We start from the raw sequence: 144,179 nt of genomic DNA on the forward strand, positions 1-144,179 counted from the left end.
ATAGGTTGTTTGGAATTTTGCTGTTTATTTTTCATATATTTGGAAAATTTTGATATCTTAATTTTATTTATCTCCACTATAATATGTTTTTCTTGACTTATAATTTTATACTCAGAGTATACGCTCTGTAGTGTTTGACTTATTCATGGAAACATTGTATGCTGCACCGTATGATCAGTATTGGTGAACATTTTTTATGAATTCGAGAGAATAAGCATTTTGTCCTTATTGTGTGTAGTGTTCTGTCATAATAATTAGTTCAAGGTAGATAATTGTGTCGATCACATTTTTTATATTATTGACCTTTTTCCATACTTCCTTTTATCCATTAGTGGGAGGTGTTAAAATGCCCAGCTCAGATAATGCATTTGCATGTTTTTGCCTTTGGTTTTCTCAGTTTTACTTCCTGTATTTTGAGGTTCTGGAATTAGGTACATACACATGTATAAGTGTTCATTCTTCCTGAAGAATTGAGCCTTCTATCTTTACTGCTCTACCAGTTTTTCTCTGGTAATACTTGTCTTTAAGACTATTTTGCATGATATTGTTAAAGCTCCTCCAGACTTCATATGCTAACTTTCTGCATGGTGCATACTTTTTAATCATTTCTTAAAATTTCTTATTTAAATTCACTTTAGTTAACATACACTGTATTATTAGTTTCAGAGGTAGAGTTCAGTGATTCATCAGTTGCATAAAATAACCAGTGTTATCACATCATGTACCCTCCCTAATGCCCGACATCCAGTTACTCCATCTCCCCAACCCACTCCCCTCCAGCAAACCTCAGTTGTTTCCTAGAGTTAAGAGTCTGTTATGGTTTGCCTCCCTCTCTGTCTTCATCTTGTTTTATTTTTCTTTCTTCCCCATGTTCATCTGTTTTGTTTCTTAAATTCCACATATGAGTGAGACCATGTGGTGTTTCTCCGACTGACTTATTTTGCTTAGCATAATACACTCTAACTCCACCCACATTCTTTTAGATGGCTGAGTAATATTCCTATATATATGCATGTAGATCTCATGTATGTAGATCTTCTTTATCCATTTTGCTTTTCACCTGTGTGTTTGTATTGAAATTGAGATTGAGTCTCTTATTGAAAATATAAAGTGTGTTTTCTTTTTCAATCTTTTCCTTTTCATTGGAATCTTTAGTCTATTTACATTCAGTGTAGCTCTTGAGATGTTTGAGTTTGGGCCTACCATTTTGCCTTTTTCATTATGGATTCTCTTAGGAATTAGAATATACATCATCAATAGATCACATTGTATTTAAGATTAACACATTATTTCACATAAAATGTAAGAAATTATAATAGTTTTCATTTCACTTATTTACCTGTCTGTTATGCTGGAGTCATCATATCCAGTATATGATCCCACATAATTATAATCTTAAAGCATTTGTACTTTTTTTTTTAGTGGATGCTTTTTAATGAACCTACATTTAAAATAATTATTTTTATATACCTACATACTTATGATTTCTGAAACTTACAGTTAAATTCCTGTAGATATTAAAATCCATTTGGCATCAATTAATTTCATTTTGAAAATGTTTCTTAAGTATTTATTATAATTTAAACCAGCTGGTGACAATTTCCCTTTTTTCTCCAAAAATGTCTGTATTATTATAATTTAAAAATATTAAAGTCTGTTGAATTTCACATTAACAGTATTATTTTGATGCTTCTTGCACTCTTTAAAAATCATTCCACTATTTTATGTCCTCTATCAATTCTAATGGGAAGTCTGCTGTAAGGCATTATCATTTCCCTGTATATATCTTACTTCTGTAGATCCTGTCTCACAACGCACTGTTTTCCTATAATGTTCTTCAGATTAGGTAATTCTACTGACCCTCACTCAAGCTCTCTGACTGTCCTGCAATCTGCAATCTTCCATTAAATAAATTAAAAATAGTTGTTATAAATATAGTTCTAGATTTCACATTATTTATTTACTTGAGAGAAAGAGAGAGCTCAAGCGGGGCAGAGGGGGAGAATCTCAAGCAGACTCTGTGCTGAGCACAGACTCCAGTACATGATTTGATCTAATGACCTGAGCCAAAATCAAGAATCATTCTCTCAACAAACTGAGCCATCTTGGTGCCCCAATTACTTTTTATAATTTCAATTTTTTGCCAAATTACCAGCCTCTTTGTGCATAATGACCATATTTTTCTTTATGTCTGTTAATCTAGTAAAATGATTTTTTTTTAATATTTCATTTGACAGAGAGAGAGATGACAAGTAGGCAGAGAGAGGAAGGGAAGCAGGCTCCCTGCCCAGCAGAGAGCCCGATGAGGGGCTCGATCCCAGGACCCTGGGATCATGACTTGAGCTGAAGGCAGAGGCTTTAACCTACTGAGCCACCCAGGTGCCCCTAAAAATGATTTTTTTAATCTTTTAATTCAATACATAAGTTATCTCAGATCAATTTCAATTGACTGTTTTATTTCCTGGGTTTGTGTCAGATTTTTTCAGTTCTTGGCATGCCAAATAATTATTTTTCTTATATGCCATATACTATGGATGTTACCTTACTGATTATGGGAATTTCTTTTTCTTGATTTATAAATTGCAAATTTTGCTCCAACAGGCAGTTAAGTTTCCTTCTTTTGAAGCATCACTTTTTTATTTTGTTAGGTCAGTTCCAGAGTTGTTCCACTTCTGGTGAAGCCATCATTGTCTTTCAAATCATTGTTTCCAAATACGCATTTGCTTTAAATATTTTTCCTGTATCTTAAGCTTTTACAATTGATTTTAACATACCTAGGCATGATTTCCTTGAGTTTTTCCTACTTGGAGTTCACTGAGATTTCCAACTCTATAAATTTGTCTGTCACCAAATTTGCCATTATTTTTTCTGATTTCTTTTCTGTCCCATTATTTTCCCCTATCCTGTAAGACTCCAATTACATGCAAGTTATATCTCTTGGTTATGTCTCATGGATGCCTACTTGAGATTCTGTTATTTTTTTAATGTGTTTCCATCTGCTCTTTATGTTGAATAATTGTGATGTGTTTCAAGTTAGCTGATTCTTTTACTCTGCTGTCTGCCTCTATTCTGCCTCTGTGCTTCAGTGAGAATTTTCAACAAATTTTCAGGTACTGTATTTTTTAGTTCTAAAAATAGATCTATTTTCTTTTTCGTGTAGTTTTCACTTTTCTGCAGATAATTTCTATAGATTTATTTATTGCAAATATTATTTCTCTTATCTAATGGAACATAGTTTTAATATCTGATTTGAAATTTCTCTGACAGTTTCAACATCTGATATGTCTTGTGATGGTTATCTGTTGATTAACTTTCCTTTGAAAATTGGCCACATTTTCCTGGTTCTTTTTATGGTGGGAATGTGCATTGTATCCTGAATATTGTGAATATTCTATTGTGTAGGCTCTGAGTCCTGTTATCCTTACCTGGATAATATAAATATTTTTGTTTCTGTGGGCATTCATCTGGTTACATTAGACTGCATATTCTCTCTTGCCTCTGTAGGGAGTGGCTCAAGTCTCACTGGCATCACCTAGGCCTCATTTGTGTCTGTTCTCAGCATGCATAGAAATCTGGGGGATGCCTGGGTGGCTCAGTCAGTTAAGTGTCTGCCTTCGGCTCAGGTCATGATCCTAAGGTTCTGTGATCAAGTCCTACACCTGACTCCTTCCTTGCTTGACAGGGAATCTGCTTCTCCCTCTGTGTCTGCCAGCCACTCTGCCTGCTTGTGCTCTCTATCTCTGACAAATAAATAAATAAAATCTTAAAAGAAGACGAAGGAGGAGGAGAAGAAGAAGAAGGAGAAGGAGAAGGAGAAGAAGAAGAAGAAGAAGAAGAAGAAGAAGAAGAAGAAGAAGAAGAAGAAGAAGAAAAAGAAGAAGAAGAAGAAGAAGAAGAAGAAGAAGAAGAAGAAGAAGAAGAAGAAGAAGAAGAAGAAGAAGAAGAAGAAGAAGTAGAAGTGGTGAACCTGAGACTTGAGTGGATATTACAAATACCCCTTCTCTTTTCCTATCACTTTACTCTTTTGGTTTCGATTTGGACTGCACATGTGTCGATCATGGGTTAGACTAAAGTTCATGTCAATTAAAACATGAAAATTCTCCTCTCTAGATTTCTGTCATGTGCTCTCCAGCACACTGAAGTCCTTTTTTCTGATTTCTCTGGCAAGAAATATGGGACTCTCTTGGATTTTAGTCCCCTGTGCCATTGCATCACTCCTTGTGTGAAGCTTATGCTTGGAGCAAAGTTGCAGGGCAAAAATAAAACATACAAACAAAAACAGAAAATTTAGTCTTGCACAGGACTTTTTCCAAGTTTTTACTCCTTTCCAATACTGCTACTTCTATTTATTTCCAGAATTTTCAGATGGTTGTTGGTTTTGGTATTGTTTTATTTTGTATATTTTTTACTTGTACTCAGTGGAGGGGACAAGTTGTAGTAAGTTTATCACCATAGTGGAGGTAGAACTGTCAATTCTGTTTCCTGATTTTATGCATTTGTAGTTTCAAAAACTTCTGCTCTAAGTTTATGCAACCTATACATTTTAAAACCCCCCTAAGAAAAATTACTCATACAGTTTTATTCAGCAATACAATTTATAGTAATTCATCCTTGAATAATTAAAAATGTCTATGGCTATGTGTCAAGATTTCCTTTCAAATGTTTATTTTAAAAATGAAAGTAAAAGAAACCATCTCATGGGAAATTATTTGAATAAATGATAATGCATACATGAAACAAAGTACTAGTCAACAATTAATATTCGTGTTGAAAACATGAATTACTTTAAAGGATCTGCACTTAGTTTTAGATAAAGCATGTATGTTAATACTCAGATATGAATAGCATCTAGGTTCACAAAAGCAAATCTATTGTGGTAGACACTGTCCTTTGGATCCCTCCAAAGTGATTCCCAAAATCTTTTTATATTCTCTTGCCTTCCCATCTTATAAAGGTTGAAAAGTTTCAACATTAAGTTTCCTTGACTTTCCTATAAAACAGTAGTTCTGCATGACCTAGTTCTGGCATGTGGTCTTAAAGAGAAGCATATATGGGACCTCTAGGAAAGCCTTTTAAATTCTCTTAAGAGTAAAGATAGAAAGCTCAGTCATGACACTGGCTACCTGCTGGCCTCCCACCTGTAGTTGAGATCCAAAGAATATGACATGGAAGCTGAGCTATATGATTTGAAATTACAAAAAGTCCAGGAATATCATAGACAGTGACCCCATACCTGATTTCATAAATCTGCTTAACCATATCTGGAGCTCTATCTACAGACTACCAGTTAAGTAAATAATGTGTTTTTTTTTTAATGTTTTAACACCGTTTATCAGATTTTTCTCTTAGGAACCATTTAACCTCAACACCAAACTACACACTACTTCTATAGCTATGCATTGTTTTAGAAATCTCTACAGCATTTTGTAAAAATGTGTTTACATCTGAGTAATAGGAGAGCCTTTAAATAATGTTTTCAACCTGGTTCATGTTTTCTAATTTTCTATAAAGAATTATTTTATAAAAATATAAGAAATGCTGGAGCACCTGGATGGCTCAGTCTTTAAGCATCTGCCTTTGGCTCAGGTCAGGATCCCAGGACCCTGGGATCGAGCTCTGCATCAGGCTCCTGGCTCAGCGGGAAGCCTGTTTCTTCCTCTCTCACTCCCACTGCTTGTGTTTCCTCTCTCACTGTGTCTCTCTGTCAAGTAAATAAAACTTTTAAAAAATATATATGAAATGCTCAATTCCACTTAAATGAACTTTTTCTATGTTGATGATTAGTTTTTAAACTTTTTTTTGCTATTTAACAATTTATATTAATAAATATATTAATTTGGATTTTTACCATAACAAGTATAGTTCAATATTTTCCATATGTTTGTGTTAGATATAATTCCTCCTTAGAGAATTCAAGGTTTATAACCTTTGTTCATGTTAATATGTAAATGTAAATCCATGTTGTATGTATTTAGATTTAGAAACTATCAGAAATAATCAAGATTATCTTAAAATTTTTATGCAAGTTAACCTCAGACAAGATATTGCTTCAAATACCAAAAGTTATAATCTGGTTTTTATACCTGGATGAAATAGTGAATTAAATTTTTTAATAAAGATTTTTATAACATAAACTGCTATTACTAGCCACACATGGCATTAAATAATCATCTAAGCATATTTTATGAATCTACTGTAGAATTTGAAAGCACAAAACTCTTTACAGTGCTATACTAAAGATGAGAGAAAAAGTAGAGAGAAATCATAAGTAATGATGGAACAAATTATAAACTTCTTAATTGTTTAAAAATTATGCTTTCTTTTTAATGCAAACACACCTTATTTATGTGTGTGTATATATATACATACACATAATTTTAATGCATATATATGCATTAAAATAGCAAAAATATGCACCGCCATATTAAAAAATATGTGCCCAGTTTCATTTAAGGGCCTGTTTAACTTGACTAGCTTTTTTTAATTCATTTTTGTTTAATGTCTTCAACTCTATATAGCCCCTGAAACTCCTTAGTAATGAAATTAAATACAGCATAGTGTAAAAACAAATATTGATATATTTTAGGTCTAAAGATTTGTTCCACATTTTTCCTTTAATTTAATGTAATTAATTTTCCTAAGAACAAAATCAAATATATGACTTTCTAATTTTTTTCTTAAAGGAAAGCCAAATTATATTTTTCTATTCATTTAAATATCAAGATCTTAAGGACTTAAGGACTTGAATAAAACTCTTATATAATACTTATAAGCATATACTACACATATTTACTCTTGCATTTACTATTATTTGACCTTCAAAAATTGTTTTAACTTGGTCAAATTTCCTTCTTTTATCTCTTGCCAAGATTTCCACTCTTAAGAATTTAAAAAGGTGTTTCAAATTTTCACAAAAAGTTACTTCCATATCATAATTTTTCAATAATTTTACACACACACTAACCATTTAAAATGCACCTTTTGCCACAAAAAACTATGTTTTTTTCCCCAACATTGCAGATAGTCTGTCCCAAGCCCATTTAAAGAATAAGTCTTCCTTTCCCTGTTGCCTTCTGTAACATATAACTGTCTCTAGACTACTTTGTTCCACAAACGGTAAGCTTTCTCTTTTTTTACTCATCTCACTATATTATAACTATTCTCCGAATACCTTATTCCTACCCTTCCTAATAGAACTCTGGTCTTGAGAACTCCTTTAGATGACTATAGTCCAATAAATGATAATCAGATATATTTTGGAACAAATTCAGTAATTCCAAGCAATTATAAAAGTTCATGGATCTGGCTTGGGGTGCATTATAGTGGTTCACATAGACAAGGTCTATTTCAAAGTGTACCAAATAACACCATATGATTAAAAATGAATTGCATACACATCCAAATTTTGCAGTGAATCCAAGCAAATTTAACAGCTTTTGTTAACCAAAGTGTCATCTACCATAACAACTCCCACAATCGCAACACACAAACTGCACAAAACTTCTTTCAGGCTCCCATGTGTATGTTTATGCCTTGGGATCTGTTAACACTTCTCAAGGAGAAAACATTTGCTGTTGAAACAAATAGTTCCTCGGTAAATTTCCGACTGGGCTGTTAAGACTTTGACAATTCTGTTGATTTTAGTAATGATCATCATTCGTGTCTCATCCAAGTAAAAATATGTTATTTTTCCATAGAGAAATCTATATTATCTAAGTATTAAGTTTAAGAGAAAACACACCCCTTTATATAAACATTATAATCATATACTAACATACTCATTTATGTTTTGAGTACACAGTGTTTGTCTACCCTGTGCAAATTACTCGTAATACAAAAATAAGTGCAAAAAAGGGTAAATAGTTTGCAGGATTCTACCTTCAGATAAAGAGACTGAACGTTCATGAGAAGAGAATATATATAGTAGAATGCATACTGTATACTTACACTATCTGATGAATGCCCGCATAAAATGACATCAGCTCCATCCTAAATTTAGTTCACACAAAAATATTCTACTAGAAATTCATATGAGAATCAATAGTTAAAGATGGAGTATTTAGACAGAAATATTGAAACTTGTAATGGTGCTTGAAGAGGTGGACTTCAATAAAAGGAGAGTTCTGTAGGCAGAAAATTGCAAGAAAAAGGTATATAGTTAGGATTGCATATGAAATGTGAAAGAGAAATTTAGTAGGACAGTTAGGCTAATGTGAATTGTTTATAGAGGACTGGGATGTATTATTGGATAATATCCATAGAAACTACAGTGAAGAGTGTTTTCATGTTACAACACTGTTTCACTAAGAATATTAGAGATGCAAGATGCCAGCTAAGACTGACATGTGTTTAGTATGGACTGAATGAGAAAGCGAAACAAGGTTGCCATAGCAGTGATATAATTTTAACATTGCATCAGATTTTCCAAGAATGCTTTCATTTTGTTTGTTTGAGACAAGAGGCTTTTTTTTTTTTATTAATTAATTTGTAAAAATGGAAAAAAACTGTAGAAGCAGGAGAATAGGCACTTCAAATCAGGCCAATGTAAAATGAGTAGCAATTCACTGTTTGTGGGAAATGTCTAAATGAAGTCATGTGAAAAGGGCTGTTTCAGATTTAAAAGGTACATCATGTCTTTAACAACACTACCTTTACTTGAGTTTTCATTTCAGCACTCTAGAAATTGACTATAATTTTAAGACATTTTCTAAAACTTATTTTCTAGATCTCCAGTTTTCAAATGACTTGGTGATATTTGAAAATGCAGATTCCTAAAGCCCATTTCATGCCTGTTAAATTGGAATAAGCACATATTCAAACTCAGCTTTGTGTAAATTTTCTTTTTACGTGTGTGTGTGTGTGTGTGTGTGTGTGTGTGTGTGTGTAGATACCCCTCTGCTATGTTATTGGTACTTCTTGACGAGTTTTAAGAAAACTGTCCTCATGTGTATATGTATATGCTATTACTTAGTTTACATAAGCTTTAAAACATAGGAGTTTAAGAACAGACACCTTTTACACTATGAGAATGTAATATCAAAATGATATTTTTTCACAATGGAAGAGAAATCATTAAAAAACAAAACTGGCCTTAGCGTGGTGTTGGTGTTTACCTGAATCATACCATTAACGTTCTACACATGACGATAAGACTTAATTACCTACATGCTACAGAAGTCCAGAAATTAGTCTTTGATTGCCTTGGCAGGTTCATAGAGTCAGACCACATACCATACCTTAAATGAAGAGTTGTTTTCATTGTTAATCATCCCAGAAAGAGGACAGTGAAGGTAGAAAATGAGGACTGGAGGCAATGTTCATCTAGCAAAAAAGAGATACATCGCCATCTCTGGGGCTTGGTTATGGAAAAGATCAAGCAATTGTTGGTTAGAATTCAGCTGCCTCGTACCATAGCTGTTCTGCAAGTTACCTAGAGAGGAGGTCTGTCAGGGAATCTGAGGAAGTGTGGAACATCAGTGATTTCTAGAGATGGACAGCTGTACCCAGCAGAGAAGCAGCATGAGAAATCACCAACAGAGGCAGTAGTGTGGTTGCAGAATAATCCAGTGTTAGTGGAAAAACATGAAAGATAAACTTCTGAGTACTCGTGAGGTAATACCATACAGCACAATGAGCGGAGCCATTTTTTAATAACTATTTCTTATTTGGGTTTGAACTTGTATAATTTGAATTTTTAAACTATGGATTTATTTTGGAACAACATATTAAGATCTATGGCTTTACTTAGACTTAATTATCCCAATTTAAGTTAAAACATAATATTATGACCCTATTCAATAATTTTCAGAATTATAATGTTCCTCTTTGGCCAACTCTGGCAAATACAGTTCATAATATTTAAGAAGCAAATAAACAGGCTTGCACAACTTTTCCTCTTAGCATGTAAACAAGTCTTTTAAAAGGGTTGTTCCACGACCCAAGATTTTATTTGTATATGCACACTACCCTAAATTTGCAGGTGGATACTAAACAATCATCCAGATAACTTTCATTGCTTCAGGGTCTACTGAGAACATTTATCATGACTGACAGAGCATAATCACACAACAGTAGGTTCCCTTGTATAATTTCCCCCATGTATTTTCTGTAGTATTATAGGAAGGACAGCTTCTAAAAAGTTTCCCATTGGAGATCTGAAGTCAAGTAAATTCGGAAATAATGCACAGCTGGACCCTAACAATACACTTGCTTTGATGATAAGCATAGTAAATGCCCTGAGTAGGTCAGACATAAAGAGTCTTCCCCATTTTCATGTCAAATTTATCAACATATTAAGTAACATTTTAGATAATTGTACAAAAATGCAAAGATTGTAGGCCTTGTTATCACACATGTGTAATAGAATGCCAGCACAGCCTCTTATACTTGTGACCTGACCTTTTTAAAACAATATATTATATAATTATATAATATAATAATATTATATATTATACCACATAATGTATGTGGTATCCATATTATATTATATACCCGCAAATAAAATGAATACCTCCCAAGGAGATGTTTTGTTTTGTTTCATTTCGTTTGAAAATCAGTTGAGGGGTGCCTGGGTGGCTCAGTTGTTAAGCATCTGCCTTTGATTCAGGTCAAGATCCCAAGGTCCTGGGATCAAACCCTGCATTGGGCTCCCTCCTCTGTGGGAAGCCTGTTTCTTCCTCTTCCACTCCCCCTGCTTATGTTCCCTCTCTAGCTGTCTCTCTCTGTGTCAAATAAATAAAATCATTTTAAAAAAAAAAAAAGGAAAGAAAATCAGTAGAAATAATGTATGTAAAAAATCTAGGACATTCTGGTCAATATAGTTGTTTGAAAAAAATGCTAGTTTCTTAGTCAACCTCAGAATGTCCTAACCAAAAACTTCTAAACTCTTCCTAAATCAATGTTTTGGACTTGGTTAAAGATCAAACGGGCAGGATCTCAGTAAATAAAATAAATATATTTAAAGGTGCAGATAGTACTGATATGAAGTAGCACAAAATATAGAAAAATTCGATAATGAGATTATATTAGCGTTCTTTAATAAAGGAATCTGCTCATTCCTTACTTTCTAAAGAGAAATGAGCACTAACTGAATGAACAGAAAGTTACTCCAGTTAGAAATAATTCTACATTATCACATTATTAAATTCAATAGGTTAAAAAAAAATCTTGGGGAAAACAATTCTAAGGAAAGACAAGTTACTACCCTCTTAAAAATATGCAGTTTATTCATTTAATGTTAAAAGAGCTGGACACACAGGTTTCTTTTGCAGTAACCAAAGAAGACCCAATTAAAATTTGCAAACCTATTGATCCTACTTCTGCTTTGGTTGACCTCTCTTGTGCATCTCTCTCATAAATAAGATGACACAGAGAAAGAACTATTGATTTTTGCATGATCTTTGCTTGCCTTTTTCTCCCAGTACACTCAAAATGGTATCACTTATTCTCAAAATAAGGCTCCTAGTATAGACAAGGGTAGACTGGATTTGACAATTATCAGAAAAAAAAGCAACAATATAATGAACCCAATCATTCCAATAATCTTTAAATGCCTCTTCTCATTTTTAAATACCTGACAGGGATGTAAAAATTGAATTTGGGGTAAATCACTGCCTTACCATGTAATGCACAAAGGTTATGTGAACATCTTATGCTGCATCTTCTTTTAAATAATATTTTGTCTTTCAGAAAAATCCTACTGAGAATCTGCTCAATAAAGGTTATGGGTAATTTCACACAAGAAAGTTGTCTCAGAATTCCTATTTCCTCTGATACACCTCTGCTCAAGTTTCTTGCTGCCTCTAAGAACCATGTTCCCATCCCTCAAGTGTGATCTTACTTGTAACACTAACAATGAGAAGGATAGTGATGAGAAGAGTCTTGGATGAGAAATTAGATTTGGAAGTTAATCCTTTATAATCCTAGCTCTCTTCCCACTTTACTATATGAATTTTGGCAACACACTGAGCCTCTCTGAGCCTCAAATTTGCTATCTGTTATGAAGCCTGGATATGTAGACTCACTTTTCTGTAACTCTGTACCACATTTCTCTAAAATATTGTGTATGTATATTTTTATTCAAAAGCCTTATCTCTCCTTTGCAATAAATCAAAGAAGATTTAGCAGTAAATGATTAAGTAGACTGAATCATTGTAGAGTAATGTGTTAATAATAGTAAGTGAACTCCTGGATCACCACAGAATCCCCACTTCTGGGACACAGAGTGGCTCAATCAGTTAAGTATCTGATTTCAGCTTAGGTCATGATTCCGGGATCCTGGGATCGAGTTCCACATTGGGCTCCTTGCTCAGTGGAGAACCTGCTTCTCCCTTTCTCTCTCTGACAAATAAATAAATAAAATCTTAAAAAAATATCCCTATTTCCAACCAGATAAACATGATAACATACAAAAATTGAATAGAAGAGAGTCCTCAAAAGTCAAAGGATTACCCAATGGTGAGCCCTAAAGAACCCACAGCTAATGAGTGTTGAATATGGCAGAGAAACAACATTATGCAAATGACTTAAATGAAACAAGGTATATATTTATATATAATTATATTAGATATACAATATATCATATCATTTATATTGATAATCAGCATTATATAATATTGCAAATGTGCTAATACCAACTAATGTAAGAGCACCAATTAGCAAAAATAATGATGATAATAAAAAATTACAGACCAGACAAGAACTTTCATCAGAAAGACTGATGAAATCATTACATATGGTTTCAAATCCCTGAAATTTCTTCCTTCTCCTTGGATTTCTTACCTTGATTTCGATGGTCACTACCACACTTTGCATAACCTCTCTCTAAACTGGTGTCCCATTTTTACAAAGTTTTAACATAAAGATGATTCCTTAATTTTTTTTAAAAAAATCCTCTTAATACAGTGATATAGAATGAGACTCCAGAATTATCTCCCAATAAAGAAAGAACAAAAGGGGGACAAAAAATACACATGTTCTCCAGTTTATGTTAATTCAACTTACATTATCTCCTCACATTTTCATCTGTTAAAAAAAAAAATTGTATCCCTTGTATTGCCAGTACTCATGTGTATTATCAGTATAAGTTAAGAATTCATTTGTGAAAAGGAAATGTGATAAGTTGAATATAAGGTGAAAAAATGTTTAATTAAACAAATGTAATATTTAGTAGAGTTAAATAAAATATACTTATCAGCCAAATAGAACCATGTAAGAAAGATGCCCACTACAGAGAATTAGAGGTTAAAATGGATAAAAGTGGTTAGATGGGGCCCTAAAGACTGTCTGAAACCCTAGATCAATGTCTGAAGTTATCACAAGCCTATTGTTCAAAACATGTGTGTATGTGTGTGTTAAACAGGATAGACTTAGTCATCTGAAATTAGAAAGTTTCTGAGAAACACACATCTATTTTGGTGATATGATTATGAAGATTTGAATATATATCTTTCTATATATTTTTTTAATTTTTTATATTTTATAAACATATATTTTTATCCCCAGGGGTACAGGTCTGTGAATCACCAGGTTTATACACTTCACAGCACTCACCAAAGCACATACCCTCCCCAATGTCCATAATCCCACCCCCTTCTCCCAAACCCCCTCCCCCCAGCAACCCTCAGTTTGTTTTGTGAGATTAAGAGTTACTTATAGTTTGTCTCGTACATTTATGTTTTATGGTCAGGTTGATGTCTTATATGTTATTAAAAGCAGCTGGTGAATATTCTAAGAATCTTTAAATCAGTAACTTCAAAAATCCGAGTTGATAGTCAACAAAATGAGTACTGTAAGTCCAGAAAATATTCACACAAGTACTAGAATAAGGCTATCAATCCCACATGTCAAGGAGCCTTAGTAATATCAGTAGATACTTTTGCTAAGTTATATGCACTTCTATGGCCTAACAAAAAGGCTAAGTAAAGTTTATAGAGGACATAGGTAAAGATGGTCCTTATTGCAGTATTTGTGAAAATGATAAGTCAGAGGCAATTTGGCTGTCCAACACTAGGAGAAGAGATGGACTGTTTTGTACATGCTGGAATATTATGCAATAATTAGAAGCAAAATTATACATATAAACACATAACATCACATAATAATATATCTAGATCTTTAAAACCTAAGACAATAAAATTGAGAAACAGAATGACACACATCACCATGTAATATACACACACACATTCATATCACTATATTTAATGAGACATAATAGTGAGAAATTGTTATATATGCATACATATGTATGTAAATCACAGATACTCATAATAGCAATATGAATTTTGCAATAGTATATGCAGACAATATGACACTTTCAAAAGTATAATAGTTGTTTATAGCTAAAATGGAGAAAAGAGAGTAAAATATAAAAATAGAACATAATGAATGAAAAAAGAAAACCAAACTAATGAAGAATGAAGAGAGGATCAGGCATTGGGCTAATGATGATAATTTGCCTTGAAGTAAAAGGTTCAATTTTAACTCAAATGTTTGCCACTGTGCTCTCTCTTAAAAAACAATGAAATATTTTCAGTCATCAAATTACTAGCATGTAGTTAGCCAAAGCAAGTAATACAAGCACAAAATTACTCACTGTGAATATAAGTAAGCAATCATTTAACACCACAAAGCTGGTGCCAACATTCATGTGTATAGAAAGGTGGTGATAGTCAGAGTGTGAGATATGAAAAAGTCCAGAGAGTAAAATAAAAACCGTAAAACCAAAGTAAGAAGAGTCAGAAAAGTAAGAGATGGCATAGTGGACAATATGACCCTCCATTTCTATTTTTTTAAAAATCACTGTTCCTGAATTTTACTGAATTTCTTATAAAAAAATATTGAATAGGCAAAATGATTTATCTTGGTTTGAGACAAGATGGGACAAAGGCACAGTGACCACAGTTGCTGTGAATGAGATCAACGTATGCCGTCTGTTGTACTCGAAGTTGGATTGTGTGCACAGAAAAAAAAAAAATAGTCAGGCACAGATATTTAAAATACCAATCAATTTTTAAGTTAAAATTTTAATCTACCTTTTTTAAACTTTTTTAAAACTTTTTTTAACTTTTTTTAAAAGTTAAACTTGAAATCTGAATGACTCTTTGTAAATCAAGGGAATTTTAATATCGGATTTTAAGGTAACTTTGATTAATGTATGGTCCCATTGCAAAACTTAATTAACTAAACTCAATTAACATTTAAAATGCATTTATAATTTTAATATATTAGCTTTCTTTTTAAATATTTAAATTGTTTCACTTCCAAACTCAATTTTCCCAAGCACTAAAGTAAATCTTAGAAGTTGATTACATTAAACATAGAAATAAGCTCATTAGATTTCCTTCAATGTTTCAATGCTGTACATAGATTATTTTTTTAAGTTTTTACTTAAATCCCAATTAGTTAACATACAGTGTAAAGTTAGTTTCAGGTGTCCAATATAACAATTCAACACTTCCATACAACACTTGGTGCCCATCATAAGTGCGCTCCTTAACTTGTATCACCTATTTCACCCATTTCCCCTCTGGTAGCCTTCTGTTTGTTCTCTACAGTTAAGAATCAGTTTCTTAGTTTCCCTCTCTCTCTCTCTTTTTCCCTTTCGGCCATTTGTTTTATTTCTTTTAAGTTTTTATTTCAATTCTAGTTAGTTAGCATACAGTATAATATTGGTTTCTGGAGAATTTAGTGATTCATCGCTTACATACGACACCCAGTAGTCATCAAACAAGTGCTCTCCTTAATATCCATCATCCATTTGGCCCGTTAACCTGCCCATCTCCCCTTCAACAACTCTCAGTTTGTTCTCTGTAATTAAGAGTCTATTTTATGGCTTACCTCTCTCTCTGTTTTTTCTTTCCTCTATTTTGTTTTTAAAATCCACATATGAGTGAAAATATATGGTAGTTTTCTTTCTCTGACTTATTTCCCTTAGCATAGTACTCTCTAGCTCCATCCACATCATTGTAAATAGCAAGATTTCACTCTTTTTTTAATAATTTTTAAAATTTTTTTTATAAACGTACAATGTATTATTAGCCTCAGGGTTACAGGTCTGTGAATCGCCAGGTTTACACACTTCACAGCACTCACCATAGCACATACCCTCCGCAATGTCCATAACCCCACCCCCATCTCCCTACCCTCTACCTCTCAGCCCCCCACCCCTGCCACCCTCAGTTTGTTTTGTGAGATTAAGAGTCTCTTATGGTTTGTTTCCCTCCCGATCCCATCTTGTGTCATTTATTCTTTTCCTACCTCCCAAACCCCCCACATTGAATCCCCACTTCCTCGTATCAGGGAGATCACATGATAGTTGTCTTTCTCCGATTGACTTATTTCGTTAAGCATAATACCCTCTAGTTCCATCCATGTCGTGGCAAATGGTCACTCTTTTTTTTTTTATACCTGAATAATATTCTGTTGTGTGTGTTTATACATATACATCTTTTTATATATGAGTATATACCACCTTTTTTTTTTAACCATTCATCAGTCAGTGGATACTTGGTCTGTTTCCATAATTTGGCTATTGTAAATAATGCTTCTATAAACATCAGGGTACAGGTAACACTTTGAATTAGTATTTTTGTATTTTTTAAGTAAATACCAATTAGTGCAATTGCTGGATTATAGGGTAGTTCTGTTTTTAACTTTTTGAGGACCCTCCACACCGTTTTCCAGAGTGGCTGCACCAGTATGTTTTCCCACCAATCATGCAAGAGGATTCTCTTTAGTCTGAATCCTTGCCAACATCTGTTGTTTCTTATGTTGTTGATTTTAGCCATGCAAAAAGATGAGAAGTGATATCTCATTGTAGTTTTGATTTTTATTTTCCTGATGATAAGTGATGTTGAACATCTTTTCATGTGTCTGTTGGCCATCTAATGTCTTCTTTGGGAAAAATGTCTCTTCGTGTCTTCTGCCCATTTTTGAAATAGATTATTAGTTTTGAGGGTGTTTAATTTGATTAAGTTCTTTATATACTTTGGATACTAGCCCTTTATCAAATACATCATTTGCAAATATCCTCTCCTATTCTGTAAGTTGCCTTTTAATTTTGTTGAATTTTTTTCTTTGCTGTGCAGAAGCTTTTTATTTTGAAGGCTCAATAGTTTCTTTTTGCTTTTGCTTCCTTTACCTCTGGCGACATCTAGAAAGAAGTTGCTATGGTCAGTGTCAAAGAGGTTACTGCCAGTGTTCTCCTCTAGGATTTATTTGTTTATAAATTTAGAACAATTTAAGTTCTGAAACTACAAGTCTAAATCAGGCAGTTATTGATTTATATTAAAATCAGAGATGTGAGTTGCCTGGGTGGCTCAGTTGGTTAAGCATCTGCCTTCAGTTCAGATCATGGTCTCAGGGTCCTGGTATCAAGACCCTCATTGGGCTCTCTACTCAATGGGAAGCCTGTTTCTCCCTTTCCCCCTGCCTGCCTCTCTGCCTACTTGTGATCTCTCTCTCTCTCTCTCTCTCTCTGTTTCAAATAAATAAATAAAATATTTTTTAAAATGAAAATAAAAAATAAAATAAAATCAGAGGTGTGTTTTCCCAGAGACTTTGGTATAATAAATATAAAAGTATTTAAAATATCAAAGATACACAGATTGTTCCTTAACACAATAAAGAATGCTATAATTTAGGCTTATAATATCAGTCTAACAATGACTTTATATTCCTCATTGTTAACATATAGTTACCTAATAGAGAAAAAAATGAAATCTTGTCTTCTCATGTTAAGCAAGTCTATGTTTCCATCTATTTCACATGTTTCTAATACTTAGGAAGACCCTCAGTTCGGGCAGTGCTTTAGAAATTTCCCTCAACAAGGAGAGCAAGCTAAATCCTCTCATAAACACCATAAAAAAGAAATTGCATTTCTTTCAAAGGGGTAAGCATTGAATCCACACCCTTCAGGTTCAAGTCACATAAATCTTAAAACTATAGTAAAGTGATTCCTAATATCATTTACCACTCCAGTTGTGTTTGTATATATTTGATTCCCTTCCTAACTCTTAGGAACACTGACATATTTTCTTAGCTTAATCTAATTCTGTGATTACAAATTGGAAAGTTATTCTACTGAAGAATGAACAATAATAGCCCATCTGTCTTTGAGTGTTTTTTTCAGGAGTAGAAATTCTGGCTAGAATATGCCAACGGCTATGTAATGTGGCCAAGAAATAGCTATTAGAGCAGCAAGACCAAAGAGAATCTGGATCCTCAAAATGGAGCAGAAGGGGGTTTGGATTTTGGACAGTCAGAAATGAAAAATGTTTGTCAAAGCCTTCCTATTTCCTATACCCCTTGGTGTTTCTTGGTTATTGTTATAGCTGTCTAGGCATGCTATATCCCAAAAGATGTAAGATTTCCTACTGACTCTGGGAACATTTCTATCACGGCTCTTACCTGTTAGCTACATTTATCACTATTCCTTTTATGCCCCATAGAGTGTACTGAAGTGAGATGACTTACCCTCTTCCTAACACATTCCTAAAACATTTCACTGGTGTCTTTTTTCTTAGTGTTGTGAGTTGGAAATTGGTAAAACAATTTATTTTGTTTTTTAAAGCTGTGTCTAAATGGCTAGCAGAATAGGTGTCAAGAGCGACAGCAAGAATAATCACTGAAAAGTAACTGAAGTAGTTTAGGAAAGAAATGATAGTTACCTGGTTTGGCTATATAAGGCCTATGATGAAGTTCTCATCAACCTAAAAACTAATTAAAAATTAAAAATCTGAAAAAATTAAACTTTAATAGTTACATTAATCAAATTAGAAATATCGGCTACATTCTGAGGCTATGTTTTTGTTGGTGGAGGTACCCTTTCTTTACAAAATGATGATGGTTATTAAATATATGTATTTAACACCTTCACTAAGCAAAAATCATTTAGTAGGAATTCTATGTCAGTTACCTCTTTCAGAATTTTCCCTCTCTTGGATATCTAAAATCTGTGTTAATGATAGTTAAGGTCTGGGACACCTGGGTGTCTCAGTCATTTAAGCATCTACCTTCAGCTCAGGTCGTGATCCTAGGGTCCTGATATCACGTCCCACATCAGGCTCCTTGCTCAGTGGGGAGTCTGCTTCTCCACCTGACTGCTGCTCACCCTGTTTTTGCACACTCTCTCTCTTTCTCTGATAAAATTAAATTAAATTAAATTAATAAAATAAAATCTTAAGATAATAACAATAACAATAATAGTGGTCAAGGTCTACTTTATAAGTTGAAGTTGTCTTTCTCTACAAATAATAAGAATAATTCCAAAGTTAATACTTAATCCTTTGCAACAGGAAAAAAATGCTACAAAAAAAGATATTTTCAATTAATCCTTTGTGTTTTCTCTTTAATTAATGTTTTGATTTTCTTCTGTGCCTAGAGGTGACTTTGTTTTCTTTTGCTCAGCTTTGTTATTAAGAATTTGACAGAATTTTGTAAAGAAAATAAACAAGCCTTTACATATAGAGGATAGTTGGCCCAGGTTCTATCTATTGATCTAAACATTTGTCTGCTTTGAAAATCACATTATACCTTCAAGTTAAAAAAAACTGGAAACCTAATAAAGAAATGAGTGTGCCTTGAAAATCCTGCTCTCTAGTTATGGCTTTGCTCTTCAAGAACTGAAGACCTAGATTTAAGTCTCAGTTTCCTTATTTTTAAATGTATTATTCTAAGTATTACTGAAAATACACTTCTGATTCTTGTTTGGAAATTTTCAAGAACACTAACATATAAGGATCAAAGTAAATCTTTACTGTAGTAGTTGGACAAGCATATTAGTGTAGTCTGGGAAACTAATGGAGGGTTTTAAAAGGGTGGGGGATAGGGGGATGGGTGAGCCTACTGATGGGTATTAAGGAGGGCATGGATTGCATGGAACACTGGGTGTTATATGCAAACAGTGAATCATGGAACACTATGTCAAAAACTAATGATGTATGGTGATGAACATAACATAGTAGAAAGAAAGAAAGGAAGGAAGAAAGAAAGAAAGAAAGAAAGAAAGAAAGAAAGACAGACAAACTGTACATAATCCAAAGAGCAAATGTCACCACTATTCAGGGAAAGAAACAAAAGCAAAAAGCACAGACGCAGAATGAGGTGCCAGACCTGCGGCTAGTTATTAGAAAATAAATTAAAGGGGTGCCTGGGTGGCTAGATGTTGGGCATCTGCCTTCAGCTCAGGTCATGATCTCTAGGTCTTAGGACTGAGCCCCAAGTTGGATTCCTGGCTCAGCGGGGAGTCTGCTACTCCCTCTTCCTCTGCCTTTCCCCTGCTCATGATCTCTCTCTCTGTGTCTCTCTGTCTCAAATGAATAAATAAGTTCTAAAGAAAGAAAGGAAGAAAGAAAGAAAAGAAGGTGAGTCACTACAAGTTTAGGAAATCAGAAATGGTTTGAAAAGTTAGATTACAAAGCACCACTAGAACAACTATTTTCAGAAATAGGGTGTGAGAAGAAAAACAAGTATTTTGTTTATGTTTATATTTATATTTGTATTTGATAGTGAGGTTCTAGGACAGTTCCTTTGACTTAGGAGCACAGAGCTAGTGGGACCAGAATTAGAGTTGACCTTGAAGAACAAATAAAATGTCAATGCAAACAATTGCAATCATGCTATTATTATTTTCTCTATGTGCCCAATGAACACTTATTTCAAAATTAAATGCATTCACATTAGAGTTTCTTTCTCTGACTCAAAAAGAATTATTGAGTGTTCTCTTCAGGCAAGGAATATGTCTAGTGTTTGGAAATAGAATTAAAAATAAAATCTTCTCCCAACCCAGAAACTCTCTCCACAAAATTAATAGAGGAAGAAAATACTTTTATTATGGAATAAGCATTAAGTCAGAATCCCATGCTCATCACAGGCAATCCACTAAGAAATTACAAAAAGACAGGAAGCAATACCACCTTTTTATAAAACCAAGCAGATACAACCCATTGTAAACACGCTCTCGAGATATATGATAAAGAGATAAAAATCTTAAGAGGACTTGAAGTACAATTTGCCACACATTAGTTCTTTCTAACTTCACCTGGTAACCAGGGTGATCATTTGTGTTAGTTAATCAGCATTATGCAGAGGAAAAATAAGCTCTACATATCTTTATTACAGAAGGTAGTTTTAAATTGAGTGTTCACCAAAGTGAGCCTCCTATTCAACCACAGAAACTGGGAGATTGAGGCAGTATCTTCCTTGATGATTGCATTTCAAAGAGATGGCTCCCAGTCCTTGAAAAGGAAACTTGTGGTCAGAAAATTTACAAAAGAACTATCCACCTTTCAAAAGGATATAATACATACATTTCAAAGAGAGGGGAAGATACTTCAAAGTTTCTAAAGTAAATGCTCCAAGAAAAGGGAAAAAAGAATTTTCACTTGTGTTATTTTCAACTGGGAAATTAAGTCTCTTACTTGTAATTTGTATTTGTCCTTACACCAGACACTAGACAGGGGACAGCAATGAAAAAGATAAAGTGTATGCCCTTAAGACATTCATAGAAAAACCATCTGAGTTGGAAACAGAATTACCATGTTCACTATCTATCCATCTCCAGTTTATAAGATAAAAGCTTCCTAAATGATAGCTGCAACAACTTTCATTTTCACCCAGAACAAACCACAAATCTCATTTTTTGTACATGCACTTTAGCATATAGTAATGAAGTTAAACAATAGATTACTCAATTAACTGTGTCTTTTTATGTATTAATTTCAGGTTGATAAAATTAAGTTTCTGGGTTCATGATATCTAATGAAAACAAAACCCAATTTTGAGGAAACACTATGGAAAATGTCAGTTTTGATTTAAATGTTTCTGTATAAACAATGCTGAAATTACCACTACTTCAAATCATACATATGTTATGCCCCAATAATGGGTCCATGATTAAAGGAGCGAGACTGATATTAAACGAAGGTCAAGAAAAGCTTTATTTTGCTCCAAGCATCAAGAATCTAACTGAACGTTCGGGACACACCTCTTACAAGAGAGGGTGACCCTTCTCTGTTTCACAGTCTAGCTTTTAAGGGCAAAGGCCATGTGGTCAGGTCTGGCCATGCACAGGTGGCCAATGAGATTGTAACACACACAGGAAACTCCACAGTGATGCTAGGTGACCAATTGAGTTACAATTTGCCCTAGTAGACATTTGACCCAGCCTATCACCTTGGTTGGGATTGGCGCCCAAAAGGCTCCCAAAGGGCAGGGCCCATACTCCTTGGTAACCAGGGAGACAGTCTGCATCCCCCCACTGATCAGATGTCTCCACCTGTCCTGACCCACCCTTGTATCTGGGCTTTGTTACCTGGAGCTGGTTTCCAGGACTTGTTTTTAAGTGAATCCCCTGGAGGAAGGGGCGCAGGGACAGTTTAACTTTGATGAAAGCCTCTTGCTAAGTAGGTCCATACACATATTCATTTCTATATCCATTGAATGATTTATTTATTTAAAAGAATTTTTAACAATAATGTGTACTGGTCACAAAGTCACTTGTTAAAAATAATAAGTTGAATATATTGAAATAATATTAAAATTTTAGATTCAGACCAAAGCAGATTCCAATTCTATTATTTTTTTCTCTAGTTGCGTGAATTTGGGCGAGTTATTTCATCTCTCTCTGATGCTCACATTTGTCTACAAAATGGCGATACAACATGTGCGTTTTACTGGAGTAATGTAAGAATTAGATGAGATTATACTTTAAAAATTTAACATAGTATCGAGTATCTAGAAAATGCTCAAAATTGTAATTATTGCTTCAATTAATATGAAAAAGAAGTCTAGAATATGATGAAATAGCAATTCAAGGGTTTTGAGTAATCTGTGTGATAAGGGAACAGAAGGCTGGCTGAAGACAAAGCATAAACTGACACTCCTAGGTGGGACATGTGTGACATTCTTCCAGGAATCTCCCAACTATCTTAATGTTAATACCTTGCTAGAGCGGAGGGTGGGGGGGTAGGGGGGTCAGAGACTAACCTTAACCTGACAATGACCTTAACCTGACAATGGCAAGGTCTCTGGTATCCGAGAGGTCCTCTTTAGCATATGAAAATTCTATTGAAAACTCCCTTTTTCCTTACCCCCTCCAAAACCCCATAGTATATAATCAACCACACTTCACAATCCCTGGGGCAGCAGCTCTGCAGTCCTGTCCCCACGCTTTAATAAACCACCATTTTGCACCAACATGTCTCAAGAATTCTTTCTTGGTCATGGGCTCTGGACTCCCTTCCACTGAACCTCACTTGTATTCTAAAACTTCATCATATGGGAGAGGGAACATCAAGGAGAAGCCACTGGGGACAGAATCTATTTGACCCAGCTATCCAGACTAGTTAGGGAAAAGGATATCCAAACCGAAGGGACTGGACTGTGCAAACAACAACAACAAAAACTACCTGAAGATTAAAGTTTTTCATGCATCCCAGGTTTTTTTTTTTTTTTTAAATTTCAAACTATTGGTAGTGACAGGCCAGTGATGTTATTTTCATAAGCTGTAATAAAAATTACCATTAAAATGGAATAAGGTAAAATAAAGATAAGATAAATGGAATAAATAAATGGAATAAAATTTAAAAAAGATTTAAAAACTTACAAAATACATAATCTAATTGTTTTATTAGATTCAGTAGTCACTGTTTAATAAATGTAGCCAGAATAGGTAACATGTAGCAAAAAAAGGAAAGAGCTGTAAACACTTCATATATTTTTATTGAAAGTAATTAACATAGTTACTATAACACAATTTTTATTATTCCTCTATCATAAGTAAACAGAGAGTTTTAAGTAAAAAGCAAGTTCTCATATTCAATGATTATATACATTTTAAGTGAACGATGTGCATACAAATATTTACAGCTTTTCATCTGATAAAGGACCTGGATTTCTATGTGTTAAGTTATTTAAGTTAAATTGAAGATAATACTTGCATAGGCTAATATATATTTAAATATATCTATTTTTTGTTTGAATAATGATTGGAATGTTCTCACAGAAGTACATCAATAAAAATAGGAGAATTTTTAAAAATTTTGACAAGCTCAATATATTCATCTTTAATTTTCATCCAAAATGATGCAAGTGATGTTGTATTTTCAAAATTTATCTTCGATTCCCATCAGTAGTCAGTTTCACTAATGTATCCTATAAAATTGATTCCATAGTTAAATTTGAATTACCTTTCCAATAAAAGAAATAAAATCTGGAACTCCCTATGTATGGATTTTATTTTGATGGAAAATAAACATGGTATATCAAATAGTGAAGGTGTTCATTAACAACCTTTTAGCAAATATCCAAAGTCAAAGCATCATCTACTTCACTTATAACTATTAGTAAATTATAAAATGTGTTACATCAATCTATAAATACTGTTCTCAACTTTTAACTTTTGTATGTGTTCTTGACTTTACTCATCATTGAAAACATGTTGTTTTTTATTTGCATGGAAGTAATGAATAATTAAACATACCAAATATATCAGACCAGTAAGCAAGTCTAGCTGTCCAATTCACTTCCTTAAAAAACTCTGACAAAACTAGTTTATCTTGAAGAATCATTTAGAGTTTGTTCTATATGTCAAGTACTATCAATGAAACATTTTTCTCAATTAACCATCATATTTCTATTGCAATACTAGTGTTCATGATCATCATCAATTTAAAATTAATTAAAAACATAACATATAGACTTTACATAACACACACAAACCAACCATAGAGTTGACAGCTGAATTTTTTTTCTTTTTTGGCAACACTTTCTCTGTGAAGAAAATATTCAATTTACATTCTGGCATAAGCTTCTTATTCTCTGGATGACCACCTCACAGAACGTACTCTTACATAAAACTTAAATACCAAACTACATTTGTCAACAATGTTATCTTTCACAGTTTTACACAACTCAGGGCTACTTGTGTTTGACAGGACTTAGTCTGAAAAAAGTTCTTCAGTTATACCACCATAATGCTTAGATTGCATAAATTCTGAATTACCAAGTTACAATGAATTCATCAAGTTATAATAAAAAAATATTTTGCGGGACGCCTGGGTGGCTCAGCTGTTAGGCGTCTGCCTTTGGCTTAGGTCATGGTTCCAGGGTCCTGGGTTGGAGTCCAGCATCCGGGTCCCTGCTCAGTGGGAAGCCTGCTTCTCCCGTTCCCACTCCCCTTGCTTGTGTTCTCTCTCTCTTTCGCTTTCTGTTAAATAAATAAATAAAATCTTTTAAAAATTTGCTTGGTCTATTTTCTCTATATGTTGGTCTTTTATGTCATTAGGCAATTCTTAAATATGTCAAGTTACAGTGTTATTGGAAAATGGTCCTTGAGTCACCCGCTCTGACATCGTAGCATTTCCAGATAAACTCTTTGATACAGTTGTTCACTAGTTTCTCAGTTATTGTATATGGTGTTTTGCTTCTTAGGAAACTGAAATGCCACATTAAAGCCTGAAGAACAGTAATGTTTACTATTGAAAATATTGAATATCTGCTACTGTCAGCTTTTTATTTCCATACTGTTACTTTCAAGGAGTTTTTATGGTATTGGATGTATTTCTTTATGTGAAAAAAAAATGTGTGTGTGTGTGTGTGTGTGTGTGTGTGTATCTCACTTAAATGTTGATGGTTTATTTAATTGTTCAGCAGCTAATTCATCTCAGCAAATAACACTTTTTTTTAATCACTTCACCAATTATAACTACAAAATAAATATAATACATAAGAAATAATTGTTCTGACTAAAATAGTTTGGCCTGTCTTGATCATCATTTCTGGAAAGCAACTTCCATTATTACTATTTAATATACAAATGAAAGAAAAGGTGTGTCATTTCTTCATAAAAGAAAAAAAAGTCCAGTGAGTTTTCTTTTACTATGTGTAGATCAGGCTTAAAATTTCTTCTTCATTTCTTGAAATAACTTCCATTATTACCATGTGATATATAAAGAAAAGATGTGTCATTTCTTGACAAAAATATTCTTGTAAATCTTTACCATCTGCAAATCAAGATTAAAATTTAATTCCTTAATTTATCCAAAAATGGTAAACTATAAATTTAAAATATGTTTGATAAAAATTTAAGTAATCCTTAAAATAAATAGCCACACATTTTCCTTTTATTTTTATTGAATTATTCTTGAAAAACTAACTTTAAAATATTGCAGGTTGTCCCCTGGTCCTATTCCACACAACTAAAATGCAACCTATATCCCATGTGACTCACCAGACAAGTTGAATAACATGTGGATTAGTCTACACTCAATTCAGTGAGACAAATTCATCGATTACAAGTATTCCCTTATAGAAAGAGCAAATTAATAGTTTTAAATGCCTACTCAATTTTTGCTTATTACAGACTTATGACAACTAAAAGAGGTAAGCATCAGCCCTCCTGTCACATTTGAACAGCATTGGTAGAGTTCCAAGCACTCAGCTAGAAATTTCCAGAACCAGGTTTCAGCAAATAGTTGTTCCTGAAAAGATTCTCAAATTAGGGAATGTGGGATTAAGGAAGAGCATGAATTGAAAGAGACAATCTCTAGATTATCTTTCCCTTATATTAAATTGTAAAACTATTTCAAAGTTTGAAAGGGACTTTTTTTTTTTTTTTTTAAATTTGTTTGATATGGGCGCATGGGTGGCTCAGTTAAGTGTCTGCCTTTGGCTCAGGTCATGATCCCAGGATCCTGAGATTGAGTCCAGCATTGGGCTTTTTGCTCAGCAGAGAGCCTGCTTCTCCCTCTGCCTGCCATTCCCCCTACTTGTGAGCTCTCTCTCTTTCTCTCTGACAAATAAATATATAAAATCTTTAAAAAATAAATAAAAATTTTAAAACAATAAAAACATTTATCTGATTAAGTTGATGTGTTATACTTTGTAGATTTAAAGTGAACAGTGTGTTACTTTGTTACATTTGTACGCCATAATGTGTTTGCCATTGAAGTAATGTTCATCATATTACATTTTTATAGAACAGTATTACTGTCTATAGTCCTTATGTTATGCATTACATCTCTATGGCTTATTTACTAATCATTGCATGTTTGTATCTTAAGCACCATCAATCTATCCCTTGGTAACCAGTATTTTACTCTGTTTTTACAAGTTTGACTTTTTTGGAATCCACACAAAATTGGTATCATACACTACTTGGTACTTGTCTTTCTCTGTCTGACTTAATCTCACTCGGTGTAATGTGCTCAAGGTCCATCCATGTTGTCACAAATGGCAGGATATCCTTCTTTCTCATGGCTAAATAATGTTCTATTGTGTATATATGCCATATCTTTTTTATTTATTTTTTTATCCGTTCATCTTTTGGGGTAGGATTTGGGTTGTTTCTATATCTTGGCTATTGTACGTAATGCTACAATCAACAAGAATGTGCATATATCCCATCAAAATTTTGTTTTCATTTCCTTTGAATATTATACCCAGAAATGGAATTGCTGAATCAGATGGAAGATCCATTTTTAATTTTTCTGAGGACTCTCCTCATTGTTTTCCATAGTGGCCTGGACTATTTTACATTCCTACCTACAGTGTATAAGGATTTGCTTTTCACCACATCCTCACCAGCATTTCTTGTCTTCTGCTGCTTTTACTTTTTTCTTTTCTCAGAGAGAGAAAACATACACTGGAATGCATACATACACACTTGAGCATTGTGGAGGGACAAAAGGAGGGGGAGAGAATCTTATTAAGTAGGCTCCATGCCCATTGCAGAGCTTGATGCAGGTCTTAATCTCACTACTCTGAGATAGTGACCTGAGCCGAAATCAAGGGTCTGATGATTAACCAATTGAGGCTCCCAGGAGCCCCTCTTGCCTTTTGTCTTCATGATGATAGCCATTCTAACAGTGTAAGGTAATATTTCATTATAGTTTTTATAATTATCTTCCTGATGATTAGTTATGCTGAACATCTTTTCATGTGTATGTTGGGCATTTTGATGTCCACTTTGTAAAAAATGTTTATTTCATTTTTATGCCCATTTTTTTAAAAGATTTTATTTATTTATTTGACAGAGAGAGATTACAAGTAGGCAGAGAGGCAGGCAGAGAGAGAGAGGAGGAAGCAGGCTCCCCGCTGAGCAGAGAGCCCGATACGGGACTCGATCCCAGGACCCTGAGATCATGACCTGAGCTGAAGGCAGCGGCTTAACCCACTTAACCCAGGCGCCCCTTTATGCCCATTTTTAATCATATTTTTGTTTTGTAATTAAGTTGTATTCATTCTTTATATATTTTGATTAACCTTTTATTGGATATATGGTTTGCGAAATTTTTCTCCCATTCTGCAGGCTGCCATTTTATTTTGCTAATTGTTTCTTTTACTGGGCAGAAGCTTTTAAGTTTGATTTAGTCCCACTTGTTGATATTTGCTTTTGTTTTGTGCTTTTGGCATCATGTCCAAGTGATCATTGCCAATATCAAAGAACTTCGTTCCTGTTTTCTTCTATGAGTTTTATAGTCTTATGGTTAAGTCTTTAATCTACTTTGAGTTAATTTTTGTGAGTAGCATGAGACAGGGGTTAAATTTCATTGTTCTTCATGTGTCTCTCTACTATTTGTTGAAGAGACTATGCCTCTCCAAATGGGTGTCCTTGGCTCATTTTTCAAATAAAAGTAGAATGTATATCCTGGAATTTAATTCTGGGTTCTCTATTCTGTTCCTTTAATCTATGTGTCTATTTTGGTGCTCATATCATACTATTCATATTATTATGGTTTTGTAGTATAGTTTGAAATTAGGAAGTAAGATAACTCCAGTTTGTTTGTTTGTTTGTTTGTTTGTTTCCTTCAAAATCGCTTTAGCAATTTGGGGTCTTTTATGGTTTTATACAAATTTAAGGATTGCTTCTGTTCCTATGAAAATGCTTTTGGTATTTTGATGGAGATTGCTTTGAATATGCAGATGGCTTTGGGTAGTATAAAAACTTCAACATCTATTCTTCTGATCCATGAACATAAGATGTCTTTCTATGTGTTTGTGTCTTCTTCAGTTTCCTTCAGCAAGATCTTATAGCTTTCATTATACAAATCTTTCACTCCCTTGTTTAAAAAAAACTCCTAAGTATTTATTGGTTTTTGATGCTATTGTGATTGGGATAATTTTATTTCTTTTTCTGATACTTCATCATTAGTCTAAAGGAATGCCACTGATTTCTGTAAGTTGATTGTGTTACATACTATTTTATTTTGAAATTGATTGATGGCAACACTGATTAATTGCAACAGAGTTGTACTGACTCTTTGGGGTCTTCTATTTATACAATCACATCAGCAAATAGTGACAATTTTACTTCTTCCTTCCCAATTTGAGTGTCTTTTATTCTTTTTCTTGACTAATTGTTTTAGCTCAGACTCCCAGTACTATATTGGTTAGGAATGGTAAGAATGTGCAACTTCGCTTGTACTTGATCTCAAAGGAAACCCTTTCAACTTTTCTTTATTAAGTATAATATTAACTGCGGCTCCACCATATATGACCTTTATTATGTCAAGGTATATCCTTTGTATACCAAATCTGTTCTGTGCTTTTATCAGAAAAGGTTGTCATATTTTGTCATATGATTTTTCTGTGTCTATTGAGACAAATGTGATATTTTTATCTTTCATTTTAATCATATGATGAATTATACTTATCAGCTTGCATATGTTGAACTATCCTCACACCCCAGAAATAAATCCCATGGTATATAATCCTTTTAATGTGCTCTTGAATTTAGTGTGATAATATATTCTTGAAAATTTTTGCATCTGTATTTATCAGGGATATTGATCTAGTTTTCTTTTGTGTGTGTGTGTGTATGTGTGTGTGTGTGTGGTATCTTTATCAGTTTTGGTATTAGAGAAATACTGGCTTCATTGAATGAGGTTCAAAGAGTTTTAGAGGGACTATTTTAATATTGAGTTTTGAAATTGCTTCTGTCCTAATGTCTTTCATTGTCTATTCACCAGACAATGAGTGAGATGATAGTGCCTTAAATTGGACATTAGTTTCTTAGAAAAGCCTCCCTATTGTTGACAAAATAAATCAATTTTGAGTTGATTATTGTGCATTGTGTATAGTAAAAGTCTAAATTCATTTTTATGTGTGTATATTCAGTTTATTTGTTGAATAAACTATCATTTCCTGTTGTGTATTCTTGTGTTTTTATCCTGTTGTGTTTTTATCAAGCATCAGTTGACTCTGTATGTGTGTGTTTATTTCTGGACCCTCTATTCCATTTTATTGGTCTATATCTTGATACTAGTACTACTACACAATTATTAAAGCATTATGATGTATTTTGAATGTGTTATGCCTCTAGCTTTGTTCTTCTTTCTCAAAAATATTTGGCTATTGTGGGTCTTTTGTAGTTCCATGGGAGGTTTAGAATTATTTTTTCAACTTCTATAAAAAATAATGCCAGTAGGATTTTTTTGATGGAAATAGCATTGAATCTGAAAATTACACTGAGTTATATTGACATCATCAATATTAAGTCTTTCAACCCAAGAGCATGAGATATATTTCCATTTATTTCTGCCTTTTTCAATTTTGCTCATCAATGTTTTACAGTTGTCAGTGTATAAATCTTTCACTTCCCTGGTCACATTTTTAATAAATATTTTATTCTTTTTGATATTATTGTAATTGGGACTGTTTTCTTAATTTCCTTTCCAGATGGCCTATTATAGTGTATAGAAACACAATAGATCTTTGTTGATTTTGTATCCAATAACTTTATTGAAATTGTTTATTAGTCCTAGGAGTTATTTTCTTCATACAAATATGAGGAAAAAGCTTTTTGACATTGGTCTTGGCAGGGATTTCTTGGATATTACACCAAAAGCAAAAGAAAGACAAGCAGAAGTGAACAAGAGGGACTATATCAAATTAAAATGACTTTGCATAGCAAAGGAAACAATACAAAAAATAAAAAGTCAATTTATGGATTGGGAGAAAATATTTGCAAACACGATGGGATAAGAAGTTAGTTTCCGGGGCGCCTGGGTGGCTCAGTGGGTTAAGCCGCTGCCTTCGGCTCGGGTCATGATCTCAGGGTCCTGGGATCGAGTCCCGCATTGGGCTCTCTGCTCAGCGGGGAGCCTGCTTCCTCCTCTCTCTCTCTGCCTGCCTCTCTGCCTACTTGTGATCTCTGTCAAATAAATAAATAAAATCTTAAAAAAAAAAAGGAATGTTAGTTTCCGAAATATATAAAGAACTCTTAAGACTCAATATTAAAATAACAATAATAATAACATGATTCAATTTAAATTAAAAACAGAACTACCATATGAGCCAGTAGCCCTCTCTTTGAGTATATATTCAGATGATTTAAAATCAAGATCTTGAAGAGATATATGTGCCCCTATCTTCATTGCAGCATCAGCCACAATTGCCAAGATACAGACACAATCTAAGATTATGATAGTTTAATAAATAAAATAGGTCTATGTATGGCATAGTGTCTATAGCTAGCAGTACAGTACATTGCACTTAAAAAGTTCTTAAGAGGACAGATTTAACATTAATTGTTTTTAACCACAAAAAAATCAACACAAGAACAAAGGGACACAAAGAAACTTTGGGGGTATTTAATATGTCTATTACCTGCATCGCTGTAATGATATTACAATTGTTTGTTTATATACAAACTCATCAAATTATATACATTAAATATGTGTAGTTTTTTATATATCAATTATGCCTTAAATATCTGTTTTGTGATAAAAGAAAACAAAATAAATGCTGTAAATTAGCAAGGAAAAAGAAATGGAAAAGCTATGTTGTTTGTTATACCTACCTCATTATTTCAGCTAATTAATTGCTTGAGAGTATTTGCTGTCAGGAGCTAGATTTACATATAGAATTATTTTTTCAGATAAAGCGTGTTACCAAAAAAGAAAAAAAAAAAGCTGTAATAACAAGAATCCTGACTCTAATACTTAAAGCAATGGATTAACTTTGAGAACATCAAGTGAAATAAGCCAATCACAAAATATAAATACTGTATGGTTTCATTTATACATCTAGAGCAGTTAAAATGATAGAAACAGAAAATGGAATGGTGGCTGGCAAGGTCTGGGAGGGAGAAATGAGGAGTTGTTTAATGGGTAGAGATTTTCTGCTTTGTGAAATGAAAAACTGAAGTAAATATACATGACATGATGGAACTATGCTCTTAAAAATGGTAAAAAGGTGGGGCATCTGGGTGGCTTAGTCAGTTAAGCAGGTCATGATCCCAGGGTCCTGGAACTGAGCCCTCCATAGGGCTCCCTGCTCAGTGGGGAGCCTGCTTCTCCCTCTCCCTCTGCCTGCTGCTTTGCCTACTTGTACTCTCTATCTCTGTGTCAAATTTAAAAAATGGTAAAAAGGCAAATTTTATATTATGTGTATTTTACTACAGTTTATACAAAAATTATTGTAGTTATTTCCTCTCATACTTCATTTCATATGAATTCTCAGTAACTTTGATCTCTTAAGTCACAATGATTGATGTTGCTACTAGTTCACATAATGAAGTTTCCAGAAAAAAATTTTTATTCAGCTATATTAAAAAGATGAAAAGTAATTGTGAGGACCACATTAAGTTATGTGTACCAGAAACAAAATAAAATAAATCAGGGATCAGTATAATATATCTAAATAGTGTTTGTGAAAGATATTTTGACTCAAAGCCCCTTTATCAAAGGGTGGAATTTGGGGAGGGTTTTTTGTTTGTTTTAAGATTTTATTTATGGGCGCCTGGGTGGCTCAGTGGGTTAAGCCGCTGCCTTCGGCTCAGGTCATGATCTCAGAGTCCTGGGATCGAGTCCCGCATCAGGCTCTCTGCTCAGCGGAGAGCCTGCTTCCCTCTCTCTCTCTCTGCCTGCCTCTCCATCTACTTGTGATTTCTCTCTGTCAAATAAATAAATAAAATCTTTAAAAAAAAAAAAAGATTTTATTTATTTATTTGAGAGAGAGCAATAGTGCACAGAGGGAGAAGCAGACATCCCACTAAATAGAGGGTCATACATATGCTTGATCCCAGGACCCTGAGATCATGACCTGAGTCAAAGGCAGACACTTAACTGACTGAACCATCCAGGTACCCCAGGATGGAATTTGTTGAGAGTGAAAAGAGAATACATATTTTTTTATTATATAAAATAATAGTATGTTCATTATTGGAGTATTATTTCATTTAATCAGCAATGTGTTAAGCAAAATGGGATAACAGAATGAGCAACTTCTACCAGGTTATTCTGTGAGAATTATGTATTCTCCACCTATTTGAGAGTCCCTATACCAATAAGAAAGTAAATTTGGCATTTTGCTCTCATCTTTTAGGAAGCCAAGGAAAATGTGTAAAACTCCCATCACATTCTGATGATCAATTGTGTAACTTTTGGATTCCAAAGAGCAAAACATCAGTGCCACTATGTAGTACTTTAAAATTTTGGCTTCTTGCTTTTATACAAAGAGATTTATAAAGCATTGAATTTATAGAAGAAAGAATTCAAGTAACTTAAAATAGAAGCATAATATGTGACAGACTACCTGTTACCTAACCCATTATCCATTGTCTTTATAGTAAAACAAATGCAGTTTTAATCAGCACAGTATGTAATAGGCAAAAGGAATCTATTTCTAGGCTCCCTACCAACCAGGTGAGACCATGTGAGGACGTCTGGGGCAATGTAGCTTAAGCTGATGTGTTATGTTACTTTAAGGACACACCTGTACGAATAAGCTGGCACAAATTCTTTGCTATTTTGAATCATGTTGGTTGGATGGTATAAGGTGTTGAATTTAGTTTTTGTTTTTGTTTTTAAGATTTTATTTATTTATTTGAGAGAAAGAGAGAGTGCTTGTATACAAGTGGGCGAGGGGCAGAGGAAGCAAGAGAAGCAGAAGCCCTGGTGAGCAGGGAGTCTTACAGGGAGCAATCCCACAACTCCAGGATCAGGACCTGAGCCAAAAGTAAATACTTAAGGACTGAGCTACCTGGGCGCCCCAGTGCTGAATTTAGTTTAAATAAAAGAAGTGAACTTTTATTTAAACTAAATTCAGCACTGGGGCGCCTGTTACGCTGAAAATAAATTAAAAATAAATTTAAAAAAAAAAAAAACATTCATTGGGAAGAAAATCCTAATAAAATTTTATTAGAGTAAAAATGAATAGTGATAGAAAAATAAATAAATAAAATAAAAGTTCACTTCTTGCTTAACTAGTGATTACTTTAGGTTTTCTGTCACCTAAAGGCAAACCTAATCCTAACTGTACCAATTCAAAGCAGGGTGTAAAACCATGATCAGTAAATGGAAATAGGATGAGTAGAAGAGTCTTAAAAACAACAAGGCAAATAAAATATATGTGTTATTAGAAGTTTCATTATAGATTTAATTAGTATTTTAGTTTTGTATTTATTGCCATATATTTACAGAATCTAATTGTTTTACAAGGCTTGTTAACAATAGAAAAAAAGCAAAGCAGAAGAAGAAGAAGAAGAAAGGCATTTCACGATCCCTTCTCCATAGAAGAGGCATTAATTTTCAATTTTTCCAATAAATTTTTTCATTTTTTAATGAAATATACCTAAATAATGAGCATTTTCTTTCTTTCTTCCTCCCTTCCTTTCTTTTTCCTTCCTTCCTTCCTTCCTTCCTTTCTTCTTTCTTTTTCTCTTCCTTTCTTTCTCTCTCTCTCTCTCTCTCACTCATCTCTCTCCCCTCCCTCCCTCCCTCTCTACCACCCTTCCTTCCTTCTTCTATCTCTTCTATTTCTTTCTTCTTCAGTTAGGTCTGATCTTTTGATCTTTTATTTTAGAAGATGAGAATTGAGCTCTCCTTCAACCTCCTGTTCCACAAAATACCCAAAAACATTTCATCCACTAAAGATATTTGTTTATTAAATTCGGCTGGATCAGTATTCAATGTGTACATTAATATGGCTATGTCAACATTAGTCACATCCAAAACATGTAAAGCATTATACTATAATTGCTTTTCCTTTCCTCCACATTTTCTTAGCCTCAAGATAGTAATTTTCTTATTTTGTACATTTATTTTCCATCTATTATTATCAAATCTCCACTAATGTTTCCTCAGTTTTATAAAATTCCTTCCAGAGACACCTGGTTCAATCTATTAAGTGATCAACTTGTGGTTTTGGCCTACAGCGTTATCTGAGGGTCATGAGATGGAGCCCCAATATTGGGCTCCATGCTCAACATGAAGTTGGCTTGAGATTCTCTCTGTCCCTCTGCCCCTCCTGCTTGTTGTCTCTCTCTCTCTCAAATAAATAAGTAAATTTAAAAAAAAAAAACTTACTCTCAAAATACATTTACAATAATTAATTAATTAATTAGATAAATAAAATTCCTTTCAAAATTGTCAAACATTCTCTTCAATCAGTTCCATGTTTTTTACTGAAGAAAAATCCAATGGAGCTTCCTGACTGGCTTCAATCTGGCCAGGTTTCTCTAGAGGCAGGCTGATCAATTTTTTTTTTTTTTTTTTTTAAAGATTTATTTATTTATTTGACAGAGAGAGATTACAGGCAGGCAGAGAGAGAGAGGAGGAAGCAGGCTCCCTGCTGAGCAGAGAGCCCGATATGGGGCTCGATCCCAGGACCCTGAGATCATGACCTGAGCCGAAGGCAGCGGCTTAACCCACTGAGCCACCCAGGCGCCCAGGCTGATCAATTTCACTTTGAGATACACACACACACACACACAAATCATTTCACCTTTTTTTAGTGCTGCATTCTAGTTCCTGAAGAGCTTGAGTCTCTCTGGGTTATTGCAACTTTTTATAAGGAATATTCACTTGCTTCCAGAGGAAGGTGTATATGAGGTAAATTCATTGAGTTCTTGCATGTCTACAAATGATCTACTTTCTATCTCATGTTTAATTGACTTTATGAAAATTGACTGGGTAAAACATTTTAATTAGAAATGAGTTTGTCTTGAAATTTTGAAAGCATTTTAATTGACTTCTGGATTCCAGTTTTGCTATTGAGAATTTTAAGCTCCTCTTTTTCTTGAACATTTCACTTTCCCTTTCCAGAAATTTTAGGTAGTTCTTTCTCTAGTGTTTTGAAATTTTATAAATAAATTCCTTGTTTTAGGTCTATATTAATCTTTATTGTAGGACACTGAAATGGACCTTATCCAGTTGGAAATTCTTCTTCCTCTGTAACCTCTTTCTTTTGCTGCTTTTTTCCCCTCTTTGTTTAGGTCTCTGCATTTTATTTTGGACAATTTCCGCAACTCAGTAGCCACTGGTTATTCATTCACATTTCAGTTTGTATAGGCACCTTCTGTACCTATAAACTAATATTCTAACAGGTCCTGATTGTCCATTTCGTTAAGAAACCCTCAATATCACTTTTTTAAAAGTGTTTTTTCATCTTTTAATCCCTTTAAGATTCATCAGGTTCCCAAATGGAATTTTCTCCAATATACTGTTTTCGGGGGATGGTGGAGAGGGTATGTATTTAACTGTCAGCCTTTGGGATCCTGGTAAAGGAATAAACTTATAGGCTTTTAATATTTTTCATTAACATCTTATTTAAACATATGCTTACATCACACTAAGCTCTAGAAGGACTAGGTCTTGCCTTAAGAGAGCCAAGCAAAGGTTACATTGTGAGAGACCAAAGCTTCGAGGGAGTCATTGCCACCCAGCTTAACTTCAGATTTTAAAAGTTTATAGATATGCCAATGATAGTTCTTCAGAAAAGCTGATATACAGATATGAGGAAGATCACATATATCAGTTATTCGGAAATCAGAGGTACTTAAGATTAATATTACAAAGTCATTAATTTAGATAAAATGGGAAAATGCCACTTCATAAGAAGATCAAAAATAAAGTTAGGATTTAATGCAGATAAAATGAGGATATTGGGTCTGGTTTTGGACAAGTGGTGTAAACATTAATGGGCTAGCCTCTCCTCCATCAAGTTCAACCACTAGTAAAAGAGAAAGTAAAATATAGGGGAGTCAGAAAATCTGACCCCTATATGGCTTCTATACCAAGAATTGATCTTCAGTGCAGAACTAAAAGTAGTTATTCGAATGAAAGGACATTTCAGATTAATCATCCAATTATATGAAGTGCATTTTTGGCCTGTATCTATACACTACATTTTCCTGATTCTAAAATACATTCAATTATAAAAGACACTATTGATTTAATAATAGTTTTTACATAAAAACAACTTCAACCACACTAAAGGTAAATAGATACTGATTGAAAGACATATTTCAATTTCAGAAACTAAATAAGAAAACTTAGACATCTTATCCTTGAGAAACACAGAACAAAGCTTCTACTTCACTGTACTTGCAATTCAAGCAAATCTTCAAATAGAAATAGCATATATGATTTCATCTCCATAAATAGTACTGTAAACATTCCTCTAAGAAAAGGGCACTGTCAAGTCCTCTTCATACAGTTGGCCTGTACGGCAAAAAGTACAGGGTCTTTGGCTTGTCTAAGAACTAAAAACAACTACAGAAAAACTTAAAGAATGTTCTGAGAAATACAAATGTTATTTATTTTCTCTAAATTGGAGAACTTGTAAAATATTTGCCCGGTGATGATTTTAAATATCAGTGAATTTTTCTCCAATTATCTCTATAATTATTTGGAAGTTTGGCATTTCAAATATGGCACTGAGTACAGAAACTTACAAAGACTTGTCCCAGCTGGGAGAGTCTCAGGCAAGGACAGCCTTATGCAATAATCAACAATATCAGGGTCATTGAGTGGGTAGGGTGGCAGATGTAATTTTCACAGCTTTAAAACATCACATATAGCTGGGTACATACATAGAGCTGGATATATACAGCTGCCTTGAATTTGAGACTTCATCCGCAGCAAGCACTCTGGATGAAGAGATAGAAGAAAATGTCTGGTTATTATTGTTTTCATCACCATTTTTGTGTTTGTTTCTTCCATTATAGAGTAATTAATATGGCAACCATAGTCCCATATTTAAATGATTATTTGAAAAATGCAAAAGCTTTAGCCATTTGCCAAATCGTATTCTATTATGGAATAAAATTAGATTTTTTTTGAAAAACACCAATTTTATTTCTTTAATTAAGACATTTACATAGAGCATTTTGTTTTGTTTTATCCTTATTTTTCTGAAAAGTGAGAGATGTAAACCTAGGAGATTTGTAAAATATTTTCTGTTTTTATGCTCCATGCTTTAGGAACCCTATCCATTAATTACACAGTAGAGTGATCAAGAGAAAATGGAATAGCTGTACCCGATCAGCATGACTTGCTTGGGTATGTTGTTCATTCTCTGGCTTTCATTGTTCAAGTCCAGAGTCAGTCATTTGTTAGCAATTCATACATCTCTTCAAAGGCAATGTTGAGCAAGAAAGAAGTAATATCACTGTCTGTATCTCATTGCAATTACATTTCTTATATGCAGTCTATCCACAGGATGTAGTAATTACAAGATAACATGTCATTTCATAACCAACTATATCTATTTTTGCATAAATCCATTATATATTTTTTATTACAAGAATTAGATATGCAAACAGTTCATTTCTTGCAAAAACCAGTGCAACTGCTTTTCCTATCAACTCAGTGCTAGACTAGAAGTTATTTCAAGAGCAGACAGATGCTGGAATAGAGAATATAGGGTTCATAGCATCAGCCCCCATAACATCTGGTACCTTCAAGAGTGTTTTTTACACATTACTATATTTTTTCCTACTATATATTTTCTAATCATTTATTTTTTAACTCACCCCCTCATTCATTTCACTCTCATCCTTTTTGATATATTTTTCTTTAACCCAAATATGCATCATTTATTCATTCACTCGATGGTTGTTTTTTTCATACCTACTCTGTACAATAGTTTGCTTTAGACACTGTAGATAGCACAAATAAGCGGCACCTGGGTGGCTCAGTCAGTTAAGTGTCAGCCTTTGGCTCAGGTTATGATTCCAGTGTGTTGGGATTGAGCCCCATATTGGGATCCCTGCTCAGTGGAGATTCTGCTTTTCCTTTTTTTCTCTGCCTGCCACGCTGACTAATGTACACTCTCTCTATCTCTCTGTCAAATAAATATATAGAAATGTTTTAAAAAAAGAGAGAGACCACAGATAAAATTCCTTTCCACATGCTGGTAGACAAAGACAGATAATTTTTAAAAATAAGTTATTAGTATATTACATTTAGGGAGGGAGGGATGTATGGGCCTTGACTGTTTCTCTCCTTTCTCCCTGAGCTGGCACCAAAATGTTGTGTAAAGCTATGTGAAAATGAGACTTCAAGAATTTCTTCCTCAGACAACTAGCTAGAAGGAACTCTTGGGGCTTCCAATGTGGGTCAGATATATTTTAATACTAATATTTAATATTTATATTTTTCTAATATATTAGAAAGAGTAACTGTACTTGTGACTTCAAGATATAAGGAGGCTTCATCTCCCAGAAGTCCTTGGTACTTGATGATGGAGCTGTTTGTGAATGATCAACTTCAGGGATTAGTGGGGCACATAGAAAATGTCCATATAAACCTATTGAACTGTGTTCCTTAATCAAGGCTTCAGCCTCTAAGAGAAGCAATAGCAAAACAACAATAAAAGAAAAGCAAAAACAACTGAGCAAAGCATATGACTATGACATTATTTCATTTTTTTAGAAACCATTGCTATGATTCTGCAAAAGTCTCCATACAGCACCCAGATCTTCCCCAAATCCTGTGACTGCCATTAAATCAGCGGTATCTTAAAAGATAAGCGGCAGAGAAGCTCCCCCCACACATAAATAACCTCCCCCATTATCAACATACCCCACCAGAGTGGTAAACTTATTACAACTGAAGAATCTATATTGACACATTATTATCAACCGAAGTCCATTAGAGTTCATCTTGGTGCTGTATATTCTACACGTTGGGCAAATGTATGTATCCACCATTACAGTAGCATTGGAATATTTTCCTGCCCTTATCTTACATTTCTCTGTGCTTACCCTACCCATCCCTCCCACAACTGCTGGAAATCACTGATCTTTTTATTGTCTCCATAGTTTTGTGCTTTTCAGAATGCTATATAGTTGGAATTGTACAGTCTGCAGCTTTTTTATATTGGCTTCTTTTACTTGGATATTTGCACTTAAGGTTTCTCCATGTCTTTTTATGGTTTAAGAGCTCATTTCTTTTTAGCACTGAGTAATATTTCATTGTCTGGATGTTTCACAGTTTACTTATTAATTCACCTAATGAAGGACACCTCGGCTGTTTCCAAGTTTGGGTAATTATAAATAAAACTGCAGGGCTTTTTGTAGACCTGAGTTCTCTACTTCTTTGGATAATATCAAGAAACACAATTGCCAGATTAAAATAATAAGAGAATGTTCCGTCTTTTAAAGAAACTCCCAGGGGCACCTTGGTGGCTCAGTCAGTTAGGCAGGTGCCTCGAACTCAGGTCAAGATCCCAGAGTCTTGAGATCAAGCCCCATATTGGGCTCCTTGCTCAGTAGGAGGTCGGCTTCTCCCTCGCCCTCTCTGCCTGCCGCTTCCCCTGCTTATGTTCTCCCTTTCTCTCTGTCAAACAAATAAATTCTAAAAAAAAAAAAAAAAAATGAAGAAACTGCCACACCATCATCCAAAGTGTTTGTAGCAGTTTGCATGCCCACTATTAATATGAGACTTACTGTTGCTTCACATCCCTGTGATCATTTGGTATGGTCAGTGTTTTGAATTTTTGGCCATTCTACTAGGTGTGTAGCGGTACCTCATTGCTTTCATTTGCAATTCTCTGATGACATTTAATGTGGAGTATCTTTTCATATACTTAATTTTCAGCTGGATATCTTATTTGGTGAAGTGCCAGTTTTTAAAATCTTTGGCCTATTTATCAATCAGTTTGTTTCCTTATTGTTGGGCTTCTTCCCTTATATTTTTAATCTTCTTTCTGTTGCATTATGCTGTGAGTTTAGAGAAACTTGGGACAGACTATAAATTACACATTTTTCCAGGAGTCGAGTAGGAACCCAAGATATGTAAAGAATTATCTTCCTTAGTGGTGACCTGGGGCTAAGTATAAGAAATATTATTAACATAGATTTTATAAAGACAGTGACTCTATTATTTTAAAATCATATTACAGAATCAGAGCTAGAGGTACTTTTTTAAATGATTTACTCCAATTCTTCAGGAAGCAAGTACTCTCTTTTCACCAATTCTAATTCATGGTCATCTTGTCTCTGCTTGACTATCTCCAAATATGGAGAACACAAAGCCTCTAGAAGCAATCTAGACTATTTGTTGGAAGGCAATTCTACTTGTGAGAAATCTCTCCCTAATGTCTATCCCAGATCTCTCCATGCCTTAAGCTGGATTCAGAAATAGACATTAAGATGGTGATTCATGTGCAGATTCATGGCAAAATGCCCCCTAAACCAACACCTTTGGGAAAGTAAAGGAAGTAGGATTGGTGGAGGGGGCAGTTTAACTGTGGTGATAAGGATGCAGTTGATCTCTTACGGAGGTCTGGAGTTAGCCTTTTTAAGTTGCCCTGCCTTGAGTATAGGAAGATAGGAGGGTTCCACTCCCCACCATCTACCAGCCATTGGATTTGACCTGTCTCTGAGGAGGGGACATGACCTTGAATGAATAGACTCTCTTTAACTGAGGACAGTTATCAAAGAGCCACCATCACTCCCAATAACTGGGAGTGTGACCTTAATTCTGAACAGTGTATTTAAGCTCAACATCAAATACTACCTGTAACTTTTCCCCATTTTTCCTTGCCTGCCTTCCAGAGCTGATGAAATTTAACTCTTCTTCCACATAAGCCAAGAATATTACCTCATTTTTACCACTCATTTTTACCACTCATAAGTCCCTTAACTTTTTCTTTTATGATGGCTGCAATTATATAAATTGCATATTTGTTCCTAGAACTGGATGGATAACATGGATATGTCCTCACTGCCTACCATACAGTGAGATGACTATTATCCATATATTCCTGATACCTAAATGTATCCTAAAATGACATTACTTTTTTGAAACTTTCACTACATGACTGGCTAACACTCATGATAGTGAATATTTGTAAGTTTTCCCCATTATTTCTATTTTGATTTATCCCCTTGCTCTGCTCTTCTAACAGATAGTTTTATTGTACCCAAGGGCAGAAATTCATTATTTCTAAGAAATTCCAACTGGCCTCATCTTAAAATGTATAAATTTTCTGAAGATCTTGTCTTATTCTTTACCCATAGCACCTAGCCTAGAACACAGTAAATACTCAACTGATGTTTTTTTGCCTGAATACAGGAAGTTTAATTTCTAACTGACATGTAAATTTCTTTAGTTAAATCCGAACCCAGATAAAGACACTAAGTTCTTATTCATGTGAAATGTGGCCTTTCTATTGTTACTCACATGCTTTATATCAGAGAGTTGATGAAATATAATGAAGACAAAGGAGCCAGACAGTCTCATGATTCTGGCCTTACTTGTTTCAATTCCCTTGAACTTTCTTGTGTGTAAGAAAGCAGCTTTGTTAACAGACTCCCTTGTGATTTTGAGGACGGAAGAGAAAATTCCAAACCAACTCTTCACTTTTAATTTAATTATATTGATGGAGCCTTACACTGAGAGTAACACTAGCTATCAATCAACTTTACCTACTTCTGTGCTCTGGAAAAACTCATCTCAGCTCTTTTTTTTTTCCTCTTTTATCACTGTCTTCCTTTTTGTGATTAAGCTAAGATAAACCATCTTTTCCAAAGAGAAGTCAGTATTCAGTTCAAATTCATTTTTGGTGGCCAAAGCAAATGGATGCATTTTCCTCATGATGTAGCTCACCATTTACTAAGTTTCCATTTGTATTGTTTTCCTCGAGATTGGAACATATTTATGATCAATATCCTGTTTATGAGGAATGATTACTTCTTAGCCAAGGGGTATCACATAGAAAATTTCAAAAAAAGGGGAATAAAAAATAGTTTGCATCAGGCCCAGTTAATGGAACAGCTAATTCCTCATCCTCTATTTTGGCCTGAATATCTGTTTTAATTATAGCACAATATTTAGGTATTGATGAAAAGTCACATATAATTACAATCCCATATAATTCAGAATTATTATAGTGAGATGCCAGGAGATGGTAGGAAAGCAGCAATTGCCTTTCAGGTAGTGCCTTGTGTTTTATAAATTACATGTAGTCGAAGTAATTACTTGAAGTTCCTTGTAAATTAAAGCTACATTTTCTATAGCACTAAAAAAGGGCCAGAAAGTGACATTTTCTTTGTAACCTATTGCTTTGTGAATGCTAAGTTTGGTAAAGTGCAAACTTTTTTTTTTTTTTTCTCAATATGAAAAGCAAAAGTACTTGGGTGGCTCAGTCAGTTAAGTGTCTACTTTCAGCTCAGGTGGTGATCCCAGGGTCTTAGAATCCAACCCCACATCTAGAGCAGGGAGCCTGCTTCTTTCTCTCTGTCTGTCACTCCCCTTGCTTGTGTGCTAGCACTTTCTCTCTCTCTGTCAAATAAATAAAAATTTTAAAAGGAGAAAAGAAAAGCAGTGTTCTAAGTGCTTTATATGTAATAGCTCATATGCATCTATGTGTTAGGAATTATTATCCTTATTTGATAAATGAAGGAATGGAAACATGAAGTCAAATGTTCACAGAGCTAGCAAAAGTATAGTCTAGATTTGAGCCTAGGCAGTCTCATGCCAAGTCCATAATCTAAACAATGTATCCTACTGCTTCTCTGATGAAGGAATTATTTGGACATTAAAGATTAATGCAAATTTCCCCCTGGCTCTTTTTTCTTATTATTAAAATGTTCTTATTATTTTTAAATCAATGTCATTATCAACCATTACTTTCCTATACAATATCACAATCTTTTTTATCATCAGTCAATGTTTAATTTACCAGTGTTATCTGTCAGGATTCCACTATGGAATGAATAACTTAAATGAAATGACATATTACTTTGAAGATTCTAGTGTACGAGCATCTTTGGAGTCTCTAGGAATAATCAGGAGTCCAATATTTGCCATTAATTTTGTGACTTTGATATATCACTTGATGTTTAGGTTTTAGAATTTCAAGTCTTAAAATAAGACAGGTCAATTAAGAATAAAATTTTACTTCTGAATCACTGAAATGTATCACTGTACCTTTATCACAAACTTGATAATTATCAATGGTAACACTTACTGAGCACATCCTATAGGATTTGCAAGTATTATCTCATTCAATCCTCACAAACCTGTGGGAGGGGTTAGTTTCAGTTGAGAAGACTGAAGTTCAGAAAGGTGAAAGTAACTTTCCCCAAACCCCACTAATCCCTACTCCCCATTCAGTGGTAAGGTGATGATAGAGACTGGCTGGAACTCTAATTTATTTGATTCTGAAATTCACATAACTTTCCATAGCAGGATGGCTCTTTAAATGATTAAGGCAAATAAAATAATAAACAAATTTTCTTGACAGCTGGATCAACGTTTCTATCAGTCAGGGTCCACTAAGAACATAGAAATCACACTGGTCATATAAACAGAGAGAACTGAAGATGAAGAATTATTAATGTATAATTAGCATATAAAATTGTTGCTTATGTAACTAAAAGAGTATAAAGAGAAATGTAATAGATCATGGAGGTAGCAACAGCAGGAAGCAACAACCATTCCTGTGGTCATGGGAACCAAGGGAGGGAACAAAGAGAAGATATTGGAAAGGAAAATCCCATCAGCTGAAACTCAGAAGTCCAAAGAGATCTCGCTTGGCTGGTGCTAGTTTTCACAGAGTGGGAACAATGAAGCTGGTTTGAGAATGTTGGAAAAACTGCAAAGTAGATTTGGTTATGGGAAGGACCTGATCTAAGGAAGAACTGCTGATGTGGGACTTCCACCAAGATGACACACAAACCAGAAGAGACGACAGGAAGAAGCAAATCCCATCCCCTTGTCCAGATGGTAGATCTTTACTTCCTTTCTCTACCTCTATTTTTTACCCTCTAATACCTTAAATATATCCTTCCCATCTTGATCTTCTACCACCTGGAATACCAAATTATGATTTATAGAAATAGAAGGAATAGAAAACAAAATAAACAAAGATTCAAAAAGAAAAAAAAAAAGGGGGGGAGAAGAAACGTGAAAAAGTATTCTCTTACCTAGTAAGTTCAGACTTTATGATTCCAAAAAAACAACTTGTGTATTTGAGATAAAATATTGGGTGACTTTTCTCTTAACATTCTTAATGGAGGGTAGAGAGAAAAATATGTCACATGTATCCAGGGTCTGTCTTCAATACATTAAGTAGACAGCAAAATAAATTTTTTGTACGGTCACAATTGTGTAGGTTTCATAAATATTTTATCATTAAACTCCATTTTCTCATATAATATCCTTGTTGCTAAAATTATTTTTGCCTTTAACAATAGTACTTGACAGGTATACAATGTAGGATAAATAATCAGTGTGAAATCTTACGTTCTTTTATGAGAACTCAGCCAGTGCCAAAGCATATATATCAAATTTGTGTCTTTCCCTTTCACTGATGCTGGAATATAGTTCTGAAAGCAAATATAATCAATACTCATTTATTATGTTTCTACCGTGTGTCAGGGTCTAAGCATTAGGAATTAAAATTAGAATAAAGTAAATAGCATCTAGATATGGAAGAGATTAAAGGAATTATGGGAAATATTGTGTACAACTCTATGCCAATAGATTTTAATATCAAGATGAAACGGGAATAGAAATATTTAGGGAAGTAACAATTATAAATGATTCAAGAGGAATCAAAAAATGTTAAACCATTATTAATTATAAAATGATCAATATTTGTCAAAAAGTGAAAATTAAAACAGGTGGCAGATCCAAATCTTTTAAGAAACACGTTTTAGTTCACTTTTAAGTTTATAGAACTTGGCTAAATTAAAAGGTATGAATTTATTGGTAGGAAAACAGGATAGAAATACTCAAAGTCATCTCAAATTAACATTTAAACACAGCATACATCTATTTTTTTAATTTAATTTAACTTTATTTTTTTCAGGATTCCAAAATTCATTGTACCACATCCAGTGTTCCATTCAATACATGCCCTCCATAATACCCACCACCAGGCTCACGAAACCCGCCACCCCATCCCCTCCAAAACCCTCAGTTTGTTTCTCAGAGTCCACAGTCTCTCAAGGTTTGTCTCCTATTTTTTATTTCAATTACTAGAAGGGAAACCATAGTCCTGCTCCTTTGTCTTTCCATTTGGAGGGAATATTCATTAGTTTAACATGACTGCTATATCAATTCACCACCTCACTTACCCATGAAAGGAATACATTTTCTGTTGACTGAGTTCTTTTAGGCTAAGGAAATAGGCATGATTAGACCCCACATATACCCTTTGTCTTTCTTTGAGATTGGTTTGCCCCTAAAAAGTATCTATCTGATGTGTTATTTGCAATAAGCTAACTATCATATTTTCTGTTACTTATAGCACTCATAATTTCCCAGCACCATCAATGACTGCCTAGGTAAATTTAATTCTGGGATGCAGATTTGGGGAGTTCCGTATTTTATAACATCTAATACATACCTTTCCACTAGCCTTTACTGATAATAAAGGTGGTACTTTAACTTTATCTGCTTAATGTGTTTTCTCCATTAGTGATGTTACTTATGGATTTCATCAAAACCGAACACTTCCTAACACCTTTCACTTTGGACCTGAAAATTTGTTTTAACATTTTTTTTTTTTTGAAGAATAAATATACCAACTAAATAGCAACTAAATGTGAGGAAAATAAAATAGAAAGGAGAATTTGGGTGCCTTTCTCTATCAGATACTAAAATATAAATCTCTGATAAATAAAATGTATTACTACCAAATGATCAGACCCATCACATAAGTGGTATATTAGGTGATCATAGGTAGTTTAGGACTCGTGAAAAACATCGGGCGGAGGATGAACATGAAAAGTTCCTATGTGCAATTTCCTTTTGCTTTTTTTTAAACTTCTTTATGTTACATTATGAAAGTATCAGTTCTGAAGTCCACTTTTAACTATCACGAAATGAATTCAGGATACTAAAAGACTGTGCTTTATGTTGCCAGAAGTCATCCTCTGGGGCACCTGGGTGGCTCAGTGGGTTAAAGCCTCTGCCTTCAGCTCAGGTTATGATCTCAGGGTCCTGGGATCCAGCCCCACAAAGGGCTCTCTGCTCAGCGGGGAGCCTGCCTCCCCTCTCCGCCCCCCCGCCCCCGCCTCTCTGCCTACTTGTGATCTCTGTCAAATAAATAAATAAAATCTTAAAAAAAAAAGAAGTAATCCTCTTTGTTTGCCCACTCAATACCTTTTTATCTGCTATAATAGTAGGTCCACATTCCTAGGACCTGAATGTTTGAATTTTACTTTCCTTTAATGCTGTTTACACAGGCATGTATCATTTACTTAGGCCCCAATACATTGTGCATATTGTGTACGCACTTGTGTGTACTTGTGTGTCAAGTTGTGACTACTTGTGTGTCACATGGATTGGGACACACTATGTTTATAGGGTCCTTAAATTCAAAAGGTATAGGTATAATTGCTCTTTGAGTCCTGAATGAAATCCAATTCAAGGAATAAGATATGTACTCAAACTTATGTAACTGACAGGGTTCAAGGCATATTTACTTGGGACAGGGGTGTATTTCAGAATAGGGAATGCCTCTAGGTTATTCAGTTTTTTGAAGCAGGTTGTAGTGTTATGTTTTTTCCAGCTCATCTTTGGAATTAAGGATGATGAGAATTTCATTCAAATGTGACTAACTGTTAAAATCCTGCAATTTCATTAAACTGTAGCTCTCAATCCTAAAATTATATGTGGCCTTTGGAAAAATGAAGAAATCCTGAATGTTTTGACATATATTCTAAAATGTTGCAATACTGAAGTTACATATTTAATGAAATATTTATAGATTTCTGGCTCTATGTAAAATTAGCCCAAGAATAACAAAATGAAATCTGTACAACTCAATGGACCTGTCTTAACAAATTAACCAAAAGATAAATTGACATGAGTAAATTTACTAACTCAGTATAAGTCAGGCAGGTGATTATAAAATATTGTTTCACAGAACTGATCTGCTGAAATGTGGGCTGCTTTTGTTGGAGTGTTTATTCCCCAAACACATGTATTAATGGCAGGAAGAAAAAAATAATAATAAGCAAAATGCAGTTCAATATAATGTTAACTCACTAAGTATCTTAACTTGTTGAGGAAAACTTATCTCTTTCTTAAACTTCTTAGTCTACTCAGGCTACTGTAACAAAATGCCATAACAAGCAGCTTAAAAACAGAAATTTATTTCTTCCAGTTGGGAAGCCCAACATCAAGGAGGAGTCCAAAATCAGGTGCTGGTAGACTCAGCTTTGAGGAGGCTCTTTCCGGCTTGCAGATGCTATCTTCTTGCTGTGTCCTTACAAGTCTTTTTTTTTTTTTCTTACATGTCTTTTCTAATAAAGGTTCCACCCTTATACTAATTGCCACCCAAAGGCCTCACCTCTAAATGCTGTCACATTGGGGGTTGGAGTTTTAACACATACATTTTGAGGGGACACAATTCAGTCCATTGTATCCTCAGTTGATACACTGTTAAGACATTGCACTATAATTTATGTGAAATCATGTGGATGTAAAAAGAAATGTAAATTAACTATTCATGCTCGAATAAATTCTAGATAGTCAAAATTAAATAAATAATGTTATTTTAATTTATTATAAATCTGTGTATTTTAACTCAAATATTATATCTGTCCATATTTAGCAAATTAATAAGGGATTTTTTTCCTAACAAGAGATCTCAAAATGCATTCTTAAAAAAAAAAAAAAGTGAGTCTCCTACAGATTGATTTTAAGTCATTTATTCAGAGTTAAACTGGTCTTTTATTTCTACACCAAGCACACATGTAAGCTATTTCAAGTTATACTTGGAAAACATGAAATTGTAAGTATTCCATAACATATTATATAGACCTGAAATACATCTCTCCCTTAATTCTTCTATGGTTTTCTAAATAAATCCCTTTCCTATCCCCTACCCTTTTGTGTTATAACATCTATTATTTAATTCTGTCTAATACAGTTAATATTTTCTTCTCGGCCTCCTACCAAACCAGAAATCTAGATATTCCCCAGGAAAAAATCTTTGGAAAAGCTGGAAAGAAATTGTCAAGTCCCAGAGTAGCTTCTATGGGGAAATTCCTCACATGATGATGGTGTGTCTTTATCTACACATGAAGCCTCCTAACTCTCTGTCCTTTGTCACCAGCCTGATAGAGGATATCACTTTGGCAGAGGTGGCTAGTTGTCTTCCTAATACTTATTCTCTGAATCAGTCAAAGAATCCAATTTTCTTCTAGGTGAAGGACCAGGATTTTTTTTTTTAATTTTACTTTACTTCCTAATACAATGTGGGTCATTTCTTTCGTAAAATACAAATTAATATGTTGCACAACTTTCAAACATCTATCAAGCTTCTGATTACTTGCTCTCACTTTATCTATTTATCTTTTTATAAAAGAGAAGCCTACATTTTGTCTAGGAGTGTTCATCCCAGGATCACACTTTAAGTAGTACTGTACCATATTATTCCATTTCCTAACCTCTTACAGCTAACTATAGTCAATGAAGCATAAGGGAAGTTATAAGGTGGGACCTCAGAGAATGTTCGTTAAAAGGAGCATAGACAACTTTCCTGTGTTCTTTTGCCTTCCCTGTTCCTACTTCCTGCCTGCATTGTAGGCATAATGGCTGGAGTTCCATTGTACCATCATACCTTGAGAAGCTAAGTAGAGGACACAAAAGTAGGAGAAGTGTGAGATTCTGAAAACACTGTAAAACCTCCCATGTCTATTGTGCACTCCTAGACATTAGATTCCATAAATGGTTTCTAATTTCTTCATATTTAAGCCTCTGTGGTTTCTAACATCTGTTGCTATCTGTGAAATACTACTTCTATTTGATGTTGACAAATACAAGAAAGTGCATTTTAACAATCTGGAAGATAGATAAAATGAGTCTAGAAATTCCACTTGAACAGAACAGAAAATTGAGAGCAGTTCAATGAAGCTCCAAGCCCAAATTAAAAGGCCTGAGGGTATTCATCAAACTGATTAATTAATCAAGTTAGAACCGTAAGGAGTGTTGACTATTAACACATTGCTCATTTGGGCTAAGTAACTGGAAGCAGAACTATTTGCCCTAGATTAAATAATTGAATGTTAGTGCTATAACTGAAGAGATAAGAATTATAGAAGACCACACACATTCCTGGAGAAAAGCAAACAGAAAATCCATCCAGATAACATATCTTTCTCTAGCCCATAATCCCCAGATAGGATACAAAAAAAAAAAAAAAAAAAGAGGTAGATAATTAGGACAATTCAAACATAAAGATTAGCAGATAGCCTTGAATCATCAAACATTTGAAGAAAACCAATTACTTGAAAGAAAGGAACCAAATCAAAACAGAAACAACACCCCCCAAAATACTTTACAGAGCAAATAGCATTTATTTATTTTTTTTTTTAATTTTTTATTTTTTATAAACATATATTTTTATCCCCAGGGGTACAGGTCTGTGAATCACCAGGTTTACACACTTCATAGCACTCACCAAATCACATACCCTCCCCAATGTCCATAATCCCACCCCCTTCTCCCAAACCCCCTCCCCCCAGCAACCCTCAGTTTGTTTTGTGAGATTGTCACTTATGGTTTGTCTCCCTCCCAATCCCATCTTGTTTCATTTATTCTTCTCCTACCCACTTAAGCCCCCATGTTGCATCACCACTTCCTCATATCAGGGAGATCATATGATAGTTGTCTTTCTCTGCTTGACTTATTTCGCTAAGCATGATACGCTCTAGTTCCATCCATGTTGTTGCAAATGGCAAGATTTCATTTCTTTTGATGGCTGCATAGTATTCCATTGTGTATATATACCACATCTTCTTGATCCATTCATCTGTTGATGGACATCTAGGTTCTTTCCATAGTTTGGCTATTGTGGACATTGCTGCTATAAACATTCGGGTGCATGTGCCCCTTTGGATCACTACATTTGTATCTTTAGGGTAAATGCCCAATAGTGCAATTGCTGGGTCATAGGGCAGTTCTATTTTCAACATTTTGAGGAACCTCCATGCTGTTTTCCAGAGTGGCTGCACCAGCTTGCATTCCCACCAACAGTGTAGGAGGGTTCCCCTTTCTCCGCATCCTCGCCAGCATCTGTCATTTCCTGACTTGTTGATTTTAGCCATTCTGACTGGTGTGAGGTGATATCTCATTGTGGTTTTGATTTGTATTTCCCTGATGCCGAGTGATATGGAGCACTTTTTCATGTGTCTGTTCGCCATCTGGATGTCTTCTTTGCAGAAATGTCTGTTCATGTCCTCTGCCCATTTCTTGATTGGATTATTTGTTCTTTGGGTGTTGAGTTTGCTAAGTTCTTTATAGATTCTGGACACTAGTCCTTTATCTGATATGTCGTTTGCAAATATCTTCTCCCATTCTGTCAGTTGTCTTTTGATTTTGTTAACTGTTTCCTTTGCTGTGCAAAAGCTTTTGATCTTGATGAAATCCCAGTAGTTCATTTTTTCCCTTGCTTCCCTTGCCTTTTGCGTTGTTCCTAGGAAGATGTTGCTGCGGCAGAGGTCGAAGAGGTTGCTGCCCGTGTTCTCCTCAAGGATTTTGATGGATTCCTTTCGTACATTGAGGTCCTTCATCCATTTTGAGTCTATTTTTGTGTGTGGTGTAAGGAAATGGTCCAATTTCATTTTTCTGCATGTGGCTGTCCAATTTTCCCAGCACCATTTATTGAAAAGGCTGTCTTTTTTCCATTGGACATTCTTTCCTGCTTTGTCGAAGATTAGTTGACCATAGAGTTGAGGGTCTATTTCTGGGCTCTCTATTCTGTTCCATTGATCTATGTGTCTGTTTTTGTGCCAGTACCATGCTGTCTTGATGATGACAGCTTTGTAATAGAGCTTGAAGTCCGGAATTGTGATGCCACCAACGGTGGCTTTCTTTTTCAATATCCCTTTGGCTATTCGAGGTCTTTTCTGGTTCCATATAAATTTTAGCATTATTTGTTCCATTTCTTTGAAAAAGATGGATGGTACTTTGATAGGAATTGCATTAAATGTGTAGATTGCTTTAGGTAGCATAGACATTTTCACAATATTTATTCTTCCAATCCAGGAGCATGGAACATTTTTCCATTTCTTTGTGTCTTCCTCAATTTCTTTCATGAGTACTTTATAGTTTTCTGAGTATAGATTCTGTGTCTCTTTGGTTAGGTTTATTCCTAGGTATCTTATGGTTTTGGATGCAATTGTAAATGGGATTGACTCCTTAATATCTCTTTCTTCTGTCTTGCTGTTGGTGTAGAGAAATGCAACTGATTTCTGTGCATTGATTTTATATCCTGACACTTTACTGAATTCCTGTATAAGTTCTAGCAGTTTTGGAGTGGAGTCTTTTGGGTTTTCCACATATAGTATCATATCATCTGCGAAGAGTGATAATTTGACTTCTTCTTCGCCGATTTGGATGCCTTTAATTTCCTTTTGTTGCCTGACTGCTGAGGCTAGGACCTCTAGTACGATGTTGAATAGCAGTGGTGATAATGGACATCCCTGCCGTGTTCCTGACCTTAGCGGAAAAGCTTTCAGTTTTTCTCCATTGAGAATGATATTTGCGGTGGGTTTTTCATAGATGGCTTTGATGATATTGAGGTATGTGCCCTCTATCCCTACACTTTGAAGAGTTTTGATCAGGAAGGGATGTTGTACTTTGTCAAATGCTTTTTCAGCATCTATTGAGAGTATCATATGGTTCTTGTTCTTTCTTTTATTGATGTGTTGTATCACATTGACTGATTTGCGGATGTTGAACCAACCTTGCAGCCCTGGAATAAATCCCACTTGGTCGTGGTGAATAATCTTTTTAATGTACTGTTGAATCCTATTGGCTAGTATTTTGTTGAGTATTTTCGCATCTGTGTTCATCAAGGATATCGGTCTATAGCTCTCTTTTTTGGTGGGATCCTTGTCTGGTTTTGGGATCAAGGTGATGCTGGCCTCATAAAATGAGTTTGGAAGTTTTCCTTCCATTTCTATTTTTTGGAACAGTTTCAGGAGAATAGGAATTAGTTCTTCTTTAAATGTTTGGTAGAATTCCCCCGGGAAGCCGTCTGGCCCTGGGCTTTTGTTTGTTTGGAGATTTTTAATGACTGTTTCAATCTCCTTACTGGTTATGGGTCTGTTCAGGCTTTCTATTTCTTCCTGGTTCAGTTGTGGTAGTTTATATGTTTCTAGGAATGCATCCATTTCTTCCAGATTGTCAAATTTATTGCCGTAGAGTTGCTCATAGTATGTTCTTATAATAGTTTGTATTTCTTTGGTGTTAGTTGTGATCTCTCCTCTTTCATTCATGATTTTATTTATTTGGGTCCTTTCTCTTTTCTTTTTGATAAGTCGGGCCAGGGGTTTATCAATTTTATTAATTCTTTCAAAGAACCAGCTCCTAGTTTCGTTGATTTGTTCTATTGTTTTTTTGGTTTCTATTTCATTGATTTCTGCTCTGATCTTTATGATTTCTCTTCTCCTGCTGGGCTTAGGGTTTCTTTCTTGTTCTTTCTCCAGCTCCTTTAGGTGTAGGGTTAGGTTGTGTACCTGAGACCTTTCTTGTTTCTTGAGAAAGGCTTGTACCGCTATATATTTTCCTCTCAGGACTGCCTTTGTTGTGTCCCACAGATTTTGAACCGTTGTATTTTCATTATCATTTGTTTCCATGATTTTTTTCAATTCTTCTTTAATTTCCCGGTTGATCCATTCGCATTTAAAAATTAGAAAACTATAAGGAACTCTATACATTAGATAGAGTATCACATTTTTTAAAAGGAACTAAAGATCATGGAATTTTAAAATGTAATTCTAAATAAGCTGAATTTTCAGTAGAGTTTTCTTACTTATTTAACAAATATTTATTGGGCTTCTACATCTAAACTCCAGGTTCTATTTCAGGTAATGTGTTGTAATTGGGAAAAACAATAAAGAACTTGGTTTCAGATAACTTTGTTGCATATTTGGTGGAAAGACAGTGAATAAAAGATGTCCTGGTACCGTCTTTCTTTGAAACATACTTTAAAAAGAAAAAGAAAAGGAAGCTGAATCTTCAATGAGACCAGGAAAGAGAAACAAGCATAAAGTAAGTTGAACCTGGTTCAAAGAGATGTTCAAGAAAACATCTATGTTTTCCAAGGTGACTAAACATTGGTCAAAAGTGGATGGTAATTTCCACACAGACAAAAGCTATTTTCCCAGGAGGAATGGGTGTCAGTTCCTTATAAGCATGACCCTGAGCCCACCTGAAACCTTGGAATGGGAGAGAAAATGGGTTAAAAGTGAAAATATAACGATATCGTGTCTTTGCAAGAAGTTGGCCATCAGGGAGATGGCAATCAAGAGGAAAAAGTAAATTGGAATCAGCTCTGCAGTATATGACTTTAGGTATATGAACACCGTTTTGCTAAATCCAGTAGTTTGTTCTTGATCATTTTGCTGACTATTTCTTTTGCATTTGACAAAACAGACTAATTGTCCCCTGTTGAAATCCTTTCTTCATTTAGCTCTGATATATCAAACACTTTTTATTTTAATCGTTCTTATTATCCTTTTTTGTTGCCTCCTCTTCTTCTCCCCAGTTCCTAAATATTGGGTTGCCATGTGCTTAATCCACAATTTTTTTTTTTTTTTGGTCTATCAATAGTTCTTCCCTCAGTGACGTCATCTAGTCCCACAAGTAGTACCATTTGTATTCTGATAACCCTAAACTTTATCTGCAGCCCTAATATCTCCCTAAGAATTTTATTAGTAATGAATTCCATGCTTAACAACTCTACTTGACTACCCAATAGTTAGTTAAAATTAAGCATGCCCAATGTCCAACAATGAATTCCTAATTCTCAATATTTTCCACACCCACATGTCCCTCAGGAAAAAAAAAAAATGAAAAAAGTAAGGTTAAAAAAAAAAAAAGTTCCTTATGATTCATACCACTGCTCAGGACAAAATATAGTAGTTAGTCCTGAGTCAGATCTATCTTCCATATCCTTACCAGTAAAAAAGGATAAATGTTGATTATTGGGTTTTAACTCACAGATCCAACAATAGATGTTAATACCTGTTGGAAGTTAAGAGAGAAACATGGTTTGAATGGCTCCAAAGTATTTCCCCAAAGATGTATTTCTTTACTACAAAGATTAGTAATGTATAGTCAAGAAATAGTACACACCATTGTAACCAACTGGGCAAGTTTAATATCGCAAGTAATAAGACTATCATATTTACCTTGTAAACCTCTTGGTAGGGAAGATGCACTGAAAAAAACAAAAAACTTTTGTTAGTGTAATTGTTAAAAAGGCATAAATTCATCTCATTCCAAACATAAGAAAATATCAGACAAACCCGCATTGAGGGACACTCCACAAAATAGCTAAAAATTCCCCCAAAGTTTCAAGATCAAAGAAAAAGAACGATTGAGGAAATACTAAAAATTGGAGGACACTAAAAAGAAATAAAAATTAAATGCAACACTATAGCCCTATTATAATGACCAAAATTCAGAATACTGACAAAACCAAATGCTGGCAAAACAACAGGAACTCTCATTCATTGCTGGTGGAAATGCAAAATGGACACTTTGGAAGACAGTTTGGCAGTTTCTTACAAAACTAAACTTATGCTTATTATATGATCCAGCTGTCACACATCTTGGTAATTACCCACATGAATTGAAAACTATGTCCACACAAAAATCTGTTTGTGGATGTTTGTAGTATTCATAATTGCCAAAACATGCAAGTAATAGAGATGTCCTTCAAGAAGTTAATGGAGTAAAAACTGGTGCATCCAGACAATGAAAATATTATCTAGCACTAAAAAGAAATGAACAATCAAACTATGAAAAGACATAGAAGAAACTTAAATGCATCTTATTAAGTGAAAAAAGCCAATCTAGAAAAGTGACATGATGTAAGATTCCAACAATATGACTTATGGAAAAGGCAAAGCTAAGATTAGGGTTTAAGGAGGAAGAAGGGATGAATAAAGCACAGAGAATTTTTAAGACAGTGAAACTATTTAGTAATACATGTCATTTATATTTGTCAAACCCATAGAATGTACAACACCAACAGTGACTTTTAACGCAAACTATGGACTTTGGGTGATATTGATATGTCAATATAGGTTCATGGATTGTAACAAATCTGATGAGTAAAATAATCTGATGAGGAATGATGATAATGGGGAAAGCTTTGCATTTTTGGGGACAGGGGTATATTGGAACTCTATTTTTCACATATTTTGCTGTGACCTAAAATTTCTCTAAAAAGTAAAGTTTATTAATTACAAAAATAAATACTTCTAACACAGTATCCCAGATAGTCTTCTAGAACAAAAAATGGATATTAGTAGAATAACAGGTAAAATTTGAATAAAGAATATTAATTTCTGGTTTGACAATATTATGTTATATGGGACATTAACATTAGTGGATTCTGGGTTGAGCAGTAAGTACAAATTCTATATACAATGTTTGCAACTTTTCTTTAAATTTAAAATTAGTTCAGAATAAGTTTTCCAAAAAACTGAACACACTGGTATGGAAGACCTGTACGGTCTGTGAAGAACTAAAGTTCATACTTTATTTTAAAAGATTTTATATATTTATTTGAGAGAGAGAGAACAAATGATGGGAAGGGAAGAGAAAGAGAAAGTGAGAAGCAGAAACCCTTGCTGTGCAGGAAACCTGATCTGGGGCTAGATCCCAGGACCGGGAGACCGTGACCTGAGCCAAAGGCAGATGCTTTAACTAACTGAGCCACCCAGGTGCCCCTAAAAAAAAAAAAAAAAAAAAAAGAAAAAGAAAAAAAAAAAGAAAAAAAAATTCACACTTTTTTAAACGTTAGATTTCTCTGGAATTTGTTTTAAGGATAAAATTTTCTCATGAAAGAATTAAAAATTGAGGTATACAGTATCCTTGCCTCCCAATTCCTAAGAGACATCCATTTTTTATCTCATGGAAGAAGGGGAAGTAGAAACTTGGGGAGAGAGAATTCTATCTGGGAAGGAAATGGACCAGGGTTTGAAAGGACTAGTCATTCACTTTTCTGCAATTCTAACCCTAATGGTAATATTCTACTGCACTTCCCAATTACCAAAGTTCCCTGCATAAAAAGTTCCCTTATCTGTGTCTAGGCTTCCAAGAGACACGACAACCAGAAACATCCCTAATCTCAACCTAACTGGCCTTCTGATAAAGTAGCAAGAGACAGGCAACTTTTCTTTTAATAGTTGTGAATTACATTCTGGTGTATGAGGCACCAATAAAAAATTACATGCAACTTCCCATCACCCATTCTTATTCTGGAAAGAGGGTAAGAGTTGACTTTTTGCTTAAGATTGAAATGAGGGGGTGCCTGGGTGGCTCAGGGGGTTAGGCCACTGCCTTATGCTCAGGTCGTGATCTCAGGGTCCTGGGATCGAGCCCTGCATCGGGCTCTCTGCTCAGCAGGAAGCCTGCTTCCCTTTCTCTCTTCCTCTCTCTCTCTCTCTCTCTCTCTGCCTGCCTCTCTGCCTACTTGATCTCTCTCTGTCAAATAAATAAATAAAATCTTAAAAAAAAAAAAAAAAGATTGAAATGAGAAGAATTGAAGTCCCAAACCCTACTACCTTTCCACCCAAACTCTCAGTAACCAGCCCCTCTTCCAAGGAAAAATCTCAACTATGGAGCAGAAAGAATTTTAAAGAAAATCCAAAAGATTTTATAAAAAGTAATATCCAGTGTACATCTCAGTGTACATTCAATGGTGAAAGTGGATTGAACAAGTTATTCGTTTAGGGAACATCCATTGTCAATCATTTAATCAATTCATTGTTTCTAAAAAGTAAATCCTAGAATGTTGACAGTTATTTTCTACATATTTTATACCAATATGTGAAAATTTTTAAGACATTAAATATAAAACATACTAGTTCCCAAAGAGAGTTCAAAAGAATGTTTATGTGAATATATATATATATATATATATATACACACACACACACAAACACACACACACACATACATAGATAATTTTGTATTCTCCCATAGCATTTAGAGCCTCTGTCATCATGGGGCTGTGCATATACTGTCATCATGTGTATATATTGTGCATACATATGCATATATGTATATACGTATGCATGTGGGGATATATATACACATATATGCATATGTATGCACAATATATACACACCTATGCTATTTTAATCCAAAACTAATCAGTCCAATAGCCCCATGATGACAGAGGCTCTAAATGCTTTGGGAGAATACAAAATTATGTAGAAAAAATGTATAGAATAATAAACAATAAGGCTTCTGCCAAATCAACACTAACCAGAGACATTATTTATGAAATCACAAGTGAACAAAGAGCAGACCCAATATGATTCAAAGACATAAAAACTTCAAATTCAGGTGTGTTTTCTTTCTTTCTTTTTTTTTTTTTTCCAAATTCTTCTTTCCTAAGAAAGAGAAACTCTTTTTCCTTTTACCAAGTGCCTGACCGTTCCAGATGATAAGGGTGGAAAACAGCCACCAGAATAAGAGGTAGTTTTCACTATTTGCCTGTTAGCTGGAGAAGAAATTTCTTTGGAGAGCTATGTAATTGCATTTGCCACTAAATTAGGTGTCATGGAACTTTTCATGTATAAACAGTATAAAACTAAAACAATGTTCAAGGGGAAAATTTAGACTTATCAATTTCAAGATTCTGTCTTAAGAAGTAGTCCGATCTATACTTTTGTATTTAGTCAAACACTGCTTGAAGTGGAAATCAATTTCTAAGTTAATTTAAACTTAAAGTTGTTTGAGTACCCAGAAGTCTCAGAGCTTTTTAGAGCATTTTGTTATAAGATTCCATTAGGGACAAAAATATACTTATGAAACACAAAAGTTACATATTGAATTTATATATATATATATATATATATCATATAATAAAGCATACTTGCACATAATAATATGATACGAAAAAAATTTAACCAGGCTTTCCCAATAATTTCAAATCAGTCAGCTATTTGATTAAAGAAATAGAATATTAATAAATTACTGCAAGCTGCCAGAATGGTTGTCAGCCTCCCCTATTTCTAGTTCCATTCTCTCCTTTGAGAATTTTCCACACTTTTCAAATTGTGTTTTCCAAGATCAAACCTAATTTTTAAAAAGGCATATAAAGAAATACATAAGTGCAACCAAAGCTTATTTTGGTAGTGTTTGCCCACCCCTACGCTCCCATAAAAGAGAATTTATTTTAAGCTTGAGGGGAATTTTATGAAATGCAAGGAGAGAAAATGCAGTTCCTCAGGAAGAATTGAACTTTGAAAGTAGAAAGTATCCATCTCTCTCACTCTTGGTCTCACATCCTCTCTGCTTCGAGGTCATTTTTTTCTATCTTTCTGATTGGTGGGTTCCCCAATGATTCAAACCCAGATTCTTCATCTTCACAGCATTTACTGAGAAATTTGACAGTACCCTTTATTCCCTGAGTCCTCATTTCATATTCCTAGGGAGAAAATCCAATTTTCCTGCATTGACTCAATTCCTTAACCAAGAGTGGGGAATTCTGAGGGGTACACATGATCATAAAATGTTCACTCCTCAAAAAATAAAGAAGGGGAAAACACTAACTCAAATTCATTACAAAAAACAAAAACAAACAAAACAAAAAACCAACAACAACAAATTGCCTAACCTACAAATTAATTAACCTTACAAATTAACAAATTAATTAACCTAAATGCCAAAACAAAGCATCAACAAATTAAGTCCAGCAATATATATTTTAAAAAGAGATAATACATAATGTCCTACTGGGGTTAATCTCAGTAAGTGAAATCAATTTGTGAATCAGAATAATCAATCAATCAATCAATCAGAATAATCTATTAATTCTACATTAATAGAATAAAGAAGAAAACATAATCATCTCAATAGATGGGGAAAAAAGCATTTGGTAAAAGCTATACCCACTGATTATTTTCTTAAACTCTCTGCAAATTAAGACTATATCTATAATCTGATAAAGGCTATTTATGAAGAATGTATTGCCAATGTAATATGTAATGGGAAGATATTGACTTTAAGATAGAAAATAGACTATGGATGCCGGATCTCACTTCTTTCATTCAATATTAGACTAATGGTCCAAATGCAATTAGGTAACAAAAAATAAAATAGAAATTATAAAATTGGGAGAAAAAATAAAACTATTTGTGGTTCTAATTTTGGCTGGGTCATGGGACCCAGATATTTAGTCAAATATCATTCTGGGTATTTCTGTAAAGGTGTTTTTAGATGAGATTAACATTTAAAGTAGTGGACTTCAAGTAAAGCAAATTGTCTTTTATAGTGTGGATGGGCCTCATCCAATCGGTTGAAAGCCTTAAAAAAAAAAAAAAGACTGGGTTCTCCTAAACAAGAAGTAATTCTGCCAGTCAACTGATTTACAGCTTGAACTTCAACTCTTTCCAGAGTCTCCAGCCCACTGACCCACCTCATCAGATTAGAATTTGTCAAGCCTCTGTAAACTTGTAAGCAAATTCCTTAAAACAACTCTCTATAAATACACATCTTGTCGGGGCACCTGGGTTAAACCTCTGCCTTCAGGGGGATCACCCCCCCATCCATCTCCCATTTATATTTCAGATTTTAGCTCAGTTGGCATCCTATCATAATTATCTTAATCTTTTATATACTTGCTTATTATCTCTAATACTAGTATATAAATTCCTTGAAAAAAAACTTTTCTTTCTTTACTACCCTAATGCTGTCACCCAGAATAATTTCTGGCACACAGTACATGCTCAATGAGCCTTGCATAAATGAAAGAGAAGGTAAAATCCCTCTTTTACAAAAGAAAACAAAATTGATATTAAAGTAACTGTTACCATGTTTTAAAAAAAAAAAAAAAGTGTCCTGGGATCAAGGCCCGCATCAGGCTCTCTGCTCAGCAGGGAACCTGCTTCCTCCTCTCTCTTTCTCTCTCTCTCTGCCTGCCTCTCTGCCTACTTCTGATTTCTGTCTGTCAAATAAATAAATAAAAATCTTTAAAAATTAATTAATTAATTAATTAATTAATGATGCACATCTTGTCGATTCTGTTTCTCTGGAGAACTGTGACTAATACATGTGTTTATACAACAGAAATAAAAACCCATAGCTGTAAAAAGAATACACAAAAGTGTTTTTAGCAGCTTTATTTTAAAAAGTGTCCCAAACTAGAAACAATCCATAATTCCATTAAACCGGAAACAACCTATAACTCCATCAACAGGAGAACGGATAATTAAACTGTAGTATGAATATGCAATGCAATACTTCTCAGCAATGAATAGAAACTATAGATATAGATATATTAGATTACATGGATTAGTTTCAAAAATATTGAATAAAAGAATCCATACACAAAAGAATACATTCTGTAGATCCTATTTAATGAAGTTGAAGAACAGGAAAAATTAATTTACAATGATTGAAATGAGAACAGTGGTTGCCTACTGGGGCAAGGAGGAGGTGCACAGGATTGGTAGGAGGAAGAGAGTTCTGTGTGAAGTGTTTAAGATTTATGCATTTCACACTATGAAACTTTATTTCATTTAAATAAACAAATAAATATGTATATAAATGAATATGTAAATAAGTAAAAAACAAACCAATAATGTGAGAGCAGGGTGAAATTTTAAATCATGTGATCTGTTCTTAGAATACCTCATAAAGAAAGTGACTTTTGACAAAGACTTAATGGTGGGGGCGGGGGCAGGGAATCAGTGAGCCCTGAAGCTATCTGAAAAAAGTGTTCTGGTAGAGAGAACAAGAACAAATATCCCAAGGCAGGAATATGCCTGGCATGTGGGTAGAAGAACAAGATGACTGGTGTGGCCTTGGAAGAGCTAGTGCGCAGGTCATGGTAAGCTCTTGAAGGATATTTTTGGCTCAGTAAAACTGATTTCAGATTTCTGACCTTCAGAATTATAAGGGAATAAATTTGTGTTGTTTTAAGCCAGTAAGTTTGAGGCAATTTCTTATATCAACAATAGGGAGCTATTATATTCACATTGTGAAATAGAAATCTAAAATTTCCTTTTTTTATAATGTATGGAAACAACTATCAAAGAAAAATTGCACCAGGCAAATTAAACAGGTGAGGACAACTTAACTGAAGACTGTTGTAATAGTGGTCCAAACTATCATAATAGGGGAGAGAAGCAAAATTCAACTCCACTAAAATAAAAAGCAGGAGAACTTCTTATCAAGGGGGTGAGCTAGTAGAAAAGAACTGGTTGGGGGGCGCCTGAGTGGCTCAGTGGGTTAAAGCCTCTGCCTTCGGCTAGGGTCATGATCCCAGGGTCCTGGGATCAAGCCCCATGTCAGGGCTCTGTGCTCAGCAGGGAGTCTGCTTCCCTTCCTCTCTCTCTGCCTGCTTCTCCACCTATTTGTGATCTCTGTCTGTCAAATAAATAAATAAAATTTTAAAAAAAGAAGAACTGGTTGGTTAACATGCTTAGACTATCTGTGTTTGCTAATTGGCTTATTAATATTAATGAAGTTAATATATACCTTCCCACAGATGCTGGGACACAGTAGCCTTATCTTTCTGGATAACTGCATTTCAAAAGGATGACTTTCAGATCCTTGAGAAAGACATTGCTGGGTTGAAATCCTGGCAAGCAGCTGGAGGAAGATTTAAATTTCAAAGTGACAGAGAAAGACTTTATAATTGCAAGTTATCTAAAGTACAAGCTCTCAGAAAAGGGAGGTTAGTGACCTATAATCAGGAAGAAGCCTATCTAAAGCTTAGTCAAGTTGATGGGAACATGAGAGCCATCTTGGTCAATGCCTATTATTAAAAAATTCTTAGTCAAAGCCAAACCAGATATTTATCTCAGTAGATTCTGCCACATAAACTAATAACATTTATTCATCCTTTATATTGAAAATCTGGAAATATTAAAATCAGGATAATGCATGAATAGTTGAGCATAAACAACAAAACAGTATTTTGAAGAAATAAACTGAATATACCACTTTAAAGTCTTAAAATGTATACAGAAATTATTTCTATTGGAATGTGGTTTTGTTGTTTGAACTATTAGAAAGCAGAAATACTTTTTGGTTCCGGAATTATTTTATGAGTATATTCTTTCTTAAAATAAAAGAGACCCAGGAATACAAGAGATGTAAAAATGTTATGTACAATTAGGAAAAAAAAAAAAAAAGCCTAAATTAAAATACTAGAATAATCCTCAAGTGTGCATATTTATTATCTCAGTATTTGTCAAATAAATGTTATGGCACAGAACCTAAAGAAATAAAATTATTGAGGAAAAATTGCATGTCCTTAAAATATACGCCAACCAATATATAGAAATAAACGAATTGCCAGATAACCTGATAAGTGACATTATAGAGATAACAGTGAAAAAACTATGGGTCATAAAAAATAAAATATCTAACTCTGCCTCAGGGAATGAGGTAACACTTCACCAAGGAAGCAATATTTGAACGGATTCTTCAAGATGAATAGTAAACACAAGGTGGAAAGAGGATTGGAAAACATTTTCAGGGGAAATAGCTTGAGATAATTCTTAAGATAGAATTAAGGAACAAAATTTATCAAGATTATGGAGAATTCACTTTGGCAGAAGGAAGACTTTGTTAGCAAATAATGGAGATAAAGTCAACTGGAGTACTATTAACAGCAGAGGTGGTGAAAGAAGTAACAACACAAATATTAGACTAGCAACAGTAGAAATAGATACCTTATCCTGAGTGTTTATGTGACATTCCAAGTGATTTCAATGCTTTATCAAATTTGATTATTATAAAGGATATTTCATGTCTGTTTTACTGATGAGGAGCCCAAAGTTTAGAGAAGATTGAGAATGGTTTATAAGACTGGAAAACTGTGTGCTGTAGGAAATTTATAATGTGACTTTTAGAAACATGAAACGAATCAGAGGTCGGTATTGTTTTGTTTGTTATTTTACTGTGTTATATAGAGGAGCGATTGGATCAGCTTTGTCTTTTGATAAAACAGTTTCCTGGCAATATAGATAATAAGACTGGAGAGTTGGCAATGAAAGGGAACTAAGAGACTCTTGGCGAAGTAATCAGTACAGTGATCTAATTAATAGTTTGCATGAAATCTTATAAGATACTTAAGCATAAGTTTCATGTATTATTTATCTTTGGAATTTCAGAATTCAGCCCAGAGCAAGGCAATGACATTCAGCACATATTTTGCTGAGTTTAGCAGAAGTGAATAATGGACTAGAAGAGTCAAACATCTACAGAAGAATGGAAAGTAACATAACACCACATAAATTATTATTGATACCTACCAGGTAGCTCATGCTTCATTTTTTAATTTTTTAATCACCAGAGAAATCCTTTAAGATTATTATTACAATAATCTTATAGATGATAAAACTAAATCTCATAAATATTCATTGAAGGAAAGAATCACCCACCAAATCCATAGTCTACTATGGCTTGTTGAGTATAGCCCCGGCCAGCTGGGATTATTCACATGGCAGTGGTGTTATTTTAAAAGAAAGAGTATAAAGCACAAGAACTTTTCTTGCTATTTCAGAGCTAGCACAGTGTCATTTCTACCAAAATGCTGTTGGTTAAAGAAGTCAATAAATCAGCCCAATTCACAGGGTGGGATAATAGAGTCTGTTGATGGGGGAATCTGCAGTCACATTGGAAAGAGTCTAAACACAGAAGCAGTTGGGGACATTTTTTAAATCAGTCTACCAAAATGTCTTAAAGTTCCCCTTCTGGCCCTGGTAGCTCTATAAGGTTTAAATAAGCAGAAGTAAAAGACAGAATTTCAGAGTCTGACTTTGCATTTGAGGCAAAGTTGGTCTAAAAATAGTATTTGAGAGACTATGGACTCTGAAAAACAATCTGAAGGTTTTGAAGGGGTGGGGGGTGGGAGCTCGGGGTACCAGGTGGTGAATATTATAGAGGGCACAGATTGCATGGAGCACTGGGTGTGGTGCAAAAATAATGAATACTGTTATGCTGAAAATAAAAAAATAAATTAAAAAAATAGTATTTGAGGCAAAGCTGACCTGAAATACAGTCCCCTAGTTATAGAATCCCAAATATTTCCATGGATGGCACCTTTTACCAAGATAAGATCTGTTAGGGGACCTCCACAGTGATGCCTGGAAATTTCTTCAATAATAGAGAATAAATTCACCCAATTTCTCTGCATCATTATGAGTAAGTTACATACTATATTGCGATTAAAAAAAATAACTTCCTCCATGTAGCTTCCTCTGGCTTTGAACATTTGCTACAAGTTTCTCCCTTGGTACCATCATGACACAAGACCAAATCTAATGAAAATAAGTCTACTTATTATTCATTCATTCATTAATTCATTTATCCATTCATATCTAGTCAACAGTGCCTGGCTAATAATTCAGAAATGGGAAATTGTCCAAGCTTTATGTCATCTAAATGAGAAGAATGACATTTATGGATCAGGCTAAATCCCTGTTAAGACAGGTACCCAAAACCCGATACTTGACGTTCATATAAATTATATATGGCAGTAACTCTGACAGTTCAATAAAGAGAATGGTCAGAACAAAGAATTTTTTAGGAATGGTGTAGTGAGAATATTATATGCATAAAAGAGATAATATAAAGAATATAAACAATTGTTTAAAGTATATATTTGATGAGTCTACTGAAGACCAAAGGAGACATCACCAAGAGGAAGTGGAATTACTATTCAAAAGAAGAAAACGATCTTTTTTAAAAAGATGAGGAAAATAAAAAAGCACGTGGGAGGATCTACACGAAGTTTTATTAAAAAAAAAAAAAGAGAGAGAGATTACTTGAAATAAGTTATCACTGATGCTTGTAAGCTCAGTAGTGCAGGTAATGAGTTCATTTTCTGATAAGTTTCATTTGGGAAGAGAGTACAAGGAATTTTAGTTATAGTTAATATAAAAATTTTGAAATGAACTTGTTTGGGGAAAAAAAAAAAAAAAACGGCAAGCCGGGGACACCAAGGAGCAGTTGAGTTTGATCAACATGACTTGTATGGATCTAGAGAGTTCATGGCACAGATTGTTTATCATGAGTGTTAAGCAGTATCCCAAAACAAAGTCAAAATGAAACAGTTTAGGTAACTGTTTAGAAATTTTCTATTTAGGTAAAATTACCCAAAGCACTCTGAGTGTGTTATCATTCAATGTTGCATAAAAGTATCCTGATACTTTACAATGTAAGTGCATTATGAACACTTTCATTAGTCCTCTTTCTCCCAGCTTGCCTAAAGGTTCCAGTGTGCAAATAACTCTCAGTTAGATCTATGAAAGTGCATTAAGTCTTTGAGGTTTAATGCTCTAGGGTGGCATTCAGTTCCTCTGAGTGGTAATTTACTAAATAGTAGGGTGGGATGCTATCTTCCTTATCCAAAGAAGTGAACTGGAGCAAAGAATTAAGGAGCCTCGTCCATATTCAAAAAGCTTATTACAGAACTGCAACATCAGAGCTAGTGAACATAGGGCAAGAGTACTACAAAAAAAAGAAAAGTGAGTTACTCTTTGATAATATATTATTTCCAATTGGCTAATAAAAAGGAAAATGGCATATAAAAAGCATGCAATTTTTCTAATTAGATCAGCATGATCTCTGCAGTCTTGTCCAAAAGTATTCAATACTTTGGGCTATTTAAATCCATTTAGCCCTTTTTGAAAGGAACTAAAGGGAAAACATACTTTCAATGGTATATATAGCTTTCGTTTTATCTAGGACAAAGGAATTTTCTTATATTTACCAAGCATCTCGTCTTCGAGTAACAGGGGTTTATTTAGCATCAGTTCAAGCTGTCCTATCTGCCAAAATGATCCATGTTCAATGACTTTTAAAATGACTTGAACATCTCAATTCAATTGTGCTCCCCCACCCAGGCTTTTAGAAAAGCAGGGAAATTGTTTTAATATTTTGAAAGGCATCCATTAAGATGATTTCATTTAAAACACTAAGTGGCTTAATGGTATTTTCAGTGCTACACAAAATATTCTAACCATGAAAAAAAATTCAACTAACTACCAAAATGTAGGAGCTAATTAACTTTAAAAGATATGAACTGCATATAGAAGTCTAGTGTAGCAGCTAGGAAATTTCTGAATAGTTAGTAGCTACTCCTTTATTTATTTATTTTTAATTTAAATGAAAATTAAATAAAACACATTCTAACTATCTAATTGAAAAATAATTTTAATGGAAAAGGGATAGTATATAAAACAGAAATGAACTGTAAAAAGTTTCAGCACACATGTAATATAAAACCTTTGCAGAAGCTTATTGTATCTTAAAAAATTGTTTTTTCAGTTTAATTGTTTTGAGGTGCTAAATTAAACATACACTAATCAAGTTTGTAGGGGGCTATTGTTGGGTAAGGTATAATGTCCCTAAGGATGGTACAAGTACATGTGGTTTTGAATTTGTGGTTTCCATAGATGTTGTTTCTATTAATCCCCAAAAGAGACTAAACCACAAATAACACTGGGGAAATGTAATGGGTCCATAGGTTGGACTTAGAGGAAGTAACTACCTAAAATCTCGTTCGTTTTGATAGTAAGGCTTTCTAAGAAGAGAATATTTCCTAAGACACTTACTAACTCTGAAAAATAAATGATGTAAGAAAGCTGCTTATCTTAATTTGTTTCTCCCAAACTTACTTTTTCCTTTACATCAAACAATGCTAATGACCAATTCTATTCTAAGGTAGCATTTTAAAAATGAAAGCTTTTATCTAGCTTTTGAGTAGAATTATAAATGTTAGAGATTATAAAAATGCATACCTTTATTTTATGGTCATTGAAATCATGTATTTACGTTCTCACTACATTTGAAAGCAGATGCTTGATTGAAAGCAGATCCACAAGGGGAACAAAACAGAACAAAACATTCTCATAGTTTCCATTTGTCACTCAGTATAGAGAGAAGGCAATAGGGTGCCTGGGTGACATAGTCGGTTAAGCCTCCAACTCTTAGTTTCAGGTTATTAGCTCATGGTCATGAAATCAAGCCCCATGTCAGGCTCTGCACTGGGGGAGGAGTCTGCGTGAGAGTCTCTCTCCCTTTTCCTCTGCCCCTCCCACGTGTGCTGGCGCTCTCTCTCTCTCTCTCTCCCCCTCTAAAATAAATAAATAAATCTTTAAAAAAAAAAAAAGGAAAAGAAGAAAAGTAATTATCATAGCCTTTGTAAGTATTTTTGGAGTTGCTTGTTCTTGTTGGTTTCATATAAAGCAAAGTAAAACCCATTTCAATAAATAATATTCAAAGATTGGTTATATGAGAAAATTCTAGCTTTTAGATTGGCATTTTTACTTACACTGATACATCGAACATCAGAAGAACAAGAAGAACAATTTAAAAGAAGAACAATTTAAAAATGGAGATTCTTTCCAAAGACTAAAAAATAATAAAATAAAATGGATATCCTTCCCATTTTCCTTAATCCGTGAGATCAAATATATCAACTATAGTATTAATGAGTAACTCAAAGGGAAAATAAGAAGCAAAACACAAGGGCACAATAGTGAAAGTGAAGTGTTCAAGAAAGGAAGAATTTATTTTTAACATGAAGTCCTAGTATAGTTTGAGTAAAAGCACTAAATGAAGTTTTCTTCCATTTTCAGTAACCATTCAGTTTTCTTCTCCCTTTCTTGAAATTACAAGTAATGTGGAATAGTAAGGTTTCATTGCAACAAGTTTAGACTCAATGAGTTATGTAATCCAAGGTCAAAACATCTGGGACATCTGGGTTGCTCAGTTGGTTGAGTGTCCAACTCTTGATCTCAGCTCAGGTCTTGATCTCAGGGTTGTGAGTTCAAGCCTTGTGTTGGGCTCCACATTGGGCCAGAAGACTATTAAAAAAAAAAAAAAAAAGGTTGTTAAACACGGGAAGATTGGAGAACTAACGGTGGGAACAAATGTCTAAAGTTGGAATTGGTCTCCAGTGAATGTCAATTCACAAATTCAAGCCATGTCTGAAGACAGTTTTGAAAATTTTAGTCTTTCCACATGGTCTTTCAATGTGCATGTTGCCCATTTAATTCTTATAATCAATGCTGTTATAGTAACATCACTGAGTCATCCATAATTTCAGAAATACATTTTGGCCAAGACATTAAACATATAAATGTTAAACACAAGTATTTCTCATCTACTGCAAAAGTGAGGATGAGGGGAGGTTTTGAAAAGGAAGTGCTTCCACAAGAAGTACAAGGCCATCCATTGTTGGGATATCTGCTTTTACTCAGGACAATGATCATATAATATCTTCTTATAAAAAGAAAACAAGATCAGAGGATTGCATCAATGTCCAGTGCTGTTCATGATACTGTACTATACCTTTACAAAATGTTACCACTGGAGAAAACTGAATGGTGGGTACACATATCTCTCTGTGTTATTCAGAACTTCATCCAAATATGATGATCTTATGAAAAATTAATTGAAAATGTAATTTTTGACTGAAAATGGAGTTCACATGCCTTCACCGGAGTGTATCAGAGAAAATGCTGGTGAGGCAAAGAATGCAGAGATAAGAAAAAATGAGAGTCTAGAGGAAAAAGCATATACATGGATGCTTAAAAATACAGTGTACTAATACATGGAAAAGAAAGAAACCAGATCACTTTCATACACCATACACAAAAATAATCTCAAATTGAATTAAAAACATAAATGTGAGGCATAAAGTGATAAAACTCTTGGAAGAAGACATAGGCAGTAATTTCTTTGACATCTAGAAATATTTTTCTAGATATGCCAACTCAGGCAAGGGAAATGAAAGCAAACATGAACTATTGGGAATATACCAAAATAAAAAAACCTATTGCACAGTGAAGGAAACCTTCAACAAAACAGATGGAAGCCTACTGAATGGGAGACCATATCTGCAAATGATAAGAGGTTAATATCAAAAATATATAAAGGACTTATACAACTCAACACACCCAGAAAAATAAAAACCAAACAAACAAACAATAGTCTGATTGAAAATGTGCAGAGGACCTGAATAGACTTTTTTTTCCAAAGAAGACATCCAGATGGCCAACAGACACATGAAAAGATGCTCAACAACACTGATCAACAGGGAAATGCAAATCAAACTATAATGAAGTATCACCTTACCCCTGTCAAAATGACTAGAATCAAAAAGATAAGAACAAATGTTGATGAGAAGCTGGAGAAAAAAGAACCCTCATGCAGTATTGGTGGAAATGTAAATTGATGCACCCACTGTGAAAAACAGTATGGGAATTCCTCAAAGAATTAAAAATAGAAATATTAAATGATCCAGTAATTCTACTACTGCATATTTATCCAGAGAAAACAAAATGCTAATTCAAAGAGATATATGTACCCATATGTTTATAGCACCATTATTTACAGTAGCAAACATATGGAAGTAGTCCATGGTGTCCATCAATAGAATAATGGATAAAGAAGTTGTGATATATGTGTATAATGAAATATTACTCAGGCATAAAAAAGGATGAGATCTTGCCATTTATGACAAAATGCATGGACCCAGAGGGTATCATGCAAAGTGAAATAAGTCAAAGAAAGACAAATACTATATGATTTCAGTTATATGTGAAATCTGGAAAAAAAAAAAAGCAAATGAACAAAAAATTGACCAAACAAAAGCAGAAACAGACCCATAAATTCTGAGAACAAGCTGATGGTTGCCAGAGGGGAGAAAGTAGAGGGATGAACAAAATGAGTGAAGTGCTGTGGGAGATACAGTCTTCCACTCATGGAATAAGTCATGAGGGCAAAAGTACAGCATAAGGAATACAGTCAATGCACTGTAATAACATTGTTTGATGAGAGATGGTAGCTACACTTGCAGTGAGCATAACATAATGTATAGACGTGAAGAATCACTATGTTCTACACCTAAAACACATGTAAGACTATGTGTCAACTATGTACACACACACACACACACACACACACACACACACACACCACCACCACCACCACCACCAGTCTTCCTTTGCTCCTGATGAACCTCAGTGCTTCCTCAGGTCTCCTCCCATCCCACCAATGACCTGGGGTGCTCCCCCATTTTGGGAACCATGAATAACAAAATATCTTTTACTTATTTTTTTAAAGGTTTTATTTATTTAACAGAGAGAGAAGGGGAGCGAGACAGAGAGCACAGGAGCAAGGGGGAGTGGCAGAGGGAGAAGAAGCAGCAGACTCCCTCTGAGCAGGGAATGCTCTCCCCTTGTGGGGCTCGATCCCAGAACCCTGGAGTCATGAACTGAGTCAAAGGGAAACACTTAACTGACTAAGCTACCCAGGCACCTCACAAATATCTTTTAAATGGAAATATTTTCTGGTCTGTTGTACTTATCACAACTCAAATTTTCTATTAATATGCTCTATATGTTTTTTTATTGAAGCATAGATAACACATAATGTTACATGAGTTTTAGATGTACAACATATTGTGGATCTTTTTTTTTTTTTTTGAATTTCAGATAAATAGTGAATCATTTCTTTTTTTATATATATTTTTTATTTTTTATAAACATATATTTTTATCCCCAGGGGTACGGGTCTGTGAATCACCAGGTTTACACACTTCACAGCACTCACCATAGCACATACCCTCTCCAATGTCCATAACCCCATCCCCCTTCTCCCAAACCCCCTCCCTCCAGCAACCCTCAGTTTGTTTTGTGAGATTAAGAGTCACTTATGGTTTGTCTCCCTCCCAATCCCATCTTGTTTCATTGATTCTTCTCCTACCCCCTTAAGCCTCCATGTTGCATCACCACTTCCTCATATCAGGGAGATCATATGATAGTTGTCTTTCTCTGCTTGACTTATTTCACTAAGCATGATAAGCTCTAGTTCATCCACGTTGTCACAAATGGCAAGATTTCATTTCTTTTGATGGCTGCATAGTATTCCATTGTGTATATATACCACATCTTCTTGATCCATTCATCTGTTGATGGACATCTAGGTTCTTTCCATAGTTTGGCTATTATGGACATTGCTGCTATAAACATTCGGGTGCACGTGCCCCTTTGGATCACTACGTTTGTATCTTTAGGGTAAATAAACAATAGTGCAATTGCTGGGTCATAGGGCAGTTCTATTTTCAACATTTTGAGGAACCTCCATGCTGTTTTCCAGAGTGGCTGCACCAGCTTGCATTCCCACCAACACTGTAGGAGGGTTCCCCCTTTACCTGCATCCTCACCAGCATTTGTCATTTCCTGACTTGTTGATTTTAGCCATTCTGACTGGTGTGACATCATATCTCATTGTGGTTTTGATTTGTATTTCCCTGATGCCGAGTGATATGGAGCACTTTTTCATGTGTCTGTTGGCCATCTGGATGTCTTCTTCACAGAAATGTCTGTTCATGTCCTCTGCCCATTTCTTGATTGGATTATTTGTTCTTTGGGTGTTGAGTTTGATACATTCTTTATAGATTTTGGACACTAGCCCTATCTGATATGTCATTTGCAAATATCTTCTCTTATTCTGTAAGTCGTCTTTTGGTTTTGTTAACTGTTTCCTTTGCTGTGCAAAAGCTTTTGCTCTTGATGAAATCCCAATAGTTCATTTTTGCCCTTGCTTCCCTTGCCTTTGGCGATGTTCCTAGGAAGATGTTGCTGCAGCTGAGGTCGAAGAGGTTGCTGCCTGTGTTCTCCTCAGGGATTTTGATGGATTTCTTTCTCACATTGAGGTCCTTCATCCATTTTGAGTCTATTTTCGTGTGTGGTGTAAGGAAATGGTCCAATTTCATTTTTCTGCATGTGGCTGTCCAATTTTCCCAGCACCATTTATTGAAGAGGCTGTCTTTTTTCTATTGGACATTCTTTCCTGCTTTGTCGAAGATTAGTTGACCATAGAGTTGAGGGTCTATTTCTGGGCTCTCTATTCTGTTCCATTGATCTATGTGTCTGTTTTTGTGCCTGTACCATGCTGTCTTGATGATGACAGCTTTGTAATAAAGCTTGAAGTCCGGAATTGTGATGCCACCAACTTTGGCTTTCTTTTTCAATATCCCTGTGGTTATTTGAGGTCTTTTCTGGTTCCATATAAATTTTAGGATTGTTTGTTCCATTTCTTTGAAAAAGATGGATGTTACTTTGATAGGAATTGCATTAAATGTGGAAATTGCTTTAGGTAGCATGCACATTTTCACAATATTTATTCTTCCAATCCAGGATCATGGAACATTTTTCCATTTCTTTGTGTCTTCCTCAATTTCTTTCATGAGTACTTCATAGTTTTTGAGTATAGATTCTTTGCCTCTTTGGTTAGGTTTATTCCTAAGTATCTTGTGGTTTTGGGTGCAATTGTAAATGGGATTGACTCCTTAATTTCTCCTTCTTCTGTATTGTTGTTGGTGAAGATAAATGCAACTGATTTCTGTGCATTGATTTTATATCCTGACACTTTACTGAATTCCTATACAAGTTCTAGCAGTTTTGGAGTGGAGTCGTTTGGGTTTTCCACATATAGTATCATATCATCTGTGAAGAGTGATAATTTGACTTCTTCTTTGCTGATTTGGATGCCTTTAATTTCCTTTTGCTGTCTGATTGCTGAGGCTAGGACTTCTAGTACTATGTTGAATAGCAGTGGTGATAATAGACTTCCCTGCCGTGTTCCTGACCTTAGCGGAAAAGCTTTCAGTTTTTCTCCATTGAGAATGATATTTGCGGTGGGTTTTTCATAGATGGCTTTGATGATATTGAGGTATGCGCCCTCTATCCCTACACTTTGAAGAGTTTTGATCAGGAAGGGATGCTGTACTATGTCAAATGCTTTTTCAGCATCTATTGAGAGTATCATATGGTTCTTGCTCCCTCTTTTATTGATGTGTTGTATCACATTGATTGATTTGCGGATGTTGAACTAACCTTGCAGCCCTGGAATAAATCCCACTTGGTCATGGTGAATAATCCTTTTAATGTACTGTTGAATCCTATTGGCTAGTATTTTGGTGAGAATTTTCGCATCTGTGTTCATTAAGGATATTGGTCTATAGCTCTCTTTTTTGATGGGACCCTTGTCTGGTTTTGGGATCAAGGTGATGCTGGCCTCATAAATGAGTTTGGAAGTTTTCCTTCCATTTCTATTTTTTGGAACAGTTTCAGGAGAATAGGAATTACTTCTTCTTTATTTTTTATTTTTTTTTAATACTTTTTTTATTTTTTATAAACATATATTTTTATCCCCAGGGGTACAGGTCTGTGAATCACCAGGTTTACACACTTCACAGCACTCACCAAATCACATGCCCTCCCCAATGTCCATAATCCCAACCCCTTCTCCCAAACCCCCTCCCCTCGGCAACCCTCAGTTTGTTTTGTGAGATTAAGAGTCACTTATGGTTTGTCTCCCTCCCAATCCCATCTTGTTTCATTTATTCTTCTTCTACCCACTTAAGCCTCCATGTTGCATCACCACTTCCTCATATCAGGGAGATCATATGATAGTTGTCTTTCTCTGCTTGACTTATTTCGCTAAGCATGATACGCTCTAGTTCCATCCATGTTGTTGCAAATGGCAAGATTTCATTTCTTTTGATGGCTGCATAGTATTCCATTGTGTATATATACCACATCTTCTTGATCCATTCATCTGTTGATGGACATCTAGGTTCTTTCCATAGTTTGGCTATTATGGACATTGCTGCTATAAACATTCGGGTGCATGTGCTCCTTTGGATCACTACATTTGTATCTTTAGGGTAAATACCCAATAGTGCAATTGCTGGGTCATAGGGCAGTTCTATTTTCAACATTTTGAGGAACCTCCATGCTGTTTTCCAGAGTGGCTGCACCAGCTTGCATTCCCACCAACAGTGTAGGAGGGTTCCCCTTTCTCCGCATCCTCGCCAGCATCTGTCATTTCCTGACTTGTTGATTTTAGCCATTCTGACTGGTGTGAGGTGATATCTCATAGTGGTTTTGATTTGTATTTCCCTGATGCCGAGTGATATGGAGCACTTTTTCATGTGTCTGTTCGCCATCTGGATGTCTTCTTTGCAGAAATGTCTGTTCATGTCTTCTGCCCATTTCTTGATTGGATTATTTGTTCTTTGGGTGTTGAGTTTGCTAAGTTCTTTATAGATTCTGGACACTAGTCCTTTATCTGATATGTCGTTTGCAAATATCTTCTCCCATTCTGTCAGTTGTCTTTTGATTTTGTTAACTGTTTCCTTTGCTGTGCAAAAGCTTTTGATCTTGATGAAATCCCAGTAGTTCATTTTTTCCCTTGCTTCCCTTGCCTTTGGCGTTGTTCCTAGGAAGATGTTGCTGCGGCAGAGGTCAAAGAGGTTGCTGCCCGTGTTCTCCTCAAGGATTTTGATGGATTCCTTTCGTACATTGAGGTCCTTCATCCATTTTGAGTCTATTTTTGTGTGTGGTGTAAGGAAATGGTCCAATTTCATTTTTCTGCATGTGGCTGTCCAATTTTCCCAGCACCATTTATTGAAAAGGCTGTCTTTTTTCCATTGGACATTCTTTCCTGCTTTGTCGAAGATTAGTTGACCATAGATTTGAGGGTCTATTTCTGGGCTCTCTATTCTGTTCCATTGATCTATGTGTCTGTTTTTGTGCCAGTACCATGCTGTCTTGATGATGACAGCTTTGTAATAGAGCCTGAAGTCCGGAATTGTGATGCCACCAACGTTGGCTTTCTTTTTCAATATCCCTTTGGCTATTCGAGGTCTTTTCTGGTTCCATATAAATTTTAGCATTATTTGTTCCATTTCTTTGAAAAAGATGGATGGTACTTTGATAGGAATTGCATTAAATGTGTAAATTGCTTTAGGTAGCATAGACATTTTCACAATATTTATTCTTCCAATCCAGGAGCATGGCACATTTTTCCATTTCTTTGTGTCTTCCTCAATTTCTTTCATGAGTACTTTATAGTTTTCTGAGTATAGATTCTGTGTCTCTTTGGTTAGGTTTATTCCTAGGTATCTTATGGTTTTGGATGCAATTGTAAATGGGATTGACTCCTTAATATCTCTTTCTTCTGTCTTGCTGTTGGTGTAGAGAAATGCAACTGATTTCTGTGCATTGATTTTATATCCTGACACTTTACTGAATTCCTGTATAAGTTCTAGCAGTTTTGGAGTGGAGTCTTTTGGGTTTTCCACATATAGTATCATATCATCTGCGAAGAGTGATAATTTGACTTCTTCTTCGCCGATTTGGATGCCTTTAATTTCCTTTTGTTGTCTGATTGCTGAGGCTAGGACCTCTAGTACGATGTTGAATAGCAGTGGTGATAATGGACATCCCTGCCGTGTTCCTGACCTTAGCGGAAAAGCTTTCAGTTTTTCTCCATTGAGAATGATATTTGCGGTGGGTTTTTCATAGATGGCTTTGATGATATTGAGGTATGCGCCCTCTATCCCTACACTTTGAAGAGTTTTGATCAGGAAGGGATGTTGTACTTTGTCAAATGCTTTTTCAGCATCTATTGAGAGTATCATATGGTTCTTGTTCTTTCTTTTATTGATGTGTTGTATCACATTGACTGATTTGCGGATGTTGAACCAACCTTGCAGCCCTGGAATAAATCCCACTTGGTCGTGGTGAATAATCCTTTTAATGTACTGTTGAATCCTGTTGGCTAGTATTTTGTTGAGTATTTTCGCATCTGTGTTCATCAAGGATATCGGTCTATAGCTCTCTTTTTTGGTGGGGTCCTTGTCTGGTTTTGGGATCAAGGTGATGCTGGCCTCATAAAATGAGTTTGGAAGTTTTCCTTCCATTTCTATTTTTTGGAACAGTTTCAGGAGAATAGGAATTAGTTCTTCTTTAAATGTTTAGTAGAATTCCCCCGGGAAGCCGTCTGGCCCTGGGCTTTTGTTTGTTTGGAGATAATACCAAACCAGCTCTACAGGAAATCTTGAAAGGGGTCCTCTAAGCAAAGAGAGAGCCTACAAGTGGTAGATCAGAAAGGAACAGCGACCATATACAGTAACAGTCACCTTACAGGCAATACAATGGCACTAAATTCATATCTCTCAATAGTTACCCTGAATGTGAATGGGCTAAATGCCCCTGTCAAAAGACACAGGGTATCAGAATGGATAAAAAAACAAAGCCCATCTATATGTTGCCTCCAAGAAACACATTTTAAGCCCGAAGACACCTCCAGATTTAAAGTGAGGGGGTGGAAAAGAATTTACCATGCTAATGGACATCAGAAGAAAGCAGGAATGGCAATCCTTATATCAGATCAATTAGATTTTAAGCCAAAGACTATAATAAGAGATGAGGAAGGACACTATATCATACTCAAAGGGTCTGTCCAACAAGAAGATTTAACAATTTTAAATATCTATGCCCCCAATGTGGGAGCAGCCAACTATATAAACCAATTAATAACAAAATCAAAGAAACACATCAACAATAATACAATAATAGTAGGGGACTTTAACACTCCCCTCACTGAAATGGACAGGTCATCCAAGCAAAAGATCAGCAAGGAAATAAAGGCCTTAAACGACACACTGGACCAGATGGACATCACAGATATATTCAGAACATTTCATCCCAAAGCAACAGAATACACATTCTTCTCTAGTGCACATGGAACATTCTCCAGAATAGATCACATCCTCGGTCCTAAATCAGGACTCAACCGATATCAAAAGATTGGGATCATTCCCTGCATATTTTCAGACCACAATGCTCTAAAGCTAGAACTCAACCACAAAAGGAAGTTTGGAAAGAACCCAAATACATGGAGACTAAACAGTATCCTTCTAAAGAATGAATGGGTCAACCGGGAAATTAAAGAAGAATTGAAAAAAATCATGGAAACAAATGATAATGAAAATACAACGGTTCAAAATCTGTGGGACACAACAAAGGCAGTCCTGAGAGGAAAATATATAGCGGTACAAGCCTTTCTCAAGAAACAAGAAAGGTCTCAGGTACACAACCTAACCCTACACCTAAAGGAGCTGGAGAAAGAACAAGAAAGAAACCCTAAGCCCAGCAGGAGAAGAGAAATCATAAAGATCAGAGCAGAAATCAATGAAATAGAAACCAAAAAAACAATAGAACAAATCAACGAAACTAGGAGCTGGTTCTTTGAAAGAATTAATAAAATTGATAAACCCCTGGCCCGACTTATCAAAAAGAAAAGAGAAAGGACCCAAATAAATAAAATCATGAATGAAAGAGGAGAGATCACAACTAACACCAAAGAAATACAAACTATTATAAGAACATACTATGAGCAACTCTACGGCAATAAATTTGACAATCTGGAAGAAATGGATGCATTCCTAGAAACATATAAACTACCACAACTGAGCCAGGAAGAAATAGAAAGCCTGAACAGACCCATAACCAGTAAAGAGATTGAAACAGTCATTAAAAATCTCCAAACAAACAAAAGGAATTACTTCTTCTTTAAATGTTTGGTAGAATTCCCCTGGGAAGCCATCTGGCCCTGGGCTTCTGTTTGTTTGGAGATTTTTGATGACTGTTTCAATCTCCTTACTGGTTATGGGTCTGTTCAGGCTTTCTATTTCTTCCTGGTTCAGTTGTGGTAGTTTATATGTTTCTAGGAATGCGTCCATTTCTTCCAGATTGTCAAATTAGTTGGCGTAGAGTTGCTCATAGTATGTTCTTATAATTGTTTGTATTTCTTTGTTGTTAGTTGTGACCTCTCCTCTTTCATTCATGATTTTATTTATTTGGGTCCTTTCTCTTTTCTTTTTGATAAGTCTGGCCAGAGGTTTATCAATCTTATTAATTCTTTCAAAGAATTAGCTCCTAGTTTTGTTGATTTGTTCTATTTTTTTTTTTTTTTTTTGGTTTCTATTTCAATGATTTCTGCTCTGATCTTTATGATTTCTCTTCTCCTGCTGAGTTTAGGGTTTCTTTCTTGTTCTTTCTCCAGCTCTTTAGGTGTAAGGTTAGGTTGTGTACCTGAGACCTTTCTTGTTTCTTGAGAAAGGCTTGTATCGCTATATAGTTTCCTCTCAGGACTGCCTTTGTTGTGTCCCACAGATTTTGAACCATTGTGTTTTCATTATCATTTGTTTCCATGATTTTTTTAAATTCTTATTTAATTTCCTGGTTGACCCATTCATTCTTTAGAAGGATGCTGTTTAGTCTCCATGTATTTGGGTTCTTTCCAAATTTCCTCTTGAGATTGAGTTCCAGCTTCAGAGCATTGCGGTCTGAAAACATGCAGGGAGTGATCCCAATCTTTTGATACCAGCTTGTGAATTTTACTATTAGGTGATGGGGTGTGGACCTATTCTAATTGATTTTGAGGGGCATTCTCTGGACCTCCTGGATTTTGATGCTTGTTCCCTTTGCCATATTGGGGAAATTCTCTCCAATAATTCTCTCCAGTATACCTTCTGCTCCCCTCTCTCTTTCTTCTTCTTTTGGAATCCCAATTATTCTAATGTTGTTTCGTCTTATGGTGTCACTTATCTCTTGAATTCTCCCCTCGTGGTCCAGTAGCTGTTTGTCCCTCTTTTGTTCAGCTTCTTTATTCTCTGTCATTTGGTCTTCTATATCGCTAATTCTTTCCTCTGCCTCATTTATCCTAGAGTGAGAGCCTCTATTTCTTATTGCACCTCATTAATAGCCTTTTTTATTTCAACTTGGTTAGATTTTAGTTCTTTTATTTCTGCAGAAAGGGCTTTTATATCTCCCGAGAACGTTTCTCTAATATTTTCCATGCCTTTTTCGAGCCCGGCTAGAACCTTGAGAATTGTCATACTGAACTCTAGATCTGACATATTACCAATGTCTGTATTGATTAGGTCCCTAGCCTTCAGTACTGCCTCTTGTTCTTGTCCTTTTTGTGGTGAATTTTTCCGCCTTGTCATTTTGTCCAGATAAGAGTATATGAAGGAGCAAATAAAATACTAAAAGGGTGGCAACAACCCCAGGAAAATATGCTTTAACCAAATCAGAAGAGATCCTAAATCAAGAGGGGGAGAAAAGGGATAAAAAGAGGTTCAAAGAGAAAAAAAGAAAAAGAAAATAAAAGAAACAATAAAAAAAAAGCAAACGAATAAATAAAAAGTGTAAAAAAGAAAATATATATATATATATTAGATAACCTAGTTAAAAAACGTTAAAAAAGAAAAGAGTAAAAGTTTAAAAAATTTTAGCAGAAGAAGAGAAAAAAAATTGATAAAGAAAAAAAATAAAATAAAAAATAAATTAACTGCAGGACTAAAGAATCATGGGGAGAAAGCCACAGGAGAAAGTTCCGTGCTTTGCTTTCTCCTCCTCTGGAATTCTGCTGCTCTCCCTGGGATTGAAACTGCACTCCTTCGTAGGTGTACTTGGTCTTGGCTGGATTTCTTGTTGATCTTCTGGGGGAGGGGCGTATTGTAGTGATTCTCAACTGTCTTTGCCCCTGGTGGAATTGCACCGCCCTTACCAGGGGCTGGGCTGAGTAATCTGCTCGGGTTTGCTTTCAGGAGCTTTTGTTCCCTGAGCGCTTTCCGTAGAGTTCCAGAGGACAGGAATACAAATGGCGGCCTTCTGTTCTCAGGCCTGGAGGAGCCGAGAGCCCAGGGCCCCACTCCTCAGTGTGCCCTCAGAGAACAGCACCCAGTAACTCCCGTCTGCCTGACCTCTGGCCGCGCTCTGAGCTCGCCGAGCCTGCGACCGGTTCACGGTAACCCCGAGCTGTGAGATCACTGTCGGCTCTGTCTCTGTATCCGGCTTCCCCGTTCTAATACCTGTAAGCTCTACGCCACTCAGACACCCCTGATCCTTCTGTGATCCTACGGGACCTGAGGCCATGCTGACCCTGAATGGGCTTCACCCTGATTTAGCCTCTGGAGCAATGTCCCTCAGTGGAACAGACTTTTAAAAGTCCTGATTTTGTGCTCTGTTGCTCCGCCGCTTGCCGGAAGCCGGCCCCTCCCCCCGGGGTCTATCTTCCCATCACTTTGGATTCACATCTCTGCTAGTCCTACCTGTCAGAAAGTGGTTGATTTTCTGTTTCTAGAATTGCTGTTCTTCTTCTCTTCATCTGCTAATGGATTTGTAGGTGTTTGCAATCTTTCGATAAGCTATCTAGCTGATCTCCCGCTAGCTGAAGTAGTCTCAGCCTGCTACTTCTCTGCCATCTTGACTCCTCCCCCCATGTGCGGATCTTAAATCAGAGTCTTCACTGTAATTTCCTTGAAGGAATGAGCAATGGAGATTAAACAGATTTAGGATTGGTTAGCTTGAATAATTTCAGCAGGCTCTGGGATATAGTGGCTGGTACCTGTTGTCTGGTACCTGTCCCTGTGGTAATAAGGATAGGTAGATAGTGGCCCAGTGAAAGCAAAGAAGTGGTTGGTATGTGGGTTCTGTATTGACTGGTTTGTATCTGAAAAAGCACACCTCTTGAAGGAAGATTTTTTTTTCAGGAGCAGGGAGTAAGGAGAGAGCAAGAAGCTAAGGCAAGGTGACTCAGTTATACTCTTGAGTGGTCTGGAACAAAAGTTCCAGAATACATATGTAGGGCAGATGTCAAGGCATCAAATTAAAGAAGCTTGAAAATTGTTAATGCAATGTCTAAGTACAGAAGCAAAACTTCTCTTGGAAGTCTAAATGTAGGCAGCCAGCAAGTACCAAAATATTAGAGAGAAGCAGACTCCTTTAAAATGAATTGATTATTTCTGTATTTTGAGAGGAGATCTGAGGCATTTGTGGAGGCAAAATGTAGGTACTTTTCACCAATAGTTACATAAAACTTGGCTGAATGCATTCATTTACATGAATTTGTCCAGGTAATTGGTTTTGTGGATTAATAATGTATGGCTTATTTCCACCACATCACTTACAAATTAATATTCTTTTAACTATCTGGTTTTCAGGAAAAATTATATAATATTATACTCAGAAAATTAATGAAATTAAAAGAATTATTAATGCAAATATTAAATGTTGTGGATATAGAATGCAAAATGAGGGAGAGGCCTGCTCTCCATAATCTATTAACATCACCCAAACACAGATGCTTCCTTCCTTTGAAACCATGTTTATGAGTCTTTGGGATGCACTACTTTTTCTTCATACAATCTCCAAGGTTTCTCAGAACTCCATTGCACAAGTTGGTTTCTTTCTGCTCCAATACTCACACAAAATTCCATTAGTGTCAGAACCTTATTCTTTCTCCTAGACTGGTCCCAGGAAAAATTTGCACTTGGTCTTAAAGATAGAGAGAAAAATCCCCCTCAGCCTTATGTAGTTATAAGCAATCCCTCTTCCTGAAGGTCCATGGACCACTCCAAATTTCACAGGTAGAATTTTGGACTTATAACCTTCAGAGGCAAGCACATTATTCAGACCTATGACATACTAATGGGAAAAAGCATTTTAGTTATTTGACAATTGCTTACTGTCACCAATAGTACTTCTTTAGTCTTTTGATTTCTGTTTGTTTGGGGTCAAATCATACAGTCCCAAAGTCAAATCATGACTCTCCCATTAAGCTAACTTTGCTTATTTTAGACAACGTCCCAAACTATCAATTCGTGGTTTTCATGGTAGTAATAGAAACATCAATATCTATAAATTATAGTTTTTGTGAAGAAATCATTTATTATAAGCAAATCACTAAACATAGTATCTGACAAATATAAAACATTAAACATTTAGTTATTATAGCTGCGATTATCTAAACATTGTAGATACTTTACACATGGTACTTGGTTTTTTTTTTTTTCTATTTCAGACTTACTGTGATATTAATCATTAAAATAAAAAGAAAGAAGTGAACAAACAAAGATACATGATGTGTTTAAGTTTTCCCCTCTCTAGAACAACATAAAAAGAAATTAAACCCAGACACACTAAGAAGAATAACAATTTCCTCAGGCATTTCAGCCAAGTATTCTCACAAATTTCTTAAAGAAAATGAACTAAACATTTCTACTAGAATCCATTGTGTACCCTTTACTTGTTATTTTTTACTTATTATGTTTACCTTTTACCTATTGTTATTATGTTTACCTCTTTCCAATTACAAATAGTCATTTCAACAGAACATTTTGATCTTTTTACAAGAAACCTTGGTGTTATTTGAGCTGGCAGAGTACAGCCTGGTCCCAATAACACTCTGTTTATGCCTATCAACTGATGAGCTTAAGAATCAAACACGAAGAATCCAGAGAGAAAGGTAACTGGGCAATAAGTAAACAGATAAGACAGTTTTCTGAGATTTTGTGTGGCTTGAGAGGCTTCAACTTTATACAGTCCCACACAACATGATATGCATCCTTCATAAAAAAACTAAAAACTAGAATTAATTCTTGAAAAATTGCCCAGGAATTTCTTTCTTGAAATCATATGAATAGCAGCCCTGGGGGAACACACTGACGTCTCAATGGAAGAAATAACCCCACTGTAAAACAGACACAAACACAAACACAAACACCGAAATGCTAGTCTTAGACATGTTGGGAATTCCCTGCTTAAAAGGAAGCAAGTGATAAAAAACAGGAGCGCCCCTAATGCCCAGAGCTCATTATCTCCACTGTTAAATAGAAATATAGTGACACAGAAAACAAATGAGAAGGTAAGAGAGGCAAGCAGGAGGCAGAAGCAAAAGCATGCTGAGAGCTGGGGATGAGCATCCCTTCTCCATGTCAGCCCTTCACAGAGGCAACAAAATGACCTTCTTTTAGAAAATAGAAATTCCCACTGGGACAGAGGAAAGAAGATGAGAATTCAAATTAAGTGGAGTCCCCTTGTGGGGCATCACTGTGTTTGAGGAACTATTTGAAGCCCACCGGTATTCTAGACGACATGAAGCAAAGACTATGTACTATCCCCCAAAAAGGACAAATTTTCAAACAAATATGTTACTCAAATGTAAAAGTGGCATCAGTTCTTAGGAACATAGCAACTGTGAGCACTTCCTCGTATTAAAAATTTAAGCAAAATAAACAAAGCAAAAAGCATCACTCAAGGGAGGAGTCCCATCAACTAAATGTAAAGGAACATCTCAGTTGGAAGTCAGGGAGGAAACATCTAATCTATGTGGACGACAGTCTTTGGCCAAACAACTGTGAGAAATGAGACATATAATGGTCGATTTGAAGTTTAAAATTTGGTAATATAAAAATTAAAACGTAAGAAAAAATTAGAAGCAAAGGCAAAGAAGAATGTGAATAAATATAGTTGTATGCTAATAGGCCCGTGATGACAGCCACCAAATCTCCTCTAAATAGACTTTTCAAATGAGGACATTAATTGTCTCACATGTCTAGAATTCCAGCATTAAGTGAAGCCTCCAGACAGGTACAATCACCACATTGACAATGTCATCAACAACCGAGGATTTTTTTGTCACTCTATTTTACAATCATTAACATTGGCTTAATCCTAAATCTGTTTATGTTTCTCCTTAGAGGTAAGCTGAGAGGAGCTATCCAAGTCACGTGCCTTCCTCCCAGCCCTCATATTTGACAGTTAAGAGTCAGAGCAAATCTTTCCTACAACCTCAGAATATTAATCCTTTCTTTCAATAAGATGGAGTGACATAAGTCACCTACTTGTTATTAAACTAATACCATCAAAAGAAAAGGAATTTGCTGACTGGCATGTATAGACTAAGAAGGTTCAATATCTGAATGCAGACACAGTGTCCTCTAGGCCACACTATTGTCTGGGACAAGTGTATACACTTGTACAAAACACAGATCTGTGAGGAAGGCAAAAGGTGTGAAGGAATGCAGAAGGCAGAATTGATACTGGGAGGAAACCAACAGTTTCAAGATATAAGAATGAAGGTGGATAAACTAAGGAACAGATTTAAGTATATTATTTAAAGTCATAAAAAATTAACCAAATCATAATTTTTGCTAAGAAAAAACATACCATCAAAAATGGAAAGTTGAGGAAGGAATGAAAGTAATAGGAAATAGTAGTATTTTAGAATTTTCATTTTTCCAAGTTGTACATTAATATCAATAAAAAATATTCAAGCAACTGGGTTAAGTAAAATATAATGTTAATTTTTATAAAGTTCAAAAGATAACACATTAAATTACAGTTAAAACAGCCCAATCCACACTACCAAAAAGTAAATACACAAATGGATAAAGAAATCAAAAGCATAATCCAAGTGTAAAAATAAAGAAAAAGGGGCGCCTGGGTGGCTCAGTGGGTTAAGCCACTTCCTTCGGCTCAGGTCATGATCTCAGGGTCCTGGGATCGAGTCCCGCATCGGGCTCTCTGCTCCGCAGGGAGCCTGCTTCCCTCTCTCTCTCTCTCTCTGCCTGCCTCTCCATCTGCTTGTGATTTCGCTGTCAAATAAATAAATAAAATCTTTAAAAAAAAAAAAAAGAAAGAAAGAAAGAAAGAAAAAGAGAACCTTTTTAAAGGATAAAATATGTGGTGACAGAATTAGTACCTGATGTAATGGTTAATTTTTTGTGTCAACATGGCTAAGAGATGACCAGATAGCTGGTGAAACATTATTTCTAGACATGTTTGAGTTGACAGTCATGAATTGGTAAACTGGGTAAAGGAGGTCTTCACCAGTTCAGGTGGGAATCATCCCATCCCTTGAGGGTCAGCCTAGAACAAAAGGCAGAAGAAGGGGAATTTGCTTTGTGCTTAAACTGAGACATCCATTTCTATGCTCAGACATCTGCACTGCTAGTTCTAATACTTTTGAACTTGACCTGAGACTTACATTATCTGTTTCCCTGCTTCTCAGGCCTTTAGACTTGGATTGAATTATACCATCAGTTTTCCTGCTTTCCCAGCTTGCAGAAAGCAATTTGTGGGACTTCTTGGTCTCCATAATCATGTAAATAAATTCCTATAACAAATCTCTATAAATATGATAGCTACCTGTATATATCTTATCAGTTCTATTTCTCTGGAGGATCCTGATTTACTATTGCAAAAATAAATAATTGTTAAATGTTCTCTGCTAGTTAAAAGAGAGTTACAGATAGATATTCACATACACACACACAAATAGAAGAAAAACAGAAAAACAAGAATGCATCTTTTTGCTATAAGAGATAGGTATATAGCAGAAAAAATAAACATGAAAATATTAGAAGGAGACTTGCCAGACAAATACTAACAGATTTCAGACAGAGTTTTGATATTAAATCAAACTTTAATTTCTGTAAAGCATTAAAACATACAAAAAGATTCACTTTACAGTAATAAAGGATTCAGTCCAGAATGTTCATAGCTGTCATAAATGTGTAAATATCATAATATTTAATCAATAAAAATTATAAAGCATAAATCACAGAAATGCAAGAATAATTGAATATGACAGAAAAGAAATAATAGTAAAATGTACATTATAACTGTAAGTTCATGAGAAATCAGGATTTTAAAAATAAAAATCACACTATATACAAAATTAACTCAAAATGTATCAAAGATCTAAATGTAAGAGCTAGACAGGGAAAATACTTTGTTAAGGACCTGGCAAAAATAGGGATACATTCCTAATTTAGAAAAATTATACAAATGAATTAGGAAAACATAACCAAATTTAAAAACAAGCAAAAGACAGGGACAAGAGATACTTTATAGAAAAGGAAAAAATAAATACAAATGACCAAACAATCTAATATGATTTTCCACCAAAGAGATTAGGTGAGACTTCATTTCATCAATGTAATGTAAGCTTACACTCATATATATGTGGTGGAGCCAAAACTTTGTGCAAATTTTCAAAAATTAGTGACAATGCCCCTGGGGATAAAAATATATGTTTATAAAAAATAAAAAATTAAAAAAAATTAGTGACAATATCTATCAAAATATATGCATCTCTTTGAACATGCATTGCATGACTAAGAATTCACCCTAAAGATACAATAACAATAATTTTCTAAGAAAAAAATGCAAAGTACACTTGGATTCTTAGATTCATATGTACACACAGACAAGAAAGCTCTTGCCCAACAATATAATCACAGTAAATAAATCACATAACATAAGGTAATATCCAAAATATTTTAAAATTAAGTGAATGGTGTAAACTGATAACAAAATACTTCCATATATGTTCTTAAGGGAAAATTGCAAGATGCAGGTCTCTCTAGAGAGCCTCGACCCTTTTGAATAAATAATGATAAAATACTATCTAAATTGATCTACATGTGAAAACTTTTGTCCTAGAAGAAATAGCAAAAAATAACAAATGGATTCCTTTGGGGAAAAAGATTTGAGGCCCTCTGGGCATGTCTATATGCATGTGTATTTATGAGTATGTGGAAACTGAGAAAACAATACAAAGAGACAGTACATGGACATAGCAAGACAATCCACAGCCCAAGCTAATTCAAATGCAATCCAGAGTATGGAGACAAAAATAATTATATGAAATTCAGCCTTCAAGGAATGTGTAGAAATCTTGGTGTGGACTCTGGGCTTCCTCATGGCAATAAAGGGTGGAGGAGTGTTCAAAGGCAATTTTATCTAGATCTCAAGAGGAAGGGGAAACCATATGATATTTGTCCACAATATCAGTTCATACTGGTTGTGTTCTATGGCTACATAAATACTTGAGTTTATATTCCAACTCCCTTCTTGCTTATAACCTTTACCTCAATCTATTCCCATGGACACTAGTAAGTGTATTATTCATTGTCTTTTCCTTGCAGTTTTCCATGGCTCTGAAATGTGTTGTTTTGTTTTTTGTTTTAACCCAATGTCATTAAATCCTCTCCTTCTCTGAAACCCAGTTTAAGCCTTAAAAACTATCTAACCTTGAATATGAGTGAACAATTCTCTTAAGCTTTCTAAGCCTCAGAATGTATTTCTTTAAAATAAAGGAATTGAACTTGACGTCTCTTAGTTCTGAAATTCCATGAGCTTAGGTTGTTTAGGACCCGACCTCAGTGTAATGAATTTCTCTCTCTCACCCAGGCCCAGTGTGGGAAAGTATATTGCACTTTTTCCAGAGAATAGAAAAATTTTGAGATTAAGTGTTAAACAAACGTGTTTAATCAACACAGCATGAGAAAGGAAAATACTTTCAATACTTATTTATTATATGGGCGCCTGGGTGGCTCAGTGGGTTAAGCCGCTGCCTTTGGCTCAGGTCATGATCTCAGGGTCCTGGGATCGAGTCCCGCATCGGGCTCTCTGCTTAGCGGGGAGCCTGCTTCCTTCTCTCTCTCTCTCTCTGCCTGCCTCTCAGTGTACTTGTAATTTCTCTCTGTCAAATAAATAAATAAAATCTTCAAAAAAAAAAAGAAAAAGAAAAAGAGGTAAAATTAATTTAAGTAATACATTTTATCTCACTCGATACATCTAAAACCTTATCATTTCAACACTGCAATATCATTAAGGAGACATTTGAAATTCTTTTGTTTTGTAGTAAGGTTTTGAAATCCAGTGTGAATTTTTTACACTTAGAGTACTTCTCAACTTGAGCTTGCTGCATTTCAAGTGCTCAGTAGCCACATGTGGTGGGTAACTATACTTGATAACACTTTATCATGTAAGTAAAATTTACTAAGAAAATAGAACCTAAATCTTCTCACTAAAAAATGGTAAACATGTGAATTAATCATGTGTTAATTATTTAGATGAGGGGATCCTTTTTCAATGTATGTCTATAGCAAATCACCATGATGTAGGGTATAAATATCTTACAATCTTATATATCACTTATACCTCAATAAAGCAGAAATTTTAAAAAAGCAAAAGAAAAATAGCAATAACTAGCACTTCAACTTTTATTTGAAAAATAACCATCACTATTTCATGTTACAATAAATATTCTTCATATAGTAGAATCTGCTGTGAATGGAATTACAACTCTAAAATCACTAGACTAATTTGTAAGTGAAATAAAATAATGCCTGTGCACTTTTAAGAAAAAGATATCTTCTGTGAATCAACTCTAAGGATTTATATTATTATATAATTATATGTATTATATATTAATTCTTCAAATTATATGGAATTCGAATATATGTTCTACATATTTTATACGTATTAATTCTTCAAATTCTATAGGATTACAAAGTGTCTTCTGTATTACTTTATTTTGAATATCAAAGCACAGTTTAGGAAAAGCAATGTGAATTGGTAATAATTAAGGAGATCACCAGAGAGAAATGTTTTAAACAAAGAAATCAAACAGACTTAATATTTTAGTGATACCTTATAACTACAAGCATGGTGTTTTATAGATAAACCTCTTAATTTAAAAAACACAACAACTTTTAAAAAAAAACCCACAACAACAACAAAATAGAAAGGAGTCTGAAGATGCAGAGTAGGAAGCAGTAGGAATCTGCCTTCATACCTAGGTAATAATTACACTGACAAAATCTGTCTGATGTCACTATTTGGGAACTCTGGAGTCTACTGAAAGCTTATACTTTCCAGGGGAAGGCTTGAGTGTTAAAGTTAATTTTAATCAATTTCAGCTGTTAGCACAGTAACACCTACCCATTCTCCACCCCCAAGCCCATGATAGGCAGCTGTATAAATGTTCTAGGAAAAGTTTACTTGTGGCTTGTGGGAGCGGAAGCAAAAATAATCCCGTGCCCCAAATATCAGAGATCTGTGTCTGAACAATGATTTCTGCCTCTGATCATAGAGGCACAGACAAGGAGAACAGTCAGCTATTGTATCTGTCATTGTTTCAAACCACTCCCCTTTTGGCCAAAATGACTTCTAGGATATGTAAAGAGCTGGTGCTCATCCCACCTCCCCTTTTTTCTCTTTTTCCCTCTTTTTCTGGAGATAGAATTTAAAGACTATGGCATACTAAAGCAACTACATTTATGGAGGATATTAGGAAGTCATTCTGCTTGCCCCAAAAAAATGTACAGAATCAGAAAAGACTTGAGAAATTTACCTTTTAGGCTAATCCTTGACATCAAAATAGCCTAAAATAAAAAAACAAGCAAAAACAAAACAGAAAAATCTGATTTCCAGTGTTACCACATTATTTATAAAAATATCCATTTTTCAAAAACAAAAAGTCATAAAGCATATGAAGAAAGAGAAGTGTATAGTCCATTCAAAGAGGAAAAATAATCAGCAGAAACTATCCCTGCCCCCCAAAACAAAACAAGACAAAACAAAACCTGATGACAGATCTACAAGACAAAGACTTTAAAACAAGTATAACAAAGGTCTCAAAGAACTAAAGGGGCACATAGTGTATAAAGATGTGACTTTGTGATAAAAACAACTAAAAAGGGATGGGTTTGGAGCTGTAAAATAGTAGACTTTTGTGTCCCATCGAAGTTAAGCTGGTATAAATTCCAATTAGAATGTTATAACTTTAGGATGTTAGATGTTATCTCTGTGGTATCTCAAATGAAAATATCTATAGAATAAACACAAAATGAAATGAGAAAGAAATTTAAATATTTTCACAATTAACTAGACACAAAAGAAAGCAGTAATGTCAGAAATGAGGGACAAAAAAGTTATAAGATATATGGAAAACATAGAGCAAAATGATAGACTCTCTTCCTTATCAGATATTAATCCAAATGTGCATTGATTAAACTCTCCAATCAAAAGATAGAAATTGGAAGGATGGATTAAAAAAACAAGATCCAACAATATAATGTCTTATAAGAACACTATAGATCCAAAAACACAAATAGGTTAAAAGTGAAATGATGGAAAAGATTGTCCATGCAAATAATAATGGAAAGAGAAAAGAGGTGACTGTATACTAATCTTAGAAAAAAGAAAAAATTTAAATCAAAAAAATTTGCAGGAGACAAAGAAGAACACTATATATTAGTAAAAAATCCAAAGCAACAAGCAGATATAACAATTACAAGCATTTATAAACTGAAAAACTGATCATCAGACTACATGAGGCAAAAAGGTACAGGATTTAGGAGAGATAGAGACAGTTATAATCAAGAACAGAAGGAAAGCTGCAAAATTCACTTAGTTTTTGAAATTAAAGAATAAACTCTTAAATAATCAACAGAGAAAAAGGAAACCACAAGATAAATTAAGAAATCCTTAGAGATGAATGAAAACAAAAATACAATGTATCAAAAAATGAGATGACCAAAAGCTGTGCTAAGGGGGAAAATTTATAGCCATACATACTTAGATTAAAAGACAAGACATATCTTAAATTAATAATCTAACTTTACAACTTTTAGAACAAAAAAAAAATTCAAAACTAACAGAAGGAAATAACAAAGGTTAGAATAAAGTTAAACAAAATAAGAATCATTAAACAATTAAAAAAATCAGTGAAACCAAAAGTTTTTTCTTTAAAAAGAACAAATTTTAGATTTAGGAAGGAAGGAAAAGAAAAAAAGAAAAATATAGAATAATAATCCTTATGAATATTGATGTAAAAATACTTGACCAAATATTAGCAACCAAATTCAGTAGTACATTAAAAGAATTATACATAATAGAAAAGTGAGATTTACTATCAGAATTAAAGTGTAGTCAATATACAGATAATAATCAATGTAATATATACTACATTAACAGAATGGAGGGGAAGAAAACATGATTATCTTGACTAATACATCTCTTTATGAGAAAACACTCGACAACCTAGGAATAGAAGGAAACTACCTCAACATTATAAAAACCATCTGTGAAAAACCTATAGGAAACATCGTACTCAATAGTGAAAGACCGAAAACATTTTCACTAAGATTGAGAAAAAGACCTGGATAACTGCTTTTGCTACTTCTATTCAGTATAGCGCTGAAAGTTTTTAACCAGAGCAATTATTAAGAAAGAAAAAGATATAAAAACCATCCAAGTTGTAAAGGAATAAATAAATCACAGATGATATGATTTTACATGTAGGAAATCTCAAAGACTCAGCAAGAAATAATAAATAAATAAATAAATAAATAAATAAATTGAATTAAGTAAAGCAGCAGGATACAAAATCAACACACAAAAATCAATTGCATTTCTATACTTCAACAATGAAAAATCTAAAAAGAAAATTAAGGAGGCAATTCCATATATAATAACATAAAAAGAATAAAATTCTTAGGAATTAATCAAGAAGGGGAAAAAAATTATAAAACACTGTTGAAAGAAATTAAAGGAAACATAAGTAATCGGAAACATAGTCCATGTGCATGGATTGAAAGACTTAATACTGTTCATTAATTAGGAGTATTAACAATAAGACTACCAAAAGCAATCTATAGATTCAATGCAATCTCTGTGAAAATCCCAATGATATTTTCAACAGAAATTTAAAAAAAAACAAACCTATCTAAAATTTATAAAGAAGAACAAACTGGAAGACTCATACTTCTTGATGTTAAAACTTATTGTGATACTACAATAATCAAAACAGTGTGTACAGGCATATAGACAGACATAAAGATGAATAGAATAGAATGGAGAGCCCAGAAATAAGCCCTTGTATGTGTGGTCAAATATTTTTTTACAATAATTGTGAGAACATTCAATGGAAAAAGGATAGTCTTTTTAATAAATGCTACTGAGAAACTGGATATTCACATGCAAAAGAATGATGTTGACCTTACCTAACACCATATACAAAAATTAACTCAAAATTTATCAACTGCCTAACCTAAAACAAAACTTTAGAAAAAAATATATGATAAAAGTTTAATGATGTTGGCTTCAGCAATGATTTATTGGACACAATGCTAAAGAAAACAAAAGAAAAAAAACAGTCAAATTGAATTTCATGAATTTTTTTTAAAAAATAGTGCATCAAAGTATTTTATCAACAGAATAAAAAGTGACCCACAGGATGGAAGAAATGTCTGATAAGGGATTAACATCTAGAATATAGAAAGAACTCCTAAACTCAACAACAACAAAAACACAAACAACTGAATTAAAAAATAGACAAAATCTTAGACATTTCTCCAAAGAAAATGTAAAAATGTCTAATAAGTACATGAAAATATGCAAATCACTAATCATTAGAGAAATGAAAATTGAAACTACAGTAAGATACCACTCACACCTATTAGAATTGCTACTGTGGAAAAAAAAAAAAGAAAAAGAAAACAGTAAATAACAAGAATTTGCAAAAATGAAGAGCAAATGAAACTCATGCACTGTTAATGGGAATGTGAAGTGGTATAGCCTGTATCGCCAGTGTGGGCAATAATATAGGCAGTTCCTCAAAAAGTTAATTATGCAATTAGCATATGAATAAGAAACTCCATTTCTGGAGATACACTTCCAAAAAACTGAAAGCAGGATCTTGAAAAGAACTTGCACGCCCATATCCATCATAGCATTATTCACAGTAGCTAAAATGGGGAAACAATCCAAGTGTCCTTCAATGTATGAATGAATAAGTAAAATGTGGTATATGCATAAAAAGGAATATTTTTTGCCTTAAAAAGAATATTCTGACATGTGGGGTACAACATAGATAAATGTTGAAAATATTATTCTGTGTGAAATATGTTAGTCACAAAAAGACAAATGCTCTAGGATTCCATTTATATGCTATATTTAGAATGACCAAAATCACCGAGACAGAAAAGAGAATGGTGGTTGCCAGCAGCTGGGAAGAGGAAAATGAAGAGTTATTTTTTAATGGGCATAGAGTTGCAGTTTTATAAGATGGAAGAAGTTCTGGAGATGAATGGTGGTGATAGTAGCACATTATCAATGTATTTAATAACACCAAATTATACATTTAAAAATGATTAAAGTGGTGGGGCGCCTGGATGGCTCAGTCGGTTAAGGTCTGATTTTGCTTTCAGCTCAGGTCATCATCTCAGGGTGGTGGGATTGAGCCCCGCACTGGTTCTGGGCTCATCAGGAAGTCTGCTTGGGATTCTTTCCCTCTGCCCCTCCCCCTCCACATGCACACATGTATGCACTCACACACGTGTGTACACACAGTCTCTCTCTCTTTCTCAAGTATATAAATAAATCCTTAAAAAGTAAAAATATAAAAGTAAAACATTATTAAAATGGTAAATTTTATGCCTATGTATTTTACCACACTAAAAAAATTGGGGAAAAAAGACAATGAAGTAAGTGATTATCTTCTGTACAGTATAAATATAAACCTATGTAAGAAGTCACATATATTGTAATATCATGAAGCCAGTAAGTTCCTGTATGCCTTGAGATATAATTCTAAAGACCCTAACATACATAGACTCTGAGAGCACAGGTCTTTGTTTGTGGTTTGCTTTTTAAGATGAAGATCTAATTGGCTTTGTTAAACAATTTATGAATCAGACAGCGTCCCATCTAGCCAGCAGAGGGGAGCTTCCTGAAAGCATGGGTTTTGTGAAGAGGTTGAAGAAATCTATCCATGAAATATAGCACTGCAACATGAAGGTATTATTATAGATTAACATATTACTTTACATTGTGTATGCTTGAAATATCTATGTTAACTAAATCGTTGAATTGCATGTTATAATAGATCTCACCCTCTCTGCCATAGAAGGACACAGGGAGAAAACAGCCACCTAAAAACCAAGAAAGCTGGTCCTTACCAGCTACTGCATTTGCTAGTGTGTTTATTTTGGATTTCCCAGCCTCCAGAACTGTGAGAAGTAAGTGTTTGGTGATTAAGCCACTCTGTGATATTTTTGTTATAGCAACATGAATGGGCAAAGACAGACATCTTGCTTTTTCCATTTAGACTAAAAGACAGGGTCTCTGGGACAGATAACCTAGTCTACTTGATGAATTATCAGTAGGCCAAGAGTGCTGGAAGAGAGATCCGGCTCCTACATTTGCAGCTCCTTTCTTTGCAGGACTACAATTAAACTGAAAAGTGACTTATAGAAAGTCTCGGGCTCTGATCAATTATATTGATCACATCTTCCCTTAGAAAAGAAATTAGTAAGTATAGAATGAGGAATGGAGAATGGTGCAGACAGAGGAAGAAGTTTCCTTTCCTTATGGAAAGAAGCAGAAACAGAAGAGAACAAATGCCCCTGCCCTCCTCATATATACAAATAGCATTCCTATATACAGTCTCCAGCCTGCTAGCCTGATTTTACCTGCTTTTCTCCCACTTAAGAACCATGTCACTAGTTTATAGTATATTGTGATTATAAACAAGTACTGAACTAATAATTGTGGGTTTTTAAATTTATTTTATTTACTTATTTGAGAGAGAGAAAGAGAGAGAGCACTCATGCACAAGCAGGAGGAGGGGTAGAGAGAGAAAAGCAGAGGGAAAGAGAGGGAGGGAGAAGCAGACTTCCCACTGAGCAGAAGCCCAACATGTGGTGGATCCCAGGACCCTGGAATCATGACTTGAGCCAAAGGCAACCACTTATCTGACTAAGCCACCTAGGCACCCTAGTACTAAACTAATAGTAACAAACATTTTGTAACACATGCCAATTAAGTCCATCATGGGATGATATATTATGAAAGAGTAATGAACACAAAATCTGGAAAGCTGGACACAAATCCCTACTCCATTATCTTCTAGATTTTATTATATTGGCAAACAGTTAACTCTCTAAGCCCAATTTTCTTAATCTTAAAAAATAATAAAAATCAAAATATCTTCCTCACAAAAATATTGATTTTTTCCTACTCCCTCCCTGTAATATCCTAAACTTCTTTACTCCAATTATAAAATAAACTGATTAAATATACCAATGTTTCCCAAACATCACTAATAGTAAGAAATAGCTAGGAAGCCCATGAAAATATAGATTCACAGGTCCCTGCCCTGGACATTCTGACATACTAAGTCTTGGTCTTTGAAATTTGCATGAATAATGAGAATTCCAGATGATTTTATCATCACAAGAAATTTAGGAAAGTAACCTAGGTTGATTTAAAATGCAAAGTTCTGGGAACCAACCCAAACAAGACAACTGAAACTCCAGCGGAGATGCCTTGTAGCTACAATTTTAATCAGTAACCCAAGGAAGTTTTTGTGATTAAGCATGATTGAGGAACACTACATTGGATGACTGATAAGGTCTCATCCAGTGCTAATATTTTTTGACTACTACACAAACTAGGTTTTAAACCAATTTTTGTAAAGTTTTATAAAAACCCTCCTACACCCAAACATTCAAGTATTTCAGATCGCCCTTGACATATGGAAGGTACACTGTCAAGTAAAGGTGGAGACTTTTTGTTTCTCCTGCCATTTCTTTGTTTAAAAAAAAGCCCAAAGATAATATGTTGATATTTGTGGAGTATTATGGTTTTTTGCTTTTGTTTTTGTTTTATATGGCAGTCATATTTAATCTCCATGTTTACTGGCCCTTCCTACAAATTCTAATCAATTCTGAGGGGGATCCTCAAATTGAGTATTTGAAATAGATCTAGGAAAACCTATACTGCATTTTAAGTATATGTGAAATCATTGAATAAATATTGAATATTCAATATACATGTTAAATAAAGTTGATAATATTTGATATTATGAACAGGAATAAAATATAAAGCCTATCCTTAGAGGTCTTATAGGCTAGTAAGAAAAGAAAAAGAACATTAAAATAGTATGTAGGTAATATGATAGAAGTCTGTATGCTGTGGAATTTGTAAAGGGGAGGATTGCTATTAACACTATGGGAGGTGGTTGTGTTGGGTTGGGTCAGGAAAACCATCACAGAGAATATATGGCTGAGTCTAGGTCTATAAATAAAAGAAGGTAGAAAAGGACATGAGGGATGAGGGAAAACATCCCATGAAAAAATAACAAATGATGAAAAAAGTATGTTTTATTATAGCTGATATGTCAGATTCAAGGAATCACAGGAAGAAAATGAAGAAGACAGCAAATTCAAGTTGAATCATTTTTGTCAAGACAGAAATGTGAGATTCTGTAATAAAAGATGGCAAGCCATTAAACAGATGAAAGTCTAGAACTAATGTGATCACATTTATATTTGAGAAAGACTATTATAATGAAGAAATAGAAGATAAACAAAAAGGTTACAAATTGGAGTGAAATATCAAATAACAATTCAGAGACCACATCAGTAATCCAGATAGAAGATTATAAGGATTTTTTTAGGAAGGCCATCGCAGAATCTTTGGAAAAGAAAGTTCAGGTCTTTAAGAATTTAGAACTAACAAAACATGAACACCAAGTGGAGGTATAACACCAAGAGAATAAGTAATACAAGATTATTTCCAGAAAATTTATTTTGATGACTGGATGAGTAATGAGACCATTCATTGAAATAGCAAATAGTAAGAAAAAAAAATAGTTTATTCTAAAACAAGGATAGAAGTAATATAAATACAAAGTTTAGTTCTGTTGTATAAATCTTTAGGTGCCCCCATAGACCATTAGGAATAATTTCTTATAAACTCTGGAATAAACCCATCTGGTACTGGAGAGATATTCAAGATGAAAATATATATTTTGAATTCAACCACAGTTAGCAGTTTAGACTAAAACACTAGATCCTAATTGGTATGACCATACAGTGTATATTAGGCAACTTTGGTATAAATTTTAATACTTTACTCTTTCACATTCAGAAGAGTTCCAGATTAAATGATAATTTTTACAGTCTCTATCTATATCTCTAATATATACCTCTCTAAATAAAAAGTTAAAAAAAGAGTAAGAGCAAGATCTTAAATGTGGTTAAAGAGACTTAACATGCTACTCTAAGATGTTTTGAGAGATGATTGATATTTGTAAATGGGATACATTTTCAAACGAAGCATAATGTCAATTTCAATAGCATGATTTATTTAAAGCTATGCATAGATTTGACTTCTGCTCCTAACTATGACTAAATAATCAGTAAAATAATTGCAAAACTAGATAAAATACTCGAGTTAACTCTTAATATTAAAAAGTAGGCACTGACAGTAATTCTTGAGAAAAAGAAAATATATAAGATGAGCTTCTTGATCGCCCAAGATCACTCCAGGTTCTTTTCTAACTGTATTTCTTTGTGCAAAGTAATGGGTAGGATTCCAAGAGAAGTAGTAGTCTTACTGTGTTTTACTGAGGTGAGGAGGCAGACATTCAAGTTCCAACTGCAGTTGCAGTTGATGGGGACTTGTACCTAAGAATGGAAAACATCTCTGAGTGAGTATTTTGTGAATGAGGATTAACAACTGAGTCCTGGGCCTAAGGGTAGATTGCACTTGCCCAAGGCCAGAAGTTTAGAAAAAACTTCTGAAGTTTAGAAAAAAAATCTTCTGTTGCAGAACTGAGATCTAATGCCAGAATTCACTATTGAGAAACACCTGGATTTTTAGCCCAGGTCAACAGTCCTCACTGAGGACCATTGACATTAAGATGAGACCCCAGAAAGGCCAACCCTTAAGAGTAAGAATCATACCTTAGGGTAACGGATGCTCTCTAAGACCAAATTCAAAACCAAAACAAACCAACTTTTTTTTTTTTTAAGATTGATTTTTTTTATTTATTTATTTATTTATTTGACAGAGAGAGAGAGAGCACAAGCAAAGGAAGTGGCAGACTGAGGAAGAGGGAGAAGCAGGCTCCCTGAGGAGCAGAGAGCTCCACATGGGGCTCAATGTGGGGCTCAATCCTAAAACCCTGGGACCATGAACCAAGCCAAAGGCAGATACATAACCCACTGAGCCACCCAGGTGCCCCATAAAAACAAAACTACTTTAACAAAGAATAAAACTAAGCCTGACAAGTCTAAAAAGATCTATCAATAAATTGACTGCCAATCAGAATATAACTCAATACTATTTAAAAAACAATCTAATCCAGACTCCCTACAATAAACCACACAGTGTCCACTGTTCAGTAAAAAGTTGCCACACACACACAAAAAAAATAGGAAAGTGTGACTCCTGTTCAAGGAAAAATTGTCAACAGTACTAAATGCCAAGAACATCCAAATGCTGGAATTGACAGACAAGAATCCTAAGAATTTAGCCTGTTTGGACATTGCAAGTGTCACTGCCATTCAGGTATGGTTGCTTAATACTAAGATAATGGTAGTAATAACTAAAAAGTAATAACTTTGTCTGAGTTCGCTATATGTCAAGTAGTGTCCAACGTGTTACAAACACTATACATTATCTCATTGAATCCTTGTAAAAACCCTACAAGATAGACATTGTTATTTGCTCTTTATTACAAGTAGAAAATCTGACTCTTTAGAGAGGTTAAGGAGATCACCTACTTCTGTTGTATCTGAAGAAATTAGATGCCTAACATGTATGTACACACATTTCTTGAGGTAAAATTATATGTTTGATAAAGAAAACTTCAGATAAGCATATGATGCTCTGAAAAATTCATCATCAGAAACGTTGTTGGCTAAATAGCTAATTCCTTAATATAGCTCCGTTTGTCTCTGTGTGAAAATAAGTTTCTGAAATAGAAGAATCACCAACCTACTGAAGCAGATTGCTTGCAGCATGGGTCCTACAAGTGCTGTAGGAAGAGATCACAGATAAAAGTGTTATGTTTATCTAGAGTAATAGAAAATGTGGTCACAAGGGTAATAAAATGAACCATGACTATAACTAAATTGGAAAAAAATTTTTATTTTACTTATATCTACATTAAATGCCTTAAACCTCACTAGTCAAAAATGTTGATTTTTAGGTGAAAAATGTCAGAGAACAAGTGATAATAATGAATATGTCATACCTACAAATACTTAACTGTCTCAATTATCTCTAGGAAAGAAGTTATAAATACATTATGATGAAAATATGACTATTTCCTTATCACCTTCCTTCATGAAGTTCTTAAAATGAAATATCTATCAGAACCCTGAGAAAATAAGCTAACTTAACAGCACTGACTTAGGACAAGTTTTTGCATTTATCTTTATAAGAGGGCAAAAGTAATCATGCCTACATTACATTGACAAGCTGAAAAATAAACCAGGTGTGTGTTCAAATTCTCATACATCTTTCTTTTAACCCAATGATCTGGGAAGATATCACTGATAATGGCACATGGAAAGAAGGTGGGATGGGGAAAAAAGGTCTGCACTGAAGTTCCCTTTACGTACCCAGATTTTAACACCTCCACTTTCCACATGACTCTGCAGCTCCCTTTTGGGGGCGGGGAGAAACTTCTAAAACACTATTTCAACATCTCTTTGCCCAGGAAGGTTTTTTTTTTTTTTTCTTTGCCCAGGAATAAATTTTCTTGTAATGAAAAACACAGTTGTCTAATGAAAATGGCTTGTACTAATGTTTTTTTATAGGTAACTAATCTAATGTGTATCATTTGTAAAATGTTCTGCTGATTGCTTTAATACATCACTTGATGTAATTCTCACACTGTACCATTTAAGGACAATGAAGACAGATTAGGAGTTACCCTGAGACTTGAGCTAGTAAGAGATGTGACAAAGGTAGATGTGAGTCCTACCCAAAGCCCACATTTTGATAGCTACTACCTTGCAATCATAAGTCCTCTTCCAGAAGTGAATTTGCAACCCTAAGATTCATAAACATGTATCTGTTCCAACATAGAAAGATATCTAAAAGAAATAAACAGCATCAAAGATAACTTTTGAAAGTTTGTCAGCATCTTCTTTGAATAAATATTTTGTTTTTGATAATTTTGATATTTGATCCAGAAAAAGATAATATTCAATTCTTATGTTTTTCTTTTACAGTCAAAGTGATGGTGTTGTAGTCTCATAGATGCTCCTCAAGCGGGTAATTAGCTTTATTAGTCAACACTTTCAAAGTTTGTTTAAAAATTAAAACATTTTTCAATGTATCACTCCTTGAGGAAATACAGATTAACAATTGAAAAATGTCTGGAGTCAGATAATCTAAAATTTTTGACTGAAATAATCTTTGACTTCAGGAATATGCATATCTGAAATAAGATTAAACATCAAGTTTTTTTTTTCTCTTTGAGTTTTTCCCCCTGAAATAACATATTTTTAGCTCTCCTGAGTTATGTTTGTGAGTTTTTTAATCATTCTGTAGTTTGCTATTATCTTATAAAAAATAAGTCTACAAATATGGAATAAATTAAATACTTGCTCAATTGTGTTCTAAATCTTAAGAAGAACAATTATTATCCTATTAAAATATCATTAAATGCAAAAAATAGTAAATTGGTAGATACTTATTACCACAAAAATAAGAGAAGCATTTTAAATGTTTAGTTCTAGTCTCATAGAAGGTTTATTAATTTATTGTAATCCTATTTAATTTTAATAACCATTGATTATTTTATTTCCAGTTCTTCACACAATAGAATTTTCCCCCTATATTTAAACTCTCATCTTCCCAATAGACTTTTCAAATCAGATTTCTGGCTCCAGCGTGAATTATTTGGGTCTGAGATGGAATTATCTATCATTTATCATCACTTCAGAATCTGTCAATTTCTTTCCTAATAAAAATTTTTTCCTATGTCTTAGTATTTTTCTGAGGGCCTTTTCTAAAGAGGATTGATGGGGAGCAATTCTCAGGAGCCTCATCATCCTTTGATCTTCTAACAGAGCATAAGAAAAAAACAAAGTGAAAGTCAGATGGAAAAATATAAGGAAGAAGACAAAGGTACCAAACACAAACATTATGCTTCTCTGAAACTGTTAATTATTTGCTGACTGACTAGAGTCATTTTATCGTATTCTTTGGAGGGAATTACTGCTAAAAGTTAATACATAAGGACTGTATGGCAGGAGTAAAACTTGATTTAGGGAGGTTGTATGAGTCTGCCATAACAAAATACCATAGATTAGGTGGCTTCAACAAGAAACTTATTTACTCACAGTTTTGGATGCTGGAAAGTCCACAATCTAGATCTCATAAGGTCTTTTATTAGCTTGTATATCTTAAAACCATCTCTACTGATATGTTACATTGTTCATGAGTTTTCTCACACTTATTACTGGATTACTGGCTAACAATGTGTCTAGTTGTGATTAATTGACGCATACTTAAGAGGAAGTATTTAAGGTCAAATGAATATTCTAAAAGCTAGTGTTCTTGGGAAAAATTTATGCCCAAGAGATGCTTTGGAGTGATCTCTGAGTCAGGAGACCTGGAGCAATTCTGATGAGGGTAGAATTTCTGCTTTGGGCCATCTGAAGAGAAGAGAGTTGCAAGCAACTGCTCCAAGCTTCTGTTCATTCACAGTGATGAAGAGGCAGCATCATCAGCATAGAGGTAGTGAGGCTCTGAGGCAGGTGATCTAAGGTGGTATTATGGGTCTTTCAGAGAAATGGGTGAATGAAAAGCAGTAAGATAAAACCAATACATCCAGAGTCACCTCGATAGGAAGAAAATGAGACTTCAATGTCAGCCAATGACATAAAAGCAGCAGCTGTGATGAAGAAAGGAAGAGAAAGACGGGGTGGGAGGGGAGAAAGGGAAAGAGGGAGGGAGGGAGGGAGGAAGGAAGGGAGGGAGGGAGGGAGGGAGGAAGGAAGGAAGGAAGGAAGGAAGGAAGGAAGGAAGGAAGGAAAATCCTCAACTGAAAACCCAGAGAGCCTTGTTCAGTAGCACACAGGCAACAAAAGCTGTGAAATTCTCAGAAACAATTAGATCTTTTCAGGAAACCAATTTCTAGCAAATAGATAGTTGTGGTTTGGTCTTTTATAAAAAACAAAAAGGAAGATGTTCTTCCTATTTTCCATTTCAAAAAGTGTATTTTATTCAGGTTACTGCTTAAAATTGGAATTTATTACTCACACCAATGCTGCTGAATCATAACCACTAGACATAGGGAACAGAAAATTTTTAACAATTATTTCTTCTTCTTCTTCTTCTTCTTCTTCTTCTTCTTCTTCTTCTTCTTCTTCTTCTTCTTCTCCTTCTTCTTCTCCTTCTTCTCCTTCTTCTTTTTTTTAGATTTATTTATTTATTTATTTGAGACAGAGAAAGAATAGAAAGAAAGCTGACAGGCATGCTAGGCACAGGGCTCAATCCCAGGACCTGGAGATCATGACCTGAGCCAAAATCACTTAAAGCACTTCAGCAACCCTTAGTTTAGCAACTGCTTTATTCTTATGTGACCAATCTGACACCTGCCTGTGAACTGGCAGTTAAAAACTCCAGGAAATAATTCACTCTTATAATAGACAAATCTGTAATTTCCTAAAATTCCAAATGAAATTTTCTCTGCTTTTTTTAGTATGTCCAAATAATATTTGTGTTAAATGAAGATTCACTTTTAAGATTCACCTTGCCATTAGAGTAAAAACATTAATTGTGTATGTAATTATACAAGAAAAGAACATGTGGGAAATGTTCTTTTATACATGCACTGTACCATATGCATACGTATGCATATACATGCATTGTAACATAATGGTATTACTGTAATTTAAAATGAGGGATGCCTGGGTGGCTCAGTCCATTAAACGTCTGCCCTCAATTCAGGTCATGATCCCAGGGTCCTAGGATTAAGTCCCGTATCGGCATCCTTGCTCAGTGAGGAGTCTGCTTCTCTCTCTGCCTTCACCTGCCACTTTGCCTACTTGTGCCTCTCTCTCTCTCTCTGACAAATAAATAAATAAATAAAATCTAAAAAAATTAAAATGAGGTGACAAAATAAACTATAAGTAATATCCAATTTATATATAGGAAAATTTTCTATACATAGCAAGGATTTTTTTTTTCTCAAAAGTTGTTTTCTAAATAGATACCACTTTTAGAGAAGTTCTAGGTTCACAAATTTGTTTTTATTTAAAAATAATAGTTTAGGGGAACCTGGGTGGCTCAGTCAGCTATGCACTTACCTTTGGCTCAGATCATGATCCTAGAGTCCTGGGATCAGCTTCGCATCAGACTCCCTGCTCAGTGGAGAGTCTGCTTCTTCCTCTCCTTCTGTCCCTCACCCAACATTGCTCTCTCACTCACTCTCTCAAATAAATAAATAAAATCTTAAAATAAAATAAAATTAAGTTTATAAAATAGTAAGGAAATATGAAAAGCTATGATGCAGAGTGTTCTTCATAATTCTGTGAAAATTTCAATAAAAAATCCTTATTATCAAAGATAGCTTAAATATTTAACCAAAAATAGTCACTTAACATAGCATATTTCAGACATTTCTTTTTATTTAAGAAAAGAAGTGTGATTTCTGATTTCAACAACATGAAATAAACATGTATATTGTCAAAACAGAGGAGTTTCTTTCACTATTTTCAGTAAGTGTATTGTCCAGTAGACTATCTTCATGATTATAATTAACCACTGTTTTAAGATGCATACTAAGTACCAGAAATTACTACCTTAGCCCTTTGGTCCACACTTCCTCTTGTGAACATATCTGACAGTTTCAAATCAGACACAGGTAAAGGAAAGTATATTGAGGATAATGGTAAATGAACCAGCACTAAGAATAATCTTCAAAAAAGTTCATTTATCACTGGTATACACTTTCAAGACTTCATTTGTCACTTCATCAAAGTGGCCAAAATATAATGAGCAAATTTTTCATTAAAGAAGAAAAAAATTGGGGCACTGGGTGGCTCAGCGGGTTGAGCCTCTGCCTTTGGCTTAGGTCATGATCTCAGGGTCCTCGGATCAAGCCCCACATAGGGCTCTCGGCTCAATGGGAAGCTTCCCCCTCTCTCTCAGCCTGCCTCTCTGCTACTTGTGATATCTCTCTCTCTCTCTCTGTCAAATAAATAAAAATAATAAAATCTTTAAAAAAAAAAAGAAAAAAATTGAGACTATTGGCTAAAGTAAGAATATGTTATCTACTGATATACATTTTTAATTTATAATTGCAATATAAAAACTCAAGTTTGAAAAACATATAACATTTATTTTTTATAAATAAGCTTAATTTTTACCTCCAGATTGATGGAAATTTCAACCAGATTCTTTCACGGACCATCCCCACCCCTACACTCACTGGGTCTTCTCAAGATTCTGAAATCTTATGAGATACCAATTCTCTGAGAAGGAGCCTCTTACTTCCTTAGTCGTCCATGCGTATGTGTCACCAAGGTACAGCTAAGGTGAACTGGTCCAAGTTAATACTGATGTCTTTAGGTCTAGCAGCTCAGAAGGTTTGTGCCACTAGGGCAACTGGGATCTTTTATAAGATTGAGAAGCCTGGCGCTTAGAATACTACCTCTCTAAGTTTATATCACAGAGATAGTCCTCTTCTGAGAAAAACATCTTCTTTGGATTTTTTTGTGGGAAACTCATTCGGCTCTAACTATTCAGTATACCATAAAACACTTTTTGTTCTATCTCAAGGTAATCCTCTGTAGTGAAAGAAACACCTTTCTTTCTCAAAACCTATTCTTTTCAAGAGTTTTGAGCTTGGGGCAAAGAAGCCCATAAGCTTTCAAAATACCTTGTGCTTTCAGCTCAAACACATTCCACGAAGTAATAAAACACAAAAATATTTTCTTGAGTGGAAAGAAACTGAAGAAAAAATGCAAAAAAGAAATTAATATCTAAAACAAAAATCAATGACACATTCAAGATTTTGGATTTTAAACTTCAATTGCATGATCAATATCATTAGTAATTGGAGAAATACAAATTAAAGCCACAATATGATATCACTACGTACCTATTAGAATGCTTTATATAGAAAAAAAAAAAGAATAAACTGATAATACCAAGAACTGGCAAGGATGCAGAACAATTGAAACTCTTATGCACTGTTAGTAAAAATAAATTTAAAAAATAATGATACAGCAATGTTAGTAAACAGTTTGGAATTTTCTTATAAAGTTAAGCATGCACTGACTCAGTGAATCAACACCTCAATCCAGGAATTTACTCAGGTGAAACTAAAACCTATGTTCACACCAAAACTGTATACAAATATTTATAGTGGCTTTATTTGTTACTGCAAAAGACTGGAAACAATCCAGATATCCTTCAGCTTGGGAGTGAATTTTACAAAGTGGAAATTTATACAATGGAACACTACACTGAAATTAAAAGGAATGAAGTACTGACATAGGCAATAACATAGGCTGACCTCAAAAAGTTACATTTAATGAAAGAAGAACAGTCAAAATGCTATGCACTTTATTCCATTTATATGACATCCTGGAAAAGATAAAACTATAAAAACACAGAACAGATCAATGATTGATGGGGACCAGGGATGGGGGAAGGGAATCACTACACAAGATTGTGGGAGGAATTTGGAAAAGTGATGAGACTGTTTTATCTTGATTCTGCATGGCTGAACACATTTACCAAATTCACAAAACTATATACCAAAAAGGATAAATTTTATTGCACGTAACGTGTATGTTAATAAAAATGGGAAAATTTTTAATTAAAAAATGTATTATGAGAAAAAAGATTAAAAGGCTTTTAGTTGTTTTCAAAAAAAGTGGAATGATAGCTTCAGCCCAACTTCTAAAAGTTAAGGCAAACTTATGAAACATTTTTTTAAATTTATTTTTTATTTTCAGCATAACAGTATTCATTACTTTTGCACCATACCCAGTGCTCCATGCAATCTGTGCCCTCTATAATACCCACCACCTGGTACCCCGACCTCCCACCCATTCAAAACCCTCAGATTGCTTTTCAGAGTCCATAGTCTCTCATGGTTCACCTCCCCTTCCAAATTCCCCGAACTCCCTTCTCCTCTCAAACTTATGAAACATTAATGAATATTTAGAGTCTGGAAGATGGATGGCACCAAGCCTTTATTTTCATTGAAATATGAGATGGTAAATGATACATATTTTATATTTTCCTTTTAAGAAATTAGATACTTTTATTTACTTGCAAATTAATAAATATTTCCTTCCTTTTTTTTTTTTTAAGATTTTGTTTATTTATCTTACAGAAAGAGAGAGAAGAACCAAGTCGGAGAACCAACAGAGGGAGAAGAAGAAGCAGTCTCATCCTTAAGCAGGGAGCCTGATGCAGGGCTTGATCCCAGGACCCTGGGATCATGACTTGAGCTGAAGGCAGATGCTTAACTGACTGAGTCACCCAGGCATCCCTATTTTCTTCAAATTTTATTTCTGATATTTTTAATTTCAGTATAAATAAGCCTTTGTTTAGAGAAGAAGCCTTAGAAATTTTGGAAAAGAAGTAGGAAATTTAAAATAAAGAAAAATAATTGCTACAGATAGACATCAAGGTAAAAATTTTTATCTAAAATCTTCCAGAATTTTTGTTTTGCCATTTATTATTTTTTGTCCTAATGAATTGATTTTTAAAATTTAAATGTGCCTTTGTTAGAGTTTATGTAAATTGTCTTTTAGCAAGGCACACACACATAGATATATAGGTTATATGTGAATTGTAGATGTTTTCTTTTCCCACTATTATAGTACTGAAGTCTTTATACTTGTTTGTCAAATGTGGCTGAATATTATGGACATGATATTAAACATTCATAGAAAGAAAAAAGGAAATAAAAACAATTGCATTTATGAGTCCATATTGTGGTTCAAAATTTAATAGAGTACAGTCACTAAAAGTTTGATTAGAACTGTTTCTATTAGCTCTTATGTTGAACTATATCTAAGAACTACACTCAAAAATATTTCTCTTACTTCTCTTTTAGAATAAGTGTCAGAAGTCTTAGTCCTTGGGGTTTTTCATTTGTTTGTTTGTGTTTGTTTGTTTTTGTTTTTTTTACCAACAAAGAAAACACACTAATGGAAAACTAGTTCTGTCTTCCAGAAATACACAAAGTAGGAGGAAGAATCCATTCACTTCCTTTAGTAATAAAAATTAAGGATAGTGTTGTTTTAGTTTTACAGAATCTGTTCTTTTCTACCATCTGCAGAGTTCCATGACTTTCTTTGTTCATCTAGTTGGAAGCTTCAAATGTACATAATCACTAAAAACAGGAAGGAAGAGGATGGAAGGAAGGAAGGAAGGAAGGAAGGGTAGGGTAGGGAGGGAATATGTTATCTGGTACCAAGAAACTATGTAGATTCTTTTTCTTGTGAGGCATCCACCTCTAACTTGCAGAAGATCCCAGATGCTGAGAAACTAGTGTATAAGAACATTAACATATTTGCTTTTCATGGTCAGTACTTGTTAAAATATTTGAATAAGTGTATTTTACTCTGCTCAAACACTAGCCAAACTCGAATATACCATGAGTCACTGTCTAAGGTTTATATACCATAGAGCTAAAATCAAAGAAGATTTTTTTTTAATGATGAAAATAATTATTAAATAAACATACGAAATTAAAATATTTTAGATCATTTACTTAAGATTTAAATAATGAGGTAAACAGATGATTTAAAAGGTCATTAAATTATACACATTATGATAATTCCATTAGAATTTCATTCAGTTAGTTTATCATTACATCATTATGTCCCCATTATGCATCATTATTTCTTTCTAATTGGGTGCAAATAAAGTTAAGAATTAAATGTGATGTGATTAACTGATAAAATGAATATATACTTTTTAATTTTTTTATTTAAATTCTAGTTAGTTAATGTACAGTGCAATATTAGTTCCAGGTGTACAACATAATAATAAAATGACTATACACTTGAAATAATCCTACGCAATGTTATAAAGTTTCTCACTATATTTTTAAATACTTCTTTTCATAAATTTTTTCAATTATCACTTTGTCACCAGAAAAAAGTAGAATAATTTTGCTTAGATTGCATCTTTTATGGGATCAGTGACATACCCTTTATTTCAAGTTTGTACTAGCTCTTTAGTCTTGCATGATCTTTCAAAAGCAATTACAAATGATTAAGTCAGTTCATTGTGGTTTTTCTCATATGATTATCCTCCTTTTAAATTTGCACATGCTTAAATATTCCCAGTATTCTTTAACCTATTTCTTACAATAGACCGCTGGCAAGGCTTTTATTATATTTTAATTATACAGATTCCTCTTCTTCATATTCCTGTCTAAGAAAGATATAAAAAGTTAAGAATCCTTCATTTTAATATTGTCATTATGTTCATGAATCTCCTCACTTAGAAGCCAGGCTATCTCTTCCCATGGAGAGAACAAAATTCAAAGTTGTTAATTATTCTCATCTATTTTATTTCATTTTATTTTGTTCTTCTTATCTTTTGACAGAGAACATTTATCGATATACAAATATTTTATTTCCCACAAATACAGATTTCCCACATCTGTGTGACAATATTCACTATCAACTTTTCTCAAGTAATTTCACCAATAATCTAAGCCAACGCCATCAGTCTAATTGCTCTATAATAAAAATTGTATAAAGTAGCAGTCACACCAGAAGACTTCACCATTAAAAATATTTCCGTACAATTGTTAAATCTATAGAAAGGAAAAGACAACAAAGCTCAGAAAAGAAAGTCAAGACATTAATAAAGATGATTCGGGCTTCCTAGGGAGACTCAACATGTTCGATTATCTGGTCACATTAAGTTGTACCATGTGCTAATACTATATAGCTCAGCAATTGGCAGCCTTTTATGTCTATCCATGACAATGCCTAACACATGGCAGGTTCTTTACAAATAGAGATGAAAGAATCCAAATGTTTGCTCAACCATTGCTAATGATTGGAAGAATAGAAACTTTTATGAAAGTAATAGTTGAAGTATAGATAATTTCCCTTTCTTAAAGTCCCTTGTTCATATAATGTATAATATAACCTAATCACATGAGTAAAATTTGTCATCCACAGTCCTAGCCAATATGCAAGGTGTTTACACCAGAGTCAGGTAGAGTCAGGTACACCTGAGAATTCTGCCAGCTACACAGTTTACTAATTAAAAAGTAGGAGAAAAAAAGAGTATTTATTACTATGTATAGACATGTCTTATTTTAGTGTGCTTTACTGTGCTTCACAGATATTGCCTTTTATACAAATTGAGTTTTGTGGCAACCCTGTGTCAAGCGGGTCCGCTGGCACCATTTTTCCAATAGCATTTGCTCTATGTGTCTCTGTCACATTGCAGTAATATTTACAATATTTTAAACGATTTTATTAATATCACATTTGTTATTGTGATCAGTGATCTTTGATGTTACTAATGTAATTGTTTTGGGGTTCCACCAACAGTGCTCATATAAGACAAAGAGCTTCATCAATGAATGTGTATGTCCTGAACGACCCACCATCCCTCTCCCTCTCCTCAGGCCTCCCCATTCCCTGAGACACAACAGTATTGAATTAGGTCAGTTAACAACCTACAATGGCCCCTTGGTGTTCAAGTGAACACTCATTTAAAATGAAAAGCTAAAAGTGAATATGCTTTGTGAGGAAGGAGTATCAAAAACCAAGATTTCTAAAGGTTTTTAAGGTTGCTTTTAAGGTTCTTTGTTGCTATATTTTGAAAATTCAATTACAGTATGTTTTAGTGTTGGCCTGTTTTTGTTGATTTTGATTAGAGTTCTCTGGGTCTCCTGGATCTGGATGTTTGTTTCCTTCCCCAGTTTAGGGATGTTTCCAGTTCTTATTTCCTCAAATAAAGTTTTTGCCCCTTTATCTCTCCCTTCTTTTTCCTGAGACCCCTATAAAATGAAAGTTATTAAATTTGATGGAGTCACTGAATTCTCTATGTCTATTCTCATGTTCCATAATTCTTTCTCTCTTTTGTTCAGCTTCATTATTTTCCATTATTTTGTCTTCTCTATCACTTATTTGTTCCTCTGCTTCTTCCATGCTTCAAGACTATTTCCAGTCTCAGTTGTTGTATTTTTCATTTCTCACTTTTACTATTTTATCTCTGTGGTAAGAGGCTCCCTAAAATCTTCCATTCTTCTCTCAGGCCCAACAAATATCCTCATGCTTTTTGCTTTAGATTCTCCATCAGGCATGTTACTTATATTTGTTTTGCTCAGATCTCTAGTTAAGTGACCTTAACTTCTTCTTTCATTTAGGATGCATTCCTCTGTCTTGGCATTTTGTTTACATCTCTGCCTTCTTCTCTATGTTAGAAAACCCTATTGTGTTTTCTGCTCCTGAGAGTAATGGCTTTATGAAGAAGAAGTCCTATAGTGTCCAGGTCCTAGAGCTTCAGGGAGGGTCTCTGGTGTGTGTTGCATGAGCTCTGCTATTCTGTTTTAGCTGCTCTATTCTTTAGGCCAGTCATCTGCAGCAACTCTCCTCACCTACAGTGGGTAGTGTTTGTTCCTAGGCCAGAAAGTGGTGATTTTTAACTAGTTATGCTCCAGTTTGCTTAATAAATAAGATCTGATACTTCCTCCACTATAATTGAAGCCCTGCAGAACTCTGGTCTGGAGATGTGGTGTGGTCAGGGGTTTCTGCTGCTTTTCTAAGGTGAAGTTTGCCACACTGGGACTGAGGCAATCTTGACTGAGAGGGACAGTCCCACCAGAGGGCAGGGGTGTGGGTCTTGGTATAAGCACATTAAGCAGCCAACGTGGGTGCTGTGTTGCTTCTCCAGGAGCCTCTGTGTGTATTATGCTAAAGGGCAGAAGAGGGAAATGGTATCCAGCCAGCTCCTTCGTGCCCAAGAAAGGTGTCTTCAGGAACTGCCTCTCATGGAGCACATCAAGAAGAGCAAATAATCACCCTTTTGTGTGCCTTGTGCTTTCTTCAGATTTCAGTTTCCCTGTTGTCTGCCACTCAGTTGTTTGCCTGTCTTCTCTCCAAGAGTAAGGCAGTGACCTCAGCCAAGCTCTATCTCAGCCAAGCCTGTTGAACTTTAAAACTCCAGCCTTTAAGTCCTGCTGGTTGCAAGAATTCCTGAGTATCAGCTCCTCTTGTTTTCCCAGCCAGTGACTTTAGGTGAATGTTTTCCTTATGTGTTCCCCTCTATGCTCCTCTCTCTCTTTCCTTTCTAACCACTCCCTCCCGTCAGCTGCAGCCAAGATCCATTTCTCCCTCAAGTCACATCTCTTTATTTCCTGCCTTCTTCAGTGTAGCTTCCCTCCCTTTAGTTTTGGATTTTGTTCTGTCAGTCTTCAAGTGGATTTATGGGGTATTTAGAATGATTTGATAGTTATGTAGTTGTGGTCATGGGATGAGAGAAGCCAAGGTTTTCCTACTCCTCCACCATCTTATCTTCACCCACCATCATTGATGTTTCATTTTATGAAACTGCCACAGCCATCTGACTTTCAGCAACCACATCCCTGATCAGTCAGCAGCCATCAACATTGAAAAAAGACCCTTGTCTGCCAGAATATTTAGACTCACTGAAAGCTCAAATGATGATTAGCCCTTTTTTTTTCAGCAAAAAGTATTTTTAAATTAAGGTACATACATTGTTTTATTCTTAGACATAATGGCATTTCACACTTAATAGGCTACAGTATAGTATAAACACTACTTATTTATGCACTGAGAAGCCCCAAAATTCATTCAGCCACTTTATTTCAACGGCCTGGAAAAAACCTGCAATATTTCCAAAACATGCCTATATTCTTATAGTAAAGATTAATGTACTTTCTATAGTGCCTGATAGTAAATATGCAGTAGAAGTTATTATTATTGTTTGTAGACAACAAGAATGATAAATAATTTTATCAATATTTAGAAAATTTTCTCTTGCTTTTTTAAACAGCTAATTTTTATATAAACATAATAACCTGAAAAGCATGAATTAAGTCTTTGTATGGATTTGGTATGTACTTTAGACTCTGTTTTTAGTAATTCAGTGAAGTCTCTCACAGAAGAGTGCATATAACAGTGTGTTTTGTTTTGTTTTGTTTTTTTCTCTGCAAAATATGGGCAGCTAAACAGTTGAGAACAGGTGCTAAATTTATGTTGACAGGTTTCTTAGGTGCCTTTTCTGTATTCCATTTTATATTCTGCCTTGTTAACATAGTTGAGGTGTTGTTTATAGGTTTTAGGCATTTTTTTTTTTCATTTCTTTATTTATCTTTGCTTGTTGGTATTCTTTTTTAAGCTTGAAACCTTAAAGACTATGGCTTACATTTGCTCAAATAAGAGACATTTAAGACAGAAAATAAGCTATTGGTGAGAAAGAATGGAAAAGGTCTTTCTCTCCTGAGGCAGACAAGATGGAATATCAAAAGGTCTTCAGACAACAAAAGTTTATGTATAGAATCAGAAAACTTTTCGTTGTATCTCAGCTAACCTATTACCCTCATCTCTCTAATCTAAATATATTTGTGTCAATCGTCAAAATGATATAGAAATTATAACTTCATCAGACAAATTTTAACTTCAACACTAATGCAAAGTAATTCTGTCAAAGATGGCAATAAATTAGAAGAAAGTGATGATGGTACATCCTGTTAAGACTACCTCCCTAAATGAAAACACAAAGAATGATTTTTTTAATCAAATTATTATCTTGTCATTTAGCATCATTAAATTATTTTTTTAAGTACTAAAGAAGTCTTCACCTAAAATTTAATTAAATATTCTTATTGTTCTCATTATTTTACACATTAAATACACAGGCACATGATCAAAAACATTTTGTGCCTATCCTTATGTTTCTGCATATTCAACAAAACCTATTGTATGGGCATTCCTGGTGTAATAGCCATGATGACACTACTCTGAATGACAGTACAAGTGTGTGCCGATATTCTATCAGAAAAATATTTTTCTAGAGAAACAATCCATAGGAGAAAAATCTCTCTGGACACATTTAATTCAAATAAGGTCTTGGTTAAAAAAAAAAAAAAAAAAGCCAATTCAAGATGTCAGATACCTAGAAATAATTATCTCATTACATTGGTTCATACCCTGTTAAAAGTTCAAAATACTGTCTCAATGAAGTTAATTATATAAGTCACATTTAAGTAGAGGAATACAATAATTAAAGCTGATTTGGGTAACTAACATCCGGCTGAATTCTACAGTCATAAATTACTTGGTTATTTTTAAATATTTTCTCTTATTGTAATTGTATTCATGTTTTCAGTATTAATTTAACCAAGTTATGTTTACCTACAAAGTGATAGTGCATTACTTGGTTTCTCAATTATGAAAGTGCTCATTTCTGATCATTGTTTTCCAAATATAAAAATAGGTTTGTAATAATTCATGCACAATCTATGTGCCATTATAGCTGTAAATTTGTGCACAAAATGTAACCTATCACAGAGCAGCTTTTGTTTTTACAAGACTTGTTAGTATTTCCTGGTTGCAGGGGACATTTCACCTCAGTGCATGCTCGATGAGTTTGGCCATATCTTTGCCATAATAGGAATATATGCAAACAACTGGAAAAACTATATCTAACATGCATCTGAAGTTATGGCTCTGAGTCACATATAAAAGCATCCTTCTAGGAACAGTAATATATCTGACTGCTGAAGCCAAGGTTCATACTTAAATGAGAAATGACTTGGCATTCCTCCTAATATCATGGACATAAGTTCTTCTCTAGTGTTAATTGTGATGATTTGAGTGAGAAAACTGTGCATTTTCTTCCTTAATCTTTTTTAAAAACAAAACATAAAGGTCTCTGTTTACATTTAATCAAATCATCCTCATTTCAGCTCCTTTACAGCATTGTGAGAGGCTCTTCAGGTTTGTTATTAGGCTTTGTTTTGTTTTTAAGTCAGAATCACTAAGATTAACAACACAGGAAAGAGATGTTGGGGAAGATGCAGAGAAAGCAGAGCCTCTTACACTATTGGGAATGAAAACTAGTGCAGCTACTCTGGAAAACAGTATGGAGGTTCCTCAGAAAGTAAAAAATAGAACTACCCTATGATTCAGCAGTTTGTACCACTAGGTACTTACCAAAAGGAAAAATAAAAATGCTGATTTGAAGGGATACATGCACCCCAATGTTTATAAGAGCATTATCAACAGTGCCAAATTATAGAAACAGCTCAATTGTCCATGGAATGATGAATGGATTAAGAAGATATGGTGTATATATATGATGGAATATTACTCAGCCATGAAAAGAATGAAATTTTGCTTTTGCAACAATGTGGATAGAGCTAAACAGTATTATGCTAAATGAATTAAGTTAGTCATAGAAAGACAAATACCATATGATTTAATTCATATGTGATTTAAGAAAAGTAACAGTTGAACATGGGGGGTTGAGAGAGAGGCAAACCATAAAAAGACTCTCAACTATGAAGAAAAAACTGAGAGTTGCTGGAGGGAAGGTGGGCCAGGGGGAGGGGGAGGATGGGTTAAATGGGTGATGGGGATTAAGGATGATGAACACTGGATGTTATATGTAAGTGATGAATTACTAAATACTACATCTGAAATAAATATTAAACTATATAGTAACTAACTGGAATTCAAATGAAATTCTAGAAGGAAAAAATACAAAATAAAATCAGATCAGTAGTGGACAGAATATTAGTTTATGTACATTAACTCCAAATGTTTGAAAAGAAAGATGAAGGTCAATGAATATATAATGACTTATTTAAAAACACATATGAAATTACATGCTACAGTTAATTCTTTATTAACTCTTTTACTACTACTATTAGTACTTTACTACTGCCACTCTTATTTATTATTAATTCTTTACTAATATTGTTACTTACCCCACTAAGCCAAGGCCTTTCCAATGATGAAATGTGAATGAAGCTGGCAATTCCTCAGGAATTCATTCTTTTATTTCTATAACGGAATTCATAAATAGATGAAGTCTTTGTTGTTTTTGTAATGTTACCATTTTTTTTTTCATGTTGTTATATTGGTGCAGTGGGAAAAGTACTAAACCTGGAAGTTAGTTTCTGTACTAGATCACTCTGTAAACCTGTCACGTAGCATTTTCATCTCAAAATACCATCTGTAAAAGGAGGCGGGTGCTCCAGACAAGTCCTCAGTTTCCCTAAATGCTGTGACCAGCTGTATTCCTAAAAATTAAAATGAGACCACTATCTCTGATCTAGTTTCTTTCTTTTTTTCTATTTCTGTAATTGCATTTTCTTCCTTATCCTTTTGCAGAACACTTACTCCCAAGTGTATTAAGGCAGCATCAAAAAATGAAAAATTCATGCCCTCACATTTCTTATAGAAAGTTGAATAAATCTGGTATACTATGATACAATTAAGAATAAGACCTAACTTAATATAATAAGATATATACAATTTTAAATCCATGATAAGTATGTACATATAAATATACTGTCATGTTATCTTACATTTTAGTTCTTATTGTATCTTTATCTATGAAGTAGTTATTTATGTACCTCGTTATTCCAAAACGAAACAAAATAGTTACATTTCTTCTAAACAGAAATAAATTATATTATTTATTTATTTATTATATTATTTATTTATATTATTTAATTTATTTATATTTATTTATATATTTATATATTTATTTATATTTAATTTATTTATATTATTTAATTATATTATTTATTTATTATATTATTATTATTTATTTATTTATATAGTTAAATTTCTTCTAAACAGAAATGTAACTATTTTGTTTCGTTTTGGAATAACGAGGTACATAAATAACTACTTCATAGATAAAGATACAATAAGAACTAAAATGTAAGGTAACATGACAGTATATTTATATGTACATACTTATCATGGATTTAAAATTGTATATATCTTATTATATTAAGTTAGGTCTTATTTAGGGGCACCTGGATGGTTCAGTGGATTAAGCCTCTGCCTATAACTCAGGTCACAATCTCAGGGTCCTGTGATCGAGCTCTATAACAGGCTCTCTGCTCAGCAGGGAGCCTTCTTCCCCTTCTCTCTCTGCTCACCTCTCTGCCTACTTGTGATCTCTGTCTCTGTAAAATAAATAAATAAAATCTTTTTTAAAAAAGAGATAGGTCTTATTTATATCATTGCTAAGTAATCAATTGCCAGAACTACTCATCTATTCATCTGTCAACTATTAATTATCCCAGATAAAAGCTGCTAGTAAAATATTGAGTAAAGCAAGGAAACTCTCCATCTTCATGAAATATACTGTCTAATGGAAGAGCATACAAAAATCAACTTGCCAGACAAGTAAATATGTAATTGAAAACTGTGAAGACTCAGATGACAAGGTACTATAAACACATGGAACATAGGCATATAACCTAGTATGGAAGAATTGGTGAAGGTCCTTTGTAATAAGGGCACTTTACCTCACCTATGAAACGTGTAATTTAGTGTTAAACTAGATGTATATATATATATATATATATATATATATATGTGTGTGTGTGTGTGTGTGTGTGTGTGTGTGTGTGTGTGTGTTTAGGGGTTCTGAGTGGGCTGAAGCCAGAAAAAAAGGATTCCAGGTCATGCAGTATACACATAGATATACACATAGATCATGGGGTAGAAGGAAGGATGAGACTTCCAACAAGCTGGCCTGGTCTGAGAACTGACACTGAGGGCTAATTTGGTATAACATGCAACAACATTGCTTAGAATAAATTCATGAAGTTTCCTATAAAAAATATAATATTTTTGTCTTTATCTCAAGAGCAATGGTAATCTATAAAAAGCTCAGAAGTGTTGACATGCTCTGATTTTTGTTTTAAAGACAATAGTATGGAGAACTGTAGAAGGAAGTCAAGAGCAGATGTGCTGGAAGTTATTTGAGCCATCTAGGTAAAGAATAATGTTACCAAGACAAGGCAGAAATAATTACATATAAGACTGACAAAATATGAGGTTGGTTTTGATATGGCCCTGAGGGGAGGATTTAAAAAAGAAGATAGATTTTGATACAATGCTGAAGAATAAAAACAAACAGTATATTATTGCAAAAATAACCAAGTAATTTCAGAGATTTATAAAATAATATTTCATAAAATATTCTCAATGCTAAATACAGTAAGTCCTGATTTTGTGTGTGTGTGAATATTAGGATTTATCCATTTACTCTGTTGCCAATTTCTATCTCCATGAAGGTCATCATAGATACCATTAATATAAAAAGATTGAAAAAGACATAAATGTATATACTTCAGTGACACATTTAATTAATGGACAATTTGGTGGCACTGCAAGTATTTTCTCTGAAGCAATCTGCATTTACCTTGTATAGTAACAGGCTTTTCCACACTCCCTGAGCTATGACACCAACATTTGCCTTATAAACACATAGACTGAATCTCCAGTACCAGGCTAGTGGCCATGATGACTTAACCAGCTCAAAAATACTTTCTCTAGTAGCCAGCCCATGTGGAAGCTTTTTGTTTTTCTTTTCTCTTTCATTCTGACTTTTTTTTCCCACTCTCTTACATAGAGACTATAAGTCTGGCATAAGCATCTGGGACACACACCTCATTTGGAAGCAAGGGCCGTGCTCTGTTTAGATCAGCTTCCTGGGGTGCAGAATGTAGATCAAAGCACCGTGGTGGCTGACCAGCCAGGTCTAGAATTACAAAATCTATTTTTCTATTAATCAGAGAGGAATAATGCAAAAAGGGGAAGTTTCTCCTTAAAAATGTAGATGTATCACTTCAAAATTTATACTAATACACACAAATATAATAAAATTCTAGTTAATTCATAATAGTAAATAACCCATTCATATGTCAGATGAAATCTTCAATTTTATTCACAACTCTTCTCATTTATTCTCTCACTTACTTCAGTAAAGACAGCAAATAAGAGACCTTTAGGACTCAATCAGTATAATACAATTTACCTTTAGGACTCAATCAGTGTAATACAATATTGATTAATTATTGACTTAGACTAAGAGATATTTCTTTCAAATAACTTAATTAGTATAAAAATAATCACTGCTACCATTCCAGTCATATTTTTTTTTTCAGTTAATCAACATCTGTAATGTGAGTTTACACTCTGATGTTAACCCTAAGAAAATACTAGAATAATATTGAATGTTTCTCAATGGCAAAAATAACACACACACACACACACACACACACAGAGAAACAGAATTAGCACTGCAAAGATCAATCCTCCCCTAATAAAAACCAACTAAAGTAAAATAAGATCCATCAAACTCATTCATTGTTTCTACAATAACAAAAATTATGCTGCTTTCCAGACTTACAGTCCTCATTTCTCTAAAGACCAATCGTCATCCACTGGATCCTACACAGTCTAGCGTGAAATTCACCAAGGTGGGGCCTTGAGGAATTTTCCTTCCCCTCCTTTACTTTCTTTTCTCACACGTGGGCAGACATCAAATTACCCATCAAGTCTTCTTAACCTTTCTTCTGTAACTTTGGTGAGAAGCATCCCATTCTCTCCATTCCTATAGACCGTATGTTCTCCAGACTACTATCAATTTAACTTTACTATTACAAAATACTATAGTTTTCACCTGCTCATTTTCTTCTTCCTCAAACTGTCTAAAATACAGTCTTCAGAATAAAGTTCTACAATGTCCTTTGATCAAATCAACTCTACATTAAGAAAAAGCAAGGAAAGCAATTAATAAAGAAAAATGTAAACAAAAAAAAAAATTCTCCCACAATTTTAACTCTGGTAGTTTAAGTTCTTAATCTATAACAAATTTAATAAAGCATAAGAATTATCTGGAGATGTTTGAAAAATCCAGAATCAGAGTTTCTCATTAAATTGCTCTGGTGGAATCATAGAAATCTACATTTCAGCAAATATTTTAAGTAATTCTAACACAGTTGGCCCTAGACTACACTGAGAAACTTAATTCTAAGCCTTCTCACTTTTCAGTTCTGTGAAAAATCTCCCCTAGCTAATAAAAATGTATTTTCATTTTTATCACTCTGTTACTATGCTAGTCAATTTGCCTAGATTTTACTTTCTGTATTTCCTAATCCCCTGCCAATCTCAATTACCACTCATTTTCATACACACCATAATGGCTTCTCTGATTATCCCTCACCAAAAGTAATCTGTCTATTGTGCAGTTGGGTTTTGATTTCACATGACATTCATTAGATACTGCCTGCGTAAGACCACAGCCTTAGCAGCTCAAAACACTATTTACAAGTCACTGCTCTATAGATCAGAACCCCAGCAGAGTGTAGCTGGGTTCTCTGCTCAGAGTGCAATTAAGATGTCATCTGGAGTTCAGGATCCACCTTCAAGTACCTTCATGTTATTGGTAGAATTCAGTTCCTCGAGTTTTAGTACTGAAACCCCCATTTTCTCACTAGCTGTTAGGAATACTCTTAGGTCCTTGAGGGGGCATTCAAGTCCTTGTACCATACATAGCTCCCTCCATCTCAACAACAGAGATTCTCCTTCATATGGAATTCATTTCACTCTTCTATTATCTCTATCTGTTCTTTTACCACTTGGAGAACACTATCTGCTTTTAAAGGGCTCAAATGACTAGGTCAAGCCCACCTGGATAATCACTTTATCTTAAGGTCAACTGTTTCATATAATATAACCTAATCATGAGAACAGAATCTATTAAATTAATAATTCTGGGGATTATGCAGGGCATATACACCAAAGAGCTCGGAAATCTTAAAGGATATCTTAGCATTCGGTTTCTTATTTCTCTGAGATATATACTTATTTATTTATTTTCCCCTTCTTAAATATAAGTTCCTGGACAGCAAGGATGATTGCATTATACATTTTTGCATATCACAAATCACCTGTCCTAATGCTTCACACACATCATTCAATATATAATTGTTGAATTAGTGGGCTCTTTCTGTGATAACTTCTTTCCTGATGTATTAAATTTAAATTAACTGATAACACAGGACCTAACAAAAGAAAATATATAGGCACACACTGAGTTCTGTATCTTCTTCATGTTAGTGAAAATAATAATACAATATCCCAAAGTTCCTTAGGATCAGAATATAACAAAATATCCAAAAATGAAACAGATGAAAGACTTTTAAAAATAAACATATCATTAGTGTATTGTGGGATAACTTTTGCAAGCATCATAATATATGAGTAATTGAAATCCTGAATGGAGAAGAAAAAGGAGGGGAAGGAATAGAAATAATCTCCAACAAATAATGGGTTAAAATTTTCCATATTTGATGAAATCAAATATCTAAAGAATTCAATGAATTCTAAATATAACAAATATGAAGAAAATCACACAAGACATATTATAAAAGCATTACTTAGAATGAGTTACAAAAAAAATTAAATGAAGAAAAATCTTTAAAGCATCCAGACTAGATAAACTGGAAAGAAATAAAATTTATAAATAAAAACATTTCAACTACAAAAACTTGAGAACAAAAATTTCACTGACATATTCTACCAAATATTCCTTAAGGAGGAATCAATTCCAATTCTATACAAACAAATACAGAATACTGAAGTGAAAGAAAGACTACTCTATTCATTTTATATGGTCACAATTAATCTAATATCAAAACCAGGAAAAAAGGCATTGAGAGAAAACAACAGACCACATGATTAGATGCAGAATTTCTCAACAAAATAATAGCAAACAGAACCTAAAAGTATCTAAAAATATAATACCTAATGACAAAGAGGGTTTTATCCCACGAGTAAAAGTTTGTTTAAATACTTGAGAATCAAACAAGGTAAAATTTATAATAAGCAAAAACTAAAAACAAATAATGATTTTCTCAATATGTGCATAAAAACCCTGTGACAAATTCAATGTAAATTCATATTAAAAACTTTCAACAAACTGTGTTTATAAAAGTGGTGAGAGTGGGCATCCTTGCTTTGTTTCTGATTTTAGAAAAAGAGCATTCAGCTTTTCATCATTGACTATGACATTAGCAGTGGGTGTATTGTATATGGCCTTTATTATGTTGAAGTACATTTCCTCTACACATTTTTTAGAGAGTTCCTACCAAAAAGTATTTTCAATTTTGCCAAATGTTTTTCCTGCATGTATTGAGATTATCATGTGATTTTTATCATTCCCTTTGGTTAATGTGGTATATGATACTGATTTATTTGTGGATGTTGGACCATCTTTGAATACCTGAAGTAAATTACATTTGATCATGGTGTATGATCCTTTTCATTTATTATTAAATTATTGAATTCAGTTTGTTAAAACCCAGTTGAGAACTCCTTCATTTATGTACATCAGGGATATTGGATTGTAATTTTCTTTTCTGTTTTTCATTTTCATTCATTTTTACTGTTGTTGTTTGGGTGAAGTTCTTGTCTGGTTAGGTTATCAGTGTAGTGCTAGCCTCATAAAGTGAGTTTGAAAGTGTTCCTTCCTCTCCAAAGTTTTGGAAGCATTTGAAAAAGATATATATTAAATCAACTTTGAATTTTTGATAGAATTCACCAATGAAGTTATCTGGCCCTGGATTTCTCTTTAGGGGAAGTTTTTGATTACTCATTCAATATCCTTACTAGTAAGTCTATTCAGATATTTTAGTTTTTCATGATTCAATCTTGGAAGATTGTATTTCTATGTATTTATCTATTTCTTCTGTGTTGTCCAATTTGTTGGTATATAATTGTTCGTATTAGCCTCTTATGATCCTTTATATTTCTGTAGTATCAGTCATAATAGACCTCCTTTGTTATCTCCTTTGTCATTACTGATTTTGTTTATTTTAACCTTCTCCCTTCCTTTATTTTTGTGACTCTAGCTAAAGATTTGTCAATCTTGTTTTTTTTTTTTTTTCAAAAAAAGCTCTCCTATTATTATATTTTTAGTCTCTATTTCATTTATTTCCCCTCTAATCTTTATTATTTCCTTCCTTCTAGTAACTTTGGGCTTTTTGTGGGTGGGGGGGGTTCATTTATATCCCCTCTAATCTTTATTATTTCCTTCCTTCTACTAACTTTTGGCTTTTTTTGGGGAGATGTGGAATTTCTAGTTCCTTTAGGTGTAAAATTAGATTGCTTAATTGATAGTTTTTGTTTGTGTGTTTGTTTGTTTCTTGAAGTAGACCTAAATTGTTATGAATTTATCTCTTGGGTTTTTGCTGAATTCCATAGATTTTGAATTGTGTTGCCATTTTAATTTGTCACAAGGTATTTCCTGATTTCCACAAAACACACTGGATAGTCAAACAATCTTAAGAAGAACAAAGCTGGAGTTATAGACACTCTCAGATTTCAAACTATACCACATAGTTATCATAAGCAAAACAGTATGGCATTGGCACAAAACTGAACACATAGCTCAATGGAACAGAATAGAGAGCCTCGAAATAAATCCATACATATATAGTCCAGTAATTAATGGCAAAGAAACAAAGAATATACAATGAGAAAAGGATAGTTTCTTCAATAAAAAGTGTTGGGAAAACTGGACAGACACATGCAAAAGAATCTATCTTACACCATGCACAAAAATTAAATCAAAATGAAAAAGAGAATTGAATATAAGACTTGAAACCATAAAGTTCCTGGAAGAAAACATAAGCAGTAACCTTCCCGAAATCAGCATTAGAGATAAATTTCTGGACCTGACTCTAAAAGCAAAGTCAACATAAGCAAAAATAAACAAGTGGGACTACATCAAAATAAAAGGCTTCTGCAGAGGAATTGAAATCATCAAGAAAATGAAAAGGCCACCTTCTGAATGGGAAAAAATATGTGTAAATCATATATCCAAACCCAATATTGTGTTTAATATCCAAAATATATAAAAAACTCAAACAATTCAACAGAAAAAAAAATCAGATTAAAAACTGGGCAGAGGATCTAAATAGACATTTTCCCAAAGAAGACATACAGATGGCCAAGAGGCACATGAAAAGTTTCAACACCACTAATCTTTAGAGAAATGCAAATCAAAACCACAGTGAGATATTATCTCATACCCATTAGGATGACTATTATCAAAAAGATCAGAAGTAACAAATACTAGAGAGAATGTGGAGAGAAAGAAATCCTGTACATTGTTGCTGGGCGTGTAAAATCAGCACAGCCACTATGGAAAACAGTATGGAGGCTCCTCAAAAAATTAAAAAGAGAACTATTATATGATCAAGCAATTCCACTTCTCAATATTTATCCAGTGAAAAATAAAACACCCCTATGTTTATTACAGCATTATTTACAATAGCCAAGATATGGAAACAACTTGTATCCACCAGTGGATGAATAGTTAGAGAAGATGTGATATATATATATATTTCAAATATATTCATATATATATGAATATTATTTGACCATAAAAAAAGGAAATCTTGCCATTTGTGACAGCATAAATGAACCTTGAGAATATTATGCTAAGTGAAATAAATCAGAAAAACTAATACCAACTGATTTTACTTATATGTGGAATCTAAAAAACAAAACAACCAAAACAAAACAAAACTCATAGATAGGAAAGACAGACTAGTGGTTATCAGAGGGTATTATGAGGTGGACAAAAAGGATGAAGGGAGTTAATTGTACAGTGGTGGGTGGTAACCATATCTACTGTAGTCACCACTGTAGTGTGTATAGAAATCAAATTTTATGTCGTACACCTAAAACAAATATGTTATACACCAACTTTACCACAATTTTTTTTTTTAAAGATTTTATTTATTTGACAGAGAGAGATCACAAGTAGATGGAGAGGCAGGCAGACAGAGAGATAGAGGGAAGCAGGCTCTCTGCGGAGTAGAGAGCCCGACGTGGGACTTGATCCCAGGACCCTGAGATCATGACCCGAGCCGAAGGCAGCAGCTTAACCCACTGAGCCACCCAGGCGCCCACCACAATTTTTTAAAGTAAAATTTATTAGCCTACAAAATTATCATGTTTAGAAAACTATAAAGAATCTATAACAAAACAGTAAGAAATAATAAGTGATTATAGCAATGTGAGAGGATGCAAGAACAATATGTGAAAATCTATTTTATTTCTATAACTGAAGATAAACAATTAGAAATCAAAGTGTGGAAAATGTTGTCATTTACAATCAGATAAAAAATTATTGAAAAAATAAAGATAAATCTTATAAAATGTACAAGACCTGTACACTAAAAATTGTAGAACATTTCTAAAAAAAATTAAAGAAGACATAGAGAAATATAATGTTACAATGTTTTCATAGATCGGAATATTCTATATTGTTCGGACATCAATTCTCTACATACCAATCCACAGATACAATCCTGGTCAACATTCCAGTTGGGTTTTTGCCCCCCAGAAAATTAGTAGCCAATTCTAAAATTCACATGCAAATGCAGAGGACTCAGAATAACTGAAATAACCATGGAAATACAAACACAAAATATAAAGCAAAGTTTAAAGGCTTAAACTACTCACTTTCAAGACTTACCATAAATCTATAGTAATCAAGTCAACATGGTAACAATAAAAAGATGGAGAAAGAAATAAGTGAAACAGAATAGAAAGCCCAGAAATAGACTTACACATATAATAGGGTCAAATGATGTTTGTTAGAGGTACTAAAGTAGTTAAGAGGAGAGAAGATTATCCTTTCAATATACGGTGTTAGAAGAGTTAGATTTCCATATGCAAAGATATAAACTTCAATCCATTATCTCACACCAAATACAAAAGTAAATTTAAAATCAGTCATTGATCTGCATTTAATACCCCAAACTATAATATTTCTAAAAGAAAATATTGGAGAAAATCATTGACTTTTTTTTTTAAAGATTTTATTTATTTATTCGACAGAGAGAGATCACAAGTAGGCAGAGAGGCAGGCAGAGAGAGAGGAAGGGAAGCAGACTCCCCCCTGAGCAGAGAGCCCGATGCGGAGCTCGATCCCATGATCCTGAGATCATGACCTGAGCCGAAGGCAGCAGCTTAACCCACTGAGCCACCCAGGCGCCCCAAATCATTGACTTTTAAGTAGGTTAAAATTTCTTATATATGACAACTGAAATAAAAGCCATAAAGGAAAATTGAACATCAAAACTAAGAACTGTTCCTAAGAATACTTTTAAGAGAAAGAAAGGATAAGACACAGATTTGAAGAAAATATTTTCAAATCATATATCTGCTAAATTAATTTTTCCTGAATATATAACAATCTGTAAAACTCAATAATAAGATAATGAGCAGAATAATAAAATGAATACTTTACCAAAAGAAAAAAAAGTAAACAAATAAGCACATGAAAAGATGGCCAACATTATTAGTCTTTAGGGAAATGCACATTCAAGTCACAGTGAGATATAACTACAAATCTATTAAATTAGCCAAAATTAAAAAGACTGATCATACTACATTTATTGACAATATGGGAAATCAAGCCAATTCATACACTGATGGTGAAAATGTAAAATGGTACAACCTTTCTGGAAAACAATTTGGCAGTTTCTTAAAAAAAAAAGAAAAAAAAAAAAGCTAAACACCCACCAAATGACTCCAGCATATGTATGTGTATATATCTCTATCCAAGAAAGTGACAACACAAAGATATGAAAGATTTGCATACAAATATTCAGAGCAGATTTATTTATGCTAGCCAAAAACTGGAAACAACCCAAATTTCCATCAACAGCAGAATGTATAAACAAATTTTGTCATTGGTATACAACTGAAGCAAATTTTGGTGTTTCCATATGTTTCCATACAACATACAATTAATATTCCAATTTATATACTATCAACAATTAAAAAGAAAGAATTATGCATACACATAATAACATGGGTAAATCTTAAAATACCTTTGTTGACTAAATGAAGATAGATCCAAGAAATAAAAAAAGTACATATTTTTGAATGTATATAAATCTCTCTAAAGCATAAGCTAATATCTAGTGATAAAAGTAAGTCAATAGCCGTGCACAGTCATAAAGAGGCAGGGAAGCGGGCGCCTGGGTGGCTCAGTGGGTTAAGCCGCTGCCTTTGGCTCAGGTCATGATCTCAGGGTCTTGGGATCGAGTCCCATATCGGGCTCTCTGCTCAGCAGGGAGCCTGCTTCCTCCTCTCTCTCTGCCTGTCTCTCTGCCTGCTTGTGATCTCTGTCTGTCAAATAAATAAATAAAATCTTTAAAAAAAAAAAAAAAAAAAAAAAAAAAAAAAGAGGCAGGGAAGGGCATAAGATAGGAAAAAACAGTACAAGGAAAACTTTGAAGTGATAGATATGTTTATTATTTCGATTGTGGTGATGGTAATGGTTTTACTCCCATATGCATATAGCAAAACATCAAATTATATATTCTAAAAATGTACATCTTAGTATTTGTCAATTATATCTCAGTAAAGCTGTTTTTTAAAAGTAGAGGTGAAGATGGAGAACTGAAAGGCATTCCCCAGAGATATGTAGAGCTTCTTTCGAATGCAGGTTTCCCCCAGCAGAAGAGAATAGAATTGAAGGATAATAGAATTGAAGGATATTGAACTTTAAGAGGCCCAGGACAAGTAAGAGATATTAGAGAAATTTATTGAGGAAATCCCAGGTTTTTGCCATAAAATGCTGAGGTCAGAGTAAGTAAGCCAAGAAAAATTTCTATTAGGCTTTCAAGACTTTTATAGACTGGAGAGCCACTGCCTGCTCAATGAAAAATGATTAGCCATAGTACTGAAGCATACTGCTTTCAATACTCATGAACATTCACCGTGGTAAGTTATATATTCATCTATAATTATCAAGATATTGAAATTGTATAGTGTCAATTTTCTGATCATAACTGTATTAAATTAGATATCAATAACAATATCTAGACAATGTCAAATATTAGGAAATTAAACCACTGCCCTCTAAATAACTCATAGATAAAAGAAGAATACATTAAAAAAAATTATAACACAGAGGACATTGGGAGATGGAAGGAGAAGTGACTTGGGGGAAATCAGAGGGGGAGACAAACCATGAGAGACTGTGGACTCTGAAGAACAAAACTAAAGGTTTTGGAGGGGAGGGGGACAGGGGGTTGGGTGAGCCTGGTGGTGGGTATTAAGGAGGGGATATATTGCATGGAGCACTGGGTGCGGTGCATAAACAATGAATTTTGGAACACACACACACACATACAAAAATTAAATTAAATTAAAATTTTAAAATGTTTTAATAGAATAATAATAAAATGATTCATAAAATTCATGGAATACAGTTAGAGGAAAATACATAGCTTTAAAATTCTTACATATTTTAAAATTAGAAAAGACCAAATGGTAAGTATTTACTATGCTCCTACCACAAGAAACTAGAGACAATCAAATAAAAACCAAAGTAAGACAAAGGAAGTAGTGGAAATGAATTATTTAATCACCAAAATAAATAATGGAGAAAAGTCAATGAAGTCAATAACAGTGTTTTGATAAAATTAATAAAATTCCCAAACCTCTAGCTAAATTAGTTAAGTTGAAATTAAGAAACAGATTATTGAGATCAAAAATAAAATACAGTTTACTGGTTACAAAGTCTACTAACTTTACAAAGACAATAAAGTACTCATATGCCAGCAAAGATTTCTTAGAACAAACTCAAATCTCAAAAAACGTTAATTAAAAAAAAAAAAAAAAAAAGGAGCAACTTGGTGGTTCAGTCACTTAAGCATCCAGTTCTAGATTTTTGGCTCCAATCATAATCTCAGGATCCTGGGATTGAGCCCCTGGTGCAGCTCTGTGCTCAGCAGGGGACCTGCTTGAGGATTTCTCTCCCTCTCCTTCTGCCCCTCCCCACACTTGAACTCACACATGTGTGTGAGTTCTCTCTCTAATAAAGAAGTAAATATTTAAAATTTTAAAAATATACATAAATCAAACTGCATTTTTAAAAACCTATTCATCAAGAAGCATATTAGAAAATACATAGAAACTACATGAGAAAAATATTTTCTTCACATATGTGTGAGAATGTTTCATCCAAAATATATAAATAAATCTACAAATCAACAACACACTAATAATCAAATAAAAATGGCCATGATAGCCCCAAACTAATAACAGCCCAAATGTCCATCAACAAGAGAAAAAAAAAAAAAAACAAGAGAATAAATATAAAGAAAATGTGATAACACAGATGAATCTCAAAAATGTTTTCAGAAAGTGATTGTTCTGGGTGGGTGGATGGGAAGAGTATTAACAGAAAAACCTATAAGGAAATCTTGCGGGGAGTTCAAGATGTGGAACATTTTGCTAAGTCAAATGCTTGACTTAGAGCTCCATGTAGGAACATGGATTGATTTTAAAGGCTTAATCTTGAGAAGGGAAAAAAGAAAAAGAAAGGAAGGAAGGAAGGAGGAAGAAAGGAGGGAAGAGAGGAAGGAAGAAAGGGAGGCAGGGAGGAAAGGAAAGGACAAACAACTTGCAGAGAATGAATGGAGTCTGGCATCACTTCCCTAATTTTAGGGTGTAAAACATGCCATTCTTGAAACTCTATACATGTAGGTTATGAACAGAGGGTAAGCAAGGAGAGGAAGGGGATTGAAAAGAGATCACAGATTATCACAAGGAATTTTTTTTTAAGATTTTATTTATTTATTTGACAGAGAGAGATCACAAGTAGGCAGAGAGGCAGGCAGAGAGAGAGAGAGAGGGAAGCAGTCTCCCTGCTGAGCAGAGAGCCCGATGCGGGACTCGATCCCAGGACCCTGAGATCATGACCCAAGCCGAAGGCAGCGGCTTAACCCACTGAGCCACCCAGGTGCCCCTTATCACAATGAATTTTTAAGGGGAAAAATATATATTGCCAACATAAGTGCTAATTTTTAAAATATCTGTGGTTGTTTAAAAATAATGGACTTTCATATTGCTGCACTCTAATATAGAATTTTAATATTATTGATTAGATCAATATTTAACAGACTGATTCTCCCTTTTTTGGCATATATATTCATTAAAAAATTGCAGGTTACTTCTTTTCTTTATACTTAATTCACTAAGTGTGCCTGTCATAGGAAACAACTCAAGATCAGCAGACTATGAAAAATTGAGCCTCGGTCTTATGATGAAGAGTGTGCTCTTTTTCTTCTAGAGAGAACAAGGTCAACATGCAGCATGAGTTTTTCCTATCACTATAAAGTCAGTAGCCAACAATTAATAACCAAACAAGTGAAGTTTATAGAGTAGAATATGCCACTAGATATATGTAGTCATCCACCCTCCCCAGGGACCCCTGAAATGATTCTTCAGGTGGTCATATGTCCATAATTGGAGGTCATAATTCAATTATAAACTGAAGCAATAAACACTAGGACACTCCTGGTCCTTGTATCTCATGGTCAATCTGAACCCAGCAAGGCAGAAGCTGTGTTGAAAATGCTTGCATGGCTCTAAGAGTACTTAGCATAACAATGATTACATAAAGCTTCCCTTGATTGGCTTCTTAGGGTAAAGTGGAAGGAGTAGGGAATGGATGTTGAATAGTGTTCATTACATTGCAACATTATGGGCTTGGGATACCTGAGTGACTCAGTTGGTTAAGCATCTGCCTTTGGCTCAGATCATGGTCCCAGGGTCTTGGAGTGGAGCCCCACATCAGGCTCCTTGCTCAACAGGGATCCTGTTTCTCCCTCTGCCTGCCACTTCCCTTGCTTATGTACTCATTACCCTCTCTCTCTCTCTCTCTGACGAATAAATAAGTAAAAGTTTCAGGGGAAAAAAAAAGAAACTATGGGCTAGAATTGGTTAAATAGCAACATCCCTGCCTTCTGCACTACTCAGAAAGTGCCATGGTGCCCCGTAATGTGGATCTGTTTTCAGCTTAAACTCCAAAAAGAAATGAATCTTCTCACCAAGGAGAAACAAGAACATTTTCAATGACCCTTCTATTACCTTAGCAAAGAATGGTGACAGAGAGCAGTCAGCACAGAAGAGTCACCAAGCGTTCAGACTAATCTGAAGATGCAGAATTACAGTGTTCTGTGGCAATGAAGGAGCACGGAAGGCAGATTCAGTCTCTCCTTTTGCTGGCCGTGTACCTCCTGAAGTTAAAAGGACCATTCCAGGAAATGTATCCAGAAAGTTCTGAATTGGGCAGATCCTAGACCTGAAGATTCCAATGCCTGAAATTAACATAACAAATTAAATATTATCACATATAGTTGTGTAATTTATCAAATAAAGCCAATATCTGTCTGTGTAGGTTCGACATACCATCACCCACATTTCTGCCAACTTCCTGAGGAAGTGAGGGACAAGTGAGAAGGACCCAATAGGTTGTTTTGCTTTGTTTTGTTTTTTAAGATTTTATTTATTTATTTGACAGAGAGAGAGATCACAAGTAGGCAGAGAGGCAGGCAGAGAGAGAGGAGGAAGCAGGCTCCCCACTGAGCAGAGAACCCAACGCGGGGCTCAATCCCAGGACCCTGATATCGTGACCTGAGCCAAAGGCAGAGGCTTAACCCACTGAGCCACCCAGACGCCCCGACCCAATAGATTTTTACTAGACCTTGGGCAGAGTATATTTTATATGCCCCTCCGCCCCCCCAGATAATTTCACCCTTCTCCAGTCTGTTTGTACCCGGGGAAAGCTGACCTGTATGACATGCATCAACAGACTCACCTACTCCCCAGGTTTCACTTGGTTGCAGTGGTCATACTAGCATGAGATCACCATGAAGGAGGGAAGTAGAGTCTGCTCTTCTCCCTGACTCCCTTCTTGCCGGGTCACTGGGATCGCGTGACCCTCTTCACAAAGTCTTCTCTCCAGTTGCATAACTCTTCCCTCCTCTTGCCACATCATCTCTGGAAGTAACAATGGCTCTCTTTGCCAGCAGGTGCTGTACTATCTTTTGGGTTTGTTTGTTTGTTTGTTTGTTTTCTACCTGTGTAAATAACCCCTCCATTTAAGTGTTTAAGTGTCTTTAAGTGTCTTATCTCGTTCTTGCCTATATCCAGACAGAAAAGCCATGAAACAAACAGCTCCCCTTCCTACCAAAAATTATTCCAAATATTTATCCTATAATAAAACCCAGAAATAGCTGCCAGAAAACCCTGAAAATCAAGATACAGGCAGAAAGAGGAGAGTCATGCAATTTTTTTTAAAAAATGCATTTAGAATGAGATTGAGGAATTGTTAAACATTACAGAAGTAACTAACAGTGGGCATGCTGTCAATTGTATTGGATCAAAACCTCCAAAGCATTGCTATTGATAAAGACATAGTATTTACAATAAACTTTGAATAAACACATGTACATAAAATATGAATTTTCTACGAATGGTACCATGGGGGCCTTGTTTTTTTATTTTTAATGACATAACAAAAAAAAAAAGAAGAAGAGTTTAAGGCAAACAGAAGATAACCAGAACTTATCAGAAGAAATTCAGTCTGACTCAGAATAAATTATATGTTCTTAGCTACTTTAAGCTAAGATTTCCCAGCACTTATCATGAGAAGGTCTATTGTATCAGAACCTGGTGGTAATTCTTATATAAATGTAGTAGAGTAGCTTCATATTATTCGCTAAGCTCAAAACAGCTGCCTTAATTTTACCTTCCCTCAAAATTCCTTAAGTGTGGTTTTTAAAGCAGCTTTTTCTGCCCTCCCCAATGTGACCATCTCCTGACCCAGTTGATTGGACTCCTGACCCACCTGTGCCAGTCAGAGTGCGTTCTCTGAGAATTTGGAATTAGGAAAAGAGACGTAATTATGGCTACACCATATGTCCAGATTATAGCATGTAAACTCTGGAGTCCTGGGTAACCACCTACCCTCTGTCATGGAACCACCGACCCAGAGAAAGCCAGTCTGCTAAGAAGAATAAAGCAGATGTAGATATATGGAAAGAAAAGATAAGTGTGTCTGTCAGAGTCCCTTGAATTCTAACATTCCCTTAGTCCCAGTTGCCTTAGAAAGATCTTTTTTTTTTTTTTTTCTTAACCCAACACATTATATACTTATAGGAAAGCAGTCCAAGAACATTTCAGGCAAGATTTTGAGAACTCTGGATTATAAGTACTATTCCTGCCAAGTACATCAGTGGACAAGAAAAACATAGGGATGCATGGCAAAATATAAACCAACAGAAAGGCTATCATTTCCTCCTGCCTTAAGACATGACCTCAAGAAGCTATTAGAGGTCAGGAAGCATAACCTTTATTAAGAGACCAACAATTGGGTTTTCTAGATATAATTATAGATAGCATGTATTGCACAATTATCTTATATTCCTCTAAATGTTTGACATTGATTAAAGAATTTAATTTTTGCAACAACCCATTTGGTCGTTGCCATTTTTATCTGTTTCTCAAATGTCTCTGCTGAAGATACAACATGATTTAAGAACTTGCCCAATGTGACACAACCATTCCAAGCTGAGCAGTTATCAAACCAACACAATCTCCCTTCCCCACCACTTGTTCACTCTTGCTGTGCTAGCTGTTTCTCACATATCATAAGCATGATATTTCTCTATCACAGAACTGTGCCACTGGAAGTAACTTAAGCCAAGGGAAAAGTTTGAATTTCAGGCAAAAGTAATACACCAAACCCAAAGAAGGAAACTCTGATTTTTATTTATATTATATTATTACAAATAAAATGCCCATTTCTTCTAAAGAAATCCTAAAATCAATTAATGAATTGAGTAGCTATGGACCCCACCAAATTCATATGTTGACATCCTACCCCTGCTCTGTGTGATGATATAAGGAGGTGGGTCCTTTGGGAGGTAATCACATCATAAGGTTGAAGCCCTCATGAATGACATTAGTGCTTTTATAAAAGACACCCCAAGGAGAGTGACTGGGTGGCTTAGCATCTTAAGTGTCCCACACTTGATTTCTGCTCAAGTCATGATATTAGGGTGATGATCTCAGGATCATGAGATTGAGCCCCACCTTGGATCCTGTGCTGAGTGTGGAACCTGCTTAGAGTTTTCTCCCGCCCTCTTCCTTTACTCCTCCCCCACCTAATAAATAATAAATAAATAAATAAATAAATAAGACACCCCAGAGAGCTATCTAGCACTCCAAGAAACTAACTGAAGGTTTTAGAAGGGAGACGGGTTTGGGGGGATGGGTTAGCCTGGTGGTGGGTATTAAGGAGGGCACATATTACATGGAGCACACTGGGTGTTAAAGGTAAACAGTGATTCTTGGAGCACTACATAAAAAACTGATGATGCATGGTTACTAACATAATGCAATAAAAAAGATAATAAAAAAATAAAATTTAAAAAAATTTAAAAAGAAATGTGCATTCTCCAGTTACTAGGCAGATCCAAAGCTGAAGCCTAGAATCTGTTTTAACAAGTCTTCCATGTGATTCTCATGACACGCTCAAGTTTGAAAACCCACGTGTCCTTAACACTGTATCTCGAACTTAGCTCCACGTTAGAGGAACCCAGGATAATAAGAAACAAAATGCTGAGGTCCAGTTCTCACACCCTCCCCCGCTTCCAAGATCCTGATTGAACTGGCATTGGTGCCATGTTCAGCGCATGGGAATTTTTTGTAACTCCCCTGCTGTTCTAATGGGCAAGAAAGTTTGAAAACCACTAGAACAAACTGAGATGAATTTAAACAGACAACTTTTCATACCAGGGCCAAAAAGCATATATGTAGTCAACAGCTATGCAGAGCCATCAATTATAAAGAATAATAAGTAACCTACACTGATAGACTCCACAATGTTTTTCCTTGATTATATTTTGGTAAAAAATAAAATAAATCCCCCCCAACAAAAACCAAAACACTAAGTTTATTGTAATTGCTTAGAGCAGCCCCAAATGACTAAGACAGCTAACATGCCAGAAACAAAATTACATACTTAACTTTGGGGTCATACTTAAAAGACCTCCTCACATTTTGTTCTGCTTAGATTCAAAAAAGAAGAAAGTGAAACTACAGTAACTTGACTGCAATGCTTAATCTATGCAAAAGAAGAAGAGGAGAAGAAACATCTATCACATATGAAATAATGACTTTAAATCTCAACAAAACATTTTTATTTTATTTTTTAAAAGATTTTATTTATTTGACGCACAGAGAGAAAAATCACAAGGAGGCAGAGAGTCAGGCAGAGGTGGGGGGGGAACAGGCTCTCTGCTGAGCAGAGAGGCTGATGCGGGACTTGATTCCAGGACCCTGAGATCACAACCTGAGCCGAAGGCAGAGGCTTAACCCACTGAACCACCCAAGCACCCCAGAAAAACATTTTAAATCTGGACATAGCTCTTGTAATCTATCTCATTCTGGCTCTAAAACATAAGAACCAGGATGACTCAATGTTGTATTAACCAAATTCATAAAAAATTTTAAATAGCAAGTTTTTGAGGCAAAATAAAAAGCTTTGCTAATAATTATTCTGGGTAAAAGAACTGAACAGAGATAGAATGATAGAATGTAGCCTTTGTGCTACAAATTGATGGAGATAAGGCACTGTAATTAGCAATGGAGGGGAAAACAATCTAATAATCATAGAACTAACTACCCATCTAAGGAATTAGAGCTCTGTGACCAGATGCCTGGGTTCAATCGAGGTCCAAATCTTGGCTGTTACATGACTATGGCATAGTATACTGTCTCTCAAAACCTAAATTTTCTCCTCTGTAAAATAATGTTAATGATAATATATATTTTGGGAAGCTGTTACAAAGATCACATGAAAACATATGTAATGTATTTACCATAATTGTGGAATATGGTAACTGTTCGATGAATGTTAGCAAATATTAACAGCAGCATGCTTGGTTCTTTAAATCTTTTGAAATATTAATTCAGTTCTCTTTTCTTCTCTAAGAATGTAACTATTACATATGAGAAATGCCAAGTCTTAGATATGAAGGAAAAATTAGTGGTAAAGATGAAAAACTAACAAAACGCTTTTTTTTTTCTCTCTCATACAGTTTGTTTAACAATAGGTAATAAGTCAGATTTAACTCTGAACAGAGATCCAATGTTCATTTTGATCAGTAATCAACTTTAGTTGCATGATTTACAACAGTTGAGGGGTATTGCTTTCTGTTTTCCAAGTTTTAAGGAAAGGCAGGGTAGGCAGGAAAAAGAGGAAGAATCTTATAAGCAAAGAAGAAATCCCAGGGACATTTAGCACGTTGTAATCATCCTACTGGAATAGTTTCCTACCTTCTTTTTTAATTTTTCCTGTAGTTAAGTGCAAAAACACTAATTTTAAAATGGAAAAACATGCACAGATGAAATAGAATTCCCAAGGACTTATCTGCCTATAAACCCAAATATGCTACATTTTGAGTAATAGCGCACATACCAAGGCAACACGTCATCTTGAGCTCAAATAACAGGTAGACAATTGTTTTCCCAGAATCTCCTCCTATTTTCTTTTGATATTCTAAGAAACCCAAGAATGTTTACTCTAAGTCTATACAAGTCTTTGAATCCCAAATTAACATGTTTTTCCGTATAGGATAGAAGAGCGAAAAGATGGAAAGATCCTAGATACCTAAAGACATCAATAAGCCATTGTTTCGGTTCTGGACTAATCCGAGACTAATCACTGTATGGAACTAACAATCCCTTTCTTGTTTGTCCAATTTTTCTATTGGTTGCTGCCAAGAACATTTCTAACAAGCAGAGCCTTTAATGACCACATCTTTTCCTTTACAACAAAAACCTCTTTCTCCCAAAATAGAAGTAGGCTACTACTTGGTAAACAGCTTATTAAATCATGTGGTCACAGGAGTAGCGGAGGTATCCTCAAACACAGCCCACCAGTTTAATTCCAGGGCAGACTCCAGGCCATGGTCCTGAGAATGATCCAGTCTGCCACATAGTTTTCATACCTGAAGCAATTTCTAAGTTCCAATTGCCCCTCTAACAAATGCTCCTTCTGGGATCTTCCTTCTATCAAAAATATCATTTTATAACTGAATCACAAATATGAACAAGGCTCAGAAAATATACGAGATTCCTGGGAATGTAACAGGGTAGCTTTTTTTTTTTTTAAAGATTTTATTATTTATTTATTTTATTTATGAACGAGAGGAAGAGAGAGCAGGAGCAGGGGCAGAAGAGGAGGAAGAGAATCTCAAGCAGATTTCTCACGGGGTACAAAGCCTGATGTGGGTCTCAGTATGGGTCTCATGACCGTGAGATCTTGAGCTGGGCTGAAATCAAGAGTCCAAAGCTTAACCAACGGAGCCACCTAGGTGCCCCTATAGGGTAGGTTTTTTGTTGTTGTTTTTGTTTGTTTGTTTTTGTTTTTAAGATTTTATTCATTTATTTGACAGAGAGAGATCATAAGCAGGCAGAGAGGCAGGCAGAGAGAGAGAGGGAAGCAGGCTCCCTGCTGAGCAGAGAGCCCGATGCGGGGCTCAATACCAGGACCCTGAGATCATGACCCAAGCCGAAGGCAGCGGCTTAACCCACTGAGCCACCCAGGCACCCCTGTAAGGTAGTTTTTTTTTGTTTTTTTTTTTGTTTTTTTTTTTAATTTTTAATTTTTTATTTTTTATAAACATATATTTTTATCCCCGGGGGTACAGGTCTGTGAATCACCAGGTTTACGCACTTCACAGCACTCACCAAAGCACATACCCTCTCCAATGTCCATAACCCCATCCCCCTTCTCCCAAACCCCCTCCCTCCAGCAACCCTCAGTTTGTTTTGTGAGATTAAGAGTCACTTATGGTTTGTCTCCCTCTCAATCCCATCTTGTTTCATTGATTCTTCTCCTACCCACTTAAGCCCCCATGTTGCATCACCACTTCCTCATATCAGGGAGATCATATGATAGTTGTCTTTCTCCGCTTGACTTATTTCGCTAAGCATGATACGCTCTAGTTCCATCCATGTTGTCGCAAATGGCAAGATTTCATTTCTTTTGATGGCTGCATAGTATTCCATTGTGTATATATACCACATCTTCTTGATCCATTCATCTGTTGATGGACATCTAGGTTCTTTCCATAGTTTGGCTATTGTGGACATTGCTGCTATAAGCATTCGGGTGCACGTGCCCCTTTGGATCACTATGTTTGTATCTTTAGGGTAAATACCCAATAGTGCAATTGCTGGGTCATAGGGCAGTTCTATTTTCAACATTTTGAGGAACCTCCATGCTGTTTTCCAGAGTGGCTGCACCAGCTTGCATTCCCACCAACAGTGTAGGAGGGTTCCCCTTTCTCCGCATCCTCACCAGCATCTGTCATTTCCTGACTTGTTAATTTTAGCCATTCTGACTGGTGTGAGGTGATATCGCATTGTGGTTTTGATTTGTATTTCCCTGATGCCGAGTGATATGGAGCACTTTTTCATGTGTCTGTTGGCCATCTGGATGTCTTCTTTGCAGAAATGTCTGTTCATGTCCTCTGCCCATTTCTTGATTGGATTATTTGTTCTTTGGGTGTTGAGTTTGCTAAGTTCTTTATAGATTCTGGACACTAATCCTTTATCTGATATGTCGTTTGCAAATATCTTCTCCCATTCTGTCAGTTGTCTTTTGATTTTGTGAACTGTTTCCTTTGCTGTGCAAAAGCTTTTGATCTTGATGAAATCCCAATAGTTCATTTTTGCCCTTGCTTCCCTTGCCTTTGGCGATGTTCCTAGGAAGATGTTGCTGAGGCTGAGATCGAAGAGGTTGCTGCCTGTGTTCTCCTCAAGGATTTTGATGGATTCCTTTCGCACATTGAGGTCCTTCATCCATTTTGAGTCTATTTTTGTGTGTGGTGTAAGGAAATGGTCCAATTTCATTTTTCTGCATGTGGCTGTCCAATTTTCCCAGCACCATTTATTGAAGAGGCTGTCTTTTTTCCATTGGACATTCTTTTCTGCTTTGTCGAAGATTAGTTGACCATAGAGTTGAGGGTCTATTTCTGGGCTCTCTATTCTGTTCCATTGATCTATGTGTCTGTTTTTGTGCCAGTACCATGCTGTCTTGATTGTAGGGTAGTTTTTTTAAGAAGTCCTCAACCTTCCATGTTACCTAAGCAGTTTTCAAAGTTTCTAAGGTAGTATTGTTGGCTTATCTCTTAGAAAACACAAAGGAGGGGTGCCTGGGTGGCTCAGTGGGTTAAACCACTGCCTTCAGCTCAGGTCATGATCTCTGGGTCCTGGGATCGAGTCCCACATCAGGCCCACTGCTCAGCAGGGAGCCTGCTTCCCTCTCTCTCTCTGCCTGCCTCTCTGTCTACTTGTGATCTCTCTCTGTCAAATAAATAAATAAAATCTTTAAAAAAAAAAAAAAAAAACACAAAGGATGTATTTAGGTGTGATTTTCAAAAACACCACAAATCAGCCCATCAGAATTTTAGTCTTGATCTGGCCAAATGCTATTGTCAATCCAAAAAGTCTTCTAGGTCTATTTAGATGGGTAAAAGGAAGATAAATTCATTATTTGAAACATGTTTTTTGTTATTCCAATTCATATATATTTTTCCAATTTTTTCCAATTCACAGATATTCATTATTTTATTATTTTATGTTATTTTATTTAGTTTTCTTTGTTTTCTAAAGAAGGGGGAGGTGGGGAGGTGCATAGGGAGAAGGAGAGAGAATTTTAAGCAGACTCCGCACACAGCGTGGGGCCTAACACAGCACTCAATCCCACAACCCTGAGATCATGACTTGCACTGATATTGAGTGGGACATTCAACCAACTGAGTCACCCAGGTGCCACAGTAACCGTAATTTTATGATTATGGCTATGACTATGTGTTGCTTATATTCTTAATATTCTAACATTCTATTGGAATAGCAGTCCTTATACATCTATATTTCAAGTATTACATATTATTTATAGGTGAGGTATGTATTTGTACAGAGCATTCATATCTCTACCTTGGAAATGAGAATGCTATAATTAAATATAAACAATAAATTTTTTAGAAATATGTTACTTTCAGCCTCAGACTCCTCCCTGTATTATTTTTGTTCATTTTCTTATACAGTGGATCAGATTTCCCTTTCCTCACAGCTGGTTTTCTAGCTTGTGAAAATCACAAATAGCCACCATTAATTTTAAATACAAAACTAGATTTTCATGCTTCAAATCAAGGGGAATTATTTTAATATAATTATTCCAGTGGTTTCCATATGGTATCAGTCAAAATGAATAATAGAATGCAAAATTGTCAAAATACTTGAGTTTGGACAAAAGAAAGGCAGACATTTCTTGAATTCTTCTGTTGTACATTATGCATTAAAAAACAGCACCTAGAATTCAGACAGCACTCCTACTGACTTCTACATGAACACTGAAAAATTCTGTTTCAAATAGAGGTAATTAGTCAGTGATTAAGAGACAGAGAATAATTAGTACAAAAGAGAATTGCCTTTGCTTGTATAAGACCTGCCAGTCCAGAAAAAGAAGACTTAGGAGAAAACTTTTGTGATGTTTCTAAAGTTTTAAGGTTAATTGATTCCAAAGTTAAAAGTTCAAAACTATCAGCACAAAAGTAAAAAGTAAGGCAGTGTAAGTGCACCCTTCAATGCGTGTTTTGCACTGCATAGAATATTTCCCCGCATCCTCACATTCCTGTCTTCTCATCATTCAGGCTTATTCACAAGCGCTTTCTCTTCAGAGGGGAGTTCCCTGATCATCCTTGCTAAAAGTAGATCCCAACTCCTTATTCTTCCATATCTGACTTATAGTATTTTTCAGATTCCAGAATTATGTTGTGATACCTTTTGGTTTTGGTTGTCTATCTCACCCCTAGAGTAGAAGTTTCATGACGATAAAATCTTTATCATGTTTCCAGCTCAATTCCCCAGCACTATCTTATACTACTGCCTGGCACATATCAAGTGATCATTGAGACATTTGTTGAAAATGAATACCTAATATGAGAAGGCAGTTTTTTGTTTACAGAGGTCTCTATAGCAGATAAAAGAATTGATTGTTGCAAAAGATTTTATTCTTGGTAACAGCGTATGAATTTTTTTAAGGGCAGCTGGAAATAATGAATAGAATCAATGTGCATTATTTACCTGAGTCTTCATTAATGAGCCAAATGGAACCTCCTCTCAGAAGACTCCCTATTAAGATAAATTAATCAATTGCCCAGCTATGATCTGAAAATCCCTTGTCCACTGGTGTCTCCCTCAAAAGTGAATCACTCAGTGGTGAGGACTATATCAAATTCATTTTTAAAAATCACATGCTTTATTTAATTTTTAAAATAAAAATTGTACATACTGAGAAGTATAATGTATATATACACACATAATAAAATGGTCCATATAATGAAGCTGACATAGCTTCTTTTCACACAGTTACCTTGAGGGTTTGTGTGATGGCAGCATCTGAAATCTACTCTCTTAGCAAATTTCCAACATTCAGTACAGTACACTGTTGGTGAGAATGTAGATTGGTGCAGCCATCATGGGAAACAATTCATCTTTATAATTGCCTTGGTACCTAACACTGCCCGTAACATCAGTGCCTAAGAAAAGTCTCATTGAATGAGTAACTCGATCTATTTCTATCCTCTGTTCTATTTTCTTTTGGTGCTTTTGTTCATCTGTCTGATAGTTTTTAATAAATCAATTTTTAAATAAATATTTTGATTGAAAAATTGTAGAGATTTTGGGCAATGCAATGTTTCTCCATAGGAGCTTTGTTTTATTCTCTTAAAACAGAAGGGGGACTCGATCACTCAGTCAGGGACTGAACTGCTTTGAGGCTGGATTTGGAGTGTTGCTCTCCACCTAGCTCTGATTTCCCCCACTTGTATGCAATTCTCCAAGGTTTCCCAACTGAACATATCTCGGAGACCTTGGCATTCCTGCCCTTGAATATTTGTCTTTTAAGCTCTCTGAGAATGCATTAAATGATGTTCTACTTTTCATTCTCTTTCTATTTGACTTCCTAGTCACTTGCTCTGCCTTGCTAAATTGGCAAATACATGGAGGGCAAATTTAACAATGACAAGTGTTGAGTTCTCTCTGCACCTGCCTCATCCAAAATCCTGGCCCCTGAAGTCTTTGTTCCTTTAGCAATTCCAATATAAATACTTTATTCTCTAGGCTTATGATGGTATCTAAAGCTCTTCCAGCTTTCCTGCTCCTTAGCTTCTTGCCTCTGTCCACATTCTCAGCATTCCAAATTTTGCCATGAATTTGCAAATGACAGAATAACCACATTCAAAACATTAGCTTTGCTTTCTTTGGTATTGTGAGATAAAACTCAGAATGCACACAACATTTTGGATATATTTAACCTTAAAAATCATTCATTGTTTATCTGAAAATTTAATGGAGCATCCAATATTTTAATTTGCTAGATCTGGAAACCTTATCTCAGTGTACATCTCTTTCCTCCAGGCTCTGGTCTCAAAAGACAGAGCTGCGTCCAAAGTTCTCTGGTGCCCTCAAACCAATACTGTTTTCTGTTTAGCTTGTTAATTTTTTGTCTCCTTTCCAGTTTTCTAAGCAGGATATTGGTTTTATACAAACTATTCCATTATAGCCAGTAATAGTAATTAATAATATTTTCTTAAAATTAAATAATGTATTCTTTAATAAGAGATTGTTTAAATGTATGCTAGAAGAAGAATAAAAGGAAACTTATATACTTAACATTTACATGTTTGTGTAGATGAATATTAGTTTACACATAAATTTAGATATAAATTATCTGAGTGTAAAAAATGTTGCCCCAACCCATGCATAATCTTGTCCTCAGATATTTATTCACAAAAACATTAATCCTTCATGGTTGAATTAATTATTTACAATTTTTGTATGTATGTGTTATGTAATTTTTGAAGACTGAGCATATAATGTTCATTAATAAGTGACTTCTAACTATAGAGAAAATAAAAAGAAAGAATTACTGAAGCCTTTACAGTTCATCAAAAATGCAACGGGAACACCTGGGTGGCACAGCTGGTTGAACATCTCTTGGTTTGGGCTCGGGTGATGATCTCAGTGTCCTGAGATTGAGCCCCACATCAGGCTCTGTGCTCATCCCAACCATCTCAACCATCTGTTGAGGTTCTCTCGCCCTATCCTTCTACCGTCTCCCAGCTAGCTCTCTCTTGCTCTCTCTAAACTTAATTAGTTATTTCATTAATTAATCTTTTTAAAAAATGCAAAGATTATTCACTTCCAGGCCTTTGTTGATATCGTCCTCTTTCCTGGAGCCCTTTTCACTTTCTTTCCCTGAAACCCTAGTTTCTCTTGAGCATATATTTTCGTTTAGTTTCAGCATATGTTTTCCCATAAAGCTCTAAACTTGTTTGATTATAGGACTTTGGCTGAATGGCCCCCCAGAGTATTTTAGGTGAACTAGTCTGTTTTACTTACATGATATTTAATATGCATTTAATCGTTGTTTAATGTTTAATAAATATTTAGTAATAAATATTGTTAAATCAATGATGATATGAATTTCTTAATTAAAGAAAAGGAGACTATAAATAAATAGGAGTGCTCATCATTCAGAAAATCCTCCATAATTATTATGTCTGTCAAACCAGATTTTGATACATATTAACTGGCAGAGACAGAGGTCACACTCTCTGAGAATTTCAAAAAGTGCAGTTATTTTATTTTGCCATTTAAGTTCAGACTTTTATGCTGTAGCAATCTGTGTTCCCAAGGGCAGGATTGATAATGTCTTATAAGTGATAAAGAGCTTTACACATGCCTAACTAGAAGGTCACCCCAGTAAGGCATGACTTATTTATGTTTCTCTTTTTGTGGCTTGTCATGTCATGTCTGTTACTCATTGCTATCTTTTTATTTAATTGATTCATAAGAGTTCTCTGAATATATCTGGTATATTTACTCTTTAACATACAAATTGGTTATATTTTCTCAGTGTGCTATTTGAAATGAAAATATATTAAACTGGCTTAAAAAAAAAAACTCCAGCTATAACAAGAAGAGACAGCTAAAAAGAAGAGAAACATATTCTCTTAAATACTGATTAATTTCATATTAATGAATTTATAAAAAGTTTACAAATATTTATTAAGCAAATACCATGTATTAAGCACTGGGGAAGAAGTGACAAAAGAAGAGAGATATAGTGTCTGTGCTCATGGAAACTGCTTCCTAAAAATATTTAAGAAAGAAATTATTCATAGATTTAAAATATATTTCTTAGAAAAGATTTTATGCTTTATACTTATGCTGGGAGGGATTATCTATGTGTACTAAGCTATGAATAAAGCTATAATATTTAGAATGTATTTAAATATATAAAAATAAAAAAGATCTAATATGTGAATCCTATACTTATTTTCAGTGTTGTCCTGAAACATCAATATGAATATACCTGTCTTAACAGAAATATGAGTTCTTTAAGAGCTGATTATATGACTTGGAACTACTTAAAATCACGCTGTCCAAAATGTCACTTCTGATAAATATTACATGGTATTTCCAATTCCACATGGGAACAGTTGAAAATAATTAAAGAGTTAATTTTCACATTTCATATTCACAGCGTACTTGACATAAATTTTTTTTTCGACATAAATTTTTAAGAGGAAAAAAGACACATGTTTAATTAAAAGGAAAGTTAAAAGAGTAGCAGGAACTGAAATGTGCTCAACTTCAATGACACTATTGGAAAATAATTATTTCAAAAACAGCTTATCTGTTGAAAGCTGGAAAACCACCAGGAT

This window comes from Mustela lutreola, chromosome 4, assembly GCF_030435805.1.
Source record: "Mustela lutreola isolate mMusLut2 chromosome 4, mMusLut2.pri, whole genome shotgun sequence".
In the NCBI taxonomy this organism is placed as follows: Eukaryota; Metazoa; Chordata; class Mammalia; order Carnivora; family Mustelidae; genus Mustela; species Mustela lutreola.